The 144179-nt window shown below is 37.9% G+C and overlaps 2 protein-coding genes across 8 annotated transcripts in view; both read right to left on the reverse strand.

Moving 5' to 3' along the window:
- Positions 1–2532, reverse strand: part of SERTAD4 (SERTA domain containing 4) — a 9430-nt gene extending 6898 nt beyond the window's left edge. Inside the window, exons 1-3 of the mRNA XM_027641384.1 lie at positions 2011–2532; positions 1521–1701; positions 977–1092 (exon numbers count right to left, since the gene is read on the reverse strand). Of these exons, the coding sequence (XP_027497185.1) occupies positions 977–1092; positions 1521–1686 (282 nt within the window). The 5' untranslated portion in view covers positions 1687–1701; positions 2011–2532. The remainder of the gene's footprint in view (positions 1–976; positions 1093–1520; positions 1702–2010) is intronic.
- Positions 2533–19652: 17120 nt separating this feature from the next.
- On the reverse strand, positions 19653–109763 carry SYT14 (synaptotagmin 14). 7 transcript variants are annotated; one of them, XM_027641386.1, is made up of 10 exons: positions 109676–109735; positions 97290–97337; positions 83794–83958; positions 81654–82932; positions 77313–77531; positions 51261–51529; positions 48801–49250; positions 33606–33795; positions 30458–30514; positions 19653–29316 (listed from the first exon to the last, which is right to left on the reverse strand). In XM_027641386.1, the coding sequence occupies exons 4-10, from the start codon at positions 82594–82596 to the stop codon at positions 29003–29005; spliced, it is 2442 nt and encodes an 813-aa protein (XP_027497187.1). In that variant the 5' UTR covers positions 82597–82932; positions 83794–83958; positions 97290–97337; positions 109676–109735; the 3' UTR covers positions 19653–29002. The 7 variants fall into 7 exon arrangements, with proteins under 7 accessions (XP_027497187.1, XP_027497191.1, XP_027497189.1 ...); XM_027641390.1 differs by lacking the exon at positions 81654–82932 and having other exon boundaries at positions 109676–109763; XM_027641388.1 differs by lacking the exon at positions 77313–77531.
- Between the last annotated feature and the right edge of the window lie 34416 nt (positions 109764–144179).

Consider the following 144179-nt stretch of genomic DNA (forward strand, 5'->3'; position numbering starts at 1 on the left):
CTTGGTGCTGTTTATTCAGTGCTCTGGCAGCAGACTGGATACTTTCTGAAATTAACTGTGGGGCAGTTTTTCACTTTCCCAGTCCAGGTACCACTTGCAGACAACTCCTACTTGTAGCATTGAGGTACACTCTAAGGTCCTTGGAAACTGAACTCAGCACTACTCAGCACTTCTGCTCTTCCGAAATCCCTCCTCTATCACCAATAGAACATGGGTAGCAGTGGTCCGCCATGGGCCAGGTACCATCCAACAAAGTCAAGGTGGTGTCTCAAGGCATGAACTATCCCCAGGCACTTCACCCCAGGTCTTCAGTTCCAAGCAGGACTGAGTCCTTAATGAAGAGAAGCATAAAATCTCTCACAAAAAAGTTAGATTTAAATTTGTGTATTTGTTAGCCTGGGAAACATTTGTTCTAATCCCTCCCTTGAAAATTTTCATTAAAAAAATATTCTTTCATCTACTAATCTGGTTTTTTTGAGTTATTAGTTTTCTAATAAACAGGATTAAACACGGAAGGAACTTGTACTTGCTTTCCAAGTCACTCTGCTTTTCTAGAGGACCTGTAACCCGTGTGGGGTACATGGAACCTCTTACTATTTTCTGCCCTGGAAAAAAAGTTTTGAATGAGTGGGGAATCTTTTACTTATGTTCTTCCCTTCTGCTGTTCAAATGCTGTTACAGAGCTGTTTCTGAAAGCATGACATAAACTAGCTAAGAACAAAATAGTCTGAAAAAAAGTTATTCTCAGCATTTCTATTTACAGTTGTTATTAACGAAGAAACGCCTTCGCTTCTTAAGCAATTCGATGACAATACAACAATAAATGTGAAGAAGTGGCAACTATTTGTTTCTGAGCAAGCAGCTGGATGATTCTCCTAATTTCAGCAGAGTATTTCAGCCTTCTGGAAATGGGTCAATTGAGTGTTACTAAGCATCTGAAACTCGGAGTAAAAATAATGACTATTAGAAGACATACTTTATGTGTACAGCTGCTGAGTGGTGGATGAAAATCCTCTTCTTCCACATATTTCCTTTTAAAGTATGTGATCTTGGATGTTGTTACAGGATTTGAAATTCCCCTGTAATGTGATCCTGTGGGTAATAAATCAGATATGACAAATGACATGCGGTTTGCCGGAGGTTCTCCAAACAAAATACTTTTCATTTCCCTTCGCGCTACAGGAGAACTCCGCCGCATATTTTCGCATCTATTCGCAGCGATCAGAAATAAACCCTCGCCTAACTAACACATCGCCCGCCAGCCGCCCGGGGACCGATGTGACGGGCAGCGGGGGGGAGCCGGGGCCGCCGCAGGGCGCTCGGCTGCCGGAGAACTTTCCACCTCCATCGCTCCGAGGATGCCGCTGCGACGGCGCCCGGCAGCCCCCGCGCACCTGCGGCCCCGCTCGCCCGCGGGAGACCTCCCGCCCTCCGCCCGCCGCCGCCGCGCCTCCCTCCGCCGGCAGACCTTCGTGCCGCCGGTGGCCGCCGCGTTCCCCCCGCGGCGGAGCGGTGCCTACCTGCGGCTGGGGGCCCGGGGGCCGCCGGGGCCGGGGCCGGGGGGGCGGCGGGGCCGGGGCGGCCGCAGCAGGGCGGCTCCCAGAGGGCGCGGTAGGCGGCGAGGTCGGCGGCTCCCTCGGCGGCGATGGGGCGGCCCAGCCGCTGCATGGGCAGCACCAGGGTCATCGCGGGCGCCGGCACCTGGAAGCGAAGCAGCGCGGTGACCGCCCGCCGCCCTGCCACCTGCCCCCCGCCCCGCGGCGTCCCGCCCCCCGCGCCCCCCCGGCAGCCAGACCTCTGCGCACACGTATATTAAAAACATACGCGTGCCGATATCACATGGACGCACGTTTTCTTTTCCCCCTTCTTGCGGCAGGAAAATGAGCGGAGCCCTCTGTCACAAAGGGCGCGGGGTCCCCCGCACCGGGAGTTGGTGCGCGCTCCCCCCGCGCCGCCCCCGGCCGCGCTCCCGCTGCCCCCGCCGCCCCGGCCCCGGCGGCGCTCACACACCGGCACGGATCCGCTCACTGGCTTCCCATTTCCTCCCGGCGGTGCTGGCACGGCGTGTTCGGCACCGGAGGGGGTGCGAGTCTGCCTGTCTGGGTGCGTGTGTGTGTGTGTGTGCGGTGGGGTGTGCGTGTGTGCCTGTGTGTGAGAGAGAGAGCGCGCCCAGCAGTCCGGGATCGCGTTCCTTTCTTCTTTCTTCCCTCCCAAACGACACAGACAGCGGAGACTTAGGTAGTTGTTTCCACTAGCCCCGATCGGACTGAACTGGATCTGCCTCCAGTCAAAACACTGCGAGACTAAGACAGAAAATTGGCTCCGGTTTCACGCCGTGAGTTGCGGTCCCACCGGAGCCAAGCACAACATCGGCGGAGCGGGCGGAATATTAAGCAGGAGCGGGGACTCCGGGGCCAGCTCCGGGCTGCGAGCTGCCTCCTGCCGCGCCAGCGGGCGGGAGGGGAGGGGAGGAGGGGGGGAAGGCGGCAAACTTTCTGCGAGGGGCGAGGGATGAGTTCATCATAGTCACCTACTTCTTGGCAGAGGAGCGCGGAACAATGCGCCCAGACACAGCCCGACTCCTCCCTCCCCTTCCTCCTCCTCTCTCCAAGAAAGCGGGATGTAGTTTCTCTTCGGCGCAACCCTCCGGAGGAAGACGAGGGCCCGAGCAGGCGGCGAAAAGGAGGGGCCGCAGGTGGGCAGGTGGAATTTCAGCAATTGTTTGTGTTAGCAGCTGAGCGCTCTCGAACAAGAGGAAAAAATAAACCGCAGCAGAAGAGGGAGGAAAAATAAATCCTTCACATCTGCCAGTTGTTTTCTTAAATCCTGGAAGAATGCAAAAGGCTGCTACTTTATTCAGAAACGGCTTCCAGCATGCACTGTCTGTGTCTTGGATGCATGCGTGCATGGGTCTGCTCTGCCTCCTCACTGAAGCAAAAATGGGAGGCGAAGGGACAGTCAGCCGAGTCCCCAAGCAGTTTGCCTGAGTAAAGGTCACCAGACCTCACTGCAATCGGACTGACCCTTCCTCAGAGTCAATTTACTGCTAAAGCACTGCTAAAGCCCTCAGTCACTTTCTTGCAGTAGCCCCTTCATGCCATCTTGCTTTTTCTAAGATGCCATCTTGCTTTTTGCCAAGAAGCAGCACAGGGAATGGCAAGCCACTGGCCTGGCCCATTGGAAGTTATCCCTGACACAAATAGGCAATATATATTATTTATTCCCCCCACTTTTTGTTACCAGCCGAGTACCAATGCATGAAAGGAATGGTCAAAACAAGTGGGTCAGTCTGCTGACCTAACAACAGGGCCAAAAATTGGTCCAAGAAGCAGCTAAAAAGTCATATATTTTGTGTCTGAAAAGATTACGCCATTATTAGAAAGCACCAATGGACTCTTCTCATTAATCTACACTGAGGAATCATTCACAGGGACACATCAATCTTCTCACATTGGCATGATGTCAACACTCAGTGTTTGTCCTGAGAGAATAAAGGTTGGAAGAAACTCGCTGCTGCTTCGGGAAAGTCAGGGTTTCTTTGCTCATAATGAATTCAGCATCTTTTTGTGGATTTTTTTTTTTTTTTTGGTAATGAGAATCAGAGATTTAAGCTGCACATCTTTTTCTTACCATATTTCGTCACAAATAGGTCTTGCTATGCTCAAGCAGCAACATGCAGGAAGGAAGGAAGGAAGCGTTGGGATGCCTTCTGCACTGTGCTGCTAATTTATCTTGAAAAGCTGAGTTCTCTGGACAGCCAGTAAAGTAAATGAACTGCTTCTGCTATTTACAACATGCAAAATGAATAGAGGCAAGCAGTTAACTTCCATAAACAGCTACTGTCCATGCACATTCTCCATGTTTCCAAACTGTATAAAACCAAGGCATAAATTATAGAGCTTCCTTGGGAGGAAAAAAAAACAAAAACAAAAACACAACAAAAAACCAAAAAACAACCACCCACCAGCAAACCAAAGCCCCAAACCAAGCTTGTAGGTCTCAGCATGTGTTACAAAGCTTTACAGGTGGCACTGTAAATAGGTCCCACCTAAAAATAGGTCCCATTTTGTAGCAGAGGGGTTGCTTTAGCACACAGAAGCTGAGAACCAGGCTTTTAAAAGGGCTCATGACTGAGCATGCTATTTGTTCCCCTTGGATGTTCAAAAGCACTGATTTCCAGCTGCTGCAAATGAGTGGGAAGGAAGCTACAAGCACTCAGCACATGGGAAAAGTCAGCCTCCCTGAAGGTAAAGTTGGACATGGCAGAACTGTAACCTGGTGTTTACTGAGAAAGCACTACCAGACCTAACTCCACAAACGGGATCTCTGGCACTGCTCCTGAAGAGCCAGCCTACTGTTTTTCCCCATTAAGGGTGGCAAAATCGACTCCTGAGTATCTTGCCAGAAGTCACACAGTAAATCAGTGTCAGAGCCAGAAATAGAACCAAATCTCATCGTCCTCCAGCCTTAAGCCCAACCCGTTTGTATTACATTATCTTATGCAAAGGAGGGATTTCATCCAAAATCCCGTTGGTTTCAATGAGACTTTGCAGAACAGCACACATATTGTTACATTTCCATTAGCACCTCTGGAAATAAAGGATGAAAGATGTACATTTGAGCATACAACACATTTACTATACAAAATTACAGCAAAAGGTTGACACTTAGGGCTGGATTCAATTTTGAAAAATCCATTTGGGAGCCTTGTGTGGGCTTCAGTGGCATGGAAGCCAGGCATAGTTTTTTATTGAACCCAGCCCTCCATCCTTAGGCTACCACAATTTTTCCATTTTGTCAGCCAAATGTGTGTAGTGTGAGGACACCCCGGGGCATCTACAGCAGCCTGAAGGTTAAAATGCCAAACTTTTTCTGTACTCAGTTTCACACAGTAAGACTACTATACATTGCCACTACTCCATTTGCTGGGGTTTTCAGTCCCTATTCCTCCAGAGCCATTATGATGTTAATGAGAGAACTGTAATGATGCCATTCACATTATAACAAGCCTGATGCCGATGTCAGAGAAAGGAGCTTTTTATACAGTTCCAGAACGTCTCTAAAAACCCAAACTTAAATATAAAATGCCCATGACTATAAAGCTGCAGGTCTCACCAAGACCAGTAAAAACAAGGGAACAGACTTAAGATGGCTATTCCTTGTTTAACTCCTGGGTTTGTACCCAAGTACTGCAGTGGTTTCAGTCCTTATCATATATCGTGCAGTGTTTCCATTGCATAACAACATGACTTGGGGAGAGAATAGCAGTTCTTAGCTGTACTATACCATTGTTAACATCTGGATTGCAGTGCTTAGAAAACAAAATTGCCATCGTTATGATAGCTGTTACCGTTCTGGCGTTACAGAAAATTTACAGTGCAGAAGCAATCAGGGATCCCACTGCACAGAGGCTGTGCAGACCCACCGTCTAAGAAAGCAAGTGACAGCTGGTGAGAGGAAGGGGAAAGGCACAATCACATACCCAGACTGATGTACCTCCCTTAGCAAAAAAACCCCACTGCATCACCTGTAAACAATTCCAGGCTAACCTCATTGCAAACTATCTACTCTTTATGGTTGATGCAACAGTTTGCTATCACCAACTGAGCTGAAGGAGGCAGGGCATCCTGTGGACAAGAGCGTCATGGAAGAGGGCATACAGGCTCCCCTGGGAGCAGCAGATAAAGGCGTGAGGATGCCAGCATTACTGGCAAAGAGAGCAGAGCCGTGCTGTAGAGACAATGGTGGACTGATGACAGCTACAGTGGAACTGTCACAACCTCATATGTGAAAATAAAAGACTAGATGGAGGCAAATAAGGAGGAAAGGCAGGAGGTGGCTTGGCTCTGACCACAGCACCAGACAAGGAAGAGGATGTTGGGAGCTTGTGTTTAAATAGATCAAACTGCCTGATATGTCACAGGTTCAAGAAGAAGGAAGCTACGAACAGAGATGGGAGATAATGAGGGCCTTGATTAAAAAGTTTATTGTCTGGATAGATATGCACAGAGTTGTAGTAGCGCTATGAATGAAGCAGTGTAAATGCTGGGGACACTGAATTGCAGCACACTGGGTTAGCCCAGTCACATTAAACAAAAGCAAAGGGTCAAAGATGATCCCTGTGCTCAGGGCTCTGGAGACAAGACGAGCAGCAAGGCTGCAAGAAGTGAAATGGCCTCTAGAATTGGCCATGCTGGATTTAAATTGAAAATTGTGTTTCCAAGAGACAGACAATGGTTGGGAGCAGACAGGGAGATTTTTTCCTTCTCTTGTTGATATAAAATAGCTGAGGAGAACTGCACTGTGCCAGTGCAGAGCAGTCCCTGGTCTGCAGTGAGGGAGACGCTGAACCACAAGCCAGAGACAGCAAGGAGGTGGTAGAGGGAAGAGGGGAATGAGGACAGGTGGCAGCAAGAGAGTGTGAGCCCCCGGCAATTATGATTTTCTGTTTCTTCAGCTGTGCCTCCTACCAGACATGCATAACACCATCTAACAGAAGCATGATACAAGGGTGAAATGAAAGGGTTAAGGCTGGATGAAATAACTAGACTGGTAGAACAACAGGTTGGTGTGCCAACAGGGTCAATTCAGCTTTTCATCCTTTGGAGGTATAGATAAACCATAGACCTGCCAAGTCTAGTGTTTTTCCCTGTATTTCTTGGCCCTCACTTCAGGGAATTTCAAGGAATCCACTGTTTTTTTCTTTTGCTTTCTTTTTTTTTTTTCCTTCTTTTTCTAGAGCTGGACTTAGTGTTTGGTGGAAAAGGAATTAATGTGAAATCAGCAATTGATTTCTGTGTCAAGATACAGCTCTTTCACGGAAGTGTTTCAAAGGTATCATGACTTAACTTCTGCCCTAATTTAGATTATACAACGCCAGATGCTCAAGTGTCTCTTTCTCAAGACAGAATTCTGAGCAAATATTTCTCTAACTTTCCTAATTCCCACAAGCTATTTTTTTTCCTTTACATACTTTTCAGTTGAATTCTTCCCAGAAACACTTCATGGAGTTACTCTGGACCAAAATGCTGGAGTCCCTGGGGTTTCAGAGAAAAAAAAATTAAAAGAAAATGTTCCTTTAAATTTTTAACAGTTGTGCTTTGTCCTGCCTCTGGTGTCTGTGAAGCAGACCTAGAGCAGGTTACTATACTGACAGAAAAGGTGCTTCTTCTCTTATTTCTTTGTAGGTATATGTCACCTATCAGAACCCCTGGTAGAAAATATGCAATGAACTTTTAAATGGTAGTTCTAATAGTTAAATTTTGCACCAGAATTTGTGCAAATATATAAAAATACAAGCAGAATTGCAATTCTTCTTTTTTTTTTTTTTTTTTTTTTTGCCACAGGGCTCTGGCAGATAAGAGAAAAGATGTGAATAAGTTTACTGCAGCCATCCCCCAAAGGCTGCTTTGCCTGCCTGGTCTGGGAGAACAATAAAGCCCCATGGTATTCATTTCAGTAAGCATAAATATTTTTTCCAGCGTTCTTAGCCAAAATGTCTCATATGCTCTCTGCCTCCACCCCACTGGTGGCTGCGTGGCCCTGCTCAACATAAAAAGCTTCGTCCAGGATCCACTTAGCTCAGTAGGAGTTTAGTTTGCAAAATGCTTCAACATCCTGAGGGCAAAAGGTGCTCCTATTGCTGCAAACTGTAACAGACAGTATTTCAGATTAGTTAACCTTTGTGATGGGTTTTGACACTGAATAGGTGCTCAGTGTTGTTATTGGGACTGAAGTCAGAGGGAAAAAGGAGTCCCAGCACTCAGACCGGGCAAAGAAAAAGCAAAGCCCTGCTGTTACATAAGACTTCCCAAATCACCAGGCAGTTCTCATCACTTGTTCTGTATGAGAGGTACCAATTAAAACTGCTTCCCCACTTAACTTTAGCTCCGGTGCAGCAGCACATGCATGTCAATGGCACTGTAAATGAGATGGTTTATGGAGTTAATTATATTGCCTTCTTCACTTTTTGTCTGCTCAAGAAAGTAAACAAAACTAATACAAAAGTGTTTTGGAACAAAGAGCGAGTTGTCACCCACTTTGCTGTGTGCTACTTTCCACGAAGAATGAGCGCTATTATTATTCTTTTACAAGTTTCCTTCTAAGGGAAATAAACACCAAAGGTAGGATTCCAAGGAAATGACTCACAAATATTGGCAACAGGCTCTGAAAATTGGATCCAGTCTTTGCAAAAGCCTTTAGCAAAATACTAAACCCTCTTATTGCAAAATAAACTTTTCCCAGATGAGCTGCACATCAGCTCTGCGCGTGTATGTGTGCATGTGAGAGTGTGTGTATGTGTGTGTGTTAGGACTCAGAGACAGGAACAGAACCCATTTCTCACGTCTCCCCTTCTTCCCTCTGGGGCACCGCTGCTGATGCCATTTTTAGCTGGAAGCTGGAAATCTTTAATAACCAACTGAGTCATCCTTGGGAGAGGGAGGGAAAGGGATGTGCCTCACCTTGCCGAGGAGCGTGCTGCCCGCCGGCCGTCCCCACCCGCAGAGACCCCCCGGGAGAGCTGGGCCGGGCAGACGATCTGCTACAAGCCGATCTACAAGAACTGGCAGGAACCTTTATCCTACAGCTCTAAAAATGAAGGGCAGAGTGGAGAAGGGATTTTTTTTTCCAATCCCCTGACACTGCATCGAATTCAGCAGGGCAAGATCAGCCTCCAATAATCTGTTTTCAGTCACCGAGTTAGCCTTTCAGATGCACAGAAGGTAACCATGCACCGTGACTCATATTTTATTTCTTAATCAGGAATCCCAGAAACCAGAAATGCAGACATTGAAAAATCAGGCAGCTGAGCAAAATCAGTGCGGCAGGATTACCATCTGCAAACAGAACAATCTACTTTGCATATTTATTTCTCAGCTGTTTAAAATTTTGAATCATAAATGCATATTCTGTATCACTTGTAATACACACACTCTAAATCGCTCCTGCTCTCTCATGTTGGTTTGGGGAATTTGTTTGTTTGTTTTGTTTTTGACGATGTAAATCTGGTTAGACAAGAGTGACAAAAATTGCAAACCTTACACAGAGTTCCTTTGTTGCTTGGTTCTACTTAGACAAGCCTTTTAAATGAAAGAAGCTGGTCCCCTTATTCATTTCCTTTGCAAATTCCTATTTAACCTCTCCAAATCGAGATGAAACAAATGGGGATGCTGGTCCAGAGTCAGATTTTTTTTCAGAAAGTCCCTTTACAGTGTGCCTGAAAGCAACTGGCAGCCAAGTACCTACTTAAGACTCTAAAGGTTGCATTAGTGGAAGTTTTGTATCTGGTTCAAAGTCTCCAGCATTGCCAGGTAGTTTCTAAAGCCTGTAACTCACCAAGTGTCCAACATACACAGCTTCCAACAGGACCTCTAAGTAAGGAAAGATGTTTGTACAGACTGTCTGAGATATTTGAATTGTGCTGAACTCCAGCCATCGCTCAACCAGTTATAACCAGCTGTCAGGGTTGGGAAGGAAACCAGGATAAACCAGTGTGGTGTCGCCTTACCGAATCTGCTGGCAGGGTGGCACAGCAGGCTGGGAGGTAGGAGCTCCTCGAACCCCACCTCACTGCAGTGTTAATGGGTGAATTTTAATATTCATAATAGCAGGGCTGCTCATTTTAGTGACAGGAAGGAGGGATCAGCTGGGATGTGGCAGCTGCTGCGGGGAAGGAGATGCATAGGGATAAAGCCAAGCACATGATAGAAAACATTTAGAGATCCACAAGTCAAAAATCACTGTAATCACTTTGTCTACACCCTTTCTCAGCCTCCTGTGGTTCTCAGCTTTTCATGCTTTCCAGAATGCTCACAAAGCAGCCAGAGCAGCTGCAGCCTCATGAGCATGGCCAGGATCTGATCCTGCTCAGGCACCACTGCTCTGCAAAACCTGGACCAGAGAAAATAGCCCAACCCGCTGCCTGGGTTGAGGTGTCTGCAGGAAGTACCTTCCAAGGGAGAGATACAGGATATCACACTCACACATTTTGTAAAGGTTAGGAAGAATAAGTTTAGTTACAGGATAAAGGTCTCCCAGCCACAACAATGTGGCATGACTGTGGTGAGGAGCTGGGAAGAAAAGAGAATGGAGAGAGCCTATCTTTCTATGGGACATGAGGTGTTGATTTTAAAACATGTTTAAAAGTGTTTTCTTTCCATAATAAATACTTGCAATGCACACAAAATGCCTTAGAAAAAGAGAAATGTTTAAATAATGAAATTATTTAAACATTTAATAATTATGTTATTATTAAATTATGATAACGGTGCTGTTGGGCATCCTTTTTTTTATGCGCAATGTAGCTCATGAGGCAACAGGGCAGCACAAATGCCCTGTAATCAGCAGGAGATACTTTTGGCAGGGATGGATTAGTCATTCCCCTCTGTGCTCCAGCAGTGTCTCCCCAGAGACAGGCTTTCTGGTGTAGCATCATATGCTACAGTGTTAAGAGACCATATCATATTTTGATGCAGAACTTCATATTTTACTGAAATTTTTGTTGAGAATTTCAGCATTCAGATCAATCCTTACTTACATGACTTTGTCCATTCATTTCTCAGTCTCCTCGCCTGTGTCCCTGTTTTCAGACTTCAACACTTATGATCTATAAGAGGAAGAAAAAAAAAAGATCAATTTTATCAATATTTAAAAGGCTTTATTTATGTTTCAGTTTACAATGCAGATCCTAAAATACTAAGTTTAAAAAAATATAAAACTATTTAAATTCAGTTTTCAAGTCTAATCTATGGATTTAATAGCTAAGGGAAAAGTAATCTCTAAATACTTATATCATATAAAATAATTATGCAATCACTGTCCTTGGACTGATAATATTCTGCTAAGCTCTGCATTCAGTTATTTAGCTGGTGCTACAGAAAGTGATTATTCCTTTTACTTGAACAGTAGCTTAAAAAAGCTTGAAGTTGTTCTGAGCATCAGTTTTCAATTAGAGACCTGTGGCGAGGTGTGTGTCCTCATGGAGGCTGGGACTCGCAGCTCTCTGATCCACACAAGTGGCTCTTCCTCCACTGGCAGTTGGTTTTTGCTAACATTTCATTTTTCAGGAGTACTTCTACTACCATGAGCAGGGCCTGTTTATAAGGACAGTGCAGTCCAATGTGGATGACGTTCCCAGGGATCAAGAAGAACCACGTGTGCCCTGGCAGAGTCTCCTGTGCATGGTCCCGGCAGGAGGTGCAGATCAAGGTGTGTGTGGAGAAGGGGAACACACAAGTGTACTCCAGTTAGAGCAACCCAGCTCCCTGCAGGAAATTTCCCCCTCCTCTACACGGGTAAAGTAGCACAGGTAGCAAAATGCTGGGCCCCATACTGATCAGGGCAGGGCCTGTCACAGACCTGGGTAGTCTCCAACATCCAGAAAGGAAGATAGTGTCATGTGTGGGAGGGACAGCATTTTAAGAGCAGGATCTGGTGCAATGGCAATTACCCAAAGCCATTCCTGCTCGCCTGCTTCAAAATCTCCTCACAGCTACTGCACAGCTGTGTCAACCCTCTTGTTTATCCATATGGTGTGTCCTGGACTATATCTAAGCTCCAGGGACTGGGGAAATGTCTAAGCTAAGTCCTGTGAAGTTTTCTAACTGGTATGAGTAATGGCTGGGGACAGGCAAGTGCTTTAGTTTAAACAAACCAGTGCAGCAATACTCATGGTTTTGATGAAATCACTATTCCCCAAGTTCCAAAAAGCAGTAAAAGGACTATATGGAGAAGCACTTGTGTATTCCTTTATATTTTCAAGTTTTGTACAGTATATTGAGTGAGCTCCGATGCCCATATCCACTTTCACCTTCATCTCCAGCAGCAATAGCAAAGACACTGTATAACCAACTCTTCTCAAGCATGCACTCTGGAGTGGAACAGTTAATTTTTTTGATAAAAGGAGAGAGGTTTTTAAACTTCAATATCACTTCATCCATCAAACCACCAAAAAACCCTGAATAATGATCAGCTTTGGTTCAATTATTCAGTTGAATCATTTTTGTCATTGCAATAAAATTGCAATTCGAACTCTAAAATAAAATTTAGATCTCATGTTAAGTCTCTGGAGTATTTTTTAGTTCCAGCTTTGCTGCTGTTCCATGGTAATGAATCAAAGAGTCTTTTCCTTCCCATGTCTACTTCTGCTTGACACATTCCTGTTCATGGTCCCTCTCAGTTACACATGCTCTCCGCTTTTCACAAAAGGAGGAAAAGACTTTCCTCTCCCTGCTTCCAAGGACCAGATGGTGCCAGCCCAGCTCCCATTGAACAGTTCCTCAAGCTCACCTCTCTCCATGAATAGTTTCACTGAGCGCAGTGGGACTGCTCAGCCTGAATAAAGCTGGCACAACCTGGCCTCAAGAAGAAAGATCCAATCAGTCCAAAGACAAAAACAAGCTCAGAGCAACAGCGCAGGGTACGGCTCTGGGAGGCACCAGCCCAACTTGGGGACAGCCAGAAGCAAGGTGCCAAGTTTCTGGTACAGCCTGGGACAAGTTTGCACAAGGTTACTGGAGGATTACACAGAACTCTGAGGGAGATTCGCTGGCAACAGTCTGCTTGAGCAATTCATTATTAGGAGCTTGGGAAATCCATCCTAGTTGTCTTTAACAGGAATACACCACAACCTCTGAAGGATATATCATCTTCAAAAAGAAATCCCAACTGCCAGAAATTTGGATGCTGGGAAAAGTACATTCAATTACAAAGCAAATTAAATGGGTCTCCTGTGTGTGGTTCTGCTCTCAAAAAACGTCAGCAGCTTCCTACTACTTTACAACCATGAGAGCAATTCCTTTACTTAAAAAAGCACACAGTAATAAATAAAATCAGAAATAAAAGGTCCTCAAGAAAAATATCTCGGCAGCAATTCCTAATCTGAGGGGCACAAAAGGAGTTAAAAAAGAGCAGAGCATAGCCAACAGTTGAGAAATAAATTGGTAGGAGAAGTTATTCTGGGAGCCAGAGAGGGTCACAGTAAGTTAAACCTTAGACTATGTTTGTTGTCTGAAATTATTCCAAAAGCAAAATTATTCCAAGAGAGAAGGATAAATATTCTTGAATAATCCAAACCAAAAATCAAATATAAAAGCAAGAATAATATTTAATTGGATTCCAAGTCCATGTCATCTTGAAGGAATTAACCACTTGCCCAGGTTTTGCTGTCTCTAAGTATAGAGACTAGAGAGGAAAGCATTAAGGGAATGCAGGGAATCTCAGGCAGGACACTAAAATTGAGTTATTTATTCAGTTTACATACTGTGTATGTTTTTAAATAAAGTTGATTTTACCTCCCAAAATCTAATCTGGTAATACAGGACACATATTGTGTTTCAAAGCATGCTTGTGCAGAGGAAGTACTCACTTTAATAGAAGCCCAAAGTTAAATACATAAATTTTAATGGGGATTTTGGAATCAGGGTTCGTGCTCAGGCCCACTATACTCTGCAGCCTCAGTCTGATTCACCTGGTACCACTTTAGCCATTCCACACACACACAGGTGTAAATGTTACAGCTTTTAATAATTCCAGAGTCCCCAGAGATGCTTGGTACGTCAGGTCCTTCTATGTCAGTGTGCTAGGAGCTGCACACCCACTGTGAGATTAAAACCAAAAGTAAATGCATACTTAAAGAAGGAAAAAAAAACCTGCTGGTTTAGCAAGAATTTAGCTTTAACAGGTAGCATTACAAAACCTAAACGAAAGGATTTACTCTTTACTCATTCTCATCAATGAAAGTGACCAAGATGATTACCTGTCCCTGCTGCTTTTGGGGGCTGTCCTGGTGCAAGGCAGCACAATGCATCAGTGTTTCAAATCCCATATTGAAGGATTTAACAGCCATATAAAGTTTGACTTGCATATTTTTTCTTTAATCTCTGAAGTAAATACCTTCATATGCATTTTAGAGGCTGTTGCTTTTAAAGAGACTTCTATGATTCAGCTGATAAAGTATCACCCACTAAAGGTTGTTTAAAATAACAAAATGCAATCCCCTCTGTGCATACAGTAACTTACATTTGGGCTTCAGCTGGCTGACACAACTCTTTTCACCTGGAGAGCTTCAAAGGCAAACAATTCCAGTATTTGTAAAGCATCAATTTCCCCTCATCTTTAGATTGCCAAGGACTCTTCCAGTCACATTTCTTTTTCCAACCATTAGCTATATTTAGAAATACATATATGTAAGAAATCCAAAAGAACTTATGGAAATGGAAATAGATATCTATGGAAACCAGCAAGTCTGGAGACCTTCCTGTCGTCCAGCCTATCTGAAGAGCTTAACAAGCTTGTTTGAAATTATTCTGCAAATCATCAGGATTCTTGAGACTAAAAAGAGAAAAAAACACCCAACTTAGCTGAATCTAATGTAAGTCAATTCCATTTAGTTACGGATTTCTTTACTTGCTTAGCAGCTATTTCCCAGTACTGATGCGAGAGCTATTACTAAAATACATGAGCCAGCTACTCCTCCTACAGGTCAACACATTGAGATCTTTATGGGTAAGAAACTGGTCCTGGTGTATCAGAAGGTGGCATATTTTTTTCAATGCCCCAGCCTCATTACAGGCAGCAGAGTATTTCTGGAGGCAAACAAGCATTTTTTGCTGCCCCTTGCAGAAGAGAAGAGACTGTGATCTCAACTGTTTGTATTCATTAAAACCCTTTAAAACATTTCATAACAGTAGGTTCTTTAGCCCCAAGGCTTTGGCCAAATTCCAACTCAATTACTGTCTACCTGAAAATTCTCCCATTAAATTAGGATTGATGTATTTGTCTCCTCCCTTAAACTGGTGAGCAGCAGTGGCTTGAACTGTGAAGAGCTTTCTAGGCTTCATCTTCCAACTGGCTCATTTCAGGGTTAGGTTAGGAACATCGATACACTCCCTTGACACAGGATATATACCAAAATTAGTATCTGTTAAATGTTTCAACAAGCACTTACAAAAAGACAGTAATTAAAGTGAAAAGCAGAACTCCACATTGTATCCAGAAAATAATCCAGAAAAGATCACATGGAATAATAACTTGCTGAGAAATCCACTGACAAATGGAGTTAGTGGATACAAGTGAAGGCTGAAGATCTTAACTGCAGACCACCACAATGTGTTAGCATTTTTTCAGATCCACCCCGCGCATAAATGACAGCATTTCTACTTTTGTACATGGCAGAAATGTTTGTCATCCAGTAGTTACATGGACTATAAATTCATTTAACCATTTTTGTTCCTTTGATTGCAGCATTTGCTGGGGATGCTGAATTTGGTTTGTCCAGAATGACAATGAACAGTTTAGGTGTATTTTGTATTTCAGGCTGTTGATACAGTAGATCTTACACCACATGTCTGCTTTGCGAGAAAGCTTTCAGTGAAATATTATGCATAATTAGAGAGAATAGGATATGCACTCGGAGAAGAACAATTCCTTGAAACGTTTCTGGAAGGGAAAGACTTGCCTAAGGGCAGATCGCCCCATTTCACGGAAAAGCCAAGAAGGAAGTGGAGGAGCAGATCGGCGTGCAAGATGCGCAGTGGTTTGGGTACCAGCACCCTTGGATCTTTATACATTGTCTGGAAACACCTGCTTCTGAATTCCCTTCAGCAATTGCTCTTTCTCAGTTTCTTACTGGTGCTGATGCTCCCACATGTTCACACACAACCACCTTTCCTCTCAAAGGGCTCCCTGGGGTCCAAGTACCAGCAGTGGCAATCCTTCTACAGGGGCTCTCGTGTCAGATGACAAGGACAACCTATGACCTTGAAGGGGGTCCTGCTGTGTTCTGAGGGGTGTAAGATGGAAAAAGAGGGAACGTGGTTGGATGTTTAGGAGAACCCCCAAAATAACATCAACTGTATTAAAAGGACAGAATTTTAAATTATTACATTGCTATAAATTTTTCAATAGATTTGCTTAAAGGATGAATTATACTAGAATGAAGTAGTGATTTCTGTCCCACTAAAATAACTGTCTCTGCTGTTTCAAAAGTTTTTAGATTAATTTCTGCCTGCACCTATGGATTTCACGTCTAACAATTTTTAAAATATTTTTTTCAAAATAAGATGAGAAGTGGTTGGTTAGATTCCACCAGGCAACAGTCAGCAATATAAAATGCCTCCATGTTCAGAACAGCTTTCTCAGGTAGTGATTTCAGTGTCATATTTAGCTGAGCTAAGCGCAGATTGCCAGGGGATTGCCAGCTCCAGCTGTGCACTTCCACTCCCCTCCCTGCACTGGCACTCATTTAGCTTCCAATTCAGTCACATGGGGAAACTGATCCCACTGAAAACTTAAAAAAAAAATCTTCTTAGGCTTTATCCTGATCCTTCAGTGACTCTTGCTGATAGCAAGAATCACTGAAGTTCTGCATAACTAAGGTATTCAGCATACATATTTGGCATGTTTAAGCATAAGGAGAAAAGCATTCTTATGCATATAATACCACATGTAGCAATTTCTATATAGTAATGCTTTACAGAATATTTCATACTATCTTTCAATGAAAGAAAAGATGTGCATCTGTTTTACTGATTAATTTACGAGCATGACAGGTCATTTAGTGCCTGGGTATATCAATGATGAGGAAGAAAGAGGCTCCCTAGGGAAGTGGCCAGAGCACCAAGCCTGACAGAGTTCAAGAAGCATTTGGGCAATACTGTCAGGCATATGGTGTGACTCTTGGGGATGGTCCTGTGCAGGGCTAAGAGCTGGACTCGATGATCTTGGTGGGTCCCTTCCAACTCAGCATATTCTGTGATTCTGTGAAAATGGAAATTTTGGCAATGAAAATAAGGGCCAAGTAAATCTCCTGGCTACAAAGCCAGTCTCCATCAAATATCTCGATGCCCAGTCCCATGCTTAGACCAACAGTCACCATCACACTCTTGCCTTGCTTTATTAACAAGTACGCTCAGGAGTCTGCAAACACCTGCCTGTCATGTCCCAATCAATGCTGCCACTTTGCAATGAATGGTGGTGCTGTGGATGAGGGTAGTTTGTACTTGCTGGCAAGCCTTGGGTGAAGAAGTTCAGTTAAAAACCCCAGTGCCTGGAAATGAAGAGCCATACAGAATGACTCTATCCAAACTGCCTGCTTGGCTGTACGTGTAACAGATGGCAGAGGCTGAATGGTTAATGCCATTACTTGGTCTACTGGCCTGGCTTGTGTGCTCCTGAGTGTTTTATACGGTCTCAGGAAACAGCAGCAAGCTTGTGTGATGATTTACCACTGAGGCTTACTAAGATCTAGCTACATATTCATGACCTTTAGCCTAGCTGACTGATTTGGAGCTTTTTAAAACAGCTGATTATATGGCTTTTCTTTTTTTTTTAATATAAATATGAATGAATTCTACATTCTGTATCTCCCTGATTTCCTATGAATGCCAGACATTTTCTGGTGAAGGCATTAACAAGCATAGGTTTGTGTGACTGACGTTTTAGTCTATTGGTAGTTTAGGTCTCTGCAGATGAAAATGCTGTGATATCACAGGAAATGTGTACTTTAATAGACAAATGGAGTACAAATCTGGTCTCCTTTGGCATGTTTAAGCCTGCTCCCTTTCTGAACTGTTGAACTACTGCAACAAGAACTGATATGACAGGATATAAATTTAGATTTGATTACTATTATTTTTAATACGCACATTCATTACATTTATAAAGCTCAGTTGGCCCAGTATTCTGAATTTCTGTTTACAGTTAACCTTTCATTGTAAACAGTGGGCTACAGCAATTGAATTATCTTCATCACAGGTCTTAAAACCAGGACTTTCTCAGGCAGGAATGAAAGATGAGCTGAAGTTTTCTAATTTCACAGTAGCAAAATTAAAAGCAGAACATAATTTTTGCATAATGCAATGAAATAATATGAAAGGCTACAATGGGAAATTTTATTCTGCCTCTAAAATATACATATTAGTTCAACATGATCTTACACAATTTGACAAGAGGATTTTCATTATTAATAAGATGAAATGTAAGGCTTCTAATTAAGTGGAAAACAAACCAGTGTAAACTACACTCAGAACACACAAACCTATTAGGTTTTAAGTTTAATAATAAATCATTTATCTAAAGCCCAGCTGATTTGTTGCATGATTTTACTTGATGAGAGTTTATTTCATTTCTGTGGTTTTCTTTCTTTCTTCTATCCTTACTATTCTTGATGCCAATACAACAGCAAATTTGTTTTTTTGAATCCCTATGCTCAAATGTAGCTACTCTAAGTGACTAGCAGGTAACAAAATGCAATGGTCTCATTCAGAATTTACAAGTAAAATGAAACGTCTAATATGAACAAAACACTAAATTAGAACTGCACTGTTGGACTGTAAAAACAAAAATACCAGACAAAAAAATTGCAAATTTCATCAGAAGAAATCTTGAACAGCCCTTACTCACATGAACCTTTGGAACCAAGTAACTAGTGACTTCAAAACAATTTTAAATACTACTTGATGTATAATTTGCCACATGAAGACAATTCAGAGAAAACCTTTAACACGTAAAATTGTATCTGCATAGCAGTGATGTAACTTGATTCTACCTGTCTGAAGCAATTACTGTTGCACAACAAACTATTTAACAACTATGAGTATTACACATAATTTTGCTCAGCTACTTGCATGAAACATGGGTGACTTACTGCAAGGTACCACACATGCAGCTGAAGCTGTGTAGTAACTCTTTGCTGTGATCTTTCAGTAGAAAATGACTGTTCATAAATGGTGAACAACTATCACCCTACAGATAACATATCTATTTCACGTATTCTGCCATGTTTTCACAATTTCATAAATCTTTAATTTTTAAGCAAATATTTTTCATATTATCACCTTTTAATAGATGTTATATAATATGGAGAAAAACATTCCTGGGTTGTTTTTTTCCTGACAGACAAGGATACCAAATATCTTGCAACCTACTAAAGAATATGGACACAACACAAGTGCTGTATGGAGAAACTCTCAAAGCTTCTCAAATACCAAATATGTACCAGTCTCCTTATGGAATGACAGGTTATTTTTAAGTGTATAACCTTTTGAAAATGCTACCCTTAACAGCAGCAAGTACCATTTTATTTTATTTGCAGAAGTCCTAGGATTTGTACATATGATGATGGGTCCAGATGATCAGGATCCTATAGCAAAGAAATGCACCCCTCTCTCCACTTTCATCTGCTAAAGGTCACTGGGTTATGCTCCTTTCATCTGCAGAAATGGGAAGAAACAATAAAAGCTTTTTACACTAAGTCTTCCCACCTTTAGGATAGGTAAACATACTTAAATGGTTCTAACAATTCTTTTTTCATGCATGCTAATAGGTATGAAAACATACATCTATTCAGACACCTCCTGAAACTGAGCTGCCATGAAAGCCCAGAGAGCCTTTTTTCTAATAGGTACCACAAAAATCATCAGAGGATAGCACGGAAGACCCAAGATGGGTCACAGTAAAATTATAATTGTTACTTATGGAAAGTGTTCTTTCATGTTTAAATCAAACCTCAATTATTTCAGCTTATTCCTTAGAAAAAAGTTAAACATAAGTATGTTAAATGAGATCTTTTCTGATAAATGCATGTGGGACAAAGAAGCAAAGAGAATCACAACAGATGACCCCAAAAGAAAACTGTATCAAGTCAAACAGAATGATCACCTGAGTGTGTCTTTATTTGCCAGTATACACATCATATTTTTTAGAACATTATCACACTGGTTAATTTAAAATTCTCTAAGTAGAAGATGACATCAACAAAGACTGTGAGGAACAAAAAGGGAATTGGGGTAACTTAGGAAATTTGTAAACAGAGCCAAAATGTGTGTAAGGGCTAGGATTAGCTTGCCAAAATTAAAAAAGATTTTATTTTTTTTAATGCAGACAGCAGTTCCAAAGGTTGAGCAAGCATTACTATCTTCTGAACAGTGAAATCTGTTTTTGTTTACAATCTAATGAATCCCAAAGGAAAGTGACGACAACCAGTTTTAAAAGTGATTTTTCCTTTTTTTCAAATACTTTTCAGCAATTAAATTCACATGCAAAAAGCTGATTCCACATACAGAAAATACTTTGCAATATCCAAAGTCCTCAAACTGACAAAAATACATTTCACAGAGATAGAAGTAAACAAAATACAAATCCACAGCTGCAAAGTTTCAGATATGCAAAATGACTATTTTAATGCTGTGACAGATCCATGGTTTGAAAATATCCTAAATATAGCATGTTTCACTCAAACTAACATGGGATTAAAGTTACCTGTGCTGTACAGGTAAATATAACTAAAACCAGCTGGTGGCATTCTGGCTCTCCCCAGAATAGGAATGGGATGTGTATGCTGAAAGTCCAGGGTTTTTTTACAGAAAGAGAACTGACAACATTAAACCGTTCTTGCGCACTGGAAACCCTCAAGATTAATATACAGTAGCACAAAAATGATAAAAGTAGTTTTTTGCTAGGTAGTAAGAAAGAAAATAAAACAACAAGAATCTGACAACACACAACTGGAGATACTGTAGATACAATGTGACACTTAATTATAAACCCCTCTGGGGATGTACAGTCTGACACCCAATGTGCAGATCTGCATGTTCATCGCCAGAGCTCCCGTTTTCACCTGCTGTGGACTCAAATGCCATGAAACGTATGCCTTCCTCTGGATTATAATGACAGCTTCAAACAAACTTCTAAGACTCTAATAAGCTGCATAAACAGCTGCAAACAGTCATTTGCTCTAATTATGTTACTGTCAAAATGAAAAAAAAAAAGGGGGGGAATTTTTTCTTTTTAGGGAAATTTTAATTACCACTTATTCGGTTTGAAAAAGGAACGGAGAGGAAAAGCAGATCAAGGAATACTGAAAATAGGTGTGAATTCAGTCACGGGTATTAGTTAAGGGCACCATGGTTCTGTACAGAAATGGAAGTATGAAAACAAAATAAACAAATTCAAAAAAGGAAATGAGCACTGATATTTTACCTCTAAAACCTTTAGTAAAAATGCCCTTTTTTTTAATGCATATAAGTAGGAGCATGGTTGATAAGATGACTGCAATATACCCATTTTCTACAATCTTTGACTGATATATAAAAATAATTCTCTGACTTCTGTGTCAAACAGGACTTGCAAATATAACCTATTCCCATTAAAACTGTGCTTGGTGTCTTAAATATTTAAGGCTATACATGCACTGAAATTTAAGGAATTTCAGGTTGAAACAGTAGTTCAAAACAGTGTTATATTACATAAATTATACAATGAAGGGACACTAGTAGGAAATGTACATACAATGCAGCATCAGTCTGTTCCTGTAAGACCAGCATACACAAGATAATTATTGTACAATATCAGGACTTCAGACACAGGAAAGCCAAATCTGTTCTCAAAATAGCACGCTTCAGATATAACATGGGTAAACCAAGCTAACTTGACAGCACTGACTGACTTACATTTTTGTTTGTAATAGGATTTTGATTAAAATGCACCAAGAAATACAACCCAAACACTTTGCTACTGATACAATGCACATCCAGTCAGAAAAGAGGTATCTGGAATTCTCAGCTGGGAGTCACATTTACAGAAGCCTATTTTATATTTGTTAACAGAGATCCATCATATCATTTCTGTCTTTAAGTAATAGCAAGTGCAAACATTATTTGTCCAAATAATTAGAAACAGACTTGGTTCTTTGGTTAACACCATGTGACTTACATCAGACACAGGAATCAATTAAGAATAAACAGTCATATGAGGAAGTTTCTTGGACAGGGGGTGAGGAAGGAAATGGGAAAACTTCAAATTCAAAGAAATATAAAGCACTGTGTTTAACTGAACTGCCCTTTGAAACCTCCTGGACTAGAAATAATCAGTTTAAGACATCTCTTCAGTTGCAGTGACATTGCTTACACACCATAACTTTAGTTTCTCTATGTATTAGTTTTATACAAAAGAAGGAAGGCACCGAGTGCATCGGTGACATACAGGCAGTATAAAAGTATGCAAGAAAATGCTACATACTGTATATTCCATACTTTTTAGAAATGTGGTGAATGTGTGCTATCTCTACGCAATATAGTGCTTCAAAATCCTTATATCCCAATGAAAGAATGAATTAAGATGTGAAATACATTTTAATAACCTTGCCGATAACAGCACAATTCAATATTTGTATCCACTAAGATCAGTTACTAGCTTATAGTCACCAGAAAAACAAGTTCAAAATCACTGAAGATCAAGGGAACTATAATCTATAACTACACTTTGGGACAGAGCCAGCAGCCTGTATTCATGACAGATGTCCCACTAAGAATGGAGAGGAGGCTCAGTTTTACCACTGTTATTCATGTTAGTAGTGCCTTTCTCTGAGACATCCCAAGAAATAGATGGAACTACTTACAGGGAACGGTACTACACAACATGAAATACATCTGGTTAAACCAGGACCTGAGTAAAAGGCAGAAGGTTCAGGCCCTTAGTCATTATAGTAGCACTTTTGATTGTGTTAACAGTGATATAGCTTGCTCATAGAGCATTTAATTTCACATTGTTAAATCTTATATAAAAATAGGTAAGAAAGCTCTGTAAGAAAGTATATATACTATATAAGGAGAAATCTCTCCTTAAAAAAAGCAAAGAAAGGGAAAAATTTAATAAAAGGTTTCACTAATTACACTTTGTCATGAAAATCACATTAAAAACAGTTATCGTAAACAAAACAGTACTGAGCACTAATGAACCTTGTGGTTTACTGGAAAGGACAGCAAACTAGCTGTATAGTAAAAAAAGATCATTGCTCTATCTCCTTTTTTGTAAATATTCCCTAATACATTCAACTGCTTAGAAATTTTCTTAAAATGTCATAATAAGCCATTTGCAAAACTGACTATCAAAACTGGTTCAAAGCCCTGCTCCTTGCTTGCACTATGGCCTAGAGATTACATCTCAAAGCTATGATAATGCTTCTAGTTAATTCTGTAAATTCATTCAAACTCATGTTTGTAAATAAACCAAAAGTTAAAAAGCAATCCACTTTAGACCCTCAGCATGCAGTGAATGTCCACAGGATTCGCAAAACATAGCAAAAAAATTGTATCGATACAATGGGCAAGACTCTTGTCCTCAGATATAAGAGACAAAAGGATGACATTAATTACATCCCTGAATGTCCATGAGGTATTCCTTCAGTGATATGGTATTACTGCTTCTGCTCTCCTGAGTAGGGTCTTTATGCCAGCTCAACCAGTACATGCTTGCAAGGAAGTGAATAATTCCTTCTTGCTATAAGCTAGCCTTGCCCATTTTCTGGGCATAGCTGTTTCTTGGTCTTCATTCCTACAGGAGCAATACTACCCACTTTCCTAACTCCTGGCACATTCCTCCACATAAGGATCTTATTTCTATATTGTACCAGTGTAAGCCTGAACAGTAAAACCTGATCCAGCATGTACCAGGCCCATTTATTAATTCAGTCACACCACCTAACGTAAGAACTAAGCTTGCCAGCATTAATATAATTGTGCCATATTCAGGTAGGCATAATATAAGCAGATACATTGGGTGCATAAAATTTCTGTATAGTCTGCAGAAAGGAAAAAACCCTGCTTGAACTTAAGGAGGGGCACTGATAAGTTCTTAAGGCTAAACTAGTCCATGTCACTACAGGCCAGTTGGCACTCGCCCTACTCACCCTGGGCAAAAAAAAAATCTACCTCTGTAAAATACACTAGTTTAGAAGCCACGCGATGCCCACACAGACCAGCACTGCTTTGAATGTATGAAATTCCACAATTCCCATGTCACAGTTTCTCTGAGCAGGATCCTCCAAGGGCCACAAGGCTCCAAGAGTGGAATTTGAATCACTGTCACCGCTACTGCATGAAGATATCTCTTATTTTAATGCTCTCGCTCTCAGATGACATCTCTTCAACTGGCATTGTTGATTCAGTGACAAGGAAATGCTCCTGTGACTTTCCCCTCAAAATCAATCATCACAACAAAGTAGTTTGAAATCCAGCTGTGATGCACTACAAAATCTAGCAGTTGAGTTAAAGAGACCAAAACCACAGAACATTCTTGAAGGCTCGTTCTAAGAATAAATTTTGCTGAATGTTCCAGTTAAAATTATCAAGATGTTCGGGAACTGCTTTAACATTTTTAATACTAAGTTTTAAAAATATTTCAAAATCTGAGAAAAGGAAGAAACAAATATAAGAGAGAATGATTAAATAACAAGTTTGTGACAATATCCGGACGTTTGTTTTTCTACCTTCATAACTGAAGTCACATTTGGCTGTGCTGCAGGTTCCATGCTGCACCACTTCTCTAACCTACCAATCCTATTGTTCACACTTTCAGGGTGAGATCTGTTCTCCTGTTGATGCCCATGGGCTCCTCTCACTAACAGTAACAGTAGGCAGGCGTGCACATCAGTCAGAGAATTAAAAGGATGTATAGTTGTCACTGAGAATTCAACTTCAGGAGGAAGTCAGTCTGTCTTACAAGTGACAAGCCATAATTTTAAAGACTGCTTTAAACAGGACAGATTTTTTTCCTCCAGAGAAGTGTGATAAGGAAGTAAAGGGCTCAATACAATTATGAGTTCAATGAAAGGGCATTCTGCTGTTAGTTTCAAGTTGAAAAAGCTCAGGCCAAAAGGCCTCCCCTCAACCCTCATTCCCTGATTTTACCTCAGAATTTTTGTTAGAATTGGTATGTGTAATCTGTAATCTGTATTCAATTTCTACATTAAAATGTCTCCCTCAAAGAAATTTTCTTCTTCTGCTTCACTACATTAAAACTGATGGTTTTCATTTCAGAAATCTTTTGGAGTTGGACGGGTCACAGAAATTTTGCACCAGTTCCTTAAAGTAAGTGGTGCAGAATGTCCCTGACTTCTAAGGCCCAGTCACTGCCCCAGACAACTTCTCAGGGTGCTGGGGAGTTTGTAGGAGTGAGTCATTGAGGAGAAAAGAGAAAAAATCAACAACACAAATTTTAGACAACAAAAAAATTGCTCCAAAGGTGTGACAAATTGGAAGGTACTGATGCTGACACTACATCTGCCATCAAGAATCGTTGCAAAAATTTACAGAGAAAAATATGTCCCACAGTAAATGCCATAAAATCTGTTTTCAACTCAAGTGTTTTCTTGATGAATAAACAATGTTCAGCTCCAGTAAGAGTACATACATTCATTCTAAGGGCTCGCCCATATTTCCATATCTAATTATTAATGAGCTTAGAGGACATTAATTGCATCTAGAAATAGTGTCATATTTCTCCTGTAGCAGAACTTCGCCTAACTTCTGCCTTTGCAGTCAGACCTCACAGTGTGATTACAATGTGGATGTTTTAAGTCCAGAGTGTGAGGAAGCACCACGGTGACAAAGCATTGAATCTTCCCAGTGCTATCCTCCTTTCCTGTGCCACCTGGCTGAACTGGAAGTGCAGCATGACTCTGCTGACTTCTTGCCTCCATGCATGTGGGAGACAGAGATGTCCTGCAGGTGCTGTACAACCTCTCATCTTTCTGCGCAGTGATTTCATGCTTCACAACCTTGCCCTTACCATAGAAAGGAACTAACCAACTTTTTCACATTCATAATACTTTAAGACGAGCTATGTGAAATGTTCTAAACATTAAACCAAATAGTTTATACACAGAAAGGATGCAATATTTTCAAGAATAGAATCTGCAAGAACGTCACTGTTCTATAATTATTTAAGGCTACACTGACAGGAAACAGATTCAATTCAAGATCTGCAATCTCTACATGGTATACTGGCACACAGAAAAGTAATTAGTTTGGTAATTTTTTCCAAGTGCTCACTGTACTTTTGAACAAAGGCAAACAACAAAAAGCTATGAAAAAAACCACAGCCAACTCTTAGGAAAACACAAGTGCCTCGCCTCTAATTTGTTAGTGATACTTGGTTCTTTAGAAATTCTGTTCCGGCCTTATGACCTAACTGAATGCACAAAACCACACTGTATGTGTAAGCCCTTAAGCAGGGTTTAAAAAATCCACAATATCTAAAGGCAGACTTCAAATACAAAAGTATAGGTTTGCATAAGCAATAAGAAAAACAAAACTACAAACAAATCAAATAATAAGAATGGATTCTAGGAAGAAAAAACAACATGACAGCTATTGGTACTATAATTAACTCACAAAAATCCCAAGACGAATCCAATTATTGGTGTGACTGGTTTTGCATGGCAAATCCATATTCTACTGCTTTAAAATTAAACATTCATTTACATTCTTTATACATTGAGTTCCTAGGCTTTGTACAGTATAAATCCAAGTAAACCAATCCTGCTTCTGTGAAACACAGACTGGTCCTGGATACTTCAGGAAAAGTCATGTGACCTAGAGAGAAATTTCTCTCCCCTAATGTGCCCAACACGGATGACTATAAATCTCTGCTGTGTCTAAAATAAGATTTCAGTGCCTTAGAAATCTAAATGATTAGATGGAAAGCTGAAGCAAATCAACCTACAAACAGAAATGCACATCATGACATGGTTTAATTGAGTTTGGTTTTGTAAGAGGTTATTTGCTGCACCATCCAAACTGACTTCTTCATTTGTTCAATTGTGACATTAAGTACATTCTCCACTAGAATTAACTGGCTCAGTTCTTGCTGTTAAATATTGTACATTATTTTATATAGCAAAACTTGTACAAAGAGACAACCTTTAAGAGACAACTTTCAGCTTCAGGAAAGAGTGTCCAAATATCCACAGAGAGAATGGATAAAAACACTTCCACATCCACTGAAAACCTGCTTTTGTACAGCTTCTAAGTCGTTGTTTCTATTACATGGGAAACTGAAAGGATTGTGAAAATCTGAGCATTTTCCTTATGCATATAAAATTAATGTTGATTTTTTATTAAATTCTACACTCAACATTATATTTCACAAACTGATCAACAAAAAGGACTGAAAGAGTATTGCTGCAAGACCGTTCCTGTTTAAAGAAAGTTTTTGCATTATTTGTATTTAGTAAATAAAGCTTCTGTAAATGAAGCAGCAGCACAATATCAGGAAGAAAAAAACCCCAAAAAGGTCTGTAATAGTGTTTAAATCTTTAAATCCATAAAAACCAAAAGCCCGGCTCTGCAAATAAACCCATCAAAAGGCACCAAATAAACCAAGACGTGGAATTACAATATACTTTAAAAAGGACTCAATGCAATTGTTAAGTAGTGTGAGAATTTGAGAACCACATGAAATATCTTTATTATAGCATACTCACCTTCACCAATCTCACTGTACTTGACAGTCTGTAAAATGCAAGGTCAGGATTGTTCGGAGACAGTATAAAGAAATTCAAGAGAAAAACATTTGTCCTAATGAGAATGCTCTAGACTAACGCTAATTCTCTCAACAAAATCCAACAGTCTTCTACCCACCAAGTGCTACAACAGTCAGTGAGGTCCCATATTAGTAAGACATAACCATCATTTATAAGAAAAAAAAATCACTTGCTTTCCATACAGCAACAATTAAAAATAAATGGAGCTTATTCATTACTGGCAAAAAGAATATTTGAATTGGGAAGCCTTTTAAAAATAAATATGTTTACTCAATAACCCACAATTTCAGTAATATGAATTAGATTCAGCAGTCAATAATAAATTAGTGTGAATCCAGCTAAAGCATTTGGGACAAATAGGAATCTCAGAAGCACTGATATTTCCCCAATTTTGGTGGATGCCACGAGTGTTTACCTGATGGCAAACCTTCTAGTAATACTGTGACTTCTCAACTGCGTCATTAGAAAGCTGTGTTTCCCAGCCTGAACACAAGCAAAGCAAACTTCTATTTTGCATGGGAACATTCATTCAATTGCTGAAAAATCACTAGAAATATAACTTACTGATGTTCTCTTCTTCAAGAAGAAATGTAAAAACTCCTTGTCTGCTCTCTAGTTCCAGCGAACAGCATATGGTAGTTCCTAAAAGAGCTCAGAAGAGACTCAAACGGATACCTGCTTCAAGCAAAGCCATAGTATTTCACATTCATTCAGAGCAGTTCAACTGCTGCCACTTCCTTCACAGTCTTTCAGCCTAACTTCGATCTGATGACATTTTAAAGAAATTTGTATCAATTTGTTTAATGAAAATATATTTTAGTAAAGTCGTGCTCTATGAGCTTCCTACATTGGAATACATGAATACTGGAAGTGCTTTCAACAGAAAGTTACATAGTTTTACAGTACAACCTGTCTAAGGAGTTTTGGAAGGGACCAAACCAATGATCTGGTCTCTTTGGATTAGGCAGAAGTACAGGCAAGAGGGAAAAACCCAATTTATGCCATATATAGAGCTCGTTCCTGTCACAGATTGAAGAAACATTAGTTTGATGTCAAAGTTCACCTGATGCCCAAATGCTAGTATTTTTCAAACCAACTGCATATCAAAAAATGAAAACTTACTTGTACTAAGCTCCTGGAAAGAAACTCAGTGTAAAACAACAGTATATTTCTATTTGCTATATTACTAAGTGTTCTTTCACCAGTGGGTTGTTTGTTTTTTTTTTGCTTTTGCTAGACAGACCATTAACTTTTTCTCAAAGTGCAAACTATTGACCTTTAATCTGAATGCAGGCAGGTCAGAAGCTACAGTATTAAAGCAATACAAAAAGTACACAAGGAGGAGCTTACATTAATTCAAAGAACCTTACACAAAATGTTTCTGAATTGAAAACCACAAAACAAACCCAAACAAATACAGCATCAGGTGGATGGGGAAGGGACTGCTAACGTATCTGTGTACAGCACGGCTTCTCTGACACCAAGGAAGTTTATGACACTAAGTGAAGACTGTATATTAAGTCCGGCCATTTTGCATCTTGTGCATTCTTTATGATGGAATGTTGACCTCAATTTTTGTTTTTTTACTCCCATAACAGATCTGTTGATTGTGACCAGGGATGATCATCTTCTCAGGAGAGCAAACTCCCTTTAAACCATGACCACACTTCCTACCATCCATTACGATTCTAGTAAAGTATGCCATCTACATACTTGCTGTCCTTTGGATTCTTTCATTTCAGTCCAGTGATTGAGTTCATCTTCTCCTGAGCTGTTGAGACCTAAGGAAATCCACCCTATCATCTCTTTTCGTTTCATGCTGCGCTTATTATATACAGACAGTATGAGTGTCACGTCTGACAGCTGAAACAGAGCCACCTGGAAAACGAAGGTTTCTTTGTACACTGGATTTGGCTGTCCTCGGCGGATGGAAGTTTTGCATTTGGACATCTCTTGCCCCATCGAGTTCAGCAGTGTTAACTTAACATATGTATCTACAAAATAAATCATATTTGGAATGTCAGATATCTTAGAACAAAAGTTTTGGAGAACGAGATATGTACAAGAAACAAGGATATGGTGTATACCAGGATGACTGAACACAGCTTAGTTTAGACACATGGAAAGATGACAAGTAAGCAAAATATTACAAACACACTAACAAATTAACTAGCTTCATTGCTATGTACATGGGTTAAGTTAAAGGTATACCTCATAATCCTCTTCCCATTGATCCCCCTTATTTAGTCTAAAGAAACTTAAATTGCATTAACACTTAGCAAGCTCCAACTAGGCACAACACTGTAAAGCATACCACTGAATTTTCAAAGAATATGAATAAATGAAGTGGAAAAAAGGCAACTAATGAAGAGGAAAAAAAATAACATTGATACGCAGTGACTATATCAAAACAGCCAGAATAAAATGCTTAAGAATAATCTCTGCATGGATGCGGTTCTCACTTTGGGCTTTTCAGTTTTATTTATTTTGAAGACCAAAATGTAGCAAAGTTCATTCAAAGATGGAAGTTTACACAATACAAAAACCCTATTAATTCCTAGATTCATGAAGGAATACATTAAATACATGTTTAAAGAGAAACAAGTTTTTGCATAATTCAAGATGATTGTTTAAAATATAGTTTGTACAGTACTCTTAAGCAGCACTTTAAGAAGCTGATGCAAGTAATGTAGTTAGCACACATTAAGCGTTCGCATTTTGGTATAAACCCTTATTTTTAAAGCTCTATTTTCCTTTGACCAGAAGCACCAAACCATGCTCCTGTAGAAGGATGCACATTTCATGAAGTTAACTGATGATAGGCAACATAAAACTGTATAGAACAATCTTGTCTTTCATTCTTTATTCCTATCTCATTCTTGTTAATGGATAACATTAACTAAAGATTGGAGTTTATGTAAAAAGAAACAAATTGAATATTTTCACTTTGCAGGTACACTGAAATCCCAACATCCATAATCAGAGATAAATGCAACTTTTGCATTAGAGATTGCCACAAAAAAATAAACATATACATTTATAAACCGATATGCAGGCAGCCATGGAATTTTACTGCTGGCACATTTTCTTTTGCATGAAAAAGACAACATCCAATTAGTTTCTACAGGAACTCACCTCGGATTATATAAACCTGTCCACCTATCAAGTGTTTTAGACAACAGAACAGTCCGTCTGACAACAGGGGGTGGAAAGCAGTAAAAGAAATAATGACCAGATGTCAGTAGTTGGGTGAGAGAGGATCAAAGGTTAAAGTTTAAGAGGAAACACCATTCACTGGAGTGGAAGAACACAAAACCTTAGCAGCATAGATCAGAAAAAGGACTGAACAAAAGGATTGTCAGGTAAAATTTAATGAAATGAAAATTTTGTGCAGTTTTTGTGTAATCTTTAACAAAAATTACACCACTTACATAATGGGTTATCTTAGCACTAATAGCCACTGGGTTCTAAAACACACGCAACATAGCAAGAATCATGCAAATGATTAGATTGTAGCAAACTGGGTAAAAATCATTGTATCCTTTTTAACAAAACTTATTCTTTTTCATGCAAACTCCAGCATATTTAGAAAAACTGCACATAGTAATTAAACTTCACCTATTAAAAGCAATAAAATGAAAAATCACTCAACTGAAAACTACGCTGGTTTTGCCCTTAGCTTTTATAGTTACTGATATCTGATTCTTATACTTTAGTTCTTGAATAGTGATGAACCTGGGCATGAGAATGACTCTGATCTAATCTCTAAAAATAGCTGAGGGACACTTATATCTGAAATTCAACTATGGGTCTCTATTTAGAATGTAAAGATCTCACTTGTTAAAATCAATGTGTTTATGGATTTAATGTGTGTGTGCATGCATACAAACACATGTATTTAATATGCAAAAGCTCATACCCTGTTTCAATAAAACTTTAAAGAATATAAAGAAGCATCGTTTTCTCAGACAAAATATTAATTGTCACACAGAGAAACAAAGACACATTCCAACATCCACTGTTATCAACTGCAGAATTTGGCCTATTTGCCTGTACTCAGTTGTTAAATTAGCTACTATATAACATATAAATATGCAGCAGAGGAGTTTGTACTACCACGAAGTAGAAATTTAGTATTCAGTTTATATTTGCTGCAGAAGCACTTCACAAAAATTCACAGATTCACAACCCTTAGACTACAGAAAGGATCACTCATGGGAAAGAGTAATTGCTTCCATTTCTATCATTGTTTCTCAAAACATGAATGAAAACTGAACTGCACATGTACTTTCCAGCACTTCTCAGGATTCTGAACCACTGGTACTCTGAACAACAAATCTGACCATAATATTTCATCATCATCCCTATGAGCCTTAGTTTTCATTTTGTGGAAATGATGGCACAGATTGAGGCTGGCAGGTGTCCACAATGGATTCAACAAGGAGTTAGGAAAGGGCAGTGGTGTGCACCTGGGTCCAGGAGTTTAGAAGTAGGTGGCACCACTACCGGGGTGAGGGGAGGGGAATGGCACAAAACAGCCTACAGGGGAAATCTAGATTCCACAATATCCTGTGCACAGTTTTACCAGACCCAGAAAGTGCATTAGTTTCCAGCTTTCTAAGAAACAACAGAACTCCGAACCCACAGTTGCCTAAACAGAACTGGACTATTATTATTAGGAATATCAAAACTTTCCCCTATCCTTCACAGGAGATGACAAAAGACAACATGAAAAATCTTCCTTCCAAAAAGATTAGACAGAACATGGTATTACAGGGCTGTGTGCCATATTCTATGCTGCTTTCTTGCAATCTGAAACAGATTTTTGACCCCGTTCACACACACAACTATTAGCTACACAGCATGGGCCCACAGAGCATATTTTGGGAATTAACATAGCAGGGAATGAACACCTCTGTTTACAAAACAAGTACTGAACCCCTCCTAACGTGCATATTCTAAATATTAAATAAAAATTGTATATCTCTGAGATTCCAGAAAGATAAGCATCTGGTTTTGCTTTAAGGAAACACATGATCCCTCTCTCCAGGTCTTCTCTCCTTTTCATTCCTTCTCCCACCCCAGCGTCATAGGACCTCCTTGGCTTTCCCCAACTATTTCCATACCTAATCTCCAAATAGATGACTCTAGGGCAGCTACCTAATTATATAAAAGTGTTAGAGACCCGTCTTTTGCCTTCCTTCTCTGGCCATGCCAACAAAACCTAGCTCCATCAGTGTGAAAAGTATAGAGAAAAGCAAAGCAGAGTAAGGTGAACCAATTAATGAATAGAATAAACATGGGTGAAGAAAGCAGGAAAGATGAGTGAGCATCAGTATCAAGTTGTCTGGCTTACTTCCTAAACTCTGGAGACAAAAGGGAGATGAGCAAACCACTCACAAAATGTTGGCAGCCTGCTACATAATCCAGTCGTGCCAGATAATCTGCTAGTGCCATACTAATCTTGGGTTTAAGAAACAGTGGCTAAAGCCTGAGCCTCCAGACAAAATCAAAAGGAACAGGTAGCTAAGTCTCATTAACACTTATGTAAATCAGACTCATCATCTTAAAAACAATAAAAAATATTTTTTAAAGAAGTTCATTACTGAACTTTCTCAAGCTGAAAAGAACTAGAGACAGTGATAACGTTCTCTGTGTGTGATATTCCATCTGGCCCAAGTTTAGAAGTACATAAAGTTCACAGATATTTCAGACAAATGTATTTTTGAACAAGTGCTTCAACACACAGTTCAAGTCCTTTCTGATGGTGAACATTCCTTCTGTACAGTAAATATGTGAAAGATCTCAAGTGGTTTCTCTGTTGTCTTCACTGACATTCCAAAGTTACATCTATTACTACATATATACAGGCACATAAGCAATTAATGACTGCAGTATCAACCCCTCTAGGAACAGCAATAACTGTTCAGAGTGTTTATATTAATATTAACTGGCATGTACTTTCTCTTTAAACACTGAGTTTTTATTCTTGGCCTGTGATGTGAGGCATTAGTAATTTAGCAATTAATCATTATGATAAAGGTAATTTATTAGTCAGTCATCATGAAAAATTAAACCAGGCTTGTCAACTTACAATTAATATTTTGAATTTTAGATTTTTGCTATTTCCCAACTGACTAGAAATATAAAACATGAAACAGATTAGTTGATGATTGCTCTATTTCATTTTGATTGGGTAAGACTAAGTGATAGGATTGGAGTCCTTGCTACCAAGAGCCCCATCAGTACAGAAGCATTAGGATGAAAAAAGATTTTCACTCACTGGGTGGTCTGTTCGCTGCCAAGTTTTTGAAGTGGCTGCCTTTTATCACTTCTGCTGATAATCTTCCAGTTGTAGCATTATAAAGGAGGCCAACGAGGATTTCTGGAGCTGAGCCATGTACCAGAGACTGACAAGAGGAGGTACTTTCACTGCAGGACACTTCTGACATGCTCATTTGAGAGTCACAGCCCTACAAAACAGATAAAAAGTTCTGTGTGCTTTATGGAACAGTGTTACTGGGAAGTCAATTTTTAGAATAATGCATAGAAAATTATGAAAGCAACTTACTGACAATAACAGAAGTTCCATTCAATCACCCAGTAAGAAATGTACATTCTTAATATATACTTAATTTGCACATGTTAGAGGTAACAAAGACTAAAGCGGTATGAAACGAAAACAATTCTTCAGTGTTTCCACTGCTTCATAATTCAGGAAAAATAATAGCAGAAGATGAAGAACAGCCTTTATAGTCCCTATTTACTTCAATTGCTAAGGTAAGACCCGTAACATAATTTGTCAGCATCATGGAGAACATTAAACCTTGGATCTTTTACTTTCCAAAAAATGCAAAACACCAGTGGAACTTTGAAGATAATAAAATGCAGAAAATTCTTATTCATCCTTTGTAAAGGTTTTTCTCTAGACTGAGAATTTATGAGTAGCAAAATAACAGAACACATGCAAATAGAAAAATGCATTCTGTCTAGAATAAATTAGGTTACAAGGAATTTAATTGATACGGGGATACAGAACTGCAATTGATCCTCTGTCTTGGGTGGGAAAGGAGGAATGCTATCCAAAACGCAGCAAGTAATGCTTTAATTTCCATCTTGCAAGCTTCCAAAAAACTTGTATCTCTCATGCAGTCTCACCACATTGCACCTTTAAAGGGAGTTTCTAACATCAATTTTTATCATTTTAACCCCTCATTATTTGCTTTAGAAAAAAAAAAAGACATACTTTCTTGATGCTGCCATGCTACCATGGTTGTTCCTACTTTCATTTGCACTGGCACATAGAGTTGTACTATTAAAAACAAGACACAGGATGGAATTTATCCAATAGCATGGCAATTTGCTTGGTAGCCAAGAAGAAACTTTTGGATTATCAGCACATCCCTTTATGATCCTCTCAGGAAAAAATGTAAATTGGATCCACAGATTTTTCAAATATGGCTTGACTCATTTGGGAACCTGGCATCGCTCTTTCAAGGAGTCACGATGATTTTGTGAAGCCGATTCTTCCAGATCCCAAATGTCTCTATCATTTCCAGCAACAGCTGACATGGGCGTAAGATCAGATCTAAACCCTAAATAGCACAAATACTCATCAAGACAAAAGTTAACTTTATAAGCAAGAAACTTCATCTGACATAGATGAAGCCCAAATGCATACACATATAAATGCATGTAAAGGCCAAACACATTACAGAATTGCAAATTATAGAAGACATGATACCTACAAGAAATTATGAACCTACAGTAATATTTTTCTTACTGACATTTTAACTAGTTCTTTTCAACAGAACATTTCCGAGGCATCTGACAGAATTTTCAAGTAGCAATCCAGTTCCTCATTAATAAACATTCACTGTTGTTACAAAATGTATTTTTACTACTAAAGAAGGACCTCAACAAAACTTTCCGACTTCCGTCTCCCAAACTGCAAATTCAAAATTTTAAATCTTTAGTTATTTCTCCATAAGTCTTTTATTCAATGCCAAGAATAAATTTCAAATTGCTTGCAAATTATAAACTGCTGAAAATTAAATACAAGTACACATTCATTCTCTAATTCTTGTCACTCATAGAAAAGGAAACTTTTGATTCCTAGTTTCAACAGTAGAACACAAAATGGAAAGTTTAAAACAAAGATGACTTGATTCACCAGTCACAGTATGCACTGCACACTTGAAAGACTCAGCCTGTCACAACTGCAGCTATTACTTAAGTTTTCTGGTATTTTAAAATTGTGACACATTATCCCTATGGATATTATTAATCATATTATTTTGTTGAGCCAGGAATTTAAGTACAGTCAACCTGACACTGTTCACTTAGGTCTCAAATTTAATTGAGATCGTGCTGCAAGTCCACAAAAGAGATACAACACAAAGTGAGCAGCTGGGTAACACTCCCCCCAAATTCTCAAAGGGCTGTGACATACCAAGAGAAGGTGATGATAGCACATTTGTCCTAATTGTGACTTACCAGTTTACTGATGTTCTAAGAGGGACTCAGTCTAAATCAGTTTATGACAGAGTTAAACTGATTACAATGAGTATCGGAGTAAGGTTTAGCCTGTTAGAAATAGTGAATAGTAAATGAGTGACAACTGAGTGGGAATAAGTCCTGAAGTACCATGAAAGGGAAAATAAGTAGCTTCTGTGTGGTATAATAGAGAAGGAGGAAAACAACTGAAAAATGAAATGTCCGATATTACAAAGGTACATGAGGATGGACTAGAAATATCATTCCTTTACAGCATAATCCTGAATGGATGGGTGAAGGACAAGACTGCCTTTGTCAAGGCAAGGCAAAAGGATCTCACCAGCTGAATGGTGGGTTGAGAAGACCCAGGTGACACTTTAGATCTGTAAGTGTTTGGAAATGCAACTGACTGTACCTTAGAACTGTCGCATAGGAAGAACTGGTGCTGGATGCAAGCTTGATGAAAATCTGGAGAGAGCATCTAACTTGAAGGTTTTGCTATGATATTTTCTAATAGTTCTAAAATACTTTGCAGGTTTGAGACAAACAAAGGAATGTCGTTTAATCCTTATTATATAATAAACTTATGAATCTCCTTCCTATGAAATGCTGTGGGGACATAAGTTTAAAGACATTAAAATAAAGCAACCAAATTCACTTAAGAAAAAATCTAAACCATATTTTGTTTTCCATTTCACATTAAAAAAAACAAACTTCAACTCATTTTGTTTCATGCTGACCCAAACATATTTTTAAGAAATGCTTTTCAGTTACAAACTGGAAAATTCTAATTTAAAAGAAAATGAAATATTAAGATGGAAAATGAAGCAGTGAGGTGTGAAGCAGATTAGGAGACAAAATTACCATACTCGGTAAAAACAGTGTTAAAACAATGTAAACCAAAATATACCTTCTGTGGCTATAATAAGGAAGAAAACAGGATTTGGGGACAACTATGTGAAAGACCTGAGAAATGAGGAAGATGAGGTTGCATTTCAGTTGTCTTTTGAAAGAAGACAGAAAAGCCCTATGAGGAAGAGAAGAAGAAGGTGCAATCAAGGATGGTAACAGACAGCTGAGATCGAAAGGGCTCAGATTAACAAATAAGGAAAGACTTTCCATTGCAGTAAAAAGCAGGGGTACTGAGTATTATTAGATATCTCCTCAAAAGTATTTTCTCCAGCACAGAGTTTATTGTTCAGATTTGGAAATCCATTCATTGTTTTAAGTAAGGTATTCCGTGACAATCCCATCTGTTGGTAACTAAACTGACTTTGTGTTAAATCCATAAACTGCACTAGAGTTGGAAATAACAGATTTATTAAAGTTTCTCTTTAGAGGGGTTTTTCCATTTACACAAGTCAGAATTCCAGAAGAGTGCTAGCAAACTCATCAAGAAAAAGCAAGTCAAGAAGTTACATATTTACCTGCTCAAAATATAAGCTTCATGATCAAGTGCAAAACTGTAAAATAGTAACACTGAAATTGCTAATTGGTACAACATGAATACAAACTTAGCTACAATGAAGCTTTCATCTCATGATAACATTAGAATACTACCAGATGCTCTTCATCTCCATCTAGATCTGCATTCAATCTGTCTGTTAATCTATCTGTAGGCCACTCTGACACTGTTCCTTCACTGTGGGAAACTTACTATTTGTTTGAAATCTGGCTATGTTAGTTTATTTTCTTAACTCTTCTCTCTCTTCCTTTATAAACACTGTGTGTAATTTAACAAGTAGGAAAAAAAGGACTGAGGTTCCATAACAGAAAAGGCTTTTCAAGGTCAGTGAAGCACCAGAATAGCCTAGCAAGAACTGCTTTAAAACCTTATATGCAGATTTTTAAGAACTGAGTTGAACTGTCAAAGTGTTGATGATCTGACCACAGTGCTAGAAACTGTTTCTTGAGATTGAGGACATTAATACTAAATCCTGAACCTATTTTTGTCGATTTAGCCATAATAAAAATAAATTCTTAACAGTAAGCACAAGCAAAAAAAAATGGCAAAGTCTATTCCAAGTAGTTGGTTCAAAGGTCGGTCTTACTACAGTAAATGAAAAAAATTCAGCTTTTCAACTTTCTAACAGAGAGTTGTGTGCAAAGGACCTAAACCTTTCCCATATACATCACAAAGTAGTACTTTATTACAGTTAGTCTGATTTTATTTGACCAACACTTACAAGAATCACTGCTTTCCACTAGATTGTAACAGTAATATGTGTTATATTCTACAAAAATTTAATTACTAATTCTCCAAACTATTGTCCTTGATGACTTCTTTGCATATATTATCTAGGGAAGAAACATGCCTTTTTAAGAAATATATAATAAAAACATTCCCATTAAGCAGTCTTTGTATTTCATATGTCCCTATTGTACAAAAGTTGTCAATCAAAAAAACCCCACTCTTCTCTCATGCCAATGGACATGAACACACATAATGCATTACATCAGACTTCAACCCCTAAGAGGCATTTTCAGTAGTATTTTTCTCTGCCCTCTTACAACAGAGAGAACCATCTATTTGCATCAATGGTAATATAAGTCAAATGTATTTATTTGTCTTCCTGCACCATAATTCCATGGAAACGCAGTATTTGTTACTTACATATTCATCTCCTACTGTTATTTTTCTGTACCCTGGAGTTCTGCTTATAAATTTTGTTCTTAAGCCAAATGGAGTTAATGACAGGGAATAATGTGGCCATGCTCTGAAGGCAGTTAAAAGTTCATTTTCCTCAATGCACAGGTTAAAATCATGTCTCTGTAGGCTTACCAAACAAGAACATCTGATTCTCTTGGCTTTTCAAAATATACACAGGAAAGATGAAACCTTGCTGACAATCCTTCAGCAACAAAAATCTGATTCACAGCATGCTACTTGTCAAAATGTCTCTCTCCAATTTTAAATGTTAATGTTATACCACTAATCTCTTAAAGAACTTTTTTGCACATTACTTTTTCTACCTCTAGGTCAATACAACTGAGAGGTTAGGGAAGGAAATTTGAATCCTAGTAGGTAAAAGAGGAACTCAAGCCAGGTCTCCAACAGTTTTTAGATAAAAGTCTAAAATCTCTCTTAATCACCACCCCAGTGTTGAATCCTGAAGCTACTGTTGAATCCTGAACCCTTTGAGGCTAAAGCTTGCTGAGGTGATGAGAGCACCCAAGCACTACACAGGCTCCAGACCAGCTCTTAGGGAGGAGAAAACCAAACCTAGAGGCTCCACATCCTTCATTAGTGGCTGCAGCACCAGGTACTTTCATAAAAACATGTTTCAAAGCTAAAATACTTTTGAAAAAAATATCCAGATCGTTCCCGAGAAAGAGAACTTAAACCACCTGAAGAATTCAGCCCTGAAAACACAGGGATGAAAAAGGATTAGGAATGTCAAGGTTTAAAGTCAGCTGTCCTGTACTGTAAAATTAAAAAAACCCAAATAGTTATCGGTATTTTGCTTTTAAACTAATAACCTGAACTTGCAAACATTCAAAATATAGTTTTAAGCATTTCACAAAGATTCGAGTTTAGGAAAGCATCATTATCTATGACAGGTAATTATTTTGGTTGATTTTTTTTTTTAATAGCTTCCTTGAAGTACATTTCAATTAAGTATAATGTGAATTTTTATTTATGCACTTAACACTTTGCAGTATTACTAAATCAACTTAAATCACAAACATGAAAGTAAATATCCTAATATCTCCATTATGTGACCTGATTTTAGGAACAAAAAATATTTATTTTGGATAGAATGGCATGCTTTAAAAATTACCAGGACTTCTTAGTCAACAACTCCAATTTAGGATCTTTAGCAAATAAATACATTCAACATTAATGGTATTCATGTCAAATATGGGTTGTCTTCTTTATTAAACTACTATTAATGTAGTTGAAAATCAGACTATCTGAAATGATAATATTCATATTTCTCATCAAAAGCTTCTGTTCTACCCTGTTTTTGAATCTCAAGAGAAAAAAGTTTTATGGATGCAGAATTCTACAAAACACATTGTTTTCCCACAGACGGAACACTGAAAAATTGAGATAAAAGCAAAATTAATAATTTTTTTATTTGCTAGATTCAAGGGATTAAAACCTTAAAAATTCTATGCACAACTTTAATTTAGCAGAGATACTATAATGCTCAGAGCTGTCAAACTATCCTTAGCTATCCTCAGACAAGACAGCACTCAAAATTCCATTTTAAAATAATTTAAAATTAATTAATTTTACTAAAAAATAAAGTTTCGTTTCAAACTTTAAGATACAATAATTTAGTCATAAAACTAAACTAAACTAAAATTTATATATTCTTAATAGTGGCAAATCAACATTCAACTTTTCTGAAAGATTTTGAACAAGTTCACAGAGAGATTTCTGTGTTGCTTTTCCTATTTCATGAGAATTTGCTATTACTACTTTAAGTCTACATGTTTTTAAAATCATCAGTTCTGCAGAACAAAACATTAATTCTCTACCAAAAGGGAAACACTTAGAAATTTTCTATAACTTCTATTAGCCTGCATTTAAATTACACCTTTGGCTTCCTTGTCAGATGACAAAAGGTCACCAAGTTGTTCCACAGACATAATGGGCTTGAAATTTGCAGAGCAAATCTGAGCAGCAGTGGAGGCAACTGGGAATGAATGTACAACGGAATTTACAGCATTTGCAAAGTGCTGTTTTCACATTGCAGAAGTCTACCAGCTTTTTATACAGCAATGGGCTGGGAGGAAAAGAGGCAAAAGGCCTTTTGTTATTGAATTCTGTTTTCTGAGATAAGACACGTAGCATAAAGAAAGACTGAAGCACTAAAAGCTGTCAGATGTTTGTGTTAGCAATTTAGTTTAGAACATCTGACACAAAATGCAGACATTTTACCTGCACTCCTGATGAAGCTATGCTAACAGCTCCTACCAGGGCTCACTCACACCTCCCCCTCTCTTTACTCCCTGTCAAACATGTAAGAAAGAACATGGAGATGTTACTGTGGGACAGCTTCCAAGACTAGAGACTTCTTTAAATGACAATGCTCTGTCCAGATGCAGTTAGTCTATGCTCATTGAAGAGATCAATGGCAAATAATTTCATTTTTCTCTTTTTTTTTTCTCTTGATTACACCCTTCAGACCAGGAAAAGAGAACGATTCAGTGATCAAACATTAAGCACAATTTATGAGTAGTCAATCTATGGATTAGTATTTGATTGCATAAACATACATGCAATTGTTTTTCACAATGAACAAATCTGTAACATTACAAGTAAGTGCATTTGTCAGTTATTGTCAGTATTTGCGATTACACAGTTCACCCAGCTCTGATTTAACCTCCTACTGGTACCCCTTTAGATTTGTTCAGGACACATTTAATCCCATGATCAGAGGACCACCAGGTGTTTGCAGTTGGAAGGGATGTGCTTCAGTTTTCAGAGCTATCATACACATCACAAAGAAGCAAAGAGATAAGCTGGGTTCTCCCGGGGCCAGCTGACAGCTGATTAAGCCCAACAGAAAGGCAGGATCTGTGAAAGACTCAGCTCAAGGTCAAACAATACAGAGGCCAAACCAGACAAGATGTTGACACCCTAAGACTAAAAGGAACCCTCGCTAAAGGCACCCTATGACCAGAAATGCTTATCTGATACCAAATACAGGCTGCTTGAATATACAAAAAAAGTGATTACCTGAAGATGCTCAAGTCTGAAATGAAAAATGGTAATGATGAAGACTTACACTGCAAAGCCCAGGAGAAGAATAAGAATCACTGAGTAAGTAAGCTAAAAACTAAACTTGAAAGTTTCATAAACACATACATCATGAATTTGCAGGCTAGGTGACTTCATCTGTTTGTGCAACATCTCTGATTAGGATTTCCCTCAATGGAAATAAATTGAAGGAAAACAGTGCATGTGCTTTTGCTGAAAGGTACTCAAACCTACAAACGGAACTGATTCTGTGCTTTGACTTTTTCTAGTTTTCTTGAAAAACAGCAACAAAAGTGAGAAGGCATTTGTGTGTAGACATACATGCAAACAAGAGAGAATTAAAATTATAAGAAAAAAAAATATTCCAGAAATTCAGTATCTCTAAGGAAAACAAATTTCACTTGGACAGATAGGTTAAAGCGTACCTCCACTGAAAGACTGGAGTTCTTGAGGAAGATTTAAGCAGCAGCTCCATAGTCTTCAAAAGTGGAAATTTCACGTGAGTGACAACCTTGATAATCTTTACTTGTAACTTCTAAAAAGTCACTTCTGGGAAATTTACGGCATGATTATTTTCCTTACTGCTGTTTGAAACTGCAATCCAGGTTGGGAGACCAGACTTTTGCTAAAGGGAGTGACAGTGTGAGAATCTCAGTTACCTGACTTTTTTAGCTTTATGTATTGATAAGCTTTCTCCATTTTATTTTTTTAAAGATGATCAAATCTACACACAGAATTCTAGATAATATGTTTGTCACTGAACGGACTGGCTTTTCTGAGTAAATAAGAGTATTGCTCAGGAGGATTACTTTGATTTAATCTAGAACAGTCATGCACAGCCTGTCATTTGACTGGGGGCATTTTAGAGGCTGAAAAGCACCATCATGCTCTCAAAATAGTAATGCCATACCTGAACCATAGTTTCCATTATTTGCTGATGCAAATATCAAAGACTGTGGGGATCAAACTGAGTATATAATTTTCTTGACACAAGTCATTGATTAAAGGCAAAAGATAACAGTTTTAAAATTGTTATTTTACTCTGTTTGTGACCAACCGATGATTTTGACAACTAGATGAAATTCTTTGCACTGCTGACTTCAAAAAATTCTCTCGGTATCCTACATTCAGGGTTATGGTAATAGATCTGGTTACCAATGTAGGAACTTGTTCCCCACCTGGATGACAGCAAGGCAGCTGAAAGTTAACGTTAAATTCAAGTTCTGGTTTTGATAATGTGTTGAAGAAAGCCCCTGGTGTTCCATCAACCTAGTACCACCACCACATTTACCATTAAATCATGTTCTCAAATGCCATATCCACAGATTTCTCGAGCATTTCCAGTGATAGTAACTCCAGCACATCCCTGGGCACTCTGTTCGAATACTCTACAATCCTTTCTGTGAAATTTTTTTTCCTAATATCTAATCTAAACCTCCCCTGGTGCAACTCAAGGCCATTTCCTCTTGTCCTGTCACTTGTTCCCTGGTAGGAGAGACTGATTCCCCCCTCACTACAACCTCCTTTCATGTAGTTTAGAGTGACAAGGTCCCCACCGAGCCTCCTTTTCTGCAGACTAAACAACCCCAGCTCCCTCAGCCACTCCTCATAAGCCTTATGCTCCAGATCCCTCATCAGGATTTCCTTGTTTTAATTAAAAGCATATGGAGAATAAGACTAAGACATATTCCTTCACAGTTTTCAGGTACTTGCCAATTTTTTTAACCCTATCCATGACACTGAGAAAACAATAACTGCTGCTTGCTGATACTGCCATGAAATGTTGCACAAGCAGCCAAACACAGGCAGAATGCTTCATTTGCCAAGTACTGTCAAGTTCTCCCGCAGCCTCACTATCATGATAACCATTTTCCCATCACCTAATGACTTAAAAGAAATCACAAGTAATCTTTCTACTTGTGTCAAAGGATCAATTCCAATCTTCCGTGGTTTACACCAGTAACTCAAATGAATTGAGCAAGTTATTCCCGAGATAAGAATGCACTCAGAGTTTAAAGATAACTGCCCCTTACTTTGAGGGACACAATTTTTACAAGGTAACTGAAAGCATTTTTGCACCGTCACATAGTAACTCTTCCTTTTGGGTTGAATTCTAGTTAAAACACTAAGAAGAAAATATTTGGGTTTTTTTCTTTTTCTAGATAAGTCTTAGCAATTTTTTTTATTAGCAGCTTTAAATATCATACTGGTATTTAATAAAGCTCTGTTTATACATATAAATTTTGGTATCTAGCTTTCAAAATACAATCCTGGATAGACTATGCCATAAGAACAAAGTAACAGAGTCATCAGTGGTGACTCTTATACTTTTAAGAGTTTGCACAAAGCCTGACAGCTTGACTCTATAATGGACAAGAATTCCCAGGAAAGAAATGCCACTCTGAAAGCTTTTATTCCTGAAAAGATGATGAACTGATAAACATCCATTAAAAAGAATACTGAAGATATGCCACGCATAAAGGGCAACATGAAACACTGTGCCTTAATCACCATGCATAATCCAGTGTACACTAGCTGATTAACCACTGCCCTCATAGTGGAGCCAGTGCATGTGTGTGTGCAAGAGTGAGCATCTTTATATGCTGCAAGCATAAATGCCTTCACTCAAAAAACCTGCAATTAAAATAATTATCCAGACGCTCGGGGTATTTATACTAAAGATATACAAAAATAATCTTTTAAGCACATACGATTGCCAACACCATTCATTCTTTGTTATGGAGATCACACCTGGGAGTTCAATGTTAGAGAATGCTACAGACAGAAAGAAAAATAAACTGAATTCTCCCCAGTAAACACTTTGTAAATTGACGATACATAATGAATAATTACCACATTTGCTTAGCAGGAAGAGGTATGTTTTGGTTGCCCAGATGGTATTTCCCAAATCAATCACAAAATAAAAAACATGATTGATTGTTGTTATTCTACACCAAAAAGCAACCTATGGGACAGATTACGTTTGTTTCTTTGATCTTTTCCAAACAGATTTCACTCAATAAACTGCTTATATGTCTTTATAAGCTCATCATACTGGAGGCTGTTGTTTACTGTCAGGAAAATTTTTGGGGGTGAGAAGAATGAAGAGCAACTAAAAACAGGTCCACAGGGATTTCCTGAAGATAAATAAACAAAATTTCTAAACTTCAAGACGGGTCAACACAAATTTGTCTACCGTTGTACTAAAAGGAAAATTTATCTGAAAGCATCAACAAAGATCTTCCTACACAAGCTCTACTCTGACAAAACCACAATATAAATATTAAACTTTCGATGCAATGGACAATTTCTATCAAATCTGAAAGGGACACAGTTTAAGGTAACAGTGACAACTGCACTCTGCCTAGCTCATATTGGTTCCATTGCTTCCTCTTCACTCAAATATATGCTGAACTTGGAAGAAAACATGTGATAAATAAGGGGGCTGAGGAGGAACTCCCTGTTACGTGGGAGAACTGCAGCAACACAGGACTGTTAAATGGCAACAGGACTGGGATAATAGCTGCTAATGCAAGACATACACAATGTAGGAAGATGATGAACAGGGTGAAAACTTGGGTGAAAAAGATATTTTGTGAATATATTTGTAAATTTGGAGTCATGTGTAGCTTTGAAACCTATTTAAGGAACATAACAGTATCACGTTCCCACCACGATGTACACTGGTTCACATTTTAACTATAACCAGAGACTTGCAGGCCCCAGTCACATGAGTGTGTCACTATGTCTGAAGGCACTGAACTTGCTGATCTACCTTTAACCACATTCCCCGCTGTATAGCTTTAAGACATAACTGAAAAAAACCTGAACTTCATAGGATACAAAGTGTTCTTACACAATCAGAAGGCAGATGATTAGCTAATAAAATACATTAATGTAATATCAGGCACAGACAGAAGCAAATAAAATACATTTCTGCAGAAGAGATTAGCATAGATGTTTCAATGGATTAGGGAGTTTCAGTGACAGAAGGTATATTTAATATATAAAATCCATATAACGAGAAGCAGTGGAAAAAATAGGACAACTGTCATCTGTCCAAGAAGTATCTTCATAAAAAAAGCTGTCAAATATAAACACTTCTCAGCAACAAAACACTCTGCAACTGAACAAGGCAAATTTAATTCAGAATGTACAATGTACCTCATCATGGATTTTAAAATTACAAATATCCTTGAGCAACTGGATATGTCCAAATTGAAACAACCTTCTCCTGTTAAATAACTCCTGCCTGACATTTATGATTAGTTGAACATAAATATTGTTGTTTTATTTTAGCAAAAGGACAGTTAAAAAGGAATACGATCAATGTGTATAAATACACCCAGAGGCAAACACCTGAGAAGGGTAAGAACTTATGCTGGCATAAGACCAAATGGCAATAACTGAAATGAAATAACCTGATGTTTTCAGATGAAAATTCACAATTTTGTGATCAAGATAACCTGGTTATTTCCAATAACAAACGCTTGAAGTCAAGTGACCCAAGGATGTTCCCCATATCCAGTCATACATCCTAAGAGTACAATGAAATTTAACATTCTTGCAAAACAACTCTGTGTTAAATCCTGTAAATCTGCTCACTGAAAAAATAATATACTGGCTATAAATGATAAGAGAAAAATACCTGTAAAGTCAGATGTGAATGAATTTCGAAAGCTTTAAAAGTTATTTACACGGTTCCAAAAAACCATGGATCCTCATTCAAGCTATCAAGACTCTGAAGGATCCTTTCCAGCAAGAGGTGGGACTGCTTAAACCCTGTTAAAGCAACAAACTCTGGAATATACTTTAACTTCCTACCAATATTCCTTATTCCTGTTCCTTCCCGCAAAAATTGAAGAGAGAAAAATGATGACATGGCATGCCTTACCATCACAGAAAATAAATAACAGCCTTATCATCTTTGATGCCTCCTGGAATTTGTTTTAACACTCCCTGTCACAAAAAATCAAGAAAATAATACTGAAGAATAACCAGTGCACATATGGGATATACTAATCAATCACAAGCCTGGCTCCTTCATTGGCCTCTGTCACTGACTTTGGTAAATTTTATACAAGAACCTATTGAAAACACACACAAACATAGCAAATACATTTAGAATATTTAATGTTTTGTTTCACGGGGTGTTTTTTTCCAAGCTGTGAAACTAGCAAACTTTGCATTAGGAGAGTTTGCACTATGTCGGTGAACCACTTCATAGAATCACAGAATCATAGAATCAGACCTTCGAGATCATCAAGTCCAACCCCTGATCCAACACCGCCGTGGTTACCAGACCATGGCACTAAGTGCCACATTCAGTCTCATCTTAAAAACCTCCGGGAACGGTGAATCCATCACTTCCCTGGGCAGCCCATTCCAATGTCTGATTACCCTCTCTGTAAAGAATTTCATCCTAATATCCAACCTAAACCTCCCTGGCACAGCTTAAGATCGTGCCCTCTTGTCCTACTTCTGGCTGCCTGGGAGAAAAGACTGATGCCTACCTGGCTACAGACTCCTTTCAGGGAGTTGTAGAGAGTGATGAGGTCTCCCCTGAGCCTCCTCTTCTCCAGGCTGAACAACCCCAGCTCCCTCAGCCTCTCCTCATAGGACTTGTGCTCGAGTCCCTTCACCAGCCTTGTGGCTCTTCTCTGGACCTGCTCCAGCACCTCAATATCCTTCCTGAACTGAGGAGCCCAGCACTGGACACAGCACTCAAGGTGTGGCCTCACCAGTGCTGAGAACAGGGGAAGAATCACTTCCTTGGACCTGTCGGCCACGCTGTTCCTGATTCAGGCCAGGATGCCATTGGCCTTCTTGGCTACCTGGGCACACTGCTGGCTTATGTTCAACTTCCTTCATTCCTAGATTAGACTAATTTGTACTTCTTAAGGAACCATAAAAATTCTGTTCTATTGTCAGTTGATGCTCCATCAGGTCCATGTTTTAGTCTCAGCTTTTACTTCAGGCATTGGAACGGCCTACCCAGAGAGGTGGTGGATTCACCATCCCTAGAGGTTTTTAAAAAGAGATTGGACGTGGCCCTTAGTGCCATGATATAGTAATTGCAGTTGGATCAGGGGTTGGACTTGATGATCTTGGAGGTCTTTTCCAACCCAATCTATTCTATGATTCTATGATTCTACTAATTAATATATTTTTAGTCATTAAATACAACCTTTTATTCTGAGTGTCTTTTGCAATACTCATGTTCAACAGAAATGCCATTTCAATTGAACCAAAGTTTTTTTCAAAATACAGAAGAAATTAATTGCATTGTTTCACCTGAAAAAAATACTTTCTTTCCCTTCTCCTCCTCCTTTTCTTTTATTGATTTTTTAACACCCCCCTCAAAATACATACAGTGTATCATCGTTTTCCCAAAAAAGCCCATAATTAAGCACATATACAGCTCTTAAGCAATGAGCATTCAAGCACTCCTAGTCTAGGAAGCCCAGACCACAACATGACAAACATTCTCTTTCTGGACAAATGCATACCTAAATATTTACAAAAATTAAAAAGAAGATGCTAATCACTGACAATTTAGTGATCTTCTGTGTTTATTGAAAGTGATACCTGATGTTTATCCTTAATTACTGTTGCTTTGCTTTATTAAAAATATTAAATTATTTGGGGGACAAAAAATTTTGTTCATCAGGTAAGTAGCTGTTTTTTCAGAAAAAAATCCTTTTCATTTTGAGCTACTATTCCATTTCGCATTGAACCAGAAATGAATTATTTAAAAGATTCTAATCTGAAGTTATTAAAAATGGCTTTATACTCTCAAAATTCCTCTTTCCTATCTTTCTTTCTTGAAACGAAATAACTTATTGCAACCAAGACTTAATTGCAACAGATGGAGGGCACTTGCTAGTATAGCTTCTTTTTTTTTTTTCTTTTTAAATTCAAGTGCTGAGGGTAGTAAGGAACATATATACATATATATATTATACACACATATATACATATATGTGTTTATATATATATTTGCATTTATACATGTATTCACCACTGTACCCCTATTTGTAGACTGGAAATTTCTAAGTAATTAAAAGGAAAAATATGGGCAGCTTTCGTAGGTGGAGAGCGAATGTACTTATAGAAGCTCTAAGGAAATAATTGTTGTGTTAATACAGTGCTATGGCTGTTCAAAAAAAACAAGTGGATGTGATGACTCTATAAATATACACACTATTCTTACAGAATTCAGGACACTGCATATCACTGCATTCTTATTCTGCCTCATTTAATACTCACAGACAGACTGTAAGAAGGTTCCAGTATCACTGGCACTGACATCTTCCCTTGAAGATTCAATTTTGTTAAGTAAAAAATCTTTTCTCCCACAATCCTCTCTTTTTTCATGCGACGTACGCTGTACAGTCTAAAGCGAACGGCATAATTCCCAATCATCTCAGACTCAACGTGATTAAATTTGAATGTCTCTGTGAAGACAGGGCATGGTCCCCGCTGGATGCTAGTTTTTGCTCTCTGCTTCTTTATAGGGAGAAGAACTAGGTGTACTTGCCACGAGCTTCCACCTGTCCTGCTGTATGTGGGAATGTCTGTGACAGCTGTCACTGTCACCAAAAGCTTCTGTTCCTGTGAGTCATAGTCAAAAGTCACATCCAGTGTGCCATATTTAGCTACTGGCTCAGGATCAAAAGGTTTAGGAAGCTGTGAAGATGATCCTCGAGCTGACATATCCTGAAGAAGAAGAAGAAAAAAAGTCATTTATTTATTTATTTATTTATTGTATTCTATTATTAAATCTAGTGTGGAAATACATAGCTTTCTTGAGACAATATGAAGGCACTATGATCCTTTTGTTCATTTCATAAACAAGGTTATCAAACACCAAAAGCCCAAGGAGAGGGCTGACTAGCAGACAAGAAGAAATCAAAAGACTTCACCTGGCCAATACTACCAAAAGCCAGGAATCAATCAGACAGAGCTCAGATTGAATTAGGCTGTATTGATGATCTCTTCTTCTGTGCCCACATGTTAAAATGTATATACATATGTTAAAAGACACAACTACCTTATTTCAGTGTGAGTATACACACATTTTTAAGGTAATATATTACAATGTTTGAAGAGCTGGCTAATGACTGAGAGCAGTGTGAGATACCAGTAAAGAATATAGGAATTACAAACCAACTTGCATGTGCAGCTCCTGCTGCAGTCCACAAGAGTTGTATGAATATGCCAAAAATTATCAGAGAATCACAGAATGCCTTGGGTTGGAAGGGACCTTAAAGATCATTTAGTTCCAACCCCTCTGCCATGGGCTTTATTCATGTAATTTTACTGAAACTGTGCAAGATGCATCTGTTTTGAACACACCTTCTGAACTTTCTGTAAACTGCATCAGTCCTAAAACTGTAGTTTAAACTTAAAATTCAAGTTCTTTATTGTCACTTCAAATTTTGAACAAAATATTGATCTCCTATATTTTTACAACAGTTAGTTTGACAGTAATACTGAAACACAAAATATTTACAAGTGCAGAGCAACCTACTGCTCATGCAATAAGTTATCCCAAGTATGTAAAACAAATATATTTCAAGTGTATCTTCATGTTCTCAAAGATATGCTTGTTTACATGAATGAATAGATGCCACAACAAAGCCTTTTGGATTAAAAAATATTCTTGTTTTAACCTGGTTGCTACATAGCTATGGGAATTCATTCCTCTAAAAGCTTCACTCAAGTTTTGAGTGGCTATAAAAAAAGTTGGCAGCATTCTCAGTTTTTATTGAGTATGCTTACACTAACAACTGGAGTGACACACTGGGAAGAACTAGGATTAGATTTCTTCCAGTATATCCAGGTTCAAGGACTATATGTACACACCATGTCTTCACAAGCAATAAAGTTAATACAGACCACAGTTGATCATCAGATACATAAAGACAGCTCACCACTGGAGGACCTTGCAGCTGGGCCTTCCAGATCTAGTACCAACACCCCAGGTATCCAACATCAACTACCCAAAAGGTCTACTAAGGCAGAAACAGCTAAGGTCTACTAAGGCACATCAGGATTGAGCTCTAATATGTACTTCAATATTTCAGGTAGCAACAAAAGACAAATTTGTACCAAAAGGAGCCTCTTCTGCACATGACATCACTAATCAGACTTACCCATGAATGTCAGTGCAGTAACTGGTTGTTAAAGACATTTCAAGGAAATATGTGTCAGAAAAGATGATTTCTTCACAGAAAAAAATACACAGATATCATCACAGTTATAGCAGAAAATACGAAAATTAAGTGGACCAACCACTATATCACATCAACAATTAAAAGAAAAATCTTCATAGTTTGTTTTTTGTTGTTTTTTTTTTTTTTTTCATAAAACTTGTTTTACATTATAGGGTGTTTGGTTTGAAAAGCATTTACAAAACTTTTATTTAGGTTGTTTGAAAAACTCTGTGGAAGAATTTTGACTACAGTCCTCATAGTGTGAAGAAGTTTTCTGACTGGTTTAAAAAATAATTCACACTTACTGGGAGCTTGTTTCAAAGTTAAGGTGCCATAAAGATAACTACAGTAATCTGAACAATCTGAAATCCTATTGTAACAAAATATTTTTTTTTAAATAACTGAGTTTGCATTATCAGTGTCCATACAACGCTGCACAGATCTTCAGATTAAAAAGCCCTACAAAGTTGCACTGAATGGCACTTCAGAACACTTAACTGCTTTCATTTACCTCTGGACTAAGAACCGCTGTGCTATCACTTGGCACATCCTCTTCGTATCCCTTGTTATGAAAGCTTTCTATTTCGTGTCCCGTGCTTCCCTCACTTGGGCACTTATATGAACATCTTGGACTGTTGCTACACTGGGAATATTCACATTTACTGTCTCCAACTTCAGAAGGCGTACAGGAAAGATGAGGAGAACCGCTGTCATCCTGGTATGGAGGCGGCTGCAGTTCATCTAGCGGAGGTGTTCTTCTCATCCTCTGTATGCAGTTTGCTGAGAATAAGTGAAAATTCTTTACTTACTTTCTGATTACTTACTGTTGAAACAGTTCTGCGGAAAATGTAAGTCTAAATGTCTGGAAAGAGTTTTTAAAAAACTATGTATGTCTTTTTTTTACTTTACATTTCAAATCAGATGACAAACAGTACAGAAAAAAAATTTGTTAAAAATGAAAATGAATTATCTCAGATGAAAGAAATTTAGATAAAAGCAAAGTTTTAAGTGTATAGTCAGAATGGATTGTGTAAACCATATAGAAATAAATATAGCATAAATATGACATGACAGAAATTCTAGGCTTGGACTTCAGTGATGCTTACCTTGCAAAAACCTTTGGATATCTTAAGTCAGATTCTGTGCAGGTGGAATGTAGACCAATTACAGAAACAAAATGCACTCCCTAAAGCCACGATATCAAACTGATCACCTCCCATGCAGTTGCCCACCAGGGAGATATCAAATTGAACTCTGAAGGCAAATAAGGTACTAATAAAGGTAGCCTTTCACACAAGTAAACTCTGCTCACTGGTGAATTTAAAAAGTGAAGCAGTGTCTCAGATCCTTTATTACTTGATAAGGACAGCTAAAGGGTCTGGAAGTTAGACACTAGATCGAGTGGCTAAAGACAGTGGAAAAAGGATCATGAGCAATCTTGTGGTTGGGATGAATACTTGAGGCTGACATCTTTGCTTCTCACACTAGATAGATAGATAGAAATGTGGTTATATATCTCCTCAGAAAATAAACCTGATGCACAGCTACAGATACAGAAAGCTAATTCAAAATAATTACATTTCAAGTTTTCATCTCATATTTTACTATGCAGCATTACACAGTTGAACAGAATTGGGAAAAGACAGCAAGGTGTGCAGTAGCCAAAATAAAAGGAACATCAAGGATAGGTGATGACCTGTGTCACATTTTGTTTACATCTTCTGTAGAGGTTTTAATGAAGATTTCAATGCCCCTCACACATAGAATTACCTTTTCCATAAAAATTTCAAAGCAAAAATGTTTTCTGGTGTCAGAAATTCTACTTTCACTCACAGAAAAACCTACCACACAAGGAAGTTAACAAAAGTATTAACATTAGAATAACATAAGCTTTGATTTCAGATTCATCTGAGAAAGAAACTGATCTTTCCCACATAACAAAGGTGGTACATTTTAGTTTCATCATCAAATTTTAGTATCCAGGATTGCCCTGACTGTGTCCTAAATTCTCCAACCTTTTAACTCCTTCAGAGGTAATCACTAGTTGTTCAACATATCATATAAACAGACTGAGTACGCTTAAGAGTTACCTTTATGGAAAAGGCCGAGAACAGAGTCACACGGCTCTCCTAGGAAACAGTCTTAAGCAAGAGGCTCTCTTTAGCTCTCCTTTCCTTTGGAAGGCTGGGCTCTATGTGACTGTGGCATGCTGGAACACTTCACAGCATCTAAGACTTGATGTAAAGCCCAAACCACCATGTTTTGGGTGCACACTGCCCATGGGAAGCACTCCCAGACATACTGGCTACAGGGGAGACAACGTGCACTGCTGGGAAAGGACAGGACAGCTCATTATGGAGCATATCTACTGCACATACAAATACAGGCCTCAGAGATAATGGGGGATGCAGGGCTCTCCTCTATTTCAGTGGCTCTTAACAGAACACCTCTTAGCTTTAGCTAAGGCAAATGAGTAATTAAAACACTCCAATGAGATGAAACCACTGTCAGGAACCCCCTCTTCTCTGATAAACCCATCAGAGTCAGCCTGCCATTCAGAGTGATTCCAAATTGCTGTTACAGTGCTCCTGCTCTTAGTTAGACCAGTGCCACCAGCTCTTGAAACTCCAGTCCCATGGGGCTGGAAAGCAAACCAGCCAGCAGGGAATCCTATTCTCAAATTGCAGTCATCTGTCTAGCAGATAAACATAAAATCTTACCTACGAATGTCATATAACTTTTGCCCATGAAACTAGGTAAACATAATATTAGAATCTAAACTGACATTTTAATAATAATAAAATAATAATACCTATCCATATCATGAAAACGGGACTTCCTTCTCATAATTTATATAATTAAATATTCTAGCAAAATCAGAGTAACATTTCTGCTCATTGTTGCTAAAAGGCAACAAACAGCATTATATGAAACAGTAATCACCATGCAGCCCTGAATTTGATATCTTTCTTTTCACTTGAAGTCAATTCTGCAAAGACTTTTTACCTCCTAGCTTTTGCACAGTCTAACAATATGAAAGTGTGTCCAGGTAACTATCAACACCATTATTGTCTTACATGAGTAAATAAATGACTGTGTGACTCAGTTTTTTCACTTTGATGAACTCCATTATATATCCCTATGGGAAAACTCTACAGGCTGTGTGACAGAAAGAGGTGCTTTTAATGTAGACAGGAAAGAAGTGAAGAAAAGAAAATTCTTATTAACTAGATGTGATTCAAAAATCTCAGAAAAAGCTAAAGCCCTGGGGCAGGTTTTAACTAATACATTTTTGAAAGTTTAGTCTACCAAACTGAAATAGCACATACATTCTTAAAACAAGGATCTGGAATTAAAAAATCTAAGGACACCACTGTCTAAACAGGCACAAACTGGTTTTTAACAAAAGCTATATCTGCATAAAAGATATCAAAGTTTACAAATTAATTTTTAAAATGAAAATGTCTCATTTTAAATTATTTTCCCCCTTCCCATAGTAAATGATGCAATAAAATGAATTTTTTGTTACAGTTCTCTGTATATAATATATATTATATATATAATAAATATAAATAAAAATACTGAAGATTTTAATTACATTAAGATATTCTAATGACTGATGATGTCAAAGACAAATGATACCAGTGAATACAGCAACACGAAATATCTGATACTGGGTATTTTCCTTAAAAATTACACAGAAGGAGCAACTAATTTCAACAATCAATCTGTCAACACAATTTTGCATATGCATTAAAGTTTAACACAAAAAATCACTGCTAGTGCCTGCTGGCCTATCACTGATTGTCTGGAGGAAAACATTTGGAGCTGAAAGAAAAGCAGGATCTGAAGTGTTTGCATATTTACCTGTCAAACCCCTGTCTAAAACATACCTTGCACCTTTCATTTAAGGCATAAACTTAAGACACAGGTACACTTGTGCATACTTTTGTACTGTGACAAAGCCAAAGAACCCCTTCCAAAGACCACTGAGCGTGCCTAATAACATCTGCTAACAAGTTACTCTTAACAAGCCAATGGTTACACTGAAAATCTAAAATTAATGGTTGAATTGTTTCTTTGCATGTTTCCAAAAACACTATCCGCTCTCAAATCAGATAGAAAATAATTTTTGCCGATTCCCCCAATGAAATAAATAATATTAAATTACCCTAGCAGTTTGGACTAGATAGGATGAAAAACAAGCCACCATATATCCCAAAAGTGGAAGAAAGATACAACCACAAAGAAACCAAATCGGGTTTTGAGGTTCCTACCAGAAAATGCCAGAACAGAGAAAAGACAAATAGAAAGAAAGATCTCATATCCAGCTTTCCAGCCAAAGTATGTCAAATGACTTTGCATTCTCATAATACGAGTGCAACTAAATTTGTTTAGCAACAAAGATTTGGTAAATTCTACCTTGAGAATTCAGCATATTGCTGCCAATAGGCAGATTTGAATAATCAATTTTTAAAGAGTTAGTTGCTTTAATAAAAATTTTCTTCCTTCCTTAGTGGGCTGGAAAAACGCTCATATAGTGGTAATAGTAAAGGCCTTGCTTAATAGCTAAACAAATCTGAACTGTAAGTGAAACACCTGAGAAACACAAGCAGATTAGCATTTTGCTGGTACACTCAGAAATTGTAGCATGTAAACTGTCATTAGCACATTTAAGTCAAAAGTAAATAAATATCTTCTTTTTAGTACTGTTTGTTAAACAATGAAGGGTAATCTCCTTTCCTAAGTCCCTGCAGGACATACTGCAAGCCATCATACCTAATACATACCTTACCATCAATCTCAAGAGACTGTCAGTAAAATCTGACACAGCAACAACCTAGGCCAAACTGAGTATTCCTGGAATAGCTATGAGCTATGAGTCAATAGCTATGAGAAAATACACAAACTTTTTTGCTGTGTGGAATCAAAGTTTAGAGATGCAAAAGTTTACCAGAAGAAATGCTTTCGGTTTGCAGCTACTATCTGAACTTGCTAATTCCAAAGCTCCTCACTTCTCGTCTCTATCCTGGTCTCTTGTGGACCATGCTAGGCTGCACAACATTCTGGCACGCAGCTGGTCATGTTCTTTCTTTTCCATGTTTCTAGTGTTTAGTCCTTGCTATCTTAATAATTTTCCCAAAGGTTCTCAGCAGCAGCACAAACCTAGCCCTCCTTAGCCCGTATTTCCTGAGTAATTCCAAGAACACCTATCTCTTAACATATGGGAAAAGAAACCATCCTTGTGCCTTTAATTCCCTTGTTTAATAAGCAGGCATTAACTACATTTTTGCAAGTTCGATTTTCTCATATATATTACTTCTTTAAAAATTCCCACTAATGTGGGAGGCAACATTACCCCAACAGTTCTTTTCCAGTTTCTTTAAAACAAATAAGCACTATATAAATTAGTAATTTTGGCAAGTCAGATTTTGTAATTTTTAGAATATCTTCATATTCCAACAGCACCTTTTCTTTCTCTAATATATCTCTGCATACACTATGCTACATAATTATTTATTTTTTTAGTCGAACGTAAATTTCAAGTTTTCAAGCCTTCAAGGGGTTCTATGTAAATGTTAAGACAATTTAAATAAAACATAAAATGAAATACATGTTTAAAAATTAAAGAAACCTTTCTTATTCTGAATGATTAAATACCCTTAGAGATTTCTGATAAGCAGCACAGACAGTCCAAATGGAATTTTCATGTTTGAACTTTTCTACCATCCAAAAATATTATGTTGACTGAATTACCCCATATTACGAGGAGTATAAAATATAAACATTAAATATTGAATAAAACCTCAAGCCTCTCCTTCCTTTAAAATCAAAAGCTTACATGCATCTTGGTGACCACAAACCCCTTATTATTTCACAATATAACAAATTATCTTGGCATCATTCTATTTCTCTTCCAAAAGAGTTATGGCATGAGGCTTGCTTAGCAAAAAAAAGGGGAATATAAGAGTGGTATGGGGTCATCATAGACAACAGAAAAAAATTCTTTATGAGATTTCTTTTTGCATTTGCCACATTTTAGACTTTTATTCACAGTTGAACTACCTTCTACATTAGGCAGATGTTATCACCAGATAACAAAAAAAATAATCATATCTCTGGTTGGTTTTTTTTAAAAGATAATTCTGTTTCCTAATATTTAGAAAATTCCAGACACTATAAGCTTAATTGCTGACCTGTGGAAATCAAACAACATTGCTGCCATTTACATCTGATGTCATGTGAAGTTCTTAGCACTGCATTTTCCTCACCCTCTAAGGCTAATGCTACTAGTCACTGATGTAAGAAAAATGTTCTCTTTTGCTTTTTAAATAAAAGTAATCCAAAAATATAGAATTATCTTTGTGTCCAGTCATTAAAGCTTCACTTTTCTTCCACAGGAAAGGTCTAAGAATGACTGAAATTACTGAAACATGCATAGTTTTTGGTTTGGTTTTTTTTTTTAATGTGTCTGTTTACATCTTTAGCCTGCGGAACTGGCTGGTTTTGTTTCCAGACAAAAGAAATTTGCTCTTTTCTGCACTTACTAGAGCACTGCTTATTTGTAAGAATTTATAGTCTGTTTTATAGAGCAATATTGAAAAGCCCTGCACTGGTGAAAAATTCTTTCTCTTTCCTGAATTAGCCCAATTTATAACATTTTAATTATAAATATATTATTAAAAGCATTATAGTGAACCAGCTGTCAAAGACATTCTTTTGTTTCCTTCCCAAATATTTTGGTCGGCTTTCAATGAAAATTATACATTAGCAACTATTGAATTAATTTGCTTTCAATTTAAGTATCATTTTCTGATTCCTTATACAGTATTTCTATTAATTTCAATAGGAAGGAGTTCTGCTATCTGGTTTTGGATTTATAATTTTCACTTGTCCAAAATAATGCTTAAACCTAACGGTTCAATATTTTAACCTTTTATTGATGTGAATATCAATGCATCAAGCTTTCCAGAACCTCTTGTTTTCTGATACTACATCCAGCTCTAAAGCTTTGTGAAAGCTGCAATCTTAAGGAAGTGAAATTGTGAATTTGATTGCCTTCCTTTTCATAGTTATATTTCCTTTGGTAAAGCATTTGTTCTAAGTATGCTCATTCTGGTAAAAAAACTTATTTTCTGTTCCATTTAGATGCCGGTTTCACTTACACTACTTTTATAATCAGCCAACTTTCCTTTGCACTACTTTTCAGATCACTACATTGGTTAACTTCTTAAACAAACAGGTGTTTCTGTGCACCTCTGTCCACTGTTCATTTCTTCCAAATTATCAAAATTTTAAGAAAAATATCACTTCTAAAAAGATAATAAGTTAAATGAATTCATAGAATCTTCCTTTTATTTTTTCTTCTCTCTTTTAAAATACACTAGAAGTCCTGCTTGCTGAGGGTGATTGACAACCGGCTTTGAAATCTTAAGAGTATCTTGGTGACAAGGAAATGCCTTTTATCATCTCTGTGAATTTTCTCCCAAATTTGGCTTTTTCATCAGCATTTACAAATGCTTAAGGGAAATTCAGAGCTTTACCGCTAAAAGCTTTGAAAACTCCACCCGCTGTAAACAATCTCAGGCCCCTGAGAATCCTCATTTCTCACCAGTGTGTGCACACTGGCATCCCCCCCATACCCCTAGACGGTAGCAGCTGGATGTGGGCTTCAGAAATATTTTCCTGTCATTGGTATACTTCATTTGAGTGCAATTACCACTTTAAATTATAGCTCAAAATCCAGTCCAGTTTTATACTACTACAGCTGTGGTATTAAGCACTGGAGCTGAGCAGCAGGATAAAGTGCTGAAAAGGTGAAAAAGATCCCACAGAGGTCTAAAATCAATTCCCAGTAAAGAACTGTAACACACAGTTAATATTCCTGTAATGTTCCTGCTCTCATTCTATTCGGTCTCAAATGAGGAAACAAAGTGTGATTAGAAAGCAAGATTAATGTGTTGTGAGTATAATTTTCTTTAACATACTAATGTTTTTGTGGCTCATTTCAGGCATGTTCATTTTTATATTTGACAAAAAAAACCCCTGAAGTTTTCTAAGTGGTACAGAAAGCCCCTCGAAGATCTCAATAATTATTCATTTGCCAATACAAACAGATCCATTCAGCAGTATATACAGCACTTACATGGGTTCCTTAAACATCAGAATTCCATCACTTTTTTTTCCATACTTTTATTTTGAATAAGATACAACTACTCCCTTTAGTGAGAACTCTTTCTGCAAGTTCAAATGCAATAACTTTATAGTGTCTTAAAAACAGCTTCACCTTAGTATTGGTTTTGTAATTAAAAAAAAAAATCTGTAAAGTTCCTTACTATTCTAGCTTTCTATTGATTACTTAATCCTAACTGGTGAAAACGAACCACAAAAGATATTTTCCATCAAGACCTTTTTCTAGAATAGGAACACAAAGCTTGTTTTAATTGCTTTGCCTTATTTTCACAGCAATTTTGTGTGCAGAGAATGCTCTGTTAGAGAGAGTGCAGCAATACAATAATTCTGCATGAACCATTTCAGTAGAGCATGAGTTATATTTTCTGCCCATCCACTTAAGATACATATATGATCCCAATCTGGCTATCTTGCAGCTGTTAATATATTATAGACAACAGTAGTACTATAATAGTAGAAGTTAACATGTTTGGCACTTTACAGATGAAGAACTGAAGTACAGGGTAAATAAAGAGGTAATAAAGATTGCTGTGAATCTAGCTCAGAAGTGCTCCTAATCACAGAAAGCTTCCAGTGAAGCGTAGAATTGAAATCAAATATTTTAAGACTAGTACTCTAATCATTTATTCTGTTCGTTTTTGTGGTTTTGGTTTTGGTTTGGTTGGTTGTTTTAAAATTTTTATTTATTTTTACTTCAAGTTTTTTAAATTATTATTAATCTAAAGTTCACCTGAAATGTATAATACCAACAAGATGGAAACCTCCAAGCCACCAGCTTTTTAAGAGATATACCCCCACAGATTTTTCCAATATCATCAGCTTTGTAGTGGGAAAGAAGGAAAAGAAAGGATGAGGAAAAAAGTACAGGGAATAAGAGAAAAAAGGCAAAAGGAGAAAGTAGGAGCAAAGATTCAGAAAAAAAAAAAGTGATAGGTTGTTGGTAAATTAACAAAGAAAAGAAATAAAGGGAGAGAAATTTAGTAGATCTGTACAGAAAATGAGAAAAGGTGCAAAGAGAGAAATAAAAAAGACGATGCTAACAGGAATGAAAAATTACAAACCGGTAAAATAACAAAGTAAAATGACAGAGGAAGAAAGGTGAAGGAATGGGGAAAATAAAACAACATATGACATACAAAAAAGTGGTTCAGATCTGAGAAAAAAGTAATGTCAACAGAGCAAAGAGATAAAAGAGAAATCAGTGATGTCTGATGGGTGGGAATATCCATATTTGTAGGTGAAAATCTGCACGACCTAAAGAACACAGCTAGTTACATTCCAGGAGCAGCAAGACATTTCCCACAAGAAGCACTTATTTTTACATTTATATTTTAGATTTATCATTATTTTTCCTTTTAAGTGGGGAGACAGTGGTAATTATTTATTCAGATCCTAAGATTCCAAAGCACCTTGATTTCTCTTCTCTATTCAGGCACTTTTTTCCCTTCTCTCTTTGACACACTGGCTCAGTGACTTGCTGTATTAAAATGGACTGTATTTCCTGCAGTATATTAGAGTATTTCTGTAAAAAGGATTTCAGAAAAAAACAAATTTTTTTTGTGTTTTTTTTTTTTTTAAACATCTCTCATAACTTTATCAAATAAAAAGCAGCTAGAACCCAGAAGAAAAATCTACTATGATCTCAGTTTGCAGGAGTACCTAACAGGTCAACAACAGTCTATGTATGCTCAAGAACTACTCTAAAACCTTTTACATATTAGTGCCTGTAGAAAGTATGCTTAGGAATGGCACTAGTACGACTTATGAGACCAACTCTCCAGAAGAAGAAAGGTAAAATAGACACTGTGCAATCATAGGAAATGGAGATGCTTTGAAACCAAGGTATCTTTGCTTCACATACCCAGTAAGAGGGCTAAGAATTCACAGAAAAGGCACAGATTAAGCAGCGGGGAGCACATCAGTCTGTTCCACTCACTCCAGCAAGGCCTCAAACAAGTTTCTCCAGGCATAAAGAAACACAGTTATTCAAAACTAAATTTCTTGCACTTTTTTGCGGCGCTTCCGAGACCTCCCACCGTCACAGATGAGCTGCTTTACTAGGCTTATATGTAATATGTGACGTTGTTATGTTTCCATAGTTGTCATACAATTCACAAAATAGGTAATTTTCTGCATTTTGACAGGACTAGATGAGTATGAGTCTGGTTGGTAAAGATCCTTCCATTCAGGCACAGCACCAGCCATAAGAGGTAAGCAAGAGCTTGTGAGGATGAGAAAAGAGGGGCCAAGCTGCATACTGCGTGCAAAGGTCTACTGAATGATGCTTCAGACCTCAGCAAACAGGAGAGGAACAGGTCTTCCATGTCACCCACCCAAAGAAACAACAGAGCTGAACAATCAAGGATCAGTCATTCTCAACCCATTTACCTTCCCAAAACACTATCTGGAAAATTGTGTTGCCATGAATATGGTGGTGTAACTGTAAGTATTTATAACACCAGCTTACTAGCCACTGAGACAGAGTGAAAACATGCATCTCCATCAAAACTCATTTCTTACAGACCCTTCTTATACTAGCAAAAAATTTATATATCTAATTTGAAATTACTGTTTGATGCTGCTTGTTGAATAAGAGACTTAAAGGTGGTGCACAGCAGTTAATTAGTAATCAAAGTCTGACAGCTACAGCTGCAAAATGTTTGTATGATAATTTCAAAATTGAAAATTATTTATTTCACTCTACATGAAATTAGTGTACGCTCATTAGAAAGTCAGTGATTATCTTGAAAAGTACTACAGCAGCTTTGATACAACAGCAGAAAATATACAACATATGTCTCCAGACCAATTACTATCACACCCTTCCTCGTAATTTGGTGTCAGCAAAGTTTTTAGATCTCAGCATTACAACTGAAAACTATTCAGCAGAATGATGTCTAACATGGTTCACAATCAGAATGTTACATTGCTGCATCCTGCATTAATTACATATATCTACCAGCACAGTACTTTCATTGTTAGAAACAAACAAAAAACACCAACTAGCCAAAAACTACACAGAAACCCAAACCCACTGCTACTGCCACCAAAAAAACAACCCCAAATCCAGTCCCAAAGAAACAATAATACAAGGAGCAAAAGAGACTCAGAATACTTTGTTAACCAGTGACATGCTACTGTAGTATACTCGTTTTAGACAACGTAGTAACACTGAAAGTTTTACTTTGATAAAAAGAACATGTCAAGACTTACTTTTACGTTAAAAGCATCCTAACAATAGTTTACACGCGCATAGAGACATATATTTAAACATACATATATACATATGGGCCCCCTCCTGAATGCCAAGTATCAGTTACAGGAACAATTTAAGGTTTATGAAATATTAAATATAATTAAGATTACAGTGAGGAAGTGATATGCATTACAAAATGCTGATGTTAGACAACAAATATTGACCTTTAAAATTTAACAAATGAAAGAGCCTTAATTTGCTTGTTATTCAAACTTTAACAATAAGTATGATAGCTTAGATAGGAAAAAGAAAAAAAAATCCCAATCCCGCAGCATTTGCCATCACTTTGCATTAACATTTTGACCAGTCAACAATTCAGCAGTGATGAAATGTGCAGTTTGATTCAAAGACAAGGCTATTTAAATAACTCAAAATAAGAAATGGGTATTGAAACATTAGAATTTTGATAAGCGATCACAGCTGCACTAGAATTAGTTTCTATAGCAACAGAGGAAATAATGTGGAGAATTGCACTGCAATACAAGATGGATCCCTTACAAACACTGCTGTTCAAATAGAAAACTTTAAAATTATTCACTGTATTAAAATATTTTTATTAAAATGATTATTCAAATATCCTATACCTTGTACTTCATATATTGTTCTATTTTTGTTCTCTGGGATTCAATTCTAGACCATCCTTTCAAGTTTTCACACTTTTCCCCATTGCTTACGTTCCTATTTTAAATTAATTAAAGTGACTTACTCTGAAAAATACTGTATCTTTGATCTCAAATTAATCTGTATTTTCAACCATTTTTTATTATCCCTACATAGAAGCACACATTACATTCATTTTTCAGCAGTGCACTTGCAAAACAGGAGAGAATGCTTTGCTCATGCAATTCATAAGAAGCTGCATCACAGCCATGAGAATTAACATCACTATGGAACTTCAGAAACTTACAGTCATATGAGACTTGCTCTAGCTTTTATCAGAGTGCACTCTCATGTCCTAAGCATGATTAAGAAACCATTGCAAACCTATTAGTATTCATGGACCGAATACCTATAAGATGGTAAGATAAAAGCCTTTCAGATTTCAAGTGTTGCTCATTTCTAATACTAAGAATTATTGTTTCATTGCATCATCTCTGATTCTAGCTATTTTTGGTAACTAATTAAAAGCATATGCCTGAACCTTTTATGTATTTTGCCCTTATAATGAGACCTATTACTCTGGCTTATTCTATCCTTTTGAGTTCCAAAGTATCTTTCGAGTTACCATGGATACAAGTGATATGCTTTCTCCCACAACTGCTTTGTGTGCCTTATCGAACACCAGAGAACTGGCACAGTAGGAATCTGAGAGATCTATACAGGATGAACATCTAACCACTTGAAGTGTTCCTCTTCCTCTATCCCCCCCGAAAAAAAATGAGGTATGACATATACTACCATCTGTAATGAAATAAACAGGCACATTTGTTTCTATTTGAAATCTAGTATTTTTGCTCAAGGAAAACAAAATGAATAAATAAATAAATTTAGTCTGACCAACACTGAAACACTGTTAAAAATGAAAATGGAAGTACACAGATTCATTCTGAGTTTGCTGTTTATTTTGAGTTGGTAGAATTTGTGTGTTTCTAGATCAGTATATCCACGGGAGATGTAAACACTGCAAATTTCAGCAAGTGTTTCTGAAAGGAGTTGCAGACACATTGTATGCAACTCCGAGATTATGCATAAACTAGAGTAAATAAAACTCCTTTAAACAGAAATTGTTAGGCCTCTTTATACCGATTTATTATGGACATTTTCAAATGCAGACTGCTTTCCAACAAGCTGGGAATAATTTGTACTAATTCAGTGTAGGAAGAGGGCAGTTAAACTGATTTTTCCCATTATGTTTTTGTATTCTGACCTCTTCTTAAAAACAAAAGACTCTCTCCCACTGAGGCAGCAAAATTTACACAGGATTCAAAAACCAAGCTCTGATAACATAATCTGAACTGATAGATGAAAAGTAAAGGGGAATAACCAGAAGGAAAAATAAATCATTGCAATATGAACTCGACATAGATTCAGAACTTCCCACCCTTCCATGCATTAAATCATCAGAAAGACATCAACTGCATAAACAAGTGTCATGGAGGCAACTAAGAGCAGGAGAGCCAGTGAAGAATGAGCAAACAACTGCTGCTGCTATTGTCTCTTTTCCTCAGCCACCTAAACTTCTCTAAGTACTACAACAAAACACTCACCAAAAAATGTATTTGACTTCTTCATATCCACAGGCTCAGATTTGCTTTAAAATACAGACATTTTAAAGTATAATATCTGAGGCAGAGACATTGATGCATAAAAACCAGATTCTTACCCTTGTTTGTAGTAACATTATGAAATAACTGTATAATTCTGTAAGTTTCCAACAATCACATACAGACTAAAGACATATTAAATATTTCCATTTTTCTAACAGTGTAGGTTGGACTTACATTTACCCAGATTTCATAAGATGCACTTATTTTAAGTTTTAAATTTAACTTTGTACTGTCTCAAACTTTCTTTGGGGTATGAAAAAATCCACATAATATTTTTACTGTGAACATCCAAAGAAAATTAAACCTCATTTCTATTTTTTCCCCTGAAAATGTCTTAAAAGTAACCAAAAGCTAGAGAATAAGGAAAATGAACTTAAAATTGACTGCTATATTGTGGCATTTATGTATTTATGTGGCCTGTATTATCAAAATATTACAGTTCTGTAGTTTTATGTCAGAACCACTCAAAACAAAAAAAAAGAGCATCTGGAACAGTGGAGATATTTACACAATGGCTCTGTACTCAGGCCACTACATTCACTGTTACACATGCTATCATTTTTCCTCTGTATAATGTTCTCTTGCATTATCTTCACCGGGCACAAAAAACACACAAGAGATCCTCCCGTTCTTCTCTGAGAAGAATTAAAGTGCAAACTAGTCTCTTTTAAAGAAATAACTGCCATTGTTACCATCCCTCATAAAAAAGATTCATAAATTCTTCCTTCACAAAATATTGAAGTTGTCTGGAAGTTGCCACTGTTGTTCCCTACACCTCTGTGGCCAATAGATTGCCTTTAACACTAATGACAACTACTATTGCTATTTCAAAACATTTTCTTCTTTAAAAGCCCCTTCTTCTTAACAGGAAGGAAAAGCAGATGATTCAGAGCAGTGGTTCTCATTGACAGTGAAAGGAATTTTGTTCTGGTTACAGTCAAAGATAACAGCTGTTACCAAACAGGATGATGAGTTTCTCAAAGGAGAGTATTAAGTGCTAGTCTTGTAACAAATTAACTAGTCCTCAGTTAAAAGGAAAAATGTCCATCAATTCAAAACACCTTTTCAAATTTTACCAGTACTACCCAAGATTTATCTACTGGCCAAATTTTATGTGAATATAAAATTCATGATCCAAGCTTTGAGAGGAAAAGAAAGAAATATATGAGAGCAGTATAATTAACTTCATCATCACAAAGAGCTTTTAAGTCACACATTTGCTTGCAAATTTCCATGGATTTATTATTATAGTAAGCAAATAAATGCTTTAAAGCCCAGGGAAAAGACATCATTATTCTCTCTCAATCTCATAATCTAGAAATAGTTCCAATCTGATATTATGTACAGCATTTAACATAGCCAAATATGAGGCACTCCAAGCAAAATAACTTTGAGAAGCTATTTCTCAAAACCAGGAAACTAGTTTCCTGGTTTGTATCCATCAGATGTTGAAAATAAGTTCAATAGATTTTTGTGATTTTCATGCAGCTCACCATATTGCGAAAAACTCTACATATGCAACAGAAACATTTGGAAATATGATAAGTCTTTATAAATGTAACATAGATGACACTGTACTTTTCATTTCAGAGTTGTCTTTTTTTCCTATTAAAATTCACAGGAACTTGGACAAAATTCTAAAAATATACTATCTGTTTTTAAATCTTACTAACACACTGTTTTTAGTGCTAAGGATTTAAAAACAAAGTTTCAGAAATCATTACTTGTACTTCCAAACTACAGACTGCTAAAATACAAACAAACAACTGATCAGATATAACATAAACAGGAACTATGAGATACTGGAAGCCACAGGAAGTTTGAGCAAAATCAAAAAACATTCCAAAGCAGATTCCTTGAAGATACGGCAAAATTAGCCTAATCACTAATCTTGACCAATTTAAACAAGAACAGACACTGCTCCGCTTTTTTTGCCAAAAGTTGCAGGGTTGGCCTTGACCTTTTGGTTACGAGTGTGTTTTCCAGTCTGCTTTGCAGCAGATAACAGCAATTCTGTCACCTGTTCAAGTCATATGTACAAGCTCTATTTGTTCAGGCCAAGCAGTTTCAAAGAAAAGAAAATCACACCTGAAGTCAGCCTCTTGAAGACACGACCCTTTTGTCGTTTTATTCTCCAAGATTTGGATTTTTCAGATACGCATGCTCTTATCAGCTCTATTTTTAACCTGCCGCTCATATGCTCATATAGGATACTTAAAATTCTGAACATGTTTACATTATCCATCCAGCAGGCTAATGGAACTGCATACCAGACAGTCATGCATAATTCAAATCAATATCCTCAGGCTTGCAACTCTAAGTCAAAGCTGCCTTTAAATAAGCTGGGTGTGACTTTAACATGAATAAAATGTATCTAATTTTTAACCTTTATCTGACAAATTGATATATTTGCAAAGGAATGTCACAAATCTTCTTTTAAAATTAAAACAATTAGAAAATTGTGATAACTGACTATCTTTTGCAAAACATTTTTAAGGACAAAATTTAGAATGGTTCAACAAGACGAAAGCAAAAAGGTCAAAATAGAGAGCTGGGTCACTTTTTTTTTTCTCCCAAGCAAATTGTACAAATATATACACAAAAACACATGCTGCCAGACTATTAAGTGGTGTGGAAGGTGAATGTAGCAAGATTTCCTATTTACAAATTTAAAGATCAAGGTTTAATTGAATTGGACATAGGTGACTCCACACAGAAAATCTTACACCCAGTTAAGCATGTCTGCTAGCTTCTCTCAAAGGACCAGATCAGAATTTCCATAATAAAATAATTTTCCCTTTGAGTTTTCCTATGTGCTTTCATGAGACCTGATGTGCTGCATTGGAGTGACCAGAAGCACAGCAATTACACCAGTTAAGGATCTATTTCCAGCTTGTCAGTAGAGTGGAGGAAAAGTAATTGCAAACAAACCAACCCCCCTGCCCCCAAAAACTCACCTCAAACCAAAAGGACACAAACAAAAAATATTATTTCAAGTTATATAACATATCATGCTTTTCCTTTTCCCCGAGGAAAATATTCCAATAATTCCTAAAAGTTGGGGTAACTTTGTAACACAGAAGTGTTGCAAGCAGCACATACGAGTTTATTTTGCAAGAAAACAAATTACATATCTTTCCCTCCACACAAGCTACAGAAACAAATTCATATTGTTTAGTCAGATACTAAGTAGTCTCAATAAATAATGTACATAAAGTAGCTATGAAAATAGTTATCCTAACAATAAAATACATGTTATTAGATAAAAATGGTAACATTATTCTTCTTGTACAAGGACAAAACATTCATTAAATAATTCCAAGAGAACACTTACAATATAGTTAAAGAATACCTATGAAATTGATATATATGCATAAGGAAAATAATCTACATTAGGTAACAAAACAAAAAAAATAGTTCAGTTCCAATAAAACCCCTGTGTAGTGTTCAGATTGTAAAGTGATCAGATTGTAAAAAAAAGGCCTAATGGTAACCTGTCCTTAACCTAGGGGGAAAAGGTACAACTAGAAGGCAAACATTAGTCTCAGACTAGAGTTAAAAATCTTTGGCTTTTAACTTTAAAGGTAAGAAGAATGGTTCATTTATCCACACCTGCAACAGAGGAAGAACTCATAAGCCGTTCTTTTGTAATATTCTTATGTAAAGTTCAAGGCCTGGTTGGATGGGGCCCTGGGCAACCTGATCTAGTGGGTGGCATCCCTGCCCATGGCAGGGGTTTGGAACTAGATGATCTTTAAGGTCCCTTCCAACCCAAAACAGTCTATGATTCTATTCCAAAGCTGTAATAACGAGTTTAGTTCTCATATTTACGTGAACTGCTTCACTCTGATGACCAAATAGCATGACTGTTCTCAGCAGGTAAGTAGAGTACAGGGTAAAATCCCTTTTCCCCATGCACCTAATCAATGTCTACAGAGGTTTCCAGTCTACTGTTTCTTAGTCTGTTTCTTAGTCACTCTTTCCATGATAGAGTCATGGGATCTTTTGAATTAGGGTTAAGACTAATGAAAACTGTACCTCCTTCTGTCTGTTCCGTGAGAGTCTTTCAGAACAAGACACATGCCCTGGTATACATGTATAAAGATCACAGTAACTGCTACCCTATATCACTGGATATTACCACAACACCAAGGAAAACAGAATGCCCACTCTCAATAGCTTTTACATATTAGTACAAGAAATACCCAGTTTGCAATGTGAACTCTCAGAATCAGCAAAATCACGTGGCTCATCAAGGAAATTATCTTTTCTGCTGATACAACACTCTTGTGTTTTTATCACAAAACAGCTCAACATTTTATGAATGTAGAACATCTATTTTAAATAGGAACTATTTCAGTCACAAATACGTATGTGAACTTTTCCAAGTTAACGACAGATCTTGATCCTTTCATAAATTCCAGATTCGAATAGATGAGAGACTTATTAAAATAATAAGTTTACAATAAAATGAAAACTTTCCTGTTATTATTAATGTATGATTTACATCATTTCAGAGATATCACATTGCTAAGGGTGACTTTCTTCAAAGCCTTCACATCAATGCAAAGGGTGGGTATTTCTTCAAAGACTTCAAAATGCTGGCAGGAGGAACCTAATTTGTGAGATTGCTTTCCTCACTTGTGCACATCAGGAAAAAAAGCCCTTTCCCATTGGCAGACAGTTTTTCCTCCTCTTTGGAGTTGGTCTAGCTGGAAAAGGAATTTTTCTGTTGAAAATCTTATCATCATCCCCGACTGAGTTTTGTTACTAGGTTTCTTCTCTCAGAAGTAGATGACATGCATACTTTAACAGCATCTTTTTTTTCCAGCATCTCTGCTGCTAATCACAGGGTAAATTCATGGTTTCAGAATTATCCAAATTCATTCTATCAAGCACTTTCATGTGTTTCCTTTGGTTAAAAGACTGTGCACAACTTTGATATCATCTATCTGGTTTTTAAACTCTCAAGTTCTCAAACTGTGTTTCAACTCAGACACAGATCTCCTTTGCACTTAAATCCCATGTTTATATCTTGCCCCCTCCATAATATTCTTCAAGAAAATTACAGTAATAATATTGAATTACACATGTACTTTCTACCTCATCTGTGAATTCTGTCCATTCTAGGACACGAGACTTTGCATGTCTGCATTTCCTACAGGTAAAGAGTTGTAACCACAACATGATCATAGCCTAATACATGAATTGCTTACATGAAAAGTTCCTTACTATCAGGAACTTTTCACAAGACAAATGGTAACAGTTTCTTGGGAAGGATAAAAGACCTGAACTCTGTAAAACTGAATAAAAGACACCTTAGTCTCTGCAACGTTCGTTCAGTTGAGTTTATTTTGGGGAAACATGCATCATAAATTCAAGTACTTAGGAAACTATCTTCCAGTATTACAGAAGAATAATAGAGGTCTGTCATAATGCACTAGGAAGCTACTTTGGCACTCAAAATAAACCTAAAAACCCACACCAAAAAAAACCCTCACACCAAAAAAAACCCATAGAGAAGCCCAAAACCCAAAACCGCAGCATCAGAGATAGTAAGTAGAAAGTGCTGCAAATTAAGTTAGTTCTGGACACTATTCTGCAAATCCTCAAATTACAAAAGTATCTTTTCTATGAAAGTATCCCTAAATATTCCCTTGATAGAGCTGATACAGCTATGGATTGAATGGCCTCACTCCCCAGAAGCTTCAAAACCACAAGAAATTTGCTGTCTCCAATTTTTAAGGGCTTGAAGCCAATGAGGACTCATTCCAATTAACCAGAGGAGGCAGACACATACAATCAGGAATCAGACTTTTGTATCATTAGTATTGCATCATTGAACTTTCTCCTGTACTATATGAAGATTTTTAATTACTCTTAAAATAAAAAATGTCATGGGTAGATGTCCACATAATAAAAAACAAGCATAAGGAAGCTGTATCAATTAAAAATCAAAAAAAATCTCCAGAAAGTGCAACAAGAATGACATCAGTTGTTAGTACACAAGCATTATCAGGTAGGATACACGAGTATGAATATCTGGAGTATTCACAGTTGTAACATGACTTGGCCTTCAAAATACACTCTGAAGCATTTATGAAACACTGCTTCGAAGGTTTCTTAAGATTTCTCTTAAATCTCTTGACTGAAGACCCTTTCAAAGTCTCTTGATGAATGTACTATTTGAAACCCTAAGTCTATCCAAAATAGCAGGACAAAAAGAGTAATTACTTCCTATAGGTAGGAAGAAATCTCACAGGTAATCTGATAAAGACGCATCAGAAAAAAGTGGTTGGCCACCTTCTTGCTAAATATTCTTTCCAGTATTTCTAATTCATTTATTTGAAGCACATTAAAAGAAAAATAAAAGAAATAACTATTTATGATCAAGTATTCAACTAAGCTTTCAAACTTCCAGTGTGAATACCAGTGCACAGTTCTTTTGCCATGTAAGCCATCGTCTTTGCCTGTAGTTCATAACACCTGAAGTGTACAGATAGACAGACCAATTTTGAGAAAACTGTGGCCTTATTTTGCCGAACACAATACAACCATACCGAGGCCCTCACTCTATAACTTCAAACCAGTAAGGTTTCATTCACACTTGGTTTGAAAGTAGATCTACTTCCATGCAAGGAATAATGATAGAAGATAAACTGGAAAATAAACTGGTTATCATGGGATTCACTGAGTAATCCATTCTTCCTCTCTAAGCCTGCCCAATGGCTTTCACTCAGCTTGACAAGTCTGAATAAGTAGGATCCTACTTCACAGAATGTATTTACTGAGGAAAACTCCACAGGTCGCTTTAACAAACTGGGAAGATTCACCTGTATACCAGTTTTGAGGTGCCTATGAAGGAGTTTTGGTGCTTATGTTGAAAAGATATTGAGAGAAAATCTCTACATATACTTTAATTCAGTGAAGAGACTTTTCCCAAATAGAAACTAACAAGAGAGAAGGAAAAGGCAAAAAGCTGCCTAAAGAATTAGATCCAAGAGATTCCAGAAGAACAGTCACCTTCATGTGCAAAGATTGACACTGAGGAACAAGGCAAACATATGTCCACAGACACATCAACATAAAGTGCCGAAAGCCTAGAGAAGAATAGAAGAGGAGAAGATAAACTACAAAAATAACATCATATTCTACCTTCACAATATGGAAATGATGGATAAAATCCAGTAGCATATGTCTGCTAGAGCAGCAGATTCTCATTTAAGAGAACTTATGTTTTCTCACTGCAGTCTTTTAGTGCTTCCATATGTTTCAAAAAAACCTTGCGAAATGTAAGGCACTTGGGCCAATCCCAGAAATAGAGCCTCTGAACAAACATGTCTTCAGTCATGGGGCTTTACCAATTGAGAAGTTAGAAAAAGACTTTAAAATAGGCTGAAGATGGAACCTGTAGTTGTACTAGAACTGGCAAACTGTAGCTAAATAAAGTACATCTAAGTGTGCTAAGTCAGCAAGTGAGCTTACTCCTTTCTTCCATCATGATGTCACTTACTTTGTCTCAAATTGGGATCAATCCCTCTTGCTTGCTCCCTAATCCGGAATTTTGCACAGCTGTTAAAGAGGTAATTTGGGCAAGACATACTTTAAGAGTATCCCAAATCAACTATGAAAAAATCCAAACTGCTTTCTTCCCCTCTTCTACCTTTCTTATCTCAAGGGATTCAGAGAATCTTGATTTCAAAACCAAAGAACCATCTATAGTTTTCGACATCTGCCTGCAAAACTGTAATTTCAATATATTTACCCTAACATTTCTAAGTTTAAAAACTTAATTAGGAATTTAGGGAACCATCTCTTTAAAGAAAACATCTTGTACTTGCCTAAGAGGCTTAGAGAGATAAGAAAGACACAACAACTTCCCAGTGGAATGCCTGGTTAAAGTTGAGGAAGCAGCCACTACTGGAAACAAAGAAGCTAGTTTAATATCATATTTTACATTTTTTTGGATTTGAAGTAATTAAGAAAGTATGGTCCATTTAAGATCACAATATAGATATTAAAAAATATTTCCAAATACAAAGTACAAAGAATAATGCCAGTGTGAAACATAAAATTTTTACACTTCCTTATTTAAATCCCTATTTGAAATTATAAACTCTTTGTTAGCAAAAAAAACTCATAGTGGGTTTTTCCTTATTTTTGTTCTTTATTTTCTGAAACAGACATGTAATATCACAGCCTATCTTAATCCCCTCTTCCAAAATATTACAAATAGTTGGAGTACATAAAGGCAATACTACATATTCAACATATTGAAATGGCAGGAAATAATATAAGAAGTAGGATACTTGTTATAAAAACCTAAAATGAAGTTTTATCAGGATGTGTGTGAGGAAAAAGGAAAAGAGGTCACTTCAGGAAGTGACCATAATATCCATACTTTATTGGATAATATTAGAAATAACACAAATACTATTACTGGCAAAATTAACATTTCAAACTTCGAGCTGACCCTGGAATTCTGGGCCCAAGCACAGAGATTAAGTCCACATACACTGTACTTATACAGGTTTCTCTTTTCGGTGATTAAGTTTTTGGTCATTTGTGCAAGAGTTGAAAATTTCAGGTGCAAATTTTCCTTTTAATGATGACATGTCATCCACTTGATTTTCTAATCAATTAGATTTTCCTTTAGCGGTATTATGGAATTAAGCCTGCCCATGAGAACCTCGCCTCAAAAGTTACATATTTACAGTAGCTTTGAGTCTGTAGAAATATTTGCATCTAAGGACAATAGTAATTTACTTTTCATTTTAAATACGCACTATAAGTTATTAAAATCTAAATGTATCAAACGTGCAATACAAGTATATAAAGTAGATCAGACACTGGTCATAAGCAGGTATTTGTGAACGAAAATTTAAAACCTCAAACTTCACAGAATTAACTAAAGTTCTACTAGAACATTCCATCATCAAAATAACTACCGAAACCCACAGAATATACTGCTTTCTTCATTCAACTATAACAAACATGATACAAAATGCCGTGCGAGTTCTATATAAATACGTTGAAAAGAAAGATTAATATGGCCATCTAGAGGAGAAAAGAATGATATGAAAACACAGCACACACATTTTCAGGCTTTGGAATATAACATTTTTAGAGGCATGAAGCCAGAAAATGGATGTAATAAACTAATTATGTAATTGATAATAAGTGAACCTTAAAATAATGTGATCAGACATTTTGAAGGTCTTAGTGATGCAAACATATTAATATTATACGTGCTTTTAGCAAATCTAACAGGGTATATTAATAAAGAAAAGATTATATTTTTGTCTCATTAAATTTTGTGTGCGCAGAGTTAGACACATCTAAACAAGTTTAAACAGTGAAGACAGAAGTTCAGAGTAAACAGTTATTAGTAAAACTGTTTATTGACTCCCTTGAAAACACACAGCTCACTACTGCAAGATACAACACGTGAGAGAGATTAACTGCTGAAGAGAAAATTCAGCAGAGAAAAACAATTTTCTGAAAGTGAAATATTTGCACTGTTCTACCTCTGACAGAATTCATAGAAGCATGGAATGGTTTGGGTTGGAGGGGACCTTACGGACCATTCCAACTCCCCTGTATGGGCAGGGATATCTTCCACTAGACCAGGTTACTCAGAGCCCCATCCAACCTGCCCTTGAATGCTTCCAGCTTCTCCAGACAACCTGTTCCAGTGCCTCACCATCCTCACAGTAAAGAATTTCTTTCTAATATCTAATCTAAACCTACCCTCCTTCCGTTTAAGACCATTCCACCTTGTCCTTAATCTTAATGATCAGGGGCTGGTTTACTAGCAAAGAGCAGGAGGAAAACAGAGATGAGATAAAAATGAATTCTGTCCTCTCATCACTTCACTGTAACATTATCAAGTCCTGTTTAACATACGGACTAATCAGTGCCATAAGATGGAAATACAGCCAAAATGCTAAAGACTTAGAAGTAGAAATGGTAAAGTACATATGAGAAAACAGAAGCACATGAAGTCAAATGGAGTGACAATTTTTTTTCACATGAAATAAAGCACATAGGAGACATAGCTTGCTCATCTTCCACTACAAAGAATCAAGAAATGGTTCTATTATCTGTCTTTACATTTCCTATAAAAATAATTTAACAGCCATGAAAACCAAGTATTTAATGAAATTATTTTCCAAATTTAAGGAAAACAGTAAAGCTTTACACCTAGTTACACGGAAACATCTGGAATGTTGATGCTCCCCCCCCTTGGACTGTATCTCTGAACACATATGAACTGTTTGGTAGCAATAACCAGTCCCTCATTTATTTAAGACTGTAGGTTTTCTTCATGAGGTTTTCAGCTTTTTCTTTTCATCAAAGTTCTAGGTTTGGAAGCTTTCCCTCTGTAATGATCATAACATAACAAGGGACACTCTGCTTTTTCCTCTATTCTAAAACTTTTTAATCATTGTGCAAAGATTCTTTCTTTTATATCTGAAATAATTTAGGAGGAGTATGAAAAAGTACTAACACTATTCTAGTGTGCCACCTTCAGGTCACTGAAAAGTGAAAAACACTAGGTTGTTAATCTGCTGCCATGTCCAATACTAACCTTTTTTTTTTTAATCAGATTAAACATAATTTTGTTGAGATTAATACATTCCAAAAATGAGACAAACATCACTCCAATTTGCAAGCATCTTGCCAAACTCTGTAGAATGACTGCAGGCTGTCAAATAAATAACACTGCTGACTCTCCACTCCTTGTAAAATGTGGAAAGAGAATGATGTCATAAGCAGCAGCAAAAGCAAAATACAGTCAGTATTAAAGATTTTATGCAAGTAGAAGTATGTGGTTAAAATTTTCAAATTTTTTAAGTTAGAATGTTTTGACAGTTTTTGCTTTAAAAGGGTTTTTTTCCAAACCCTGAATATGTCTGCATATATATAAACAGAATTTATATCCAGCTTGCTTCCCAAATGAAAGAGAATTGAGAAGGAATAGCACCTGGTGACAGACTTCTTTAGCAATAGAAGAATAACAAAAAAGGAACAGGGGAGAAACAATTGTAACTTTCCTGATGCAAAACTTGAATTTGCCAACAAGGTTATTTTGTCTTAAATTGTAAATATGATATAGATTTCTAGACTGGAGTTTTCATTCCCCAGAAGAGGATAAAAATCAGTGACTATGAATCCTGATGACCTAAGAGAATGATAAGGAAGACAATTATAAAAAAGAAGTAAAATACAACCAAAAGAAAAAATTGTATACAGGCTAGCACGATGCCTTTGAAGCTTAAATGTTACAGGGTCAAAGGAAAAAGCTCAGATGAACTGAGGACTTTTCACTGAGAAGACGAACTGAGGTGGATAAAAAAACTGAGACACGATGAAATAGAAAGACAAATGTCATGACTATGACTATTTCAACAACCAGCCTCAGTGGTTTGAAAAGAAACAAATACATTATTCTGGATATGTGAAAGTAGTCTTCTTGTATAATTTGTACTATTTGCTGAAAAATACCATAATTTTTCCCTCTCCTGTTAATATACATCATCACTTTTTCCCAACAGTGACACAAGCCGCATAAAAAATTAGTATCTTATCTTTCATATTTCCCCAGCTAACACTGCTGAGAGATCTCAGTAGATATAAAACCCAAACATGATACTTTTATTATCCCTCTTCCTTGTCCTTCTCCATCACAGTGTCCAAGGATCAGCTCTTACCACCTGATCTCACCTCTGCATCTCCTTAACTATTCGCTGGAACTCAGCCTTCCTACAATTTAACAGCAAAGGAAAGAATCGAATTTTCTGATGATCAAAAATGAATTCTCTTACTCTGCAACTGAATTCAACTATGGCTTTCATGTGCTTTGGGTCTTAGCTTGGGATCATGAATGATCATACACTAATTAAAAACTTCAATGGCAAACAGACTTTTATATAATTTAATTACATTACACAGTAGAAAATATTTTTTTTTCAAGTACTTCCAGACTATATAGAACATTTAAGGACAGATATCTTTTAATTACATGTATCCATGCTTATTAGAAAACATCAAACACCGAAAAACTTCTGCATTTTAATGTACTAAGGGGAGACCAACAAATATCTTACTATAGCACAGTACCTGTATTAGAATCTTACTTTTATCTAACTTCCACAAAAGTTCACTTTTCATGCTTGAAACTGTCTACAGACACAATTCTCACATACAGCTATTTTCAAATACAAAAAGCATATTGACAAAATACTGACAGCAGAATTCTCAGCCTCTAGGTCAAGTTGTCACCTTGACTTAAAATCAAAAAATATACAGCACATAAGAGAATATCCATTGTTTACATCCAACTTTCAGCATCATGGAAAAAAATACATTAATCTAATCTTTGCAGTAATTTCTTTCAAGAGAAGAAAACATACAGAACATTCCAGTAATGCACACTGCAATGACCATATGCACCATAGCCAATAACCTGTTCCGTTTACTTTGCTGTTATAACAGTTTATCAAGTGAGGAATAACATGTCTCCCTTGTATTTATAATACCACAAATTCAACAAGAGTTGCCATGCTTCCTTCCTAAATCAAACCAGTTTAAATTTCCTCCAAAATTAAATTTAAAGAAACTTAATATAACAAGGTATTATATCATTTGCAGTATTTCTGAAAGAATGCACACAAGTCTGTGCTTTTTTTTTTTTTTTTTGAGCATGCACAAATATAAAAGGTGTCTGGATATTTCTTGCAGATCTTGACTATTTTCTAGTCAAGCTGCTCTCATCTAGGACTTACTTATCCAGAACACAATTCTGAAATTTGGAGTAAAAGGAAGGCTTTTAAATCACTCTTACCTTCATCTATTGAGGCTTCACTACTGTATCCATCATATTCTGCAGACAGGGGACTATATTTTTGTCTGGTTTCCCATATATAGTTTTTTTGCTGTCTGCCATCCACCACTGGCAGCCTGGAACTCTGGGTTCTAGACAAGGCCTCATGATATTTACCCAGTGCTTCATCTTCACTCTCAGATGATGAACCATGCTGGTCTTTACTCATATAAGAATTGTCTGTTTGAATAAAATAAAGCAAATCGACTACAGCTCAAAATAGAATACAAGAAAATAACCATAAAAGGTTATCACTGAAGATATTTAAGATATTTCATTAAGAAATTTTCATTAAAATTTCTGTAATATTTTAAAAATATTTTATTGTAATTATAAGCATTATGTGACTTTGTAACTGGTAAGAGCTGTTTCCATTTTCTAGAAAACCTGAAAGATCATTAAGCTCCAAATACCATTCTAACACTTATTCAACAGAAAACTGATGAATTCTTGTAAGGCAGCACACACTGACATTCTTGAAACCCTTCATTAGGTAGGAAAACGCATTTGGATACCTAACATACAAAAAGGCAGCTCCTGATCCTACGTTCCCAGCTGATTCTTGCTGTGAGCATGTAGCATAGCATAGAAATGAAACTGATTTGCCAAGAGAAGCCTACAAAAAATCATCTTAGGATATTTATGCCAGTAATGCTTAAACTCATAATAACAAATGGGAAAGAAAACGCTAGTGAAAGATGTTTGCATGCACAATTTTATTTAACTTAAAATAAACAGCCTCTTGTTCAATAACTGAAATTAATGCAGATTCTCACTACAGACATCTGGCAACAGCAAAAGTTACATGGAAAAAATCTATCTAGTCAATTCTTTTATGTCAGCTCTTCTATAGTGCCCACTCCTGTGGCTAACGTTTTCCAACTACATCTCAAGCATGACTTCCTCCACAAATCAAAGATTCAGCTGCATATTTATCTCTGTAAAAGGAAAGTTTCCTCCTCCCTCTTCCAAACTTCAGATGGATTCCACCCAAATTTAACATGCTTTGCACAGGTTCTGTAAATCTCAGACTCCAATAAGCATTAAGAGATTTCATGTAAACTCAGTAAAGGTTAGCATGACCACTACTCAGTGAGCAAGCCTACAGCAAATGATTTGCCAGTGAAGTTCCATTACTAGAAGAGCTTTGAGATACCCAAAATGTTGTTTTTCAGCTCCTGATTCTGTGAGGGAATGTTCTCTAACATGCTATCCAGTCATACTCAACCTCTTCTCCCCTCCCTGCTTTTAAGACCTCTTCCCAGTCCTTGTCCTTAGCTCTAGTTCTGCATTTCCACTCCCATTAGTCTCTGCCTTCACACCCAGTCAGTCTCACTCCTTTGGCTGAGTATTCCTACTAAAGGAAGGATTCAGAATACTCAAAATGCCTCCATTTAAAATTAAAGTAACTCAACGTATTTCAATCATGTAGGCCTCTTCTACAGTCAAGTGTTTGCCTTTTACTACAATAGAGGTCCATCCTTCCTACTTTTAGGTAAGCCTCTAGAGCATATGAATAAAACCACTTCCCATCAAGGTCTTTTTCTCCCTGGTACTCATACAAAAAAACCTATGCTACAAGTTTAGGTAAGACATCTTTTGGAAAGTTACATTTATATGAGTCGAGTCATACTCTAAGTTCCTGCTTTCCAGCCCCATTGTTGTCACCCATTCTACTTCAAATCCCAATCTACTGCATGCACCACATTATATTTGTTCAGGAAGTTTCTGTCCTCACAAAGGACACATTTATTCTCAATTCTTTTGTTCAAACTTCCACTGTCCCTCAGCAACCACAAACATTAAAGGCATGATAAGAGACCTGCTCTATTCTTCAACTCCTAAAATGAAGCATATGAGTGCAAATGGGATGGTCAGTGAATTTAATAAGCAAAGTATAAGAAGTGTTTACCATGTCTTTTCAAAAAGCAAACTTTCCAAAAATTTACAACTTCATCGAACTTTGGGTGTTTTTTTTCATAAAAGAACATGGGCCTCTCTGACACAAGAAAAGTGCTCTCCCACATTTCAAGTACAAATTCCAATATACAAAGGTGCCAAAATATCTTAGTAAAGCTGATGTGAAATCTACTTATTTTGTTGCACAAATACCCAGCATGTTTTTCCCATAACATATTGTTGGAAACAGCTGAAGATTTTAAACTATAACTTGAGGAGGAAAAAAACAAAACAAAACAAAACAAAACAAAACAAAAAACCAACATGATCTTCAACAGAAATAATGCCTAATTTCATCACAGATTTTTCAAATTTAGCATACAATTTTAGGGAACTGAAAATAAGGTCTTGAAATGGAAAAAGTCAGAACACCTTAACTGGATATGGTGCTATCAGGTCTACATGCAATGTGTATATAATCTTAATTTAGTATTTACAGGAAAAATAGTGCCTTAATGGACTGCTAATGACCAACTAGATCTTTCAAGTCTAGGCTACCAATTTTAAACCAAGTCTAACAGATATGGTTCTTCCCATTTTATGGATGTCTATAAAGCAAGTTCAATTTCACTGATCACTTATTGAAAATATCACACCAAGCAGGATCTGCAAGAGGCTGCCCAGAAAAGCCTCTGCTGGTATACAAAGTAAAATTTTATATCTCATAGAGCCCTCAATAGGCTGAAACCTGTCAACTTGGAAACTTCTGCAGATTTCCACAACTATAATTAAAGTAGAGCATACAAGGACTAAAATATAGTGCCAGACAACAGTATTAGATGCATCCTTTAGCATTGCAAGAAATGTATTCACAAACATGAAATTAGGTTCACTAATCAGCCTGCATAAAAAATGGAATAGTACAAAGCATGATAGCAACATGTTTTAAAGAAGAGTAGAAAGTTATATCTCTAATAATACACTGACTTTTGTAAGCATCCAGAAGTTCTCAGGGATACCAATTATTTTTTTCTCCAGTTCCTAGCATAAAAGACTGAGAATGTGTACTATTAATATAAGTCATGAAGCAAGACCTCTTCAGAGGACTTAAAAACCTCACTAAAGTTAAAACATAAGCTATCCATGCAAACACTTTTTAAAATTAACAACACAAATTTGTTTCCTGTTCTTGGGAAAAAATAGCTTCCTGTACATTTAAAAAAAAAAAAATCTCAGGGTTTTATGCCTCTCCTTGCCACTTCTCGTTTGACTTTCATATCTTAGTAGGAAACTTGCCTAAGAGAATTCATGTTCTTATTAAAAATTTTGCTTTATTTGGCTAACACGGGTCATGAGCAATTAGTACACTATTGATTTCTAATAATTTGCTTATTATGGGACCTAAAATGCCCTTTTTGAGAGAGAATATAGTTTACAAATATAGTATTACATAAAGAAATAATAGATAAGATCATAGTTATCATACAAACATGGAAAACACCTCCTAAACCAAATTAAAAAAACCAACCAAACAAAACCAAAACCAAACCAAAACCCAAGAAAGCAGATAACTGAAGTTTTCAGATAAGGGAAAACACATACACTGAAGAAAAAAAAATGTGTTTCTATTATGAAAGCATTGATTTCTCTGCAGAAACAGCACCTGTGGAAAAGCCTGTGTTGCTTTCTAAAACTTTCCTAGGCAGCTTGCAAAATGACTGTGTAAAAATGCAAGGTTTTATCTCTTACTTCTACTTCAACAGTTATTGCAATCCCTTTATCATACTGTTTAAGACTAGATGTTAAAGACGGCACACACAGTATCCATATCAACAACACACAGATTTTCTTTGAATACTACAACTTTAAGACAAGCCTCATTCACTTTTGCTATACTTAAAATCACTTAATAGCCATTTCTCATTGAGTCTTGCATCTTGAAATCATAATCTTACTCATTCCAGAAATATTCTGAAGATCTACTGTAATGTAAATGCAAGAGAAGTTATTTCTTTTATCATCTTAGCACATTTTAAGCAATGCTTTTAAAATAAACAAAATGAAAACGACATTCCAGAACAAGTATTAATTAATTAATTCATAGTTTTTAACAGAAATCACACAAGGCACTGCAGAGAAGGTAAGAAAAACCATGTGGAAAAGAAAGTAAAGTTAGAACATAGGAAAGCCATTTATTAATCAATTCCTTTAAGTAATAGTTTCAAAAGTAATTAACTTTCAAGAAATATCAACATCATTAGAGAATGAAGCACTGAAAAAAACAAACCTACTTTCATCCACAGGCAACACTATTATTAAATGTGTACATTACGTGAAAAAAGTAGGAACTATTATAAGTTTCAGGAAAGGTCGAAGAATACAGTTTGCTAATGGACTCCTCACCTTTTCCTGCTGTCTTCTTATTACATAGCTCTCTCTCTAATTTCTTTGAGTTTTTCTTTTTACCATCATTTGCAATTGTAGTTGACATGTCTTCATCCTTTGAGGTGAATTTTCCTTTTCTATCAAAAAAGGCTTCTGGTTTCTTTTCTTCGATTTCATTAAGGGAACTGGGGTCATTGTGCATCTTCTTCAAGTTGGAGTCTGATAATTTTTGCTTCTGTACTTCAAGTTTTGTTTCTAAATCTTGGGGAACATCCATGCTATGCGCTTGATCAGAATCCTTAAAATCAACTCCAGGTGACTGTGGTTTGATTTTTCTACGCAAGTGATTCTTAGAATTATCCGATACTGCATATAGACAATTATCTTGCTCCTCAATAGATTGCTCCATGGTAAATTTATTACTTTTCAGGTGACTATCCTTCAAGAACTTATCATTTACAATACACTCATTTCCCCCTACTGCTTCCCTCTTAAAAGGTCCTCCTACAGACTTCAAAACCTGAGGTACTTCTGTATAACTGGATGGATTATCATTATCTGTGCCTTTTAACTGGCTCTGGTTTTTGTCCAAGACATGGCCAGATATTCCAACTTGACTTGTACCTTTTTTTACAAAATCTAATGAATTAGAATAATGAGTCTCTTTGTGTTCTGCAACACCTCTCTTCACTTTCATGCTTATTTCCTGAGAATGAGTTAATGGCGGTGTATGTTCCTCTCTCCCTTCCACAGGTTTATCATTCTGCATTTTGGAGCTCTGATCTTCTGCACGAAGGCCATTTATCATGCTGGTTACTTGTTCTGTTACTGAGTCAGCTACAGTGTAGCTGACCTCTCCAACAACACTGGCCAGATCATCCACAGCACTGCTAAGTGTGTCCACCAGGGAAGACACAGAGGGGAGGCTCAGATTTTGGTGAAGGTTTTTGAAAAACGCCATTTGTCCAGCCTATTCAGCAACAATTTTTAAGAATGAAAGGTCCTCTGCTTCACAAACAGATCATCTCTGTTTCTCCAAGTTCAATTTCAGAGCTATTTGCTTTTGCTATCTGAAAAATCAATATATTTACCAGGGGAAGTTGCAGCTTTCCTCTTTCCATTCAATGTGCATTGAAAATAATGAGAAAACAGCTAAGTAAATAGTTTGAAATGAGGCCACAATCAACCAGCAAAACCATAGTCTTTCATCAACTGCAGCACCAACTAGCCACAAAAAAATTCATTATTTTCATAAACCAGACAACTGTGTGAGGTGGAATTTTTTTTTTATTCTAACCTGCAAAGAAGAAGTTGTGAGTTAAATTATGTCCTTTCATCAATGTCACACTGAAACAAATTTTTAACACAACACAACCAATACACATCATGGAGACTTCTTCACCCCAAAACATCTGCTGCCTTTTAAATAAGGTAAGGTATTTTCGAACATGAAGATTTGGTTTGTAGCAAAAAAGAAAGTTAATACAACAGACTTAATTTCAAGGGGAAGAAATTTTTTTGTCTCCAAGAAAATTGAAAATAAAAATTTACATCCATATTTTAAAGAGGTAGAGGGGAAGAAGACCTCTCCAATTTCCCATTCTGTTCCCTGGGGCCTTTCTCAGCTAACAATTTCCATGGCACAAAAGTAGAAAGGGGGTTGTTTTACCAACCCTCAATATCTTTTTCAAGGTCTAAGTTTCTTTGTCACACATGATCACTAAAGACCTTGTTGTATTAAAAGTATTCAGTAATTTGTTAGTCAGAGATGTTTCTAATGTTTTAGTTCTTTAAAATTACTTTCCAGGTGAAAAATGCAAGACCTCCAAAAGTTTGGTGAAGGATTTTAATAAGCTGAGTGAAAACCCAATAATGCATTCACAAATTTACTTGAAAAGATTTAATTTTACAGAATTATGGAATGTTTAAAATGAGTTCAAGAGTATTCTCAGAGTGCAAGAGAAGTATCTTCCCATAAGTAAATGTCAACTCTTTGGTTATATAGCTGTTGAATTTCTGTAGCTTGTGGACACAAAGGTTTGTTCCTTTCCAGGTATTGCACAGTCACAGGAAAAGTCAATGCTGTTATGTTGTTACACCCTTATAAAAATGTGCATTTTTATAATTAAGTTTAGTACACTGTAGGTCAAATACTTACAAAGTTTATCTTGTGAATTCTTTCTTGTAGTGTATCCTGAATCGAGATCTGGGAAACCACTAACATTTTCAAAACACATCTTCTTATTAATATATAGGAAAAGTAGCAACATGAGAATAATGAACACCCCAACTGCAGACAGGAATCCAATTGCTTCAGGAGATACTAAAAGAAACAGAAAAAAACACATTTTTCAAAATCTTGTAAAAGTTTATAAAGTTGTAATAGTACCAGAATTGATCATTAATAAATACCTCTAAAGTTGCAAATATATATGCAAGATATAACTAAAAAAACACCATTTAAATTTGAGTTAATGCTTAGTCATCTTTTCAAAGAACAGAAAAGCATCTGGTCCTAATCTAAGGGAGGACTGACCCTTTGAGGAAGAGGTTCTGCCAGAGTACTGGACTCCATAACAAGACAGAAAAACGGGGAGATTACCAGAAGACATCAAGGCTGATGATTTCTGATGGAACGTCTGACAGAGTGAGCACTGGAAGGGAGCGAGCAACAAGCCCTCTGGAAGGGAGTTAACAGCAAGCTCTCTTCCTGGAAGGGGATGGAGGTTTGGCTACCTGGGCTCAAGGACAACTCTGAGATAGTGCTGCTCAGGAGGGACTGAGGCCTTGCTTTGTCAGCCTGTTATGCTCAGCACCTGGCTCCTCTTCCCTTAGGGACCAGCTGGCCTGTGCTGCTCCCTGATAATCAGGATACTGTGTGAGCAAAGAACGGAATGAGAAAAAGCACGTATGTTCACTTGCATATGAACTAGAAAGAGCTACGTGGAATAAAGCACTTCACTTTAGGACTGTAATGCTGCATGGCAACATTTTCCACTATGTAAAAAGGAGTAGGATTACAGAAAAGTTGGCAACACACCCTGCATTCTCAGAGATGCAATACAAAAGAAGAAGAGGCAAGAGTCCGAAATAACTACAAGAGAAATTCCAGTTGGAGATAAGGGGGGAAAAATCCAGAATAAGAGGGATTTATCACTGGAACACATTGCCTAGATCAGTTATAGAATCCAACTTTAACGTTACCCCTGTTTTGAGGAGGGGACTGAACTTCAAATTACTTTCCCAGGAGCCTTCCAAATTAAATCATTCTCTGATTTGACATATGCCCTTTGTAAATCTGGGCTCATACATCTATGTAAAAGTGCTGACTGAGAAACACTTGCAGTTCCACAAACTCTTCAGTTCATTCTGCAGGATGACAGGGAACATTTGGGTTTGTGGTGCTGTTCTTAAATCATTATATAGGTGTCTTTCAAAAACTGAAAGATCAAAAGAAATGTGCCTTCCACCATCCAAAATAGATTGGTCAGACTTGCACTTCTGTTTTGAGCTGGACATTCAGACCTATCTGAAAGTGTGAAAATTATTTTTGCTTCACTTTTTAACTCTGACCAGAAGAGATCACATAACATTGTGTCTACAACCTTGAAAATTTTCCCATGAAAAGGAACTCGCCAATAACTTCAAGTGAGACATCCTGCTGCATCAAGCAGAGCAACAAGGTGAGAAAAGTAAAATTTTATTCTGGAACAGAGAGGAAAGGCAGCTAGTTTGTTATTGTTTTGTGGTTTTTTTAATATTTTCATTATCATGAACAAATAGAAACAAAAAAAATTGGCATGTCAGGTGTTGATTTATTGTTTGTCAGGCATTCCATTTTCATGGAATCTTACTACATATGGGAAAACTCTGAGACTTGACAAAAGCCTCAGTTCATTTTTGACCACAAAGTTTAACAGATGACATCTCCCAAGGTTCTGCTGGCAGTAGGCATGCTCCTACCCCTCCCAAGACTGCATATGGATAGCTGTGAATGTCTGGGGCTATTGGAACAACACCCAGTTTTCTTTGAATTATTGGTCCTGACCCAAATGAGACTAGAGACTGGGCCAAGAGCAGAAAATCTTCATTCTTCAATGAGTTCCAGTCCCTAACACTTATCAAACATAGAGGCAGTGGCAGAAAAGACAGGAAGAAGAAAATGTGATTCACCGGAACGCAGGGACCAACAGAAGTGAGAGTGAAGTAGAAGGCGGCAATTAGGCACAAGTTAATGATGTCCAGTGAGGAAATGGGAAGCATGAGTTATGAAGAAGGTGTAACATGGAGATGGAGTACATACAACAAGCCAGAAACTGATGAGAAGGCAAGAAAAGAAGACAGATTAGGAAGGTTTGACAGATAAAGATCATAGGACCGCAGAATTTATCTATGAGAATAACTGCTTTATTATTGGAGCAGGCTGTCCTAAGCAAGTTTATCTGAATTCAATGTTAACACTGATTTCAGCAGGAGACTGAACAAAATTCCAGTCATGGAATGGTTCACAACGAAGGACAGCAAATGTTTCCTTCTAATAGGACAGATTAATTGTGCAACTTCAGGGAAAAATGCTCTTGTGTATTTCACATTCGATCTTTTAAAACTGTAGCTTTAAATTGTTAATTCTTCTTTTTTTATTTATGCTTACATTGCTCAGCAACTAAAGCTGCTTTGATGCATCCAAATATGTGCTTAAGGAAGTTCGCCACAACCTAAAAGTAACTTGAAAACCCAAAGCCTTTGAGTTTTTTTCTCCAGTACTTCGTGAATACTAATTAGTAAAAAAAAAAAAAAAAGCACTGTCTGCAAGCTTGATAGTTCTCTATGGAAACACAGTATCTGATGACATCCTTCTGGAGTGAAAAAAGAAACTTTGGCTGATACCTAACAAAAAGAATGAAACTTTAGCTGCAGCAAGACTAATTAATTATTAATGTAATTCAGTGTGAACACAGGACTTGAAAATTGTATTTTTGTATCAATTTGCAACCATGTAAAGAGTCTTAGAATACTTGTTCACAGATTAAGTATATTATCAAGTTGAAATCCTGTAATGTATTACCATTATAAAGCCAGGAAAAAAAAATTGTACTTCAATTTTCCACATGAAATGTGTACAAATCCTCATCTACGAATACAGGTTTTATACATCACAATTATCTTTCAATTAGTTTCTCACCGTTGAAGTGTCAAGCAGGTACACTTCGTAGATAGAGAGAAAAAAAATTCTTTTTTGCATATAAAATACATCTGTGCTACATTCAGCACCAGAATTATTTTGATTCAACACACATTGTCATAAATTCTGACTTGTCTGGGCATTAATTGTACCATGAAATGCATTTTAAAAACTCTCAGAGGTTCCCAGTGGTTTCTTCTACTATCAGAAACGAGTAGAAAAGCATTACTTTCTCAAAGTCATATTTCAAATTCAAATGTCCTACTTGTACGAACTTCATAATTATCCTCAGTTCTTAAGAAAAACAGAAATGAAATTTGAATTTATGAATGAATTCATGTTTGAAATTCACAATAATATAACACAGTTTTAAAAATACTAAAAGAACTAACATCTTCCTACAAAGTCATTAAGGCTAACTGAACTGCTGGCTACGGAAACTGCATAGAAAGTTATACTCATTACAGAAGCATTATATTAACATCACTTTTATTCACTTTTATTATTATCTTTGCTAGAATCAACATTATTAGAATACAGAAACTTACCATCTCTTCATCTTAAATATCAAATTAGCATGTCTTTCTCAAATAACTTCCCTGTTATGAAATAATTTTTCTTTTACAAAAGATGTTTCAAACTCTTCAGAAAATAACAGCATCTTTAAATAAATATCACCAAAACAACACACCTTCTCAGACATATTAAAAATAATTTAATATTTTAATATTAAATTTAAAATCATTTAATGTTTTTAATATATATCTACCCCTAAATTGTATTTAATATCCAGTCAATTGGTTTTGGAGCTTCCACATTCCACATCACACTGCTCACTCTGTACTATGTACAAAGCCACGTAGTTATTTTAATGATGTTTCAATTATTCATTTACAAATGCAACACTATCTCTTCTGCACACAAATTAAGGAACTAGGGGGTATGAGGTGAAGAACCTCATTACCTTTAAGATCCTAGTAAAAAAAAACAATTAAAATGTAAGTTTGTTTTTATTTATAACCTGTTTATTTTTTTACAATTTGATCTAAGATATTTTAGCCTATGAAATTCTTTTAAATAAATAGGACTGTTGTTTTGCATTTAGTCTTGAAGAAGAATTATTTTTATTGCTTATAATTTTTTACACCATTGCATCTTAACATTACACAAAAATAACCTGTACTGTCCAGCTCAAAAATATTTTCATCCAAATGCTATTTACTACTGCTTGTTACTTCTTTCCAACTTGCACAAGAAATTAACATATTCTCAGAAGGTTGCACGGGCTATTGAACCAAAAAATGAGATTTGTGCCTTGACTGCCTTTTCTCTACGCTTGAACTATTTATCTCCAAGGAGGAGGTGTTTATTTCTCACAGGCAACTCATGTCATAACAGAAAAATATAAACAAAACCCACTATGCCTCCGTCTGCTCCCCAGTCTGCTGGTCTGACTGATTACTCGAACTGTACTTTCATATGTGTCAGTTTACATGTAAATATTTTTTTCCTTTTATAACTAATTACACAGGATGGTCTCTACTCTAACAGTAAGTAACTGAACTTGAAAGTTACCTAAGGTTTTGTGCTCTTTCTAAACAGCTTTTCTTTGACAACTAAAACTCAATACATAATGTTTCATAACAATTTAGCAGCATTAGTAACTTCCTGTTTGCTGGAGTAGTTGAAGAAGCACTAACAAGTGAATAGAACCTCGTTTATCTGGAGAAAATCATATACCTACAGAGGGCAATATTTTATCCAGTGTTGTGTCAGAAGACTTAAACATTAAATTCTTGACTATCTGCACTTTTCACAAACTTAAACTGTCTGGTAGCTGAGATCAGTATTAGAATACTTTCCCGTATAAAAAACAGGAGCAACATTTCCACAAAAATTGACTACCTGATATTGCTGCTAAAAATCAATGACAGACAATGAAATCAAAATTCTCTCTAAATATTTATATTTAACATGTCAAAAGACAAAATTCCAAACATATTTCCTATGCTTCCTGTTTTAATCTTTCTTCTTTATCTCATATGAAACAATGGAACTATGTCATTCCCTTCTACGAACTCACCTATTTCTCTTATGTTTTGCCAAAACAATCTGGAAAAGTGTTTTAGCTCAACTTAAAACACACAATTACATCTCATTTATCAACAGTTTTAATTTTTTAGTTATGTTAGGCAACATTAAAACTGAAACTTTCCTGTATAAAGATGCTGCCCCTCCAAAACTTACATTTTGGCTTTGTTCTGCAGCACAGACTTTGTACCTTGGCCCGCTACTAAAGGCTACATCTGTCAGTGTATTATGTTAAATACACTTTATACTGCTGGTCTTATGACATTCCTTCACTTGTGTCTGTTGCTCATGCATCTTGCACTTTTTTGTACAGCAAGTTTACACACTCTCCAGTACAAATTAAAAGCACCTGTTACCTATATTTCAACACTTTAAATACCTATATCCGGTATACTACCTGGAGTGACATGCAATTTCAAATGAATGTAAACTTGAAATGATAACTGAATTTCAATCCAGAACTGAAAAGAGCATTGTATTTCCTCAATGAGAAAATTATTAACAATTTTAGCGGTGCGAACCTTTCAGGAGCTTTTAGGACTGATAGAATGAAATCAGGATGAAAGTGTTTATTTAACTTTCTATTTAGAATAATAATGCCCTTTAAATAGACCTTTCAAAGTAATACTGAGGAAAACAGAAAACTTACATTATCTGAAGTGATACACGATGCCACTTATGGGTTAATTTCTAAAAAATTTTACACACCTATTATTAAGCAAAACATAAATGTGCTTGTTTACATGAGGGGTTCACTGGAATTAGTGTGTTGTGACAGCTACACTGCTCTAACTCCACTGTCACTTTTATTCCAGTGGAAACTTATCAGTAATAATAGAAATTTTTTTTACCATTTTGTTTATGTCACTTCACACTGGCTGAAGGATAATATGCACTTCTACAAAGAGAAATCAGAACTTCTTCTCCTCTTCATTCTAATCACAAGGACTAATAAGAAAAATACATTTTAACATCTAGATTCCAGGAATTCTTTCACATAGGAAGAAAGTCTAGAATTTATTTTAATTAAAAAATTCAGTTTATTTGATTTTATGATTAGCAATTAAATTACTTGACTAAATAAACATCAAATAGAGTTCATTTACTTCACAAAATACAATCACAGAATCATAGAATATGCTGAGTTGGAAGAGACCCATAAGGATCATCAAAGTCCAACTGCTGGCCCCAAGAGCCACACTGTGTGCCTGAGAGCATTTTCCAAACACTTTGTAAACTCTGTCAGGCTTGGTGCTGTGACCACTTCCTCAGGCAGCCTGTTCCAGTGCCCAACCACCCTCTGGGTCAAGAACCTTTTCCTAATATCCAACCTAAACCTCCCCTGACACAACTTCAGGCCATTTCCTCGGGTCCTGTCACTGGTCATCACAGAAGAGATCAGTGCCTGCCCCTCCACCTTGTGAAGAAGTTGTAGACTGTGATGAGGTTTCCCCTCCGTCTCCTGTTCTCCAGGCTGAACAAGTCAAGTGACCTCAGCTGCTCACAGCTTATGATAAAAATGGCTGAGTTCATCAAGTTAACTAATCACATACATAAGTGCATGAAAATACTTGTAGCAACTCTAGTACTGCCTCTGCAGATTGTCATTTCCAGGATCCTTTTCTCTTTCTTTTAAAATACCATGCTGAAACTGTCTTTTGGAAATAAATTTAATTACAGGAAAAAGAGGACTCTGGTCTCCAAAACACCACTGATCTATGAAAGAATTTAGGGATAACTGAAGTCATAGTCTGAGAAGGAGATTTAAACTTTTGACAGAAATCTTTTAATTCCTAAATCCTTATGGGCTGAGGAAGTTGTCAGCCTGCCATCCCTGCTGATTTACCAGTCCCTCAATGCCTTTTCTCTCTAACATGTAATTCATCTCCTATTGAGTAATATCTCACAACAGAAATCTCTGAAAAGAAACAGAAAAGGAAGCATCACATTGCCACTTGGAATAGACACTAATCATGGAATCACGTTGATTACCTGCAAATCTCAATAATCTACTGCAATTACATAGCATATTACATGATTATTATCCACGCAGTGGGGAAGAGAACAGCAGTGGTTATAAATTTTTTAATGGCATTCTCAAATAATCCTCCCAAAGCAAAAGTATTTAAGACCCGCAGGGGTCTAGAGACTTGTGGTTTAGAAGTTCATACCTACTACAAAGTAGGTCTCCACTGTGGGGGGAGGAGAAAATCTATGTACTAAAAATCTTCTAAACCCACATTTTTCCCTATCAGACACTACAATTAACAACAAAGCATGAGACAATCCAGCACAGTAATTAACTAGGATATACAACAAAGTACTGTGAGGTAAAAATGATTATATGAACATGCAAACTTCTTGAGTGAAGAAATACCAGGGTTTAGACATAGCAAAGTTCTTACACAGAAAACTTGCTATGGAAGAAGAGGTACTGCCATAGTTGGAGTTAAGTGACCTCAGCAGCTGCTGCTTTCCAGAAGACTCCCAACACAGGGGAACATACAGAAGCAATACTCTGCTTCAGTAACCTCAAAGAAAAGTATTTATTTCATATTAAATTTTCTCTAATCCAAAACATATACATACAGATTACCTTTCCAACAGAGTGCAGAATTCGGTATATATTCCAGTGATGTTAATTTTAACATTATAACTTTCATTTTTATAACATGTAGCCATACTTCTAAAACATCTCCCAGGTCTATTAAGTTTAGCATTCATGGAATAAAGAACATAACATTTTTTCAAGCCTTCAGAAAAAAAAGTATTTGTCTATTTTAAACTAATTAGTGTACAATTATGAACAGATTACTATTTTCTGCCTGTATTATAAAAGTAGCTTTAATTGTGTATACCTTTTTAATGAAGAGGTTTTCTTCCTATCTTTAAAAAGACAAAATGCACTTTTCTTTCTACTGTCCAAATCTGAACCTCTAAATGAGCATAGAAATTACACATATTTAAAATCATAGAATCACAGATTATCCTGGGTTGGAATGTGAGGTTTCCTAATTTAAAGAAATTTGCTACCATCTGTGGCATCACCTTTCTCTTTATGAAGCACAAGGAGTTCTATGGACTAGATGATAGCAGGGAGAAAGGAGAAAAAAATATTTTATTTCCTTTTCAGAAGCAATTATTTAGTGTAAACTATCATAAAAATTGTAAGATAACTTGAGTATCAGATGCAGTTGATTTGCAGTAAAATAATGTTTCTACTTGTAAAATGAAACTCATGAATAAATACTATTTTTTTCCATTAGGATTAAATGCAGTTGGCAACTTAGCATTCAGACACACGCAAACGGATAAGAATAGTTGACCAGAACATTAAAGAGGAATACTTCTACTTAAAACATACTTCTGACAAAGCAAAAATTCATACCTTCTTATCTTTTCAAAATTATTATTACAAGTGACATTTTTCATTGTCAGCCAAAGACATTGTCTTTTTGCAACTTCTCTTTTGCATATTAAAGAGAGCACTTCTGTTCCATTATTAGTCACAAAGTCAGTTTGCTGAACAGTTTCCTTTGTTTGCAAGACTGCCACAACAATAGACAGAAAAGAACATCTTGCAAAAGAAAAAAGAGCTTAAAATAATTTTTAAGCATCTGTGCAACTCAGCCCTTACTCAGATACTCAATCTACAATTCCATGAATTAAATACAGAATACATTGCTGAGTTAGAAGTATCACTTTGCATTACTTTGAGAATAAACAAATGAACGAGGGTGAGAGACCTGAAAGTAATATGGTCATGTATTTTCTCCTTTAATGTCACTTCCATGCCATACAGTGAATATCATACATACCAGAATATATTTAAGAGAACACCAGATATATTTAATATTTCTTCAGTAACACCTTAACATCATAAGCACTCATCTCAAGTTTGACTTGTCTGTACAAACAGAACTTGAAAACAGCCTTAAATAAAATATTACTGCATCTAACAACTGCCAATTCCAAGATGGATTTGCAGCTACAGTGCACTACACAACCAAAAAAGATACATTTTTCTCAAGTGTAATCTCAAGTTCCCTGAATTCTTTTATGTCAGCAGCAAATAACCAAAGGAACTCCTTACATAACTCTCACAACTCTCTCAAAAACAAGTGTGTACTAGGGAAACAACCAGCAAAAAGGCAAACCATTAACCAAGTAGTTTCAGAAAAACTGTCACCTGCTGTCAAAAACTAAGCAAGACTCTTCTTTCCACAGCCAAGTCTTCAATTTGTATTGTCAGACATTGAATACGTGTGTGTACACAAAACAAACTTGCATTAAATAATAGAAGTAAACAAGATGTTAATTTATAATGAAACCAGAAATATGTTTTTCTTTTTTTCCAATTTTCAGAGTTCAACAATGTGTAAATACAAGCCCACACAAACAATTCAACCACTTAACTATGTTAAACATAGGAGACACAAATTTCACTGCCTCCCTAATAGCTGATCATACACCTTTAAAGTTATTTTTGACAGCTGGAAAGTGACTTGTTCAGGATTTTGTAGCTATTAGGTGTTATGTAATGGCCACAAAATACATTTTCAGGACACACATTCTCTGTATTTACGCATTTAGAAGAAGCCTCTTTAAAAATACATACGAATTAGATTTTAAGGCTTTCCAGAAAAGCCTATCAGTCTCCTCACTCCTGATCAGCTCTTTGCAGGTTCTTCTCAAAAATGTATGAATCTGCTAAAAGGAAACCAAATAACCAAATACTATAAAAGTACTGGAATCCTTGTGCAGACCAGAAGTGGATGCAACACAGTCTCCTTTGGGCAAAAACGAAGCTGTAACAATATGAGACATGGGAGCAGCCCTGTGCCAGACCACTGCTACACCTTTGGGTAGCAAATCTGAGTTCTGTATCAATACCATACTGAGATCATATTTACACTAGAATTCAGATAATCTCAGATATTCAATGAGCATTAGAACTGGCACTTGCAAATCTTTGAATCTTAAAAAACTAAAAATAAATCTACAAACTAAGTTAGGTTTATTTCAGTGGAAGCATTGTTAACATAGAAAAAAAAAGCTTTAATGATGCTTTTAAATGAAAATACAAACAAAAATGCAACTATTTGCAGTCTAGGTTAGTGCAGCCTAGAGTTCCTGTTGTATTTACATAAACAAATGTAAATAAAAAAACCTCCATGGATTTGACTAACCTGAGAAATAAAAAAAAAATTAAAAAAAGAAGAAAAATTATGTTTCAGGTTATTTTAACAGCTGAATAGTCTTAGAGCAGATGTTTCCTTTTTAAGGCTTGGGTTTTGGTTTTACAGCCTTCACATGAAGGTAAGAATTTTTTATGATGTTATTTGAGCTAAATGGTCTGGTCACACATAGCCTTTCAGACCCTTCTGGTCACTTGCCACATTTCATCATATGACACTCCAAAGTTCCTATTTTCCTAGCAAAAAATTAATAGGCAGTCAAGAAAAAGACAATTTAAGAATGTGTTACTTTGACAACTAGAAAAAAGCCTGATCACAGCAACAGGTGTTCTTCAAGTCACATAATCCCCATATAAATTGTAATTACACTCCATCACTTGAAACCGGAAAGTTTTCCCTTGCATTATTCATAGAAGACACATGCTTGCTTGCTTGCTAACTTTTCCCTTTTCCTGCTAATTTTCCCTTTTCCCTATTCAGTACAGGAAAAATAAGATGGAACTTATCCTACTAGTTGCTTCTCAACATGGACAGATAAGCAAAACATAAATGTACAGTCATCTCTAAGAACTTTAGTTACTTAACGCTGGTTATTTACTACTGATGTTTCATTCAGGGGTTCCACAAGGGCACTCTAACTACAGTCACAGGGCAGCCACAGTTGCCCACCATCCCCTGGAAGAAAACATTAGAGGCTTTCAGGCAGGTAGAGAACCATTTTGTCAAACACTGCACCAGCTCTCACAGCCTCACTGACCGTATTCGATGAAAATGAGGGAATGTATGAATGCCCGGAGTGCTGGAGTGTACTCTCCTGGTGCCACAGTCACACAGACACCAGTGAAAAAGGAGAGGGGCACACTGCAAACTTACTCAGCACCAGACAAGACTACAGGACTACCTATGTGTTGATGTGAACACTTGATTTGTCCATCCAACTTCTACAGTGTGCTCACAGACCAAAAAAAGGCTTGGCTTTCATGGCACAGCAAAGAGATGGTGAACTACATCCTGTGTAAGCTTGACATGAATACTCAGTGACATTAAAGACAAAGCTGGAAGGTCTGATTTGACCAGCTCGAGACTGCTGGCAGCAAGGAGTTCTCAGTTTGGAAATGCCTTCCTATTCCGAGGAGGTCAGTAGAGATGTTGAGTCTGCACCCTTATCCTGGCAAGCAGGCAGGCCTGGACAACTGGCAAATAAAGCAATCCTTAGGAGCCTGGCCTTGGTCAGAAAATAAAAGCATCTTGGATGTGTATCAGATGATGTAAAGTCTTAGATAAAGTAACCAAAACTCTATAGAACTGGAAGATTCTTAGTACAAAGGCAAGCACCTTCTTCTTTATACATACACATCAAGTAGGGAGCAAAGACAGACAAGAATGCACCCAATCCATGCACTACAAAGAACACAGCTGGGCACAGGGACACACAAGGTTAGAATACACATGGAAACTCCTATGAACTAAAAAGGAACCCAACATAATGTGGGTATAAATGGCACTAAAAGGATATTTCTCTTTTAATCACACTTAGGCTAATTTATAACCACTAATGCTAAAACACAGGTTCTATGCATCTGTTATTTAAAAAAAAAAAAGTGTATCATATCAATGGCAAATGGAGCTTAGAATCTAATGTTCAAATTTAACTTAGAACCTTAAAAAAAGCACATCTTTTCAATTTAACTTCCCAGCAACTAACATTAAAGCCATATAGGACTGCCTCCAAGAACTCGAAAGAATTGTTTTTCTTAAAATCACTACAGTATCTTAAAATAAATTGGGATTAAGAAGATTATTAGATTTTGAAACTTCATCAGTAGGCTTCCTGAAATTCCAATGAGTTTCTCAATTCAGGAAGAAAAACAGGGCCTATTATAGAAGGAATACAGAGCACTGTGTGTACTGACATCCATCAACAGAAAAACAGAGACAGCAATAAGGATGTTTTTTAAAAAACAAAACCAAAGCCTAAGAAAACATTAAAAGAAAAAAAATTCACCTCCCCTCCAAAATACAAATGAAGTAACAAAAAAAAGCAAGATCTAAATGATTCACAGTTTAGAAAAGCAGAGAAATGTTTTTAATTACACTACTGTCAAACCACACACAACATTCAGTAATTCTTTTAATAGATATTTGGAAAAGATGACTTCTGACCATAAAGCTGTTTTGACCTTAACCAGTAAACTTAATTCTGAGGTTAGGCGATGTTAAATAAATGTTTCAAAAAACCCTCAAAATGTTACTAAAATCTCTAAGTGAATGTAATGTAAACTAAGAGGACAAACAAAATTTCTTCCCACGAAGTATGATGTGGTTTGACAATACTACTGAGCCAGTCTAACACTTAGTTGTTGTCAAAAGAGTCTTGTAGACTTCCTCCTCTCCCAGCACACTTTCTTACTCCTTTCCTTTTGAAAGTACCGAGACTCTTCTGACCTAACTGTGACTCAGTTCAAGCAACTAATCTTTGAAGAAACTGGGGTTTTTTGTCCAAGGGTAGCTTTCAGATCAGAAGACAGAGATTCAACAGCAATGCTGCAGGAGGGAGTGTAGGGCTCCCAAAAGGGACAGAAAACAGGACTGTATCTAGTCTTTATATCAGCTGAGCTGTTCTGTCAAGCTCCAACTTCAATCACTGTAGCTCAGCTTTAAGCCTGTAACAGTTTTCTCTGGAGCACAGCTCTGTTCCCTGCTCTGTCAGTTACTGGTTTCACTACTGATATAGTCGTTTTCAAAGAAGTTTGAGTTATTAGGATCTCACCTGAAATCAGAGGCAGAGATTGCCAGTCCACTACATCAGTTATTTAAAACATCCTCACAACTTTCTGTTACTACTAAAAAATCAAATCATCCTACAAATATGTAGACAAGGCAAAGATCAAAATTTTTGTGGTTACCCAACACAGTTGAGCAACATTAACAAATTCCATGTAACTCGGTGAATATTGCAGGAGTGCCTTTATCCTTCTTGCAAAAAATCAAATTTTATTTTGTAATTTCACTTTTTTTTTCTTCTTTTCATTGACACTGTCAGCATCAAAAGATTCTGCAACACAAAGATGCAACGCTAAGATCCAGAAAAGGTGAGATCATAACATTAGGGAGCAGATCTCTCACCAGATTTCTTGTACTATTCACAAGCTAAGAACTACACTTTCACAAATCAATGCTTACCTTTCCTAATGCAGATCAGCTCATGTACACCACAAGTTCGTTCTCCACCTATGTGGAAATACATAATTAGAAAACAGTAACAAATAAAATATATTTGGTTTCTTAATAAGGTTTATAAACAGTGTAAAAGAAAGCACCAAAACTATGTCATTTAATGAAAATGCAAAAGACTGATCTAACAAATTTTCCATTTATACATTAAATCCTTTGGAGAAAACAATAAATGTACCTTTGGCTTCATATTGCTAATGGTGGTACAGTTCGAAGAGCTTTACATTGAACTTATACAGATAAAATTACAAAAGCAAGCACTTTAACTCAAGCCCCACTAATGTTTCCCAAGCACAAAACATAATTTCCTGTTTGGAGGGAACTACCCTATAGAAGGGTATCTGCAAAAGAATTGCCAAAACATCAAAAATATTTGTGACACAACATAATGCCAAAATAACATTATGATTATCTTCCATGGAAAAAAAAAAAAAAAGAGAGAGAAATCCTGTTACCAAAGGCTGGGTTTGCATGGAATTTTAGATATCTTTAGTTAAAAAACCAGCGGTACAGAATTTAAGATACTTACACGAGAATAATAAAATTGTTGCTAGAAACAGCTTTCATTTACATTTTCATGTTAGAATTACAGCTCATAAACAAAATGCCAGCACATAATATACCCAGTGAGAACAATGAAGGAACCCACAAAGGAAGGAGAATACATTTGGTCAACCATGTTCACAGAGAAAGGTGTGATCCAGGAACTGGACAGGAAACAAGCTATTGCTAAGCCCTGCAGGAGGAGGAATGGGCAGTGGCAAACTGTCGAAGAGATTCTTTTAATGGTTTGTAGAAATTATTGGAAGAGTTGATTTTTTTTATTGTGATCACTTTATATTGAATACATTTACAGTATTCACCACCTTCTTCTCTTTTAAATATATATCTAAAATAAAAACATTTTGGAATGATATGCCCCACGGTCAAACCTTAGAATTCAAACTACATGAAGCTATGGCTTCTCTTCATTACGCCCTAACACCCACTAAGCCTTTTTCCCCTCACAACAAAAGACTACAGCATATGAATACAGAAGTGAGGGGAACTGCTGAGGTTTTCATACTCAGTTCTCTGCAATCTCATAAAAATACAAAGCAAGAGATACAAAAACTCACAAAGCATCTATTCCATATGCATTAATCACTACTAGGCTCCAAACGCTTCACAACACAATAAAACAAGCTTTAGGTAACAAAATTCTTTCCATCTCAAAAAATATGGAAATATATTATATAGCATTTATTACTCTCCTTTATTCCATAATAAATGAATTTTGACATACAATAAAGCATACTATGGTATAATATCAACTAATACTTAAAACTCTTAATTGGTAACACTAGCAGATGGTGGTGTATAAGTTTTAAAGACATCTGTATTTGTAGTTAAATTTACACTTTAAAGAAATAACTGTAGGAAATGCATATATTGGAAGGAAAAAAGGATAAAAGGGATCAAATAAATGTAGTAAAACATAACTCTTCTAAAATAAAATCAAATTTCTATGAAATTAAAAAGAATCCTCATTTTAAGTCAATATAATTTTTTTCATATTCAGTAATGTGAAATACAAGCTTCAAAGATAGTTTTGAATGGGAACCCAAGAGTCAGTAAGTCAGAGGATTCCATGAGTTTTGTATAGTCATCACCATTACAAAAGCCAGTTATAATAGCAATATGATTCCCTCTTTTCAGTGCATTCTAGAAGCTGGACAACATCATTTTCATTCAGAAAACATAAGAAAAACTAAATTAAAAAATAATAATCTGCTTTTATGACAACAAGGTACTAAAAAAAACCAATCCAAACAAAAACAGACTTAAGGAGAAGATTATAATCTTCTTTCATGTCATTGCAATCATCTTCAGGGTACAAAAGAAAAACCAGAATAGAGACTGAAAAGTCACTCTCTAGTCTTCTCCCTAGAATTTCTTCTCCTGATAGTCTTAAATTCAGCAGTAAGGAAATAATAAAAACTACTGAAATAAATTAAACAATTTTTCATTACGCAGATGCCAGACAGTTAAAAATAAAGATTCACCTAGAAACGACTAAGAGAAGAGAGCAGCAGTAGATTTAAATTATATTCACTTCCCTCAGTGAAATCAACCAGCTTGAAATCATATCATAAAATACTAATTTTAGGTTTGGATTCTCCATTGCTACCTATTGTTTTCTAAAGAAGAGATCTTTATTCAATCATTTAGATGCTAAAATACGATGGTGTTCCACTAAATAAAGCCTTTGCATTAACCTGCATGCTACTTTTTATTGACTACAAAACTATAATAAATTTATACCATTTAATAAGCATTCAGTCGGGATTTTATTCCTCTTATTTTGCTAGAAAATGCTGAATGTTATTTCTTTTTTTCATAGGTGAGTGATCTATCACTTTGTCCCCAAACTTTGCTTTTGGATGAAAATCAACTGTTAAAGGAAAACACATCAAGTGATCTACATGTTTTGAAAATAAAGTTGAAGAAAGTATCTTTTATATTTTAAGTTAACCAGTGTATTGAACACATATTTTATCCTCAATTGATCTGGGCAGATTCTTCTTTTCCCCGGTGCTCCTCAAAACTGTGGAACTAATACAATATTGACACCTTGCTTTTACTCATAGATTAACAAATGAACACAAGTTTTTATGTCTTTCCAACTTCCAAGAATTCTCTCAGCTTTGAACAACCTAGACACTGAAAGAAACTAAACTGAAAATATTTGGATGACAGCAAATATTTGGATGACTGCTAATTTAGCACTTCGGTCTGAAAAAACTGAGTTTGTGTCAGTTAGCCCACAGATCCCAAATGTTCAGTGGAATGACCGTCTTAAATTTTACTCTTTAAATACTATTTTTAAGTAATTGATCCTAATTTAGTGTTAGTTCACCGTAATTTTATAGGTAATTAAAATTTAAGTTTGATTTAGACACAAATTATTATTAATTTTACTTCATCTTGACTATGAATGTGATCTCATATTTAAGATTTTAAAATTTTAAGTGAGTTTGCATATAAAACTACATAATATTTTGTCCAAAATGTAATCTGAGAATAGAAACACACCCACCTGGGGATACAGAACTTTTCCTAATTTCAGACAATAGAAGTAAAATGAAAAATAATGAAAAATTTAGTAATTCTAGAATTGCACATTCAACAAAACATTTTCATTTTCTTGAGCAAGAAAAACCACCTAAAAAACCATCCTAAAAATCTGAAACATTCAAACATTTAGCACAAACAGAATGGCCAGATGGTTTTCAGAGGCAGTTGAAACACCTGATGAAGTTTCATTTTCTCAGTTTAAGACAAAGATTTTGTATATCAAGTCACTATTTGCCAAGATGACTATTAAAACCAAAGAGATGAAAAGGTGTACATCAAAGAAGACAAAGTACCTCCTGAATTTTGTATTAATTGAAAATTTTACGTCTTTCTAAAATGAGTCCACTTCAAAGTTCTACTATGTTTGGACTTCAGGTGAAACTTCACTACTGGACGCTGAAAATAATTGTCTAGGAAACATAACACTAGCATTATCATAGAGGGATTTAGGTTGGGAATGACTTCAGAACAGGACTAGGACCAGCTTTACAGGAGATTGCTCTGGGTCTCAACCAACCAAGTTCTGCAATGCCCAAGATTCCACGACCTCTCAAAGACACCACCAGTTCCCTCTCATTGTGAGCACTTCTTCCTCACAGCCAGCCAGGACTTCCCTTGATGTAGCTCACACTCACTGCCTCATGTGCTTTCACTGCACAGCTTAGGACCTCATCTCCATCTCTGAGACCCCCTTATACAGTAAAAGGCTGCAGTAAGAGTCTCCTCCACAAATGTATTGCCTACGTCTCTCCTCATGTGCCATGTACTCTGTTCCCTCCCAACTTAGTGCCACTCTGCTGACAAACTCCAGTTTGCCATCCTCTCATGCTGGGTTACCACAACTGGATACAGGCCAGAGGCACCTGGCTGGTCCCTGAACTTGCTGTTCACCTCAGGGTCTTTTGTACAGGGTTTCTTCTGGTCAGCTTGTCTGCAGCATCTAGTGCTGCACGGGCTCAGGCTTCATTTGTCCTTATTTAAGTTTCTGAGGTTCCTTCAGGTCGCTTTTTATCTTGTCGAGCACCTGCCATACAGCAGCCCTGCTCTCCAGCTTATTAACTGCCCCCTACCTGCCATCACCCACAAACTCAGCAAGGGTACATTCCATCCCTTCAATAAACATGTCGTACAGTCTCAGTTCCAGTACCAAAACTGTGGTGCGTAAAAAATTCATTATTCTTCAGCTCAGCAACAAATCCATATTAGCAGCTGCGGAGGAACATTACATTGTATCACAAAAGCCTTTGTCATCGGGAGTAATTTTGGGGATGTACTTTTTATATGATAAATTACTTTCCTGCTGAGGATGGTATTTTAATTAGCATTTTCATAAGTTTGGACCACATTCAACAAATGTTTACTTAACATTTTATTCAACATTAGACAACTATTTTTTCCCTTGGCAAATCCACAAAATTCCAGTGCAGAACAACAACACTGCGCAGGTTGAGTTGCACAAAGAGGGTGAGGGGCACAGTGTTCATTACAGCCCTTGAGAGTCCACCTTGCTGAATTGCAGAGGAGTAGCTGCTGCCCACGCACAGCAATGGCAAGGGACATGCCTTTCAGCAGAGCTCCCTCCCTCCTGCTCTGGGACCCCTCGTCAGACACGGTCATAGTTAAAACTACAGCTCACAGGTAAGGCTTGAGTGTGCAGGACTGTCAAATGAGAAAGAAACAACAAGGCTGTGCAGCAAATGCATGAAATAGAAGTGTTACAGCGCAGAAACGTAAAATGGGATACAAGCGAATAAAGCCTAACACCATTAATGTTACCGTGTCTGAAGCATGTGGAAATACTAATGCTTCTGCTGTGAATACAAGATACTCAGAAAACCCATTCTTATGCTAAGCTGTTTCATGTAACATACTACAAATTTATCGAAAGAGACAACCGTAATGAAAGTGTTCTGGGTTACATACATCAACAAATCTACTCCTTGAGAAACTGTCTCATACCATGAACTGAATTTAAGGAAGAATCTGGTTTTAGATGAACAGACAGCTAACAGCAATGGAAAATAAAGTTGAAAAGACTTTGAAAGAACAGCAACTCTACAGCTGGCATCGGTATGCTGTTTGTCCTAAAAAGGTTACATATATTTACTAGCCCATCCTTCCTCGTGGTGTAAAATCACCTCTGCAACCTTTTCACGATTTTAGTCTACAAATAATATTGGTTATGGAAAAAATGAAATGTTTAAAGTTGAATGCTTAGAACTAGTCAAAAAGCAAACTAAAAAGCAAACAACGTCTGAGTTTAGAAGGAAAGAGAGAGCAAGTTAAAAAAAAATAAAATTTGCTATTTTATATACTGATTTATATACCCGCATCTTGTATGTTTTATGCGGTTTTGGTCTCCTCTTGGTCCTACCACCTCAAAGAATAAAATGGAACCACAGAACACACAGAGAAATGCAAAAAAAAAGAAAAAAAAGGGTCAGTGAAAACAGTTAAAACACAAATGGTTTCCATATCAGGAATGGCTTAATAGACTAAGACTCTAGAACCACAACAGAGAGTGGATGCAAGCAGGTGAATAAAGACAATTATTCACAGTCTAACTCACTAATAAGAGAAATAAGTATCAGATTAAACTAGCAGCAGACATGTTCAAGACCAGAAGTTTTCAAGAGTAAAAGTCAGAAATCAATGTTCTGGTTTTATAATGCAAACTCCTATGGTAAAGACTGTCTTCTTTGCTAGCACCACTTAAAATGATCACTGTCCAGTAATTTCTTACCCTAAGGATAAGGTCATCTACCTTTCCCAAGAATATTTTGTTTGCTGTTATGCAACCATAAAAGTACTGACAAACATTAAACCAGTTTTCTCACGGAAGATATTTACTTTTGAATTATATTTGTAATCAACAGAACCAATGGCACTGATCAATGAATTAGCAATCAATGACAATTAATCAAGACTAGCACAGCCATTTCTGGAGACAGTACAGATTTTCTAAGCTGACCAAGTAATAAAGCAAAGAGGTTATTTGGGACTTTCTCTCCCATCATGAAAATAGTATTATCTCACCTTCCTTCCTATCCAGAATGACCAGACACTTTTCTTTTCCTCCTCTTCTGACAACTGAAATAGAATTTGCACTTAAAAAAAAAAGAAGTCCTTTATTTTACCTAACTCTCAGTCAAGTACTTCTTCAGATAAGTCTTACTGATGGAAATAAAGAAATACAGTAAATATAACTAGCACAGAAACATCCATCCAGTATAAATGGTTCAAATCTGATGACCTAATATAAAATCTTTAAATTTTTTTTTTAGAAGAACTGAAAGCTACAAAAGGAACTTCATTGCAAATGCCAAAATTATTAAATATGCATTGCCAAGCAATGTACACTGTTATCAAATGTTCTGGAAATAAAAAGGAAGATGTCAACAAAAAAAGGTGATAGCAGAAAAAGGATGAAAAATTAGCAAGACTTTTAGCTAATTCTTATATTTTTAGTTACCCCCACTAATCACTACTCTAGAGCAGAGTTTCAAAACAGAAAGTAAGCTGAGAAATATTTCTATTTTTAAAATGATTCTATGGTCTATGGAGAAAAATATACTCACAGAAATAGTATCAGTAACTGGACTTCTCACATTTCACACAATGCAGTAAGTTTGTGATACAAAGGGAAATTACTAGAAAGAATTTGTATTTAAAAGAATTCCAATTAGTAGGAAAACTGCTTGTGTCAGCCATACTGAACCTACTCCTTTTCACACTGAAGACTATGCTTCCCTGCAGAATGCTACCTATTAGTTCACAAACTCAACACTCATTTGCTGTCTTAAAACTAACTTTCAAAATCCTCCCAAAGTTTCCCCCTCTCACTCTAGGGACAGAATTACTCAGAAATCAGAAAACACCTAACACCTCCAAGAGTTAAATATGCAAAAATCAGGAGGTGCAAGGATTAACTGATGACTTGAAATCCATTTCAACTTTTTCATACAACATAGGTCCTTGGCCTTATGCAGTTCAAAACCTGACAATATTCAGGAAAAAATTTGTATCAGCTGTGGATTCCTTGCATTATTCATTACAAAAGCTGGAAGAATTATAATTGAATTAGGTGGAAGAGAAAATATGACCTAATAGTTAAAACAGTTGAAAGTTCTCCAGAAGACAGCAAGACTCTTTCTTCTCTTAGAGATCTCCTGTATTTTGATGGGCAGCAATATAAGGCAACATCTTTAATCAAGTAGTGGCTGTGTGTTTGTTTTCCTGCACACCCATCTTGAACGTCAAGAGTTCCAATTTGCGAAAGTGCTAAGCACTAAAAATGAACAGAATTCAAGAAAATTTCACTCTGAACACATCACCTGTTCTTATATTAACTATGATAGTTACACCTCAGCCCACAGGGAACTTATCAAAAAGAAGTCTGTAGAGCATTAGAAGGTACATGTCTTTTTTTTTTAAAAAAAGATAGCCCTCTCCCTCTATAATCTGAAAGGTGATAGAGACCTAATGGCTTTCCTTATTTCAACAGATTCAACACTACAGCGATGATGGTGTAAGACAAATCCAACCAGGAAACTGGTGATTTTGCATATGGCACAAGGTTTTTGCTGTCATCAGCAAATAATGCAGAGAATCATCCCTACAATGACCACACCAGGCATTCACTGAATAGTTTCCACTACAGACAATGAACAAGCACAAGGCAGCATTAAACCGATTCTCTGTGGCTGATCAAATCTGATACCCAGACATGTGATCCACTCCACAATACGCAAATGTGTTTAAAAGTGGGCCTAAGCACAAAATATGTCCTCTTATGTTTAGGCTTTTTTAATACTGATGCTGCTGCTCAACCCCTGTCCTGGTTGGGATTTGGATTTGGAAGCACTACTGCCAATTCAGATCAGCACTAGCTCGAGGATCTCCATGTCATCTTACACCCTTCTAGTACATGCTGCAGTGATACCTCAATATCCCAGGTAACTAGGAAGTCAAGATAAAACTGTTCCCCAAGCCAGATAAAACCTACAAGCCACTTATGATACTCCTACCTAACTGTAAGCAGCTAATTGTTCCATTGTTTCCTTTTCTGGATTCTGGAAATTTACAAGTAGGTATAGTTTTCATGTAACCTATATGAAGCAGTGTTTTAAATCCTCTCTCTTTTTGTATACATAAACAAAAAGTAGGTTCATTCAGTAATTTTTATCTTTGTTTCCCAAGGAAATGAGGGTTATATAATTAATCAACTCGCTTCCTGCCCCATCCTTCTATTGTTTACTGTTTTGTCTTAGATTCGCTGGCTAATTTAAGACAAAATTGACAGAAGGTTTTAAGAACTTCATACGTTTAGTATTCACTGTTTTATAAACATTACCAGTCAAATATAACACAAACACAGACCCCATTAAACATGAGGACAGACCACTGGCCAAAAAAAACTCTGCACACCACACAGAGCTGCAGATGCCTCCTCCAAACCAAACAGCTGGCAGATGAGGAAAGAGAAGGGGACAATTTTTTCAGAAGCATCGAAGAGATCAATCAGGACACTTCAGAGACGCTCAGGAGATGCAAGAACAAAATGATCAAAAACCTAGACACATGGCAAGGACCTTGGCCTCTACATCAGGAAGAAGTGTTCAACTGAAAGGATCACAGGGGAAAAATATGGGAAGCCATGTTCATTAGTCTCACTATCAATAACTTATTAGATGACAGCACCAAGGTGTAATTCTTTCTTCTCTACCAGATTCCTCTTGTCTGGCTGGCTCATTATTCTCTTTAATACAACTTCTCAGTTCTTAACACTAAACTCCTTACAACATAAACCATAGGAAAGTGTTTATATTTGAAAATAATTAACTTGTTCTGAAAAGATTAATCTCCAGATGTATTCCCCTCCTTCAGCAACATAAACTTTTGTACAGCCTGTACTACATTACAGCATGTTCAAGTGCAGCCCAAAAATCTGGTAAAAGTAGATTCAAGAGGCTATGCAAGAGATACAATTCTGCCTTAGGTTATAAAGTATCCCACCTGTGACCTTTTACATTTCCTTTCCCTCCTCCATGCAATGCAGTGTGGTTTCCATTGCTAGCTCCTCACCTAGACCTCAATTCAACAGACCTCTCTTAAGATGCCAAAGCTTTGCTATTGCTCAAAAGAGCAAAAGCAGCATAGAGAAATCAAGTTAATGCTGCCATAAGGATCATTGCCACAGTGATGCTGAAGGGTTCTCAGAAGTGACTCCTCAACCTTCTCCCCAGTCCCAGCAAACTGCCACAAGACTCCAGGTCTGGGCAGCTGTAGGTGGGAGCATTTTAACCTCAGACTGCCCACCAGTCTGGTCATACTACTGCTTTCAGTTTGGTCTTACTCTCTACCATATTTGTCACCTTCCTGTTCTGATACTCTACTTATTAATTTAATCTTTCCCTGTGAAAAAGTGGAAAAGTTAAGCAATAAATTACCTTGCATGATAAAACAGAGCTCCTAGCTAATACTAATTTTGTTTTGGGAGACATCTACACAGAAATAACAAGTATAATCCTTTAATCTCATTTCTGCCAAAACTTCTCCAATTGGGTTGTTCTTTGTTGTTTCCTCATAAATCTGAGACTGCCTGACCTATGCAAACTGTAACCTGATGTCTTTATAAAGAAATACAAAAGGAACATATTTTAACATGACATCAACTTTCTAAAGAAAAAGATCTATGTGTTCCTGCAATCACTAGATGAGGGCTTTGAACCATGATCATATGAAGAATACTCATCTTTTAGAAGTCTCTTAGTGATTGTAACAAAGCATTGACACTGACTAAAAGGGTAATGGCCACTGGCCATGGCCAGTGGCTCCGTGGTTCTCTATAACACTTGATACAAAAAGCCTCACTTTTATAAAAACTTTGGGGTTCACTGTCAGCTGGTATACTGACAAAGTGACACAGGAAATGGTACTTAAGAGATTTTTGAGAACAGCCAAAAGCAGCTAACAAATTCTATTTTAACTTGAGCTCTTTTAATTTTGTGCACTCTTCACATCTATGTCCCGCTTTGAAGGGGTTTTGAACTATTTTATATTAATTCTTCAAACAGAAGTCTTCAATCTTGCTTATTTCCTGTGCCTCTACCAAAAAAAAAAAAAATTAAAGAATCTGTCCAAATGCTGTGTCTTTAAAACTGAGCAAAGTATTTTCTCTGTTTACTTAAATACATTTACAAATTTACTTGGACACAATGCAAATTCTGTATTTTGACAGTTTAGACTAGAAATCCCACGGTTTGATGCCAACTTCAAGAGTTAGTATTTAACCAAATCAAACTCATATTTTAGCACTGCTGGTCAGAACACAGTACTGCTAAACAGTATAGCCAAGGCAAGGTACTGTTGCACTAACGGGAGGGAGAGAACATCAAGATAGTGAGCCATTCAGCTGAAAACAAAGAGGAGGATGCATGCCTGCTACAGACTACAGCAGAAAAATACATTGCATTTTCTGTCTTCAGGAAGAGTACTAAATCAAAACCCAGCAGACCACTTTCGTGATTGGATTTTTTTTTTATTCTGCCTCTGCATTTAACTGTAAACTATGCACCCAATTTTCTCAAGAGCCTAAGCCCCATTTTGAATATTTCATATATCTACAAGAGTTGGGCTATTTCTAAAGTCTGGCCATAATGAGAAGTGTTGCATTCTTTTCAAAGGCTAGATTGTTTTATTCATCCACGATTATTTGCTTTAACTTTTAAGAAGTAATACCCTAAATCCTCTGAAAATATTACACATGAATTTCACATTCTGTGAATATTTTCAGATCTAACAGATTCCCACAGATTTCTGGGATAATGCTGCTTAAAATGAAAACAGAGACAGACTTTGAAGGACTGATAATTTTTTTCTTTCTGAGCTCGGATTATGTAAAAAGTCCAGACCCAGCAGAAATTTTTTGCTATCTTCTTGATAATATTAAGAGGACTTTTCAGCAGAAAAGAACCCAGCCAACTTAAAGCTGGCCAGCTCAGACTCCTGGTGCGCACAGCTTCCAAGACAGGGTGAACATGCAGCTCTGCTTGCGCAGTGCAACTTCTCTTTACAGAGGCCTGAATTACTAATCCAGGGAAAACTGACAGCAGAGGAGCATCCCACATGCGAAACAAACGAGAACAGTTTGTTTTTCCTCCTCCCTCACTGTTTTCCTAGATTCTTTAAGTTATAACAACAGACGCTTTCAGAAAGAAACACCTCAGTCGGGGAAGCTGCATACCTTAGGATCTTCTCTGGCTGGAAATAAAGTTCTGGGATTTTTTTTTTTTTTTAAAAGGATTTTTATCGAGGTGTAAAATTACTCTCAGAATCGAGAGGAGAGGCTTCAGAGCAAAGCTCAGAAGTCCTGCCATTGAGGATGATCATCTCCAAACAAACCCAACAAGTGTCTCGAACGTCTCGCTCCTTTGTTGTTGTTTCTAAGTGATGACTAGAAAGATCTGCGGACACCAGGCTCCTGTGCAGCCTGTTAGCTCCCAGCAACCGGCGGAGAGCGGGGAGCATCCCTCGCCTGGGGACTCAGTTTTCAGAGACTCAGAGGCCAGGAGAGGGCCAACGAGTTTTAAAGCAGTTGGCAAAGTCCCTGTGGGGAGGGTGGAAAGGGCTGCGCACCTCCAGCACCCACATTTTCAGCCCGGGTGCGGGTCTGGGACCCAGCGGCGGGCAGGGGCGGCAAAGCCCCGGCCGCGGGGGCTGCACCGCCCGCCCCCGCCTCCCCGACAGAGCAAAGGCGGCTCAAGGCACGGGGGGATGGATGGCTTCGTCCTCCTCGGGTCCTCGCACGCCCGGCATCCCCGGGGCAGGAGGTGGCGGAGGAGGAGGAGGCGGCGGAGGAGGAGGAAGGATGCCGGCCACCGTGCCAAGGATTTATTTACCCCTGCCCGGCTCCTGGGCGCGGAGACGGGAGGAGGGAACACCACACTCACCTCTCCCCCACCATCAAACAGCCCCGGCACTGTACCCCCCGCAGCCGGGCCGAGGGGGACGGGGAGCAGAGGAGGCGCCCCCCGCCGCCCTCCCCGGCTGGGGGACCACTCGCTTCGGTGCGCCCCCACCTCCCGCCGCGGTGGGAGCCCTCCCTCCCCCCGGAGCCGCCCCCCTGCCCGTGCCCGGGGGAGGAGAGGGAGAGGAGGGGGCTGGGGGAGGGGAGCGGTTCGGGGCGAGAGAGAGGAGCCCGTTATTGGCCTACTTACCATCAATCGCCATGATCCCCGGCGGGGTGGGCCGTACCAAGCGGAGGGAGCGCACGCAGGAGAGGCGCTGCCGGGCGCCGCGGAAGCCAGGCGGGAGCGGCGGGAGGGGCGGGAGCGGCGGGAGGGGCGGGGCGGGCCGGGGCGGGCCGGGGAGGTGAGCGGGGCGGGGCGGGGCCGCCTCCGGAGCGCGCCCGGCGCGTCACCGCTCCCGCCGCCGCCGTCCGGCCCCGCCTGGCCCCGGTGCGGGGAGTCCCGGGCGCCTCACGGCTGCGGGGCGGTAACGCTGCTGTCCGTCAGGGGAAGATCCCGGCGCTTCCCGCCGTTCTGTTCCGTGGGTTTCCTTTCCAAAAGCGGTTGCCTGGAACAGAAGCCAAGGCTCCAGGGGCACTAGTGTCAGCCAAGCCATGCTTCTCAGAATCACTCAGGCTGTCCTGAGTTGGAAGGAACCCACAACCCACATCGAGTCCAACCCCTGACCCTGCGCAGGACAGCGTCAAGAGTCACACCATGTGCCTGAGAGCGCTGTCCAAACGCTTCCTGAACTCTGTCAGGCTTGGTGCTGTGGCCACTTCCCTGGGCAGCCTGTTCCAGTGCCCAGCCACCCTCTGGGTGAAGAACCTTTTCCTAATATCCAACCTAAACCTCCCCTGACACAACTTCAGGCCATTCCCTCGGGTCCTGTAACTGGTCACCACAGAGAAGAGATCAGTGCCTGCCCCTCCTCTTCTCCTTGTGAGGAAACTTTAGACTGCAATGAGGTTTCCCCTCAGTCTCCTCTCCTCCAGGCTGAACAGACCAAGTGACCTCAGCTACTTCTCCTATGGTTTCCCCTCAAGGCCCTTCACCATCTTTGTTACCCTCCTTTGGACACTCTCCAATAGTTTAATATCTTTCTTACATTGTGGTGCCCAAAAGTGCACACAATATTCAAGGTGAGGCTGCACCAATGCTTCCATCAGCAAGTCCAGAACATCGCTCCCCCAGCACCTGCAGTCACATGCATGTGGCTTCCCTGTGTGCACGTATGTTTGGCCACACCAAGGGCCTGTACAACCCTGTAAAAACATTGAAAAAAGTTTTGCTAAGTAAAACCACTGAAATAGCATCATTGAAATTACACATGCAACCTTCACGTGCTCCAGGTCTCCTGTAATACATGGCAGCGTGGTGACAGACTCTATTCCTCCCATCACACCTCTGACTGACTTGGTGCACTAGGAAGATGACATTTGAGCATGGTTGGGTCTTCTGTTCCTAACCATAACGTTCTGTAACTGTAGTCTCAATTTCCTATAGTTTTAGGGGCATAAAACTGAGAGAACACTCTCATATGGAGCCACATTCACAAGGACTTGCTTGGTTGACAAAAAGCTGGACATGACCTGGCAAGGTGCACTTGCAGCCCAGAAAGCCAGCTGTATCCTGGGCTGCACCAAAAGGAGTGTGGCCAACAGGTCAAAGGAGGGGATTCTCCCCCTCTACTCTGCTCTCATGAGAACCCACCTAGAATACAGTGTCCAGCTCTGGGGCCCCCAACATAAGAAGGATGTGGACCTGTTGGAGCAGGTCAACAGGAGTTGCTGGAGCCTCTGGTGCTACTCCTTCCTCTGTCCTACCTGCCTCAGGTCCTTCCTCTCCCTTCCCTGACTTTTCCTCAGCTCTCTTGAACTTGGACCATCCTCTCTTTCCCTGAGGGTCTGCAGTTGCTGTCCCACGCAGGACTTCCTTCTGCTGTGCTCTTCTCCTTGCCTGCCAGAGGCTCCATTCAAAAGGACCATCACAGTGAGCAAAGAGGACAGGGTTTCACAAGGCCCTGCAGCATTTACCACAAGGATGTTGGGATCCAGGACATCTGAGCCAGGCTATGCGTGGCTCCTGTGACTAACAGAGAAAATAGCCAAGCAGATAGCTTATATTATGGACTTTATATTGTAATCTTTTATGGGATGTAGGTTGTGTATAAAACTCTGTTACTGGGTCAGAAAGTCTCACTAGCATTTGGGGCTATAAAAAAACATGTTAGTACATGCAAACAGGTTTTTCAGACACGTATGAGCTGGCCAAACAGGAAAATTTTCACAACATGGTAAGAAGGAATGTCTTTGGTCCCAATTTCATCTTTCTGCCTAGTGTTAAGTCACCATTCAAATCCTGGAAGCATTAATCTCTATCAGCCTAGCAGCCTTCAGAAATGTTTTGTCATATGAAAAAATCAATGTGTTTTCTTGATTTTGTTCTTCACCTCAGTTAGGAAAAGAAAACTTAAAAGTGAGGCATTTAAAAGCAAAGTCAGTTTGAGCAAAATCACCGTCTTAGATAACACAAGTCCCAAATGACAGACATTTGTCCAGACCAAAACTAACTGTAAAAAGGATCTTAGAAGAGAAAATGTCAGCAGAGCTTAATGGCAAATATATTTCTCTGTACCAGCACTGACATTTACCTGAGATACCCTGATGATTTTCTGTTCATTCCTAGAAAGTGTTCCAACCCTGAAGTTTCCTGTACAATTTGTGCTGATGGCCATCTTTCTGATGAAATTACTGTATTGAGCACAGGGATGAAGATTCCTATGGGATCAAGTATGTAGCTGGAGTTGTTATTCTCCTCTACTGCTTTTTTTTATTTCTCCCCCTGCTTTTGGCAGTATCCTCATATGAAAGAACTACCAGTTAGATGTCAGCAAAACTTCCCAGGGCACAGACATCCACCCATACAGAATCCAGCATGCAGTTCGTTAGATGTTTAAAAAGTCATCTGAAATTTTTGGCCTGCCTCATATCATCACATTTCTGTGATTCATGTATGCAATTAACATAATGGAATGCAGAACTTTGTATCATTGGACAAACTGTTTTTCAGGGTGAAGAACTGAAGAATGAATATATGTTTGAGAGTTAGTGACACTGCAACTGGAATTCTTAGTCCAAGCTTTTGGTTTTCAAAATGCAAAAGAAACGCATAATTTCTTCCAAAGTAATGATGTGCTCCATTTGGAAAACCAGTTTCAGGACACAGCGAAACAAACATGATTCCACATCAACAAAGAGATGGTGTGAAAAGTATGTGTAAGGAACCAAAACACGACTTTTCAGAGCTATGCTGAATCAAATCAGTTCTATTTGTGCTTTTCACAAGTACATGTTTAAAATTTCTAAGCTGTATTCAAACAGCAGATACTCCTGCCCACCACCATAAGGGTCTCATTTTTTTTCAGTGTTACCAGGAAGGACAAATCTTGAACAAACTTACAAAATTCAACTATTTTTATTTTGTTCCTGTGGTGTAATTGCAACAGTATAAGCTATAGCTTCATCCATTCCCTCCATAAAAGGAGTGCAACTGGTCAGTTTGGATGTGTCAGAGGCTTTCTACTGAATCCAGTGGTCAATTAACATGTGATCCCACAAGTCTGCCCTTTGCAGAAAAGCACAGCTGGACACAAACATGACTACAGCTCAACACCAGACCTTAAGTAATGCTGATAAATCTGTAATGTGTAAACAATTCACAGATTATCAAGATTTTCCTGCCAAAGGGAAGAACTATCACCTAATGTGACAAGAAATTTGCCAACAGCAAGACAAGTAACTGACACATACAGGATAAATTTTTTCCCATAAGGCATAAACTTTTCAACAAACACAGGAGAAACTTCTCCTGCTGCACTGATATGAAGCCGCTTTGGCAATTAAAACTAAAAGCTGCTAGAAACTTATGGATGAGTGTCATAGGAAGAAAAATACATTAAAGAACATGAAGGTCTCAGTTACTAGGAAAACAAGTACAGCAATAGAATATTATGTAAGTATATGTATGAGATAAAGTATACTTGTATGTTTATTAGCATACAAATATATATAGCTGAGAAACCTGATATAGGGAATGGCATCCCTGCCCATGGCAGGAGGGTTGGAACTACATGATCTCTAAGGTCCCCTCCAACCCAATGATACATGGCATACGTGATAATTAAATTATAACACCAAGTCTGTTTAATGTAGTACCACTGTCTATATACATGTTGCCATGTGTGTGTTCGTTATATAAAAATATTTGCTTTTTCTGAGTAGAATTCTGCACTGATTTTTCTTAAAGTGAGCAAATATTTTATGTGCAATTACCTCAGAATTCTAAATTATCTGATCTTTGTTAGAAGCTGATTCTTTGCCCATTTAAGGCATAATCCTCACCCAACCTTTTGAATTTTGTCTTCCGCTTTAGCCATAATCCTAGTACTAAACCAGATTGGATTAAAGAGTCTGTGCTTCATTAAGACTTAGAATATAAGAAAACCATAGCTTGTATGAATGAAAAGACTAACTGAAGGGTTAGGAAACACAGGCTATCAGTAACCAGAAAGGTTGAGGCCCTAGATTAGTAATCTTCTAATTAAGACGCCAGACGGATAAGCTATCTATAGTTGTCATGATGTGAACAAAGTGAGCTCACAATTGAACAAAGAGTGGAAGAAAATTTCCAACAGCTGGATGTAAATTTTCCAGTGGAATGTTGCCAGTCATTTCACTGAAATGCCACTGGGGAGGAAGGCAAAATATGCAATGTCTTGCATTTCAGAAAAAAAAAAAAACTTTTAATCACAAGACTTTTTACTTTATTATATCTTAACATAATATTGACATTAAAATGAACCATCTTGATTTTATCAATATAAAATCTTTCAACTAGAAAACTCACTCCTTTGTTGAAATGTCACTTAATAGGGTCCTCCAAAGCTGTGTGTGCACATGTACCTGCACCTCCCTGTGCGTGTGTGTGTGTGTGTGCACATCTTTTCTCTGGTTGTATTTCAATCTGGAATAGAAACAGGTTTTGAAAGAAGATATCAAAACTCCCACAAAAACTGAAATTCTGTTTTTCTAACCAGGACACTTATGGAAGTCCCAGCAGGAAGCACAAGGATATGCAGCTCCAGGGTATTCTATTCTTGTGGTTCATTTATGGGAATGCAAAAAAATTGGTGCGGCAATGTTGAAGTGAAGAGACAAACTCAAAATCTCTAACCCATAATGTTGAAGTTAAAACACAACCTCTGAAACATCTTCAAGAAAGATCCCCCAAAGATATTACTGCTCCAGCAGACGAAAAGATAGCTAAGAATTTTAATGCAGTGCTGTGCCCTAATTGATTTGGGATATCAGTTTACAACTTCCCGTAAGAATTTTTGGCAGCAATTTTGTGAACGCTGCCAGTCAGATTTGCAATCAGATTAGTTTTGCATGCAAAGTGTTCTTTATTGGGACATTAAACACCTGACCTTTCAGTATTAAGATTTGTATTATCAAGTTATTGGCACTAAGTAAATAACCTGTGACTCTTAGCTTCTTATAGTTTTCGAAAGCTAAGAAAGACAGCCTGAGCCCTCTGGCAGAAATTGCATAGCTACACATGGTGAGAGTGATATACCAGATACCCTCAAGTCTCCACTTTTTGGGAAAGAATCATAAACCTGACTCTTGAAGCAAATGATTTGCCCAAATAATACACAGTGTGTAACTTTGAATTCATGAATAAATGATTAAGAAACTGGAAAATAGTGTTTCCAGCAGCACCTTCCTTCTGCCAAATTTGGGACTCCACAAGGTCGAATTTCCAACTGGTATACAGTTGGAAAAGGTCCTGTGAGCTAAATCAAAAAGCAAAGACTTTTGTTCAGTTTCACATTGTTAATCCATGGGTAATGCATCTGCTACAGAAATAAAAACTTAAAACATAAATAAAAATGTGGTTTTTGAGACCTAATTATTCTAGCAGATGTTCAGTTAGCCAAAAGTCACATGCAAACTTCAGAGCTGGATAAATGACGTAATGACTCTTATTGGTGCACTTGTAAAAAACTTAACTGGCTCAAGTGACCAAAGTAAACATTATTCTACTTTGTTGTCTTTCACTGTTCCAAAACAAAAACTTCATGAAGATACAGCCAGGACTATTAAATGCAATTCCAAAAAATGTGCCAATCAACGAGCACGTGCCCACACAAACTACAGAAATGATAAACCAAAACTGTGCAAAACAATCATTGAACAAATTCATCCACAATTCATGCAGACATGCCAGTTTTTCCATGAGAAGCTAAGCTAATGAAGTGGGTGCCCTGCAGATGTAGTTCTCTACAGTTTATCTCTATCCCTCCTCAGTGGGACATCCCCGGCTTATCCCCACCATATCCTCTGTTACATCCCCAGCAATAACAGGACATGTCGCAATTATTCCAGAGCTTTGCACATGCTGTTTGAACAGTCGAGAAGCTGCCAAACGAAAGGTAAAAATGATGAATTGTCATAATTGCTTAATTCTCCTGGCCTTTTCTTCAATGTGAGCACTAATTTCATTCTCTTTCCTCTACACAGAAGTTAGTTTCCAGGAAACTAGAAGGAACCTAACTGGTTTTGGGTGCTTGATGAACTCTACCAGCCGTGTCGAAGCCGAGGCTTTCCTCAACTTTCACAGGTAGAAGCATTTAACAAAAAGAACATGTTCACATAAGCCTCATTTGCTTGAGAAATCAGGTTAAAAATCTTGAAGCCCAGTAAATGGCCTTCGCAAGTCTTGCAAAATATGAAAAATGAGCTGTTCAGCTTCTGTTAAATATCAAAACACTTTAATGCAAATTAACAACAAAGAAACTCTGTGCTCTTTCAAAGACAAGTATCACATATGAATATCCCAGCACACAAGTGGACGGGAATTGCCGTGCCTTCTAATAGAAGAGTTATGTGAACATCTAACTAGAGAAGTCATAGCATATAATAGTGATACGAAAACAGGCAGATACGTAGTAGGAACAAACAGCCAGTCAGAAAGCCATGTCTATTTTTTTAATGGAAAAAATCTTCTTCATCAAAAAGCCATCAAAGGTAATACTATGGAACAAAATCAAATTCAATTTCCATTATTCATACTTAAAATATTAAAAGGGGATGGAAAGATATCATCCAGTTCTCCTGGAGGGCTATTTTTAGAAAGAACAAGATCCTGGATGCTACTGGTCTGGTTTGCGCCAGCACAAAATGAATGACCTTGCTCTCACAACCTGAACTAATAGAGATGAGAGACTGCAAATGGTGTGAACAGAGACTCAGCTGCAACAAGCTGTAAAACCACAGCATACACAGAGGCAGAGTTAAAGCTGTCACAGTGTTGGTTATTAAAATATTTTAATCTCAGCTTGCTTGAACGATACAAAAGTTTTTCTGTCAGGGTGGTCTTAAAGCTGGTTGCTCATCAGCTGGCACTGAGAATTTGAGAGTGGGAGAGATTCACTTCCCTGTGGCCCAGGTAGCTCGTAAAAGTGATGTATACATAGGTGGTGGTGGCAGCACAGGGAGTTAATCGTCCTCTCAAGGAAGGGGAAACGATAACAGAGTCGTGAGTTTGTTTACAGCGTTAGTTACTTACAGCATGTATGCCAGTCCCGTTTTATTGACTAGCCCTGGCCAAATCTACCCACAGTTGCTGTTCTTGGCTAACCTTGTCAAAGTCATTGCCGTTGCCATGAAACAGCGTCCTTCGCTCTCACTCTTCATCTCCCTCTAATTGCCTTTAGTGCACTCTCTGATCCTCTGCTTTGCTTCTCTGCCCTCCCACCTGTAACCTGGTTAGCTCAAGCCGCCACTCCTGGATTGCAGAGAGTACTTTTGTGTCGCTGCTCTGCATGTAAAGGAGGAGAAACTGATCTCTGTAGAGGAGGATGACAGTATCTAGTGACAAAAGAAAGTGCTTGACAAACACTGTCCCCTTAGCAACGGGATAAGGCTGTACCTGCAGCCAGACCTCTTAGGGTCTCTCTGGAATTAACTGGTATCCTTAACCGTTCCTACTGGGAGGCTTATGCAAAGTATATAATTTGCATTTTATTTCTTTCTAATTGCAGTGACTTATTGTGTGTATATTCCTGCATAGCTGAGAGCTCAAGCCTGTGGAGTACTCATTACTTCCCTTTCCCATTGAACTTAGTCCCTAGAAACAGTATTGTAAAAATATTTTAAAAAGTAATAAGGGTTCAAAGCGCTTGCATCCATCTAATTTCATGTTTCTTTTTACTGATAAAAGCTTTAGCATGCCTTTTAATTATTTCAAATATTTCAAAATTATACAGCAACATATGATCTACTCTGATTTTTGGACTTAGCAGAGCTGTTCCTTATGCTGTTTCTGAACATATGTTCTGTTCTTACTTTTAAAATAACTACCAGAATATGTCATTTATTCTGATGGCACCACAAATATTCTATTGATGCATTAATGACATTACTGAATCTACAGAAATATTTTTGGTAAAGATGTATGCGACTTGCAGAATTGTTAAAATCACTGTTAAATGCAAGAACCTATTTAAATATATTTTTTTAATTAACATTTCTATTGCCTTATTGAAAGGCTTCTTTCAGCGAAAAAAAAAATCACACTATATGTAAACTGGAAGTATAGTCCTGGTTCTTTTAAAGATTCCTCCTTTATACAACTACATCAAGATAAAGAATTCTGCAGAAGAGCTGTAGAATGACAAAGTTAAAGTAGTATTTGTATGAAGTACTAAGGCTTTATGTACATTTTTAAGGTAATTAATAAAAAGCTACTGAATTAACTCATTAAAACCATTTTATATTTACTAGCTTAAGCATGTGATTCCAAGAATTGCCCAACTTCCACTCTGGCTGTTATTTAGCAGAAACTTCCACAAAGGTTTCTGAAATACAAATACTCATCAATGGGGAACCTCACAAAGGCAGAAATTATTAAAAAAAAAAAAAAAAGGAAAACTTGGTAACAAATGAATCTGAGGTCAGTTTGCCACTCAAATATGTAAAACAAGCTGTTTTAAAGCCAATCAACCTAATTTCTTCCTTTTTAAGACCCATCTTCTTCCATCAGAATAACCAAAATCGTATATATTCTACTCTGACTTCCTTAATTCCCTTCCAGCCTGAATTATCCTCTGATCCTACTGATACCCCAAGGTAATAAAGGATTTGAATACTGCAAACTTACATTTAGATGAGGAGCTTGTCTACAGAGAAATAGGTCCAACCCAGATAAGTAAATGATTCCTCCAGGGCAGGATTGGTTTGTTAGGGGAATGGATGAGTTTGGTTTGTAATATATGGAACTGTATGAAGGGGCAGTAAAGTATTAGTCATATGGCTTTAAAACTTTTATTTCTGTTTGATGTGACTTTGACTTAGGCATAAATTTACTTTAGCTAACTAAATGTTTTTCCCAAAAAGATATATCTTAATTTCTCTGCTTTTCAAAAAGCTTAAGGCAGACAATAAAATAAAACTGTTTCATTTCAAATGTATTAAATGACCGTCTAGTACTCATGTCTTTTCTAAGAGAGGTAGATACACAAGTACCTTTGGGAAAAAAATTTAATAGAAAATTCAAAGGATATGTGAAAAATATTCACAAACCTACTGCAAAGTGTAAAGAAAATTTATCCTAAAAACCAAGTTACTGTGTTGGATTCATCATTATAATATTGTTAAAACTGTGAGGTAACAGCTGTCTGAAGGGTGCTTTCTAACTTTCTACCTTTTTTTGTCCCTTTTCAGTATTAAACTTATTTTTCATTCTTTCCAGCTACATGTTACCCGCATCCGGAACCCCTCCACTGCTGATCTCAATCTATACAATTACTTTCCCTTGGCAGTTCTTGTTGGCTCCCAAAATTGTTTTCAGTCCAGAAGGTGGTCCAAGTGAAAGCTGTATTCTTCACCACTATTTTCTTTGCCAATTCTCCAAAAGTCATTGGGCCTTGTTGCTAGTTATCATCTGTGTGCTCCATTCCCTCTCCTCTACACACACTTATGCCCTTGGTAGGTCATTCTTTGTCTGTGTTTCATTGGAACCTGCTCCCAAGCCTCACCTTTGATATTCTTCCAACTTCAGCCCATGTCCCTCTCCAACAGAGAAAAGCACTCCACTGGAATTATATCACTCTAGTTTAGGGTCTGGCCCTCCTTTAAGTTATTTAATGAGATTAATCACTTGTTGCATACTAGAATATTTTAAATAATTTCAGAGAGAAATCAAGTTCCTTTGGTTACATCTTCATTATATCAATCCATGCAATAATATTGCAAGGCAAGGAAATGAAATTTCCTTTATTTTACATAAAAATAATAGTGATATAGAAGTGGTAACCACATTGCTCAATATAACAGGACCAGGGACAATTCCATGGCTCTGGAGTCAGTTGGCACAGCCTGGATGTCTCTACACTTGTGCATGGTCCTGGGTTCTTTTTTTGGTCTCATGAAGTGCCTCTGTGGTCTTAAGATGTTATTATGGTATCCATTTTTTTTTCTGTTCAGAATGTCTCAAATAATGCAAGAGCTACATGGAATCCATCTAAGTGTATATTCATGGCATTTATTGATATGTGGGTAGGTGCTGCGTACCATTGAGCATGGTATGATGGTACAAAGTAGTTAAGGGTGAAAAGTCTCCTGGGAATGTGTTGGAAAATTTTTCTGTACCACCCAGTTGCAATTCTGGTGTGACAAATGTCTTACACGAATTTTGTGAGGCTAAGGAGCAGTCTTCCCTGAAGCAGATCTCTATGTTTATTGGGTAGGCTAAATGTATTATGACCTCTTTGCCAAGCCATGAAAATCCAGTGGAGTAGACTTTTCTTACACTAATTAATGATGAAAAGTTACACATTACAAGTTGTATTTCAGGGTATGGATAACACAATGATACTGATACTAGGCAATTCATAACATGGAGGATGACACAATTGTAAAACAATTTGGCTTTGTTAATTCTCTGTGGAAAAGTTGCTTCCATAAGCCATTAGGGAATTTATTTTCAAGCAGATGTCATGTTCAGCAATTTTTCTCTAGTGGCTGAGTTCCCTTGGGGCTAGTATTTTTTTTATTAAAAGTAAGCTGGTATTTCTGTAGCATGTCTCTAGCCTAAAGTATGGTCTGAAGCAAGTGATTAGTCATTTAGTTATTAAAGTAAGTTGATAAGATTCACAATTTATGAACTGTGAATTAATAAACAAAGTGAATTAATGAACTTAAACAAATTCATAGGCTTACATTAAATGAATACAGACTCTAAGAGGAGATAACATATGGGGCCTGATGTTGCATGGAAATAATTTGCCACTAAACCCTAAGTTAACGTTGCTATCAGACACAGACAAACAGAAATCCAGCATTTCCATCTAGCAGACCCGTGCCATCATTTAATCCATCCAAATGGCTAGTACTACTGGACCTTTGCCTTGGCACAGTTCTCTTTGTCAAGGCAAATCTGCCCAAGTCTAGACAACCAGCATTCGAGTGGAAGTTATTTGCTGCCATGACAGCACAGCAAACAGAGTTTAGAGCTTATGTTCTAACAACGTGATGGGTTACAGACCAAAAATATTCTTGGTTGATGAAAAAAATAGTATGTAGCTACGGTACCTGATGATTATTGAACTATAAAACCAGTGAGGGGTTTTTGTCTTCTCATCCTCCCTCAGTTATAAAACGTGCCCATTTCTTCCCATTGTCACCAGCTTTATAAAACTACCCTGCTTTGTTTTATCAGCTTACTAAAGCTGCATCTCATTGAAGGCAATGCTGTTGCACCAAATGAGAATTAAGAAACTAATTGTCTTTTGCAAAAGTGACACAATAGAGGACAAATGGTCAGAACAAAATCACGACATACTCTCCTGCGACTCATAATTAACTTTTCCTTGGAATGAGAGGAACATACTGTCTTGTTTCAAAAATAACACTGTGCTTGGTTGTAAGCCAGAGTCAGTGATAAATACATTTCTGATTACAGTCAGCAACTTAATTTACAAGCATCTGATTAAAAAAAAAAAAAATTAAAAAACAACCTTTCAGAAAATACAGTGATATAAACAAGACAACTATGATCTAATGCACTGAGCACAAGGTTGGAGTCATAAGACTTGGTGTTCCCACTGCTGCCACTAATCTGCTGTATGACCATGTGCAAGACGTTGGATGTCTCTATCTCATTTTGTTGGAGCTGGTGATTTAACTACTTATAGTCACAGCTTACAGATCAAGGTTTCAACTATGATCCCTGGATAAAGTGTTGTGTTTATATAGAAAAAGGTTCCATAATTTTAAGGAGAGGTTTCCACTTTCATCAGTTGAAAGTCCTTAACTGAACTATACCTTATCTGCAGGTATTTATATTGGGGCATTTTAGCAGAATTATATTCCCACATATGATTAAGGCCAGAGGAGTAGAGATAATATACTAGTCTGCATTTGTTCCAAGCCAGCATATTATAGCTGTATCGAACCAGTTAGGTCAGAAAAATGACCATCATTTATCTTCCAAGTTAATGATCAGACATTTATATTTAAAGATAATATACTGCCCTGTGTCCCAAATGGGACAGCAGTATGTGACTGAACAGAAAGTATGCAATTATGTGCGGATGTTCAGTAGTCAGGGAGTAGTCTTGAGTGACTCCAGTGATGAATGTATCATTGTATTAAATAATACACTGAGCCATAATATCAAAGTTAATTCCCAACCCTCTAAAATGTCCTGCTTCTGGAAAGAAAATAAACAAACATTTGCCACTGCTGCCTGAGAATGACCGTGTAGCCTTCTTAGTAATAACTCTAAAGGGGTGAACCTTTCAGCACTCCGTTATTTTGGTTGCCTAGTTTTACCGATAACATCTTGTTTTCAATTGACTACAGAGCTGCCAAATTTAAAAACATTTGCCCAACATTTCCCATCTTTAGCCGCAGTTTTAAGCATAACATTTTGGAAAATTTAGACAAAACTTTTGCTCTTTGTGAGAGCGCTCTTAGGGGAAAAGATAATTTTCATTATGTTTATTTATTAACATTTACATTTCCTCTCTCTATTGGCTCTATTACTTCCCTGGGTCAGTACTGGGATTTGTAACAAGTCAAGGTATAAATTCAACATACTTTTGTATGTCCAGCAGAATCTGGAAGTTTGCTCTGAAATTTAAATATGCCTACATTGTTCTGAAATAACCAAAAGCACCAAAGCACATGACAAATGAATCTTTTATTTCCTGGTGCATGCTTGTTTTCATTGGAACTTTCTCCAAGGCAGAGCACAGACTGAACACAGCTCTTAATTTAGAATCACACTTTTTTTACAGGAAGTCTTCTCTGTAAAACTCATAACCTTTATTTTAGAAACTGTAAGGTGTGTATTGTAATAAATGAGTTGCTGTAGGTAGAGAAAGAGTAGTTTCCTCAATAAAGAACCAGTCAGGCATTAGAGAGCTGTGGTTTTTTGCCAGCTCTAGTGCACACCGCTTATGCTGTGCTAGACAAATCAAACTATTTTAGACAGATATTCTTATACAGCTGATAAGGGAAAGAAAAAATAAAACTCATGGTTTGTTTCACGATTGTTTGCTGGAACAGTTTTTCACGGGTTATCTTTCCAAATTTTCTCAATTTCAAGAACAATTTTTAAAATGTTATTTGAAAAGACTTGTTTTGGTTTTTTATGTTTTGGATAGTAAAGAGACAAGGAGAGAGAAAAAAGCCATGCTTCACTTTCATATGTGCATAAATTAAGATCATAAAGCAAAAAAATTCAAAGGATCTGACTTTCAAGCTTTCAGATGCATTATCCCATCTGGCTTACAATTTGCCCAGAGAAATAGATTCTGCTCTCTGGGGACAGGAAGAAAACAACACTTAAGAAGCATGAACAGCAGAGTCTAACCAGGCTTTGACCTGTGAAGCTATGCTTCTACACTGATCTGTGGTGACAGTACAAAAGAGTGCGTGGGAAGCAAGAGGAGGCGTATGGTTGATGAATCCATGCCAGTGCCATTCCACTGGCAAAATCCCCTCCCGGGGACGGGAAGCTGCTGCAGGAGCTCCTGCACGCTGAAGCCGCAGCTGTGTGCATGGAGTACTTATGCTAATTTTGCCCAACCTGGGAAAAGACTGGGGGCGGCTTCATCACCGACACCACATACCTCTGCTGAACACTCTCATTTTTGCTCAGGGCAGCGATCAGAATTAAGATCTGAGAACAGAATTTATTAATATGAATGGAGAGAAGTAATCAGGTTATTTTCTACCACACAACTTGGAGATATCTGAGTTTTTCCACTGCATTTTAAGGTCCTGTTGCCATAGTAGGCATAGAAGTTCAGAACAATGAGCTGCTGTTCAAAGAAGGGACTGAGGAGTTACAGAACAGCAGTTCAGAAAAGGACACAAAGGCAATTACAGAAGCTGCAGAGAAATGAAATAATTTTTCTTTTATCACAATCCTTGCAGTTTCTGTTTCGGCACTGGTGGCACAAGAATAAATGTCAAGAAAAGAAATTTCATCTACATTCAAAGAAATGTGATTTTTAAAAAGACAGATGAAACCATACTCTCAATACATAGTGACAGTGTTCTCAAAATCAAGGGCTGCTTCATGTAAAAATAGTCATGGATTAGACCTACCTGTCTCCTGAATTTATCTTAGGATCAATATTTTTTTAGAACTACTACAACTTATATATCTTCATCTAAAAAAGAAAAAAAAGTCTGGTTTATATTTACCTGATTCTCAGTTCCTGTTGGAGGTAATTATTGCACATAACAAAATAATATATCTTTTGATACTGCTTTCTTTTGAATTGTCTGTTATGTAGCTTTCTAGAGTTAAGTTCAATGCCTAGCAAGCAAAGAGAAATGGCTAATGTGGGATCCAAAGTTAGCTGCTTATAACTTCCCAGTACTTATGCAGGGAGTCCATTTGTCAAAGAATTACATAATGCTCCACTTGACTGCAGCGATTCTTAATAACGTATTTTATAGGCAGTGGTACACTTTTGGAGCCCAGGCCAAAGGATCTTGTTGATCCATTGCTCATTAAAATATTGAATCTTTAGTAGAAACAGGATGGGATAATTGCTATAAAACTACGTAAAATGTACAGAGGTTTGATTATGGATTTATTCCATTTTGCATCACTGAAGGTAAATCTGTTTTGCAAATGCAGGAGGATGAAAATGTCTTTATATTTCTGCCAACACCCACTCTACTTTACTGCTGCTAACAGAGAGGTGATCACAAACTCTGGGGTTTGTAACACAGGAATAAAAACCTCCTGGGTCCCTGGGGTGCGAACTACAGTAACAATTACCAGCTTCCAGTCTGTGTTCTCATGAATTGATGCAGTGACGCACATTTGCATTTCTCTGATAGCAAATGATAGGGCATGCTAATAGCTATTTTAATAGCTTAACAATTATTTAAATTAAGGTTAACCCTAATTACATTTTCTATTAAATCCAGGGAGTGATTTCTCCACCTCCAGTGGAAAGAACCACATGGTGAGCCTTACATGCAAAGAAGAATCTCTCAAGCTTTTCTCATACTGGTTCCTGGTGGGGAAAACCTGGGGAAGCTGTGGCTCTTGAGTTTTTGCCTCTCTCCCCTGAAAGAAAGGAAGCTGAAGGATCAGAAAGCATGAAGATAGGAACTGTCCTGAACCAACAATATTTAACTTTGCTTATCCTCTTTGGCCTGAGAGCCTGCTGGATGTATCCACCTGATCTATCCTATAAAATCAAACCAGAGCCCAAACTCTGCTGTCAAAGATGGGTGCCAGGCAATTAGCGAGGCTGCAGGAGAGGGCACACCACTCTCCATTTTTTCTGGAAAAAACGATAGGACCCTTCAGTAGAGGGCAACATCAGGTTCACATGTGCAGAAGACACCTCAAGGGACATTATCTCCTCAACAGTATGAAGAAGCCAACAAACCCAGAAGACAACTCTTGCTGAGCACAGGTGAGGGGGATGTGCTCTTCAGACTCCTTTGCTTATTTTTGTTCAGCAAAGAAAAAGTAAAAGCGTATAAGTAAACCCAAATTCCTGCTGCATCCCCAAAAAAGATTAAGTGATTCCCTTACATCTTCTGGAATATCAACCCTGGTTCTTCTTTAACCTCTAATTAGTTTATTGCTTATGGACGGTTATTGAAACACACACATGGTCCATCTGTATTATGTAAGTGAAGGTTTTATTTGAGAAACCTTCAGACAGTGAAATCAGAAGCATTGCCACTGTTCATTTTTGCTGTTGATTGATTCAATTTAGCTTTAAATGTGTAATTAATTTTACTACTGTGGGAAATTAATTATGTTTTTGTTATAATGATCAGTATTAACCCAATTAGTGACCATGAAAATCCCCAAGCAAAGTATTTAATTATATTAGAATTAAGATGGTAAATATTTTCCTAATGGAAAACTTCCAGTAAAACACTAATGCACTCAAAGGCTACAAGCCCAAGAAAGTTGTAGCATTTGTAAAATACCTTCCATGAGTTTCTGATTGCTAACTCTGCTACACAAGGTAATTGTGTTTGTAATATGATGTTAGAAACATAACCATACATCACAATTAAGCTATGCAATGCCTAAATCGATGCTTTCAAGCTTTAGTTCACCAGATATAGCAGAAATAATTTTCCATAATCTCTTTCTCTAATTTCCAGACTGAAGTGGTACCCTGTCCTTGCAACTGTTTCTGCAAATAAAAGCATAAGGTCCAAAGAAACAGCATTATCTTCTGTCTTCTAGGAGACATATGGCCTTAGTAACCTAAGCTGAAGTCTATTGTAAAAAGCTTGTATTATGGTGCCCACAGAAAACATCTGAAGTCCATCTTTTTTTGTTAAAACAAAAGTTATGCTCTGCTGTGTTATTCTACACAGTCCTTCTTGTAATTAAATGACACCAAATAACCAAAAGAGTCATTACAGTTCCCCTGGGATAATATAATTATTCATACCTCAATCTGACCCTCCTTTCATTTACTTCGTTAGAAAGAGCTTTCTTTTACATAACTTGTTGCAAGCACTGTCCCAGATTTAAGGTGCTTTGTAATACAAGGGACATATTTGTCAATGTGATCCCCACAGGCCACCTAACATGGCAATTAAAGTATTTATTTAAGATAAAAGCTTTGTATTGAATTAGAAATCGATCTTCCACTTGACCTGATATTATTGTTTTATGTATTCATATACAGGTCTCTTTAGAAACCTCTTCCATCTGTGTGCTGCTCAAAGTGAGTGACCAAATCTTACCCAGACACGCAGAAATAATACCTGGAAATATAATTCCCAGCTTTTGTGGGGTTGAGGGTGAATGGGGCAGGCAGGCATCAATTCTCTTGCCACCTCCCAGCTCTCAGTTAAAAAATTTATCTCAGTTTTCAACTGTATACAAACCCTGCCAGTAATTTATCAAGTCAGTATTACATCTTATCAATTATGCATTGCTTCCAAACACAATACAGTTCATGAAGTCTAACACACAAACCAGAAAAATAGAGAATATGTTCCTCCAGAAGTGTACCATATAATTTATGCACAAGAGATATCACATAAAGATCTTCAAGTGAATTCCTCTCCTTCCTTGCAACTTTCCCCCTTTTTATCTTATCCTATATTTTCTAATATGAGTTATATGTTAAAGACACAGGAACAATTAATCCATTAAAGAATTGATGGAGGTAAGATCCTGAGGAGATGCTGGCTCCAGTAAACTGATGGTTTACTCTATAAAAGAATTTGTGAGAAAGATTTTTAGTTTTCTATTTCTTTACATCTACATTATTTGTGTTACATATGAATTTGTGCTTGAGCTCCTATCTCCTGCATCTTCCAGTGTTATTGAAGATGTGTGTATATATATATATATATGTGGATTCATTAACATATGGCTGCTTTCCAGTTCATGGGCTATTTACTGTTTTGTCTTTCACTCTTGCCGGCTTCACTATGTTGTGACAGCGTATCATTAATGGTAACATTAATAATAGAACTGTCCCAAGCTGAAAAGATGTCTAGCAAATGCATCATGGAGAAAAAGAAATACACAAGTCTTAAAATAATATTCCAGTATTGATTTTGGTGGACTGATGTCTTAAAAATCCATATTAATTTTCAATATCTCAAAGTATCCTGCAAAATATACCTTTTCCCAGAGACCTGTATTTCACTAATCTCTACATGGAGTTTCTTTCAGTCACCTTTAGGTACTAACGGTTGAAATCCATGGTTTGGTAGTCAATTTATCCTGACATGGAAAGTCTGGGTTGGTTTGTTTCAAACATGCAGAACACAAAAAGCTGCAGGCAATTCATTCATGCAATAATTATGTTTGCTATCCTGGCTTTTTAAAAATCAGCAGGTTAGGTCATTAATCATTTTTAAAACTCATTATCATGATGAGAAATAAAGCAAATCCAACTTTTTTGATTGATGGAGATTTACTAATGGAAAGCTTTTATTGCTACATGCAAGATGAAGATATTGACATGAAATGTTATAAGTACGATATATGACTGAATTAAAATTTCATTTTAGATAGTGCCAATACCCAAGACCTCAGCCTGTCTCCTTTAATCACACACTACAAGTTCAAACATCAGTTTGGCACTAGCACAGCATTTGTATCAAGTCCCATTCACAGGTCTAAAAACAAAACCCTCTAAACTCATGTAAGAAATGGTTTCATGTCTGTGACACAACGTATACAATTGATTAAGACTGCATTGAAGATACTATTAATAAATTTATAAGTACACCTTGGAAAAGTAACAATAGCATATCAATTTTGATATTATTTATCATTATTAAGCACTTCTCAATTAATTCTTCACAGCCACAAAATGTGGCTATGCTAATGTCTATGCTTTAGATATTTTAATTCAACTTATATGTCCAAAAAAATGGATGAACACCACATGAATAATTAAATGCACAACAGAAAATGGAAGGGCTGAAGGCATTACCAAGGAAAGCAAACAGATAGTACAACTAGACACGGGACCTGACCTGCCATCTTTTGTCAAGCAAATTTTCCAGAGGGAAGGAGAGTTAATTCACTGAATGCAAAACGGCCTCTGGACATCAGTGTATCTACTCTGATACACTAAAAGAAACCTCTGCTTGCTACTGAACTCAAATTGAGCATGAAGATGCAAAGGAATATACAAAGAAGGCCTTTTGTTCACCTGCTAGCAGAGAGGGAATGAATGGAGACACATACAGGGATACAGCTGGGGTATTTTTGGGCCGCACCAGATCAACTAACTGTTTTCCTTTTCAAGGCCATTTGTAATGAGAGTAACTTAAAACATCTCTAAATTATTCAGAGAGACTAGACCTGCATGCAGCTGACAAACAACCAGGGAGCATTAAGTTTATCTTTAGAGGCTTTCCAAAGCTATCCCGGGGGGTGTCTAGCAGAGCTGGATCACTAGGACCATCAACCTGCTTCTCTTCTTGTGCAGTCCATGGGCTTGTTGAGAGAGGAAGGTGAATACTTTCCTGCACAGAAATAGTTTCAAGCTTAGTTTTGCACAGCACAAATTGAAACACAGTGAAGTTACATATTTCTAATTATTAAAAAAAAAAAATAGTATTTGCCAATGCCAAAAAAAGACAACAAGTTGAAGAGTGTTTTGAATATTTTTGTCCTTTCCTCCAGATAGAGAGAGCAGCTCTTAAAATTCATTTCAGTGTTATTTGGAACAAACCCAAAGAAATATAATGGTATATATAAATTCACCTTTGAGTCAGCATCTCGTGTTTCAGCACTTCTAGTCACAGCCTCTTTCAGAACAGTACATCATCCATATGCTTCATCCCCATCTTTTACCTTCTCAGTAAATCAGAAGATGGATGCTAAAATCCAGAAAGCAACCTTAAAAATTCCCTTGTTTTTTTAGCAGGTTTTATTGATACCACTGATAGAGCATATTTTGTAATTGGAGATGGCAACATCTCCTTTATGATTCAGACAAACAAACAATTGGAAATAAGGAGGTTATGAAGCAAGGAACATTTGCAGCAGCTAAACAGCAATATTCCAAACTAATGTTGAAAAAAATATATGCGGATACAATAAAGAAGAAAAAACTCCTTTTCACTATAATTTGTAGGAAGTATGGGAGATGTATAAAAGTATCACGTAGGTCCAAGTCTCACAGGAACCTCAAAATGGTGCCTTTGTTTTAAGGAAAAGGGGGAGGCGTAGGTTTTTTTGTTTCATTGGGCGTTTTGCCAGGATTTTTACCACTGAGAAATAATTTCAGAATCAGGTGTCCAATAAAAGAGATTTACTTAGCTAAAGGAAAATAGAGACTGGCCAGGAATCATTATGAATGTACACAGGAACTGGTATCTTTGTGAGCTATTTGATCAACCTCATCCTTTGAACTTTTCTTTAGATCAATTCTTCAGATTAGAGGAGCATAACTGACAAAGTTTGTTAAATGTCATATGGTGTGTGATCATGCTTCTTCTGTACATTCAAATAGCAAACTTTTTTTAGGCCTGTTGCTGCCATTTTACCTGTGTGGATTATGATCCACAGATATTAATAATGTTTAATAACTGTGTTATTGTTTGTCTCAGGGGTCCCCCAAACCAAGCTGATGACCTTAAGTCCTAAAACACCCCCACACCCCACTGGTATGATGACATCTCACTTTTATTATAAGAACACAGTTAACTGATAAAGCAAAATTAAGAGAATAAGAGCAGAGTGTCATTTACATCTGGAGCTTGATAAGAATGTTGTGCTAGGTTGGGGTTTTGTTACAAAACTGAGATGAGCATCACCAGCTAAATTCAAGTGTGCTAATCATGCTGCCACTTCCACTGACTTCCAACTGAATTCACATATTATCCACTGCACTCCCATTTCTTCAGAATTACAGCTTAATACCATAAACATACTTTTCCAATGGTATTCTTACTCAAAAATCGTCTGCTTTGTACCCACAGCTTGTTCTCTCCACTATGTGCATCTAAGCACCCTGGTATAAACCTGACCATTTCTGTTCATGTTTTATGGATAGCAAATTTTCAAGCCTTCCAGAGGTCAAGAAGGAAAGAGAATTTGCTGTATTTCTAAACAATCCCTCTCATGACAGTTATAAATATTAATAACTAAGCGAAGAGCTATACCTGTTCTTGTTGAGGATTCTGAATGTAATGGGATTTCTTCCTTCCATTAGGTTAGGGAGAAAATTAACCCCATAACTCATATGGTGAATAAGAACTTTAGGATCACTGTGAGTTTGCAGCTTGTGACTGAGCTAAAGGGATGCCAGTCTTGGAATGTTTGTTCTTGTCCAGTCCAGTCTCCTTTATTTGTCTTTGAGCTTTTACATGAAGCAAATATGTTTTTCAAGGTGCATTTTATAAATTAAACAAGTAAATTAATGTGAGCTTTGTGATCTAAATAAATTTATCTTACATTTTGAAATGCAACTGTGGGTCTCAGTACTTGAGTAAGAGAGTTTGTTCGTTATGTCATTCCTTCAGTTCAAGAGGGGAGAGGGCATAAATTAGCAATGGTTTCAACCTCCTGATAAGCTACTTAAAAAATAATAATAGCAGCAATTACCCAAAAACCCTAAAATAATGCATTTATTAAGCTATGTAGTATTTTGTAAGATAAACAGGGGTATACTGGAATTATTTCTCATAGCAGTGGAATTTAATAATTTAGAAGAACAAAACAACCGCTTAGCACAAGAGGCAAGTATTACACTAACAGTTTAGGACAGGAATCAAAGAATTTCCATATAAAATTTCACCCAGAAATCTGGGAGGCAGAAGGTGTCTTCAGTAGTAGCATCTGGTCTTTATACCACAGACCTGAGCAGCCAATGGTTCTGCAGACTTTAGGAGGAGGCAAATCAGTCCCAAGTTGAACTGTAAGTTGCAGAGTGGAAAGCTCATTTGTATTAAAATACCTTCCAAGAACTTAATGTAAATTTACTGGATTGGTCACAACAAGCACAGCTTCATGAGAGGAAACTTCTGCTTCTCAAACCTGATTTCTTTTTATGACGAGGTAACCTACCTAGCTGATCAAGGGAAGCCAGTTGATATAATCTTCTTGGATTTCAGTGAAACTTCTAATACTGTCTCTCGCAGGATCCTTCTGGACAAAATGTCCAGCACACATCTGGATAAACACATCATACGAGTCGAACACAGAGGGTAATAGTGAATGGGGTGACATCAGACTGGCGACCTGTCACTAGTGGGGTTCCACAGAGCTCCATCCTGGGTCCTGTGTTCTTCAACGCCTTCATAAATGACTTGGACGCAGGACTGGAAGAGATACTAAGCAAATTTGCAGATGACACAAAACTAAGAGGAGCTGTTGACTCCCTCAAAGGCAAGGAGGCCCTGCAGAGGTACCTCAATAAATCAGAGGACTGAGCAATCACCAACCATGAGAAGTTCAACAAGGAAAAGTGCCAGATTCTGCACCTGGGATGGGGCAACCCAGGATGTACATACAGACTGGGGAATGAGATGCTGAAAAGCAGTGCCACGGAAAGGGATCTGGGTGTCCTGGTGGATGGCAAGTTGGATATGAGTCAGCAGTGCCCTGGCAACCAGGAGGGCCAACCATGTCCTGGGGCACATCAGGCACAGCATCGCCAGCCAGGGGAGGGAGGGGATTGTCCCACTCTTCTCTGCGCTGAGGCAGCCTCACCTTGAATATTGTGTGCACTTTTGGGCACCACTATGTAAGAAAGATATTAAGCTCTTAGAGAGCATCCAAAGCAGGGCAATGAAGATGGTGAAGGGCCTTGAGGGGAAGCTGTCTGAGGAGCGTCTGAGGTCACTTGTTCTGTTCAGCCTGGAGGAGACTGAGGGGAGACCTCATTGCAGTTACAACTTCCTCATAAGGGGAGGTGGAGGGGCAGGCACTGATCTCTTCTCTCTGGTGACCAGTGACAGGACCTGAGGGAATGGCCTGAAGTTGTGTCAGGGGAGGTTTAGGCTGGATATTAGGAAAAGGTTCTTGACCCAGAGGGTGGTTGGGCACTGGAACTGGCTCCCCAGGGCAGTTGTCACAGCACCAAACCTGACAGAGTTCAAGAAGCTTTTGGACAATAGTCTCAGGCACATGGTGTGGCTCTTGGGGATGGTACTACACAGGGCTAAGAGTTGATGATCCTTGTGGGTCCCTTCCAACTCAGCATATTCTGTGACTCTATTTTACTATCACTGTTGAACGTTTGTCCTCTAAAGTAGCAAAAGAACATTGAGAAATTTGATTTCCAACTGTGATCTCTGAGGGAACCTATTGACATGAGTATTTCTTGTATAGTTTGTCTTTGCAGTACTTTGACACAGAAATATTGAACTCTTTTCTTCAGATAGATGCTGAAGTGAGAGCGTACATCCTCTCCAGCTGCTCCAGGAGCACTGCGGCCCTTTCTTCACAGTTTCAGCCCACCCTAGCAGAACCTGTGAATCACCTCACCTGGTCAATTTTCCCATGATTGTTCTCAAACATGAAATTTTAATCCTTGCCTTAACATTGATTTCATAGCAAAACAAAAAAAAAAGGAAATTTACCATCTTTGTAAAGAACAGGTTTGTCGGGGACTCTTGGATGTTTTAAGACACTGGAGCCTGTAGCACTGGGGACATCTAGTAGACTACTATGGAGACAGCAGTAACACTTACAGGGTAGCAGATAATTTTTTTCACTGCTTGCATTTTTATTTCTAGCAAAGTACAGCACCATTCAAAGCCTCAGACCCCCAAACCTGCGAGGTACTACAGCAACTCTTCCTCTACATCCTGGCTAGTGGTTACATGGCAGCCAAAGATACTGCTCTCTTTTCAGTCAACAATAACATTTTATAGGATAGTGATTTCTTAGTGGGACAGCTTCTTTCATTTTTATTCACAGAAAATCTCTGAAAACCCAGTATAGATAGCAGGACTTAGAGAGGATGAGTAATTCAGTGGGTTGTATTTAGTTAGGGAATAGTGATATCCTTGCTGAGAGAAGCATGTTTTCTATGTTTATGCTTTGGCTGACAACAAACTGCCTGTAACTATTGTTATTGTACCATTACAGAGTAGGGGGACAGGAAGCAGTAGAGTTGATAAGATTAGCTCATTAGGCTTCTGGTGGACATGCAAACAAACTGAAGGCAAAGAGCTGTTCAGATGGACATGGAGACTGAAAATCAGGCTTCAGTCCTCCTGCTAGTCCTCATTGCCCTGACTTCCCAAGATCATCCATTTTGTCCTGAACACTGATCTGTGCCACGCATTAAGCTGCAACGATGCTTGAGTGGATCCCACACTGGGTATGATGGGTTGCCAGGCAACTTAAATTCATTTAGCAAAATTTAATTTCCTTTATATTATTATTTTTATTCTGTAACATGCAGAGCTGAGTAACAAATTCGTATGTTGTGCTACCAAGAAATGATTTGATTTCTCTTAAAACTTTCCTTTGGAGAGAACACAAAAGCAACCAGAAGAAAGAAAGAAGGGAGGGAGTTGCAATATAGACCAGCATTTTGACCTAGCTTTAAGTTAGAGTGAAGCAATAGAATGTCACAGTATGCTAATTATTTAATCAACCCACATCTTCTCTGCTGTTCATGTATTATTCTGACTACCAATCGAACACCATCTGCCCTCACAGAAAAATGTTCCTGCAACATACAGAATATTTAGCTGGCAAGCAACTAACACCATGTTCGCACTAGAAATCCTGAACCTGAGAAAGCCTGAGGAACTTTGGGACATTCAAAACATCTCCTTCTATCTCTTGGCCTTCTTCCAGAGAAATGGACGATTTCCATTTAAATTTTGAATAATGAAATAGTTTCATTAAGGGCTTTGAATACAAATAGGAAGCCAAGCTGTGGAATCCAGCATTCCTTTTAATGAAAAATTTCTGTTACTTGGAGGAGCGTGGGAAGCAGCAGTGAGAGGGAGAGGAAAGGAGAGGGAGAGGAGGCGGCTCCAGCTCCTCTTGTCCTCTCTGCTCCAGTGGCACTTCCCTCAGGGGTCTCCTGGATGCCCACCTAGATGGGCCCTGGCTGAACTCAGGCAGACACCCAGTGTTCTCTCTTCTCCAAATCCAGGAAGGCTCCCTTTGGGAACCTGCCTCATATACTCTGGGAAAAGGACCCCCTGGCTTTATTAATTCTCATCTTTTACCTGGATATCAAGTCTTCTCAGGGCATGCATTTTATAAGGCAAAGAGATAATTCCTGTCTCAAACAGAGGAACAACTGGCTTTGTCCATGAGATCCTGGTAAAATACTCTAGGGAGAGGATTTTGGAAAGGTTGTTTGGTAAGTGTAGATTCTAAGGGGCTGTTTACCTTGAACAGATAAAATTAAGTATGAAACCTTGCTAAGTACAAGTAACATAAAACCTGTGCCAAAGGAGGATAGTATAATTTAGTTACATTTTATTTTTAATTACTAAAACAGATAGACAGTTGCGACACTTAATCCTGACTTGTTCAAGTTGCAAATGCAGCACAGTTGGCCTCTTCATCCTTTTCCAATCAAGCCCTGCCTCTTTAGGAATCCCAGCCAGCTCTCCAAATAATCACTCCAAAATTACAAGGTACTCCAAAGGTACAAGGATTGCATGTGCTATGAGAAATACCAAGTGCAGAGGCAGCCAAAACATCTTCAGGTGCTATTTAGAAACAGGTTTTGGAAATAGTCCCACCATATTTATTTAACAGATCTGTTAGCAGGCTGATGTTGAGTCTCCCTCGTGCCCTTCTGTCTCACAGCTTGGCATGGAGCACATGAGTCCATACCTTACCCACCAGAACAGCCAACAGAGGTTTAGAGCAATGTCCCCTATACCAGTGAAGAGCTGTTGATAAGGCATTGATGGATCCACCTATAAGAATAAAACCCTGGGCCCTGACATCCCTGTTGTCCTTATCCTGAATTCCTTGGAGCAGGCCCAGGGATTTCCAGTGGAACTGGAATTTGGCCCAGTGTGCCACACTCCCATAAAACACAACTGTCTGTTGGTTAAACAATGCCAAGCACGTCTCAGCCAGATGTCTGTTTACTGACTACTGAAAGAGAAAAGAAGCTCTCAGATGCTATTGCTTGGGTTTGCAGAATGTAGGACATTAATTATGAACAAATGAAATGATCACAAAGCAGAGATGAGCCACATCACTTGGTTTGGCTGCAATTCTCAGTATATGAAAAAACAATGACAGCACAGGGCTTAGTGAACATTCACTCTGCATTAAAAAAATAAATTATTTTCTTATCTATTTGCTTAAGATAGTTCTTTGCTTTCTTCTGCTCTAAGGGATAATGGACCATAAAATTGGTTAAATTATTGTCCATTTAGCACAAATGCTCTCTGCAGTAAAGGAAGAATCCTGGTTCACTTGGCCAAGAAAATGCTGTTCTGTTAAAAATGTCTTTTCTTTCCTAGAAACAGGGAAGTCCAAAAATGTGAGATGGCATTTACTGGGAAAGCACTGCTGAGGGAATTGCAGCAGGATGGTGGGTTGGTGAGCACCTTAAAGCATGGCCTTCCCTGGGGCATCCATGTAGGAGAGCAGCAGGATGGGGGAAGGTAGAAGTAGCAGAGCCTGATGGTGCACTTGGGGCCCTGGCTCCTATATCAAGACATGAACACACCCCCATTTCTCCCATCCCTGGCACAGATGTGCAGGTTTTTCTTCCTGTAGCAATGCACAGCAGCAGTTTTGCTTCCATTTATACCAAGGTGGCAAAGTTCACACAAACAGCACTTTCTTGAGCAATCAGTTCCTGTGCCCTCATACAATATCCATTAAAACGTTTCTTCTAATTTTGAACTTTAATATTCCTTCATTTTACCTTATCCACCATAAAGGGCAGATGTTGCTGCTGTCTGTACAGGATTTTATGCATTTAAGGACCTAAATGTTTCACCTCTCAGACTTCTCTTTTGTTTTCCAGTCTTCCCTAGACTAATTGGCCCATACCTGCTCTGAATGCAGTGTTCCAGATTAGAATACTTCAGGTCAGACAAGGTCTGATGTTTTTGAGTAGAAGGGATTTTACTCCTGTAAAGGTAAGGAACTCTGAAATATATTTATTTTTACCAGTATCATCATGTTGTGGACTCCTGTTTAACATGTGACAATACTACATTGTGGTTTTGCAGATCTTTTTGTTAAGCAGCATATTTTATTACCTTGTGTTGTGCATTTGTTTATTCCAATCCAACACCATGATCTTGATCTTGTCCTAGTTGCATTTCTTTTTTTTGTTTTTCTTTCCCAGGCCATTTTTCCTATTTGTTGATAACATCTTGAATTCAAACCCTGCCCTTCAAAGACCCTGAGCCTTCTTATCATTTGCAGATGTAGAAAGCATAGGCCTTTGCCCAGCAGTGGCTATTAACAAACCCATTAAAAGACCTGCTACAGAACAGATGATAATGGAAAGCTTCTAATGTAATGTCTGCTGCCACTGCTGCCCTCCAGGGATGCTTCTCATCCAGCTAGGCATCAAACCCCATCCTCAGGCCTTTCACAGTTTTCCTAGCTTTTCTAACCAGAATGTTGTGCCACACTGCCATAGCCTTGCAAATCGAGATCGAGAGCATCTATGTGTTCTTCTCTGGAGACTCTTTTCTAGAACTAAATGACCTCGGTGTGGTGTAGTTTTGGTTTTGTTTTGTTGTTTTGGTTTTTTTTAATCACTCACTTATCTGGGAGGTGCTGTCAGACTTTTGGGAGTTTGTCCTAAAAATTTTGATCTGATGCAAAGGCTTTAAAATTCCCTAACTTTGCTCTATTCCCCACAGATGATCTTCTTTAAGACTAGCACTGTCCTAGCCTTCTCCCAGTCTGCTTGTCTGTCCACAACAGGTTTCCAGAAATCCTGCATCACATCTGTGCATTCATAGATGCAGTCCACCAGGCCTGGTTAATCTTCGAACATTCTACTTAAGTCTTCACTTGCATTTTCCCAGCCCTAAGCTCATCTTATGTCTTTGCCACTAGCATTAGCTGCATGAGCTGTCTGCTCGCTGTAACTCTTTCAGTGAGCACAAATGCAGAATAAGCATCAAACACCCAGTTCCTGAGGGTCATCTGTAGACAGCACTTTTCCATGAGAAACAGGCCAAGCCTTTTTTTCTGGTCTTCCTACAATTAATGATAGAATGATTTTTTCTTGTAGCAGGTAGCCTTTAATAATTGCAAGGGATGAAATACGACCTCCAAAAGACCTTATGAAAACCTTCATGTGAGCTGATTTCAAGGAAGACTGTCTCTTGAATCCCTCAGCTCAAGAACGTAGCATACTAAGAGAAAGAGAGCAAGGGAAGAGCAAAACAATTATGTAAAACTCTGATGCTGTTGAGCACCTCCCTCTCACCAAATGCATGCAAGAAGTGAGAGAAGAAAGTGCTCAGTGTAGCCATTCCCCTGCTCTCAAGAAACTGACTAGAGGCCAGAAAAGTCTCCAGGACACATAGGCCAAGCCACAAGAAAATATGAAAGAAAGAGTTTGTTTTAAAGATAGTAGAAGGGGAAATAAAAAACAAACCCACACCCCCCTTTCTTGAACTTTCCTTAATGACAGTGAGATGTTTCTTTCCCAGCAAAAGCTAACTGCTACTCTTGACACGCCTGATGTCAGCTGGAGGAACAGATGGCCCAATGGTTCATTTCAAACTGTTCACTCAGCCAAACAGCACAAATTGCATTAATTGCCTCACAGTACGAGCAGGGAAAGGAGCGCTCCGCGTGTCCTCACCGTGAATCACTGAGACCTCTCATAATTATTCGCATTTGACAGGTCAGTCAGGAACTTACCCTCATACTGGAAGGGGTGGGGGTAGAGGGAGCACAACACAGCAAAATGCCTGAGCCAAGCACTCTGCAGGTAACAGAGGATGCCCAAGGGCTGACATGTCCTTTGACTTTTGCCTTGGCTTTAGAATGGGTTCCTCAGCACAGTGCTACTTTGTGAAGTGTAATTTCTTAGCATGAGAACGTACACAGTAACACCCCTACTGACCAGCCCCAGGGAGCAGGAGGAACAAGATTCAATTACTGACCTTCTTCTCTCTGTTCACACTGAGACCAAGAACACCTTAAATACACTGGAGGCCCTTCTTAGTGCCCCTCCCTTGCTTTGTCCCTTCCTTCATCAAAAGTAGCTTATATACCATTGGAGGTCTTGGTTGGCCACCCAAGAGAAAGCAAGTGTCCCAGAACCTCCCAGCCAGAGCACCTGGGAAGGGAAACCATAAGGGGAGACTCTCCATACCTGCCTTCAATGAGCACAGGTATCCAAGAATTGAAAAACCTGACGGAGCCAAAGAATTTGAAAAAAGTTATCCCAGATATGTCTTTTGTTTGTTTGTTTCTATAACCTGGGAGCCTTGTATTTGTTTAATTTACTAGTACATATGTGCACAAGCATCTGAAAAGGTCATGCAGAAGGGGTGCCCAGATGAAAAGCTCTTCTTTAGGTTTGATTGCTCTAAACCTTGTTTAATGAAGTGATTTATTAGATGCTCCATATCCTCCTGAAAAGTCCTGACCTTTTGCTCATCACTTGCAAGTGAAATATATTAGCTTTTTGCCCACTGAAGACACTACATTTCTTTTGACCAAGGGAAAAATATTGCTAAATTAGCATGAGACCAGAAGTTTAAGAATACAGTTTCCCAGGTAATGTAATCACTAATCCTTCTCCATTATCCACTGAGTATATTTTCTTTATTTCAGCAACTTTAGTAAAATACAATACCAGGAAAAGACTAACCTTTCTCTCCAACAGGCTGTTGAGATTCCTGCTGCAAAATGTACAGGTAAGTCCTGCTGCTCTTTCCTCCTCTTGCTTTAGAAGGAGCAGAATCACTGTGGTTTTAACACTGTGGGCACAAGTTCTGTGCACACCTATGTGCGTTGCTAAACTCTGCTTGAGCCTCTCCTCCAAGAAAAAAGCATAGAAAGACTGGGAGAAACCAAACAAAAGAGCAAAACACGTGCAAACCCAGACCTACAATGATCTACTGTGGTACAACTCTCCCCAAATTGGCAGCAGTTCTGTTGTAAATGAGTAAATGAGTGACAGCTGAGGAGTGGCTCTTTTGCTCCACCCCTGCTTGGTTGAGGTTCTGTCTGCACCCCCCTTCACAGATCCTTCTGTGCTGGCCTCAGATCTCACAGGTTGGTAGAGGAGAGAGGTTCTTCACTGGTTTTCTCCCTTAAGCAGAAGTTGCTATGTTTTACCCCTCAAAAGTAGCTTTTGTGGTGCTTTCAGGTGCTCAGATTTTGAGCACTATCATTTGGACTTCCTTCTCTGGAAACAGGGCCTTACTGCTCTTCTGACTTCTGCTTTACTTCTTATCATCCATGCATACAAGGTGGCCTTCTTTGTGTCCACAGCCTCTCCACTTCCCTTGGACTAATTCCACCAATCATTCCCATGCCCACATTTCAGGTGAGCTGTTTCACAAAGCACTCCAAGAGCTTCTGCATTGCACCACCATCTCTGAATGATCTCTCCTTCCTTTGGACTCAAGCAAGCAGCTTCTGAAGTTACTGGAGAGCTTCCAGCTTGTAGCAGGAATTAATTCAGACATTAATTTATTCCTTTGGGGCTCTTTCCTGGTTTAGCTGCATTTTACCAGCATTTAACTGCATTCTACCGAGCTCCACTGACAATATCAGTGTAGGAGAAGGAGAGGGAGAAATGAAGCACAAAGCAGCCTGGAAGATCTTGAACGGCAGAAGAGGCGATCATTACCACTGGATCTTTCCCTGCTCTGGGAGAGGGCAATAGGCAGCAGAGCAGAAGTAAGCCAAGCTACAGATCTGCAACCTCGATTGTCATTTTTTTAGTGAATCATGTCCTTTAATTTACCAGGGAAAGAGTGAGACCATGCTTAGGAGCAGATAATTTTAATGGTGCTGTGTTCAGTGATGTCTAAGAAACATGAACTGTCAGAAAATCTGGCTTATTCTCCAATTACTCAGCACTGGTTGTGCCAGAAGAACCCACAAGGTCTCTTTAAACCAAGGCACCTCCTCACTGATCATCCATTTCTTGATGCTCCAGTGGTCTTTTCTGAACAGGTCTTCCATGTTGAACCAAGCCCCAAAAAGGTACAAGGCCAGGTATGCTGCCCTCCTTTCAAATGACTTCCCAGACTAAAAGAGTATTAATTATGTGATTAAGCTAATGAATGGGGCCAAGTGCCCAGGCCAACACACAGAATAATGTTGGAGAGGGAAACATAATAGTTCATGCTACAGAGAAGGTCAGCAGAGGATATGCCATGGAAGTAACTTAGAGCTTTTTGTTGGGATGAGCTGCTATTATTCTTCTAGCCTCACCAAACACTTGCTTTCTTTAGAAGACCCCTATCAAAGAACTTCTCAAAAACCTTGTAAAAGTACAAATAAATTGTATTAACTGCTTCCTATTTATCCATGCCATATCTATGCTCATGACTTGGTACACAACCAATTCAACTTTTCCTGCTTTGATTAAAATAATATACATTATTAAAGCTAAATATTACTGATCTATTAATTAAATGACAATGAGGGCTTTTGAAACCTGACACTAAGGGCGTGTAAATAACATGGAGATTTCTGCTTCTTAGCTAGTCATATCAAGGTACTGTTTTTCAGGTATGGCCCCAGCTACCAAGTTCCCCCTTTGTAAGAGTGTACAGGAGGGGCTAATAAGAGATCTTACAGCATTATGATAAACCTCTCTTTTAGCAATTATGGTAAAGTCTATTTAGATTTATGCCAATATCAGTGATTTGACTCTGGAAATGTAATGTCATGTATAGCATGTAAGACTTCAGTGTGATTTTGCTGTTTTGTGTGGAAGACCAAAGCCAATTTGTTTTCAATTGCAGAGACATAATTATGTTGTCAACTGCTCCACATTTACAGTCCTGTTTTTGTCCTGTGTGTTGTTGTTTTTCTGTACCTTACCTTGATCTCGCTTACGTCCTTTACTGAAGATTGCTGCACCTCTCTTACATAATCAAATATTTATTCCTTAAGTACCGCTCAATGTTATGGCCATTTCAACATCTCCATTTCAGGTAACTAATTCCCATTACCAGCTCATACCTGTTAGCTGTTTATTCATCCCAGAGGTGGTGGTCTCAGCACAACTCCCAGTCCACCTGACAAAACAAGCAATGCCGAAGCACCACTGAAGCTAATGGTTAATTAAAATGCAACCAGCCCTGGGCTAATTAATTACCCTGTACTATCAAGGTCGGCACAGAAGATGAGATTTAAAGCCACAGGGACTGAACTACATCTTGGATCTAGTGTGGGCGAAAGCACCCTGTTGGCCAGGATGAGAGCTGGCTACAGCAATACACACGTCTAATAAACCGTGTGTGGTGTTTTGCAGTCAGGCTTCTTCTGGCTTTGTGCCCTCCTCATGCCAGGCTGTTGCATGGCACAGCTCCACCAGCATACCAGCAGAACCTTCACCTTCCCTACGGGATTAAGGGTCACCTGGCATCTCTGGGGAAGGGAAATGAAAGCGGCTCACTCCAGTGACCTTCCCTCGGGCACCTGCTTCCTTCCTGGTGTAGAACCTGTGGGAGCTTTCTGATCAGATCCATATGATAAAGAGAGGAGCCCTCTCTTCTGTGCAGGTGGGTCCCCAGGCAGGACAGCAGTGGGGCAGCCCAGCCAGCTGGGTGACAGTAAGGACTGCATCCTCCACTTGCTCTCATCCCTCTCCCTCTCTGCACAGGGTCCTCATACATCCCCATATGCTTTTGTGGATAGGCTTTCTGAACTGCCCCCCATGCAAAATGTTTCATCAGACACGCTTGGATACCAAGCCCAAAAAAAACCCAAACCCTGGAGGGTAATTCCTAGGGCTGAGGCCACAGAGCATGACTAACACAGAGCTGAGAAACCCTGGCAGCCTGTGACAGCACAGCTGTAAAGTAATTGTTAATTCTGCTGTTGTTAACAGCAATGCTCCAGTTTCTCTCTCTCATGTGATTCATCCCATGTTTCCCAATAACTGCTGCAAAACTAACAACCTGCCTCGTCACAGGAGGCAGCTCTCCAGCGCCGGAGACAGACTGTCCCGAAGTCACCTTTCCTTCCCTCCTCCACATTAATACAGGCAGCAGCAGAAGGCTGGCTCCTATCCTGCAAACACATTTTCCGAAAAAAAAAAATTGCCTTTTTGTCATCTTTGAAAGGAGCAACAAAATGTAACAAACCTCTTATCCTGATTAGGTTTTGCTAGTGAAAAAATGATCCACTACAACATGAGCTCATTAGCTGGAAGAACAGTCTTCCTATAGAGACAAGTATGTTTTTCTCTTGGTTATCCATTAGTAGATTTTCCTTAGAAATTTCCTGAGACAGAAGATACTGAAAAGAATTTATTGTTTAACATCTCCATCCCAGTTTATTTTTACCCTTGGGTTTGAATTCACAAAAGCTAGATGCTATAGTTTTGGCACTACTGTACATTAGCAGCCAGTGCCTGGAACAGGCCATCAGCTTTCAATTCATTACAGCACCTTCCACAGAGAATACAGCATTAATTTTCAGTACTCTGAGATCCTCTTGAAACAATGAAAACAAAATGGATTCTTAAGAACATCATCATCCCCTTAAAGGTTTGACCCCTACTGAGGTCAAAATGAACAGGATTTTGTTTTACATTTGTTTCCTCAAGATGAGTAGTTACTCATCACTGGTGCATTCTTGTGAAAAAGTGGCAAAATACCATGCAGAGACTGCACACCGTCAAGTAAAAAGAGGTAAAATATTGTATTTGATAATGTTTTTTCTTATTCCATTTGTGTCGAAACTTGAACAACTCTTGAACAATTAAAAAAGAGACTCAGATATACATATTTCTAAAATTTCAGATATACTGATTTCTAAAATTGACTTTGTGTCCCCACACTAATGCGTTAAGTTCAGCCACCTCTCTGAAAGCCACATTAATAGTCAGGAAAATGCATTACAAGATGGGCTTTAAAGTAACTCCTTTGGAGACAGCAGCTGCCCCAGCAAGCAGAGCATTGGTACCCATGAATGTGCGTCCAGGATGGGCAGAACTATGACCTTGCCACTCGTCATCTTTCAGTAACTCACTGTCTTTGGAGCCACTCTTGGACAAATACCTCTGCAAAGTCCTGCTGTGAACTGCACGAGGAAATTATTTAAAATGATAGAAAGGGGACAAAGGAGGAATTTTAAGCTAGACCAAATCCCTTCCCCAGTTCACCGCAATTCCACTGTCAAGTGGGAGAACAGCCAAAGTGTGGGAACAACACAGCACATGGGTAGGAGGAAGCACCTGGGAACAGAAACACCCTCACGCCAGTACAGAGAAGGGCTCCCTGTATCACCAAATCGATGTGACCCACTAGCAGAGCCTCCTAGACAGGATTCCTAGTGCTGGCTTATGAGGGTCCTTACTAAAGTAAGTAAGAATTTGTCATGGCACAAAAATCTCATATATGAGCTCTCTAAGGGCAATCACACACAAACTTTGTGCCAGCAGCTCCGAGCACCAGCTGAAGGCAGTGAAGAGGCATTTACACACAGCTTTGGCAATCAGTGAGTTATAGTTACTAATCATTAGAAATGTGACACTGGTATATACATT

Source organism: Corapipo altera, unplaced genomic scaffold (assembly GCF_003945725.1).
Source record: "Corapipo altera isolate COAL_440 unplaced genomic scaffold, ASM394572v1 48b, whole genome shotgun sequence".
NCBI classification, from domain to species: Eukaryota; Metazoa; Chordata; class Aves; order Passeriformes; family Pipridae; genus Corapipo; species Corapipo altera.

What these genes read in the sequence shown, in the direction of transcription:
- SYT14 (XM_027641386.1), bottom strand. Translation starts at nt 82,596, where the DNA reads ATGGCGTTTTTCAAAAACCTTCACCAAAATCTGAGCCTCCCCTCTGTG. An exon ending in TGAAGCCTCAATAGATGAAG is followed by an intron (nt 51,530 to 77,312) that starts GTAAGAGTGATT and finishes ACTTATTCTCAG; the next exon opens with CAAACTGCATACAGAGGATG. An exon ending in AACCTTCTTACAGTCTGTCT is followed by an intron (nt 33,796 to 48,800) that starts GTGAGTATTAAA and finishes TCTGTTTTGTAG; the next exon opens with GGCTGTGACTCTCAAATGAG.